This window comes from Grus americana, chromosome 18, assembly GCF_028858705.1.
Source record: "Grus americana isolate bGruAme1 chromosome 18, bGruAme1.mat, whole genome shotgun sequence".
Lineage (NCBI taxonomy): Eukaryota > Metazoa > Chordata > Aves > Gruiformes > Gruidae > Grus > Grus americana.
Window position 1 is genome coordinate 7,738,008 of NC_072869.1, and position 123,878 is coordinate 7,861,885.

Consider the following 123,878-nt stretch of genomic DNA (forward strand, 5'->3'; position numbering starts at 1 on the left):
TCTCCAGCTGTGATCTGGGATCATTGCTTCTTCCAAAATGAGACACATCTTCAAAGCTTCCTTTGCAAATGAGTTGACAGACGTCACCCAACAGCTTCTTGCAAGGGGAGAAATGTGATGTGGATTTTCTGCTTGTGACTCTGAATGTTGGTGAGGTGTCCTGACATGCTTGATCACAAAGCTCTTTCCACAGGAGCTGCAATAAGGGTTTCTATTGATAAATCCCATTTCTCCAGAGCTTGCAGTAGCTGGACTGTGCCCTGCTGCTTTCCGTCCCGAGCTGGCTGCGTTCTGGGAAACGTGTGTGGAGATAAATGAGTTTCTGCAGAGTTTTTCACGGAGAATACGTTCCATAATATGAACTGCTCCTTGGATAGTAACTTTGTGAACTGCCTGTGTTGTCTTTGAGACCTTCTATCACACTTGTAACATCTAACCCAGTAGCAAAAGGGTCAAAGAATTCCTACAAAGACCTGGTGTTCCTGCAGCATTGAGTCCCTTTACCACATGAGTCAGATACAGAATTTAAAATTTGGGCTGCTGCGCTGAGCTGTCACAATTGCAGTTCACTAGTATTGATGATCTCCCTTTAAAAAGGGGATTAAACACTCCTGAAAAACCCTCCTGACAGATCTAATGTATTGCAGCTTGTTACTGGTTGCAGAAGCTTGTTTTCTGCTAGTAATTCCGTAAGTCAGCTGCGTGTCACTCAGCCAATCTCATACTCATCTGAAGCAATACTCTCACTGCTGGGTCATCTCTCCCAGCCCATGGCGATGTATCTGATATCTTTGCAGCTATCGGAATAAGCACATTTTAAAGAATTAGTACAATGAGGTGATTTGGGGAGATTAAAGAAACAGAGGTTATGTTCTGGTTCTAATACATCAAGGCTCAGCTGATCTGCCTGATCCCTGATGCTGGAGGCTCGTCAGCGCTGCAGCTTTTATCTGTCACTTGTAATGCTGCAGACAAGTGTTTTGGGTAACTTTGTCTCTTCTCGAATCACCCACTACTCTTTTCTGGTTTCCTTTCTTGTACTAAGGGACAGACTCAAGATAAGCAGTTGTTTTTCTCAGCAGTAACATAGATTTTATCTGAGATGACAGCCTACACTTTCCAAGGATAAGATGGTCTTTGTTATTCTCCTGTCTCCAGGCATCAGCTGAGGTTTGGGTCGTTAATACTTCTAAAGCATTCGAAATTATTAGACTCAGGGAACTAGAGGACAGCAACATGTCAGCTTTCCTTCTTGGCAGCTCATTTTGGTGGTGAAATCAAAGCCCCAAGATGTCAAACTCCACTCTTGGACAACCACAGAAGAAGCTTTTGGTATGACTCAGACCTTGTTTTGCTTGGCTTTTCTCTAATCCCATGTCATTAATCTTGGTGGAGGCAGCGGTGTGAGAGCGCAGACTGGATTTCCTCCTGTGGCTGAGCGGTGAAGGGGGTCTGAGGCTGCCTGTGCAGCTGGCCTCTTTCCTGGTGCCATCGTGGACTGTTCGGTGCCTGCGACTGCCTGATGAGCGTTAACCTCTTGGATGCGTGTGTGCAACGTGCGGGGTGCCATCCCATTTTGGAAGGGATTAAATACCTGTCTGAACGCGGGCGCCGAGGCTGGGCGGTACTCACACCCCTTTAGAGGGTTGGTTTGGTGCCAGGGCGTGTTTGGCTGTTCAAGGCAGGTTCCCCGGTTACCTGTTGTTGTTCTAGGAGCGAGTTAGACTATGGGTGTGCAGAAAGGAGATATGATGTGGAAACGCACCAAGCAGAGTGCTTAGTGTCTGGTCCGCAGCTGCCCTGTTTCTTCTCCCCCCCCCAGCAGTGTACATCACAGCTTCCGCATTTACATCTTGGTTTATAACCTCCCCCTATTCGCTCTTGCAAGCCTTTCCTCTCCAAGCACAGATGATAACTTGTGAAGTTTCAAAAAAATGTGTGAGTTGGGAATTATTGCTGCTGAAGAAACTTCTCTAGGCTTGAGGAAACTATAAGGCAGCAAGAAGGAAAAGGGCAGACAACCATGAAACAAGGGACTGAGTCAACCTCCCAGGCCTGTCTGAAAATTGTTATAAAGAAATAAGCAGACACTGATGTAAACCAGGCCAAGTCTCAATGTACAGCTATGTGGACAGCTTAGCACAGTCTTGATTGAGACCACAGAGGTGTCGTCCCTCATCTCACATCTGCATGCCAACACTTCTGCTATATGCTTTAACCAGATCTGGAGATGAGAAAATAGCGGGATATCAACAGTGGAGCTCTAATCCCTTCCTAGCAAGCCTGAGTTTGGACACGATGCCACGTGGACAGGAAAGATGATAAATCAGGCTGGTGGTGTGGAGACATGGGCTGCGAGTGGCTCACATGCTAGCCCAGTGGCTGGGAGGTGGGCTACAGAGCACCTCTCTGGGTGATGGATCCCTGTTGGGGCTCCACAAACCTGATGGCAGAGGGGCTCAGTAGAGTCTGCCAGCCTGAACGTGGATGCACACCTGAGGGACCGATGCTGTACCCATGGGATCTAGCGTAGAAGGGAGATGGAGGACTGCACGTCCAGCTTTCAGCAGCCTTGGGAAAGGCTCCCATTTTTGTCCCTCACCACAACAGTGTGTGATGCTTTCCTGGCCTAAGGAGCTGCCTGGGGTCTCAGTTTTCTGTATGCTCGTTTCTTTGCTCTCACACGTGCTCAGGTTGGCACTGGAGCTGCTGGGAAGAGGAGCTGCCCCTTGAAGATAAATGAAGGGGTCTCCAGGGCATGTAGGTCCTTATGCTGTTTCTTCTAAGAACTAACTACCCAGACCAGCCTCTTCTCCCCTCCTGTAGCCTCCAGCATACCAGGACATCTCGTAGGACCAGAGGCAAAGCCAAAACCTGGCTGTAGGCAGCATACCCCTCTTCCTAACTGCATACAAAGCTGGTCTGCTCCCCTTCCCTCTAAAACCAGGAGTAATTAGCTATGCTGTAGCAATATAATGAACAGCAGGCTGGGTAAAGCCTCCCTGAGCACACAGGAGACATCCTAATTACCCTGATTGGGCCATTATGATGCAGGGTTGATGGGGAGATGCTGGAATGTTGTTTTACTTTTTTTTATTTTACCCTGAGTCTGAGAGTGTTGGGAAAAGAGGGGGGAGGTCTCATTAAAATCCCCCTGAGAAAGATGTGTAATTTATTTCACACAGAACAATTGATCTTTCCCATGCTGTCGAAAGAGTGAATATTAATTCCAGCAAATGGGTCCCTTCTCATTGAGCTGCCAGTGTTTGTGCTCTTAAACCTAGAGACGGTGTCAGTACTGGCTGGGGGCTGTGGCTTGGCACAACGCGTCTCGGTCTGGGAGCAAATGCTTATGTGCTTTCTTCAGTGGCAGCGGTTGGCTGGGGAAAAGTATCTGGACTTGAATAAAAGCAAAGGACAGGCAACTTGTTCTCACTCTGAGAGGTGACATTTTACTCTTTTTCTCTTCTGAAGTTTCTGTGTTGATAACATGACAAATTTACATTGCCAAAGTGCTTGGATGTCTAAGTTGGAGATTATGACTTGACCTTTTAAAAAAAAAAAAAAAAGGAGGGAGGGGGAATTAAATCTCAAAAATGCTCTGTGCAAATTGAAATCCAATCTTCATTTATGAGCAGACAGGAAGGAGGACAGAGGGAACCCTGACGTGAACAGTCTGCTCCTTTCGAAACCTGTTTCCATTTCTTGGTGGGAGGGACCTGGCTGCTGGAGAACGTGCACCTCTGAGAACCAACCTCCTAATAGAATAAGTCAATAAGAGCTTTAAGAACCTCTCATTAGTGATAACTCCACCCACCATTTCCATCACCATGCTTATCCCTATCAAGTCCTCTGTGCCAAAATGTATGCAAAAATGTTAGTGTTTGGCTTTCTGTGGTCAAGCCCCATGGGAGAAAAGGTAGAGGACTGCATCCCCGAGCCTGCAGCGGGATGTGGGTGTGAGAAACACCACTCCTGGACAAGGCAGGAGTCTTCTCCTCACTGTGGCTGCTTAAGGAGAGCTCAGCTTTCTCCTCTGAAGTGTCTGGTGGAGCAGGGCATGGCAACCCGGTGTCGCCAAGCTGTTGTGCTTCCAGCAGCATGTGTAGGAAGATAATCTAAGAGCTCCTTTAGACTTTGCAAAGGCAACTTAATAAGAAACCAAACACTAGAATAATTAAAATGATGTCACTGCCTCTCAGCCTGCCTACCCTGCGAGTGGAAACCTGCAGGGGACAGAAGAGCACAGGTTGGAGGGAAGGGCTGACTCATCTGTTAAACCTTATTTCTTCCACTTAAAACTAAGTTAAGGCCTAAACCAAAACCTGTGTGTGTCACTGTTTAACTGAAGCTCGGAAAAGTCACTGCCCCAAAGGCATTTCTGTGGAACCAGACCCTGCAGATCTCCTTTTCTTGTGTGGTGCTGGATGATGACGCAGTCAGTACCTGGGGTAGAGTCTGCTGTGGTGTAAACTCCGACTCACTCTGGTGCCATGGGCAGAACTCGGCTCTCGTTTCCAGGGCACCAACCCTGTATGGACCTGCAGGGTGGAGCCTTAACCCTTCAGTGGTGCTTGCGTTGTTCAGCTGCTGTGCTTGGGGAGGGTGATGCCGACGAAGTCTGACTTTGCTTTGGAGGAGGAATCCTTCATACAAAGGCTTGACCCTAGGGAGTGTTGAGATTATTCCAGCAGCATTTAGAGATAATGGAAGGTACTGAGCTGACAGCCCTGGAGGTTTTTCTAACATGCTTGTCCTCAGCACATCCAGCAGTGCTTATGAAAGCATGTCTTATGCTGCAGTAAGCCACTTCAAGTGTTGCATTGCAGTTGTTGAAGCCCAGCTCTAGCCTTCAGGAGAAGCCAGTGCTGCTGCTCTCCCATGAGCCAGACTGGGAGATCAGGAGAGATGATTTCTATAGCCAATGCAACTCTACTGGTAGAAAGACGCTGTGAGAGGAACAACTATTGAGTACTGTAAGATTGTAGGAGCTGTTTCCCAAGTGGGATACAGGTAGAACACAAAGGCTCTAAGCAGGTATCATGCCTCTTGCCCTCTGGCAATCAGGCTCTACATCTCTTAACAAAGGTTTTCCCTCCAGGGGTGCAGCGAGTTCCCTGTTCAAATACTGCCCTGTAAATACAGCTTTAAAATACATCTTTTGTTGCCTGGAGGCACTGAAGGGCCCCGTCCGCTGGAGGAGTCTTCCAGTGGGAGATGGGGGCTGTAGATAAGACATCCCTCCCCCTTTACTGTTGGTGAGACTTTCCCGTGGGCTGTCCCCTCCCCAGCCCCACAGCAGGGATGGAGCAAGTGGAAAGGCAGTGGGGGGGTGCGAGGGTTTAGATGCGTTGCTTTGCTAACGGGAGGTCAGTGAGAAAGGGCATTGCTGCGTGGTCCCCGCATCTGGCAGGAGGACTAATGCGAAGCGAGTGGGCTGGGAACGGATCTGTACCTGCCGCGCGGCTCCTCTCCCACCGGTGAGTCTCTTGAATGAAATGTGTCCAATTAGCAGCTCAGGAGGATTGATGGAACACGATTAGTCAGGTTCTGGCTGTGTCCCAGGGGCCAGTGAGTCACCCCACCTTTCCCTCCTCCCCACCCCGCAGCCGCCAGCGTTGTGCTAGCTCTCCATCGCGGCTGCGCCTTGCTCCTGGCCAGGTTTAGCTGTGCAGAGGCTTCAGGTGGAGAAGGGTGTCTGGGGAAGAATGCCACCAGCCCGCTGCCTGCCAGGGCTTTGGGGACCTCAGGTCCTTGTCCTTTGGGCTGGCTTGGCAGAGCCGTGACTGTGGGGAAGGCAGGAGTATGTTTTACTGCCCGGTGTGGACGTGGGGATCTGCGTAGTGGAAAAGAGGTAACAGAGGAGTGAGCCGGGGACTGAATCCTGCAGCCACCAGCCAAGAGGGCTCTGTCACTAGCTGGGAAAGTTAGGAGTAAAAGTAACTGGACCATCTGCCCCTTGTGGGAGTTTATAAAGAGCAGAGCTGTGACATGTGGCTTCAGTGGCACCTCTAAGGACAAGGAGGGGGTGGAGAGTGAACCCATCTGTCTTCCTGCTGTCTGATGAGGCAGCTTGCGAACACACAGAAGAAGTGCTGGCAAAAGGAGCTGAGGAAATTTGTCTCATCCAGTGTGGCAGGCTGTTGATCTGAACAACTAGATGGAATAGTTTCTTTTTATTGCCCTTTGGTTTTGGGGGTGGTTTTCCCCTGGTTGTTTAGCTGGATTTCCCTTGGTTTCTCTCAAGCAAGAGAGACACCGGGCTGTGTATGGGAGGCAGGACTGCAGGGAAACACAGTTACCTCTGTGCCCTTCTCACCATGCCTTTCAGATGGACCTCACAGCACTTCACCTGCCTGTCTCTGCCTGGGTAGTTGTGTCCTTTCTACTCAGCGATGCCTTTTGTTCAGGCTCTGCAATCAGTATCTGAGGATCACATAATAAATAAAGAGCAGAATAGACAAAGAGGTAAAGCTGAACATAAACCAGAATGTCAACAGGCTCTCCAGCTTAACAAAGCTGGCTCTCCAAAACAGGGAAAAGGGGTAGGATGTTTAGAGCAGGTCACGCCAAGGTGCATGGAGACTGTATAGCTACTGGAAGTCCTTACCTTACCCCCTAGGCCCGGGGACACCTCTGAAGGCCTTTGATCAAAAGGTTTGTGTTTGAAAGAGGCTTTTGTTGTTCTTGCTCTGTGCTTTGGGGTGATTTAGGGAAGATGGCAAAAAGCTGTGTTCTTTGCTAGTCTCCTTTGTCTGTACCTCTCTTCCCAACCTCCCAACACATCCACAGATATCCACATCCTTGTCTTCCCGAGGTGCGTTTGCCACAGCTTGTATGGGTACTCATGGAAAGGGCGGGACCCCCCAGCCAGCATTTAGGCATCTGGGCTAGGAAACGCCTTGGGGCCGGGCAGGAGGAACATGAGGGAATGGAAACCATGAGCCTTTGCAGGGTGGTGGGAAGGGGCAGGTGACTCTGCTGGGACACCAGTTAAATAGGAAGCCTGGTGTTGGGACCAGGTCTCTTTAGCATGGCTTTCCTCCTCATGTAAATGAGATCTAAAAGGACTTCAACCTGGGAAGATGCCTGTGTACTGTGCCTTGACTTCAGTGTGATGAGGTCTGGAAAAGGTCTACTCCACAAAGACCCTTTCCAGTGCTCACCAGCCAGTCCTGACCGCACTTCTTGGTTAGCTCACGGTGCCCCTGTGGTTTTTAGCACGTGGCTTGGCCACACTGGGTCAGACTGACTCACTTAAGACAGGAACAGACTAGTTCAACCATAAAAAACTTTACTGTAAGCAAGATAATATCTTCAACGTGCTGCTCTGAGAGGCCTGACAACTTAGTCTGTTTTCATTTCCCTCATACTGCCTTCATTGCTGATATCAAAGGAGGTAAAAAAACAAACCACCCAACCATTATCATCTCCCTTCAGAAAAGCGTGCCAGTCATCCCCTTAACTTCCTTATGGGAGAAAGGTAACACAATAGCTTCCCTTGTCCTGAGAGCGAGTCTGGCTTAGCACAGCAGACGTCTTCCTTGACCTTCGCTCCCGAGCCCTTTGAGGAGAGTACTGACCAAAGAGCAAAGTAGCTCCATGAAAACCAGCACAGGTGAAAATTCCTGGCAGTTAAAACGGGGCAAAGATTTTTTTTTTTTTTTTTTTTCAAGTCATAAAGCTTGAAAGCTCCATTTGTGTCTGTCTGGCTTTATTGCCCAGGGAAATGGGGGCAAAAAATCAACAAGATACCGTACAGTCACGGTGGGGATGCGCTGCTGCGGTGGGTGCAGGTTGATAGAGCCTGGAATGAAAATACAGAGAGGCCCTGCGATGAGGTTTGGTCAGTGACTCAAAAAGCAACGCACTGCATCTGATGTTGCCGAAAGTGCCAGTGTTGCACACTGAGCTGCTTTGATCACCAGAGGTGAGTGCGTGGCTGTGTGTTCTCTGCAGGGTGTAGACTGAAATATCGCCCGTACTTAAAAACACCTACGAGTGTGGTGTGTGTGCAACAGGTGTACCTGTAAGTGTGTGCGTGGCTTGGGAAGTCCTGTGCAGGTGACACGGTTCTGCTGTGCAAGGGTGAATTTCTGTTCTGGGTACACTGTGGGTGGCTGGCGGCATGAAACCATAAGCAAAGTAACGAATTCTTTTGTGCTGTTTGATGGTTTTAATTCTTCTTTATGTTAAACTAATCTACAGTAACCAGTTCCTCCATGTTTGACAAAGTGTTGAACAATGCCTGCACGGTCCCCTGGGAGCCCTGCGCAGGCTCTCGGTGTAATCCCCCACGCTTAGCTGATCTGTGCTGCTGTCTTCAGTCTCTGTAACGAGCAAAGTTATCTCCTAATCTGTGACTGTTAAAGCTGCATATACAAAACACAGACATTTAATTTTCCCCCTTAACTATGTAAAGCAACTCTGCTTCCTCTGAGTTGCCTTTTCGCATCATCTCGCTCCGCAGATCTCTGCCCATTGTGTGTTTTAGTCATGTTTAAAGCCCTCTGCCTGGGGTTCCCCGATGGCCGTGCAGACTGCGAGGCACAGGAGCGGCATGAGGAACTAGCAGTGTGAAAATCGGCTCATCGGCATGAAAAGCCACAAAGCTTGTGTTAGCAGCAGTAGTTTTGAGAATTGTTTGCAGTCCCTTGAAGCAGTGCAATTGTTATCTGCCTGATTTTGCTTGAGACATTTAGGATTAGCATTGAAATTAGCCAGTTCTTGCAAATATCTTGGTTGCCGAATAATACCAAAAGGCCAAGTGGCAGACCTAGGTGAGACTTCTGGCCCCATGAACTCTCTGCTGTTTGCTTCTAGGATACGAGCAGAGGCATCAAAGTTTGCAGGTCAGATTTCTTACCAAAAATAAATATATGACATTGTGTTTCAAAGGTTCAAGTTTTGAAAGAAGTAGTTCTATATTGTCATGCTGCTTAGGAATCCTGGTCAGGCCAAGAGACGGGGAGTCACAGGGCAGTGTTGTTGATAGGTTTTACTCTTCCAGGGTGAACATTCTCCCTTAAAATCCTCTTTCTGTCCTTTCTTTTTTCCATCTATCCTCTTTGGGGGCCCTGTGCCTTGTGTGATAGAGTCCTCCCGTGCAGGAGTGGAAAGAAGCAGCAGTATGCAGCATCTCACAGGCCAAGGGCAGTGTAGGAGCAGAGCCCTGCAATGAAAAGGGGAGGCACCTGGGCTCTTGGAGGTGGAAGCTTGTAGTTCATATGCTTCACCAAGAATTGCCTGAAGCTGCTGCTTCTCCATCGACTTACAGATCTGAAGGCTTTTTGCTGTGGTCACTTCAAGGTGCCCTAGTGAACAGCCACAGTCACAGGCGGTGAACGTGGGGAAAAGTCCTCCAGAAACTGAGTCTGCTGGGTGGATTCTGGTGCCAGTTTTAGACATACGCTAGCCTCCGTCATGCTGTTGTTGTTGACAGAGCTGCTGTTGCAACATGGCTCTTTTGCGGGGCGGATGGCCACTAAGAACTGACGCTTGAAGGTCTCACTGAGGGCAATGTAGAGGAAGGGATTGAGGCAACTGTTGGCATAGCCCAAGCTAATGGCAAAGTTGTAGGCATAAAAGAAGGCCATGGATGGTGTGTCGATGCCAAGGTGAACCAGCTGGAGGATGTAGAAGGGAGCCCAACAAATAAAAAAGGCAGAGCAGATGGCAACTGCCATGCGGGTGACTTTTTTGGTACGTACCCGGAGGCTCCTTTGGGGCAATGGGACCACAGTGGTGGCCATGTGCTGGAGGATCTTAAAATAGACCACACAGATCACAATCAACGGCACAGCGAACGCCAGCATGAACTGATAGAGGGTGAACCAGTAGATATCAGTCTCTGGGTTGGGAAGCAAGAGAGCACAGCGGACAGTCCCATCCTCCAGAGGCATAAGACCTGCATACATCCACACAGGAATGATGGTCAGGAAGGAAAGGAGCCACACCAAGCAGATAACTAGAGCTGCAACGCATGGAGTCCGGACGTAGGTGGATTTTAGAGGGTAGACGGTCGCCAGGTAGCGGTCTAGTGTCATCACTGTAAGGATGTTGGTGCTGGTGATCTGACTGTTGGTGTCCAGGGCAGTGATGATGGTGCATAGGGGAGCTCCAAAGTACCATGAGCCGTTGCCTAGGAGCTGGTGGATGAGGAAGGGCATGCCTAAGAGGAAGAGGAGGTCCACAATGGAGAGGTTGAAGATGAAAATGTCAGGCACGGTCTGTTTGCATCTCAGCTTCTTCTTCTTGATGATAGTGTAGATGACAATGAGGTTCCCCACAATGCCCAAGAAGCAGATGATGCTGAAGAGACTGGGCATGATCACATTGGTGTATGGTGCTGGCTTCTCAGGTACTGCCAAAACAAACCAAAGCCATGAGTGCAACCCAGAGGTAACCTCTTCACATCTCAGTGTGCTTGCCCTGTCCTGCAGCTGGATCCCCTTCAAAGATGTAGCTTGGAATGATGGTTAAGACCTTCTGCTGTACTTGGAGAGGCATAGCTGGGGATTTGACACTTCCTCCTCTGCCACCCAATACATGCAGCACACCACCCAAATCTGGCCATGCGTAGACATCTTTCCCCAGCTCCCCTGATGTAATTCTGTCCTGACCTGAACCTCCCCAGCTCTTTCTGGGGGACTGACATCAGACTGGCGTGCCTCTGCACTTTCCAGCGTCTGACAGGGAGCTGATGGTAACTGTTCTTCCAGGCAGTGCTGGGTGTCCAGCCATTTTGAGGGGAGTGGGTGAGGCAGCTTGAGCCTTCCACGTCAGAGGAGTAAGCCTGTATGTGGGTGCCAAAATCTGGATATAGTCAATACTCAAGCTGTTGTGTCAGAAAGCTTCAGCTTGTCTGTTGGGTGATTTATCTATTGTACGGTATGAGACACAGAGTTCATTGACCATGCGGGCAGATAATGAATGCTTATCTAAATTGTAAGATCTGGGACTGTGCCCTGGCTGTGTCTCACTTCTGTTGTCATGGTTAGGCCTGAGCATGCACTCCTTTCCATCTTCTTTCCCTGCCCTTCTCCCTTTCTCTAGTTTCTTTTGTAGAAGGAAATCCAGATGTGTGGCCAGACAGGGATTTGGGAGTATGTTTCAGAGCGGCCCTTCAACAGGGAGTGCCCTGGTTGTACGTGGAGGAAAAAAATGGCTTAAAGCCGTTGTCTCTGGGTTCTGGATGTAGGTGGATTTCAAAGGCAAAATTCTTGCCTGATAATGCTTAGCTTATCAGCATTGATATTTGACTGTTGCTGTTTGGGGTGGGAGGCCCAAGCATAATCAAATTTACATTCGCCTTGTACACAACCCAGGTTTAAAATCACATTTTGAAGCCACAAGCCCTCAGTGCCAACCAACAGGGATTTCTGCTCTTGGGCACAGAACGTAGTGTCTAAGACGCTGATTGCGGTGCGCTCTGTTCTGCAAGACTGCCATGTGCACTGTGTGATGGAGTCTTAAATCACCTTCTCAGCTGAGGCAAATCTCATTTCATCTCATTACTTCCCTCCTATGGGACCTGGTCTTTTTCTGGGGGAAGGCTTTGTATGAGTTATTTGTGTAGCTGTTACAAAGACATGCATGACAGTCCCTAAGCCTAGGCTGCATGTTTCTTTCATTGAATTGCACGTGATTCAATGTGGTGTTAATTGGAGATACATTCAGTCACTGTACTGTTCCATCTCCTTAGCAGCCTACACCTGCAGGAGAAGTGGGAAGGTCTCCAACAGAACCTACGGAAATCTTAAAAACGAGAGTAAGTAAAATAACAGATACTCATAAGATGTCTCTGCCAAAGCGGTGCCTGTTTGCTGAGGTCATATTTGCTAACTTTGTACTCAAGAATTCTAGAGGTCAAAATTCTCCAGATTTACTATGGTGTGACAGAGAAGCTTGACTGAATTGGCAAGATAACTGGGGCTACAGTGCTGGCCTGTGGCTGGAAAAGTAGGTGTGTGCCATATCAACTGTACATAATACTTCAGTGCTCTTAGAAGTGGGATGTGATGAGCTTCCACTGCCTCAGTTCTTCTGGCACTGGGAAGCAGCCAGTTTAGGCATAAGCAAGGCCAAGGTCAGAATCCAGTAGAGCTGTTGCTGCACCATTTTGTCTGAAAGCCTCTACGCAGATGACAGAAAGCAGCCAGTGAGGCACAGAACTGGCAGGGGCCTGAAGGAGAAAACCAGGCTTGGGTGATAAGACAAAAAAGCCTGGTCCAGGCCACTTGTGGGGGTTTAAATGGTCCTCGTTCCTCCTGGCTGCTCATTAACGCAAGGAAATGCCCCATGTTACGTGGCTTTTGGTAGAGGACATACTGTCATTGGCATCCAATTGAGATCTGATACTTAATTTTCAGCATCCAGCCTGTGCATCCCCTGAACAACCAAACAGATGTCTCTCCTCCTTAAAGCTTGAAGATGGTAGACTAGAAATTGGAAGATGACTGTGGTCCTGCTGTTTCTGCATATAGCTCTTATGAGTTCTGCTCTGCTCTCTTTTAGCCCCAAACTTTGTTATGAATGTGGTGGGAACAGATTGTAGGAGTGAAATGTAAAGGTCACTTGGTTAGCTGGAAATTGAGACAAAATGTCCTTTTTCTGCAGTAAAATCAATGGAGTGCTCTTGGTGATCCTGTAACATTTGGAATGAGCTCAGCTGGCCTTGGAGCAAAATGTGTGCAAGCCCAAAGGCTTCGTGTGAAAGGTGGTCTGTATAGTGCTGTAGCGTCTTTCCTGCTGTTTGTATTTGTACAAGCAGGACTTTCAAGTGTTATTAGCTGGAAGCTAGTGTGAAGCTATAGTTCATGTGTGTATTATGGGCTAGAGTCAGAAATGCATGACTCAGATATTCAAAAGTTCTCTTTTCTATAGCCTCTTTCAGAGTCAACCATATCTTAATATGAATTTTCAGTGTTGCTTCTGTGCACATCCAAGTGGCTGTACTTTGTTTACTGAAACAGCTACTTCAGGCATTGATTTGTCCTTGCTTGTAGATCTGCGGCTGACCTGTTACTGTCTTTAAAAGTCCCAAAGCAGGACTGTGCTATGTGAACTGAATGACGACTGGCCTCAATTTTTTTCCTCTAAGTTGATTGCTGTCCTCAGCCATGCCCAGATACGTAAGAAACTACATCTTTACTGCATTTCAGAAGGAAGTACCTAAGGTATACTTTCAATTTATACAGGACATGCTGGTGGAGAGGGAGTCAAAGACCTGTTGAAGACTTTCACCAACTTGCACCATTGACAACTGGTCTGCCTGACCCTAAACCATTGATTTTTGGGAACAGTGCTAGCATGGAGAAACCGGGAGACTGATGAGGATTTCTGCTTCCCTCTCCAATGAGGTCTCATGTTCTCTGTACCTTGTTCCTCTCCCTGTCCAGCTGGGCTGCTCCATCTCTTCTCTAAGACCAATGGGCTGCTGGAGTTAGTACTGTCTCACAGCCAAAAGCTAGTGAATCGCTTCAAGCCACTAGGGCCAGCGGTGGTGTCTGGGCTTTGTTTCGGCGCTGTCCCGGGAGGGAGGGCTGGGGCCCGGGGCCCCTGCCCAGCCCCGGGAGGGCGTTAACCCCGTCCTGCCGCCCCGCGGAGGGCACGGAGCTGTCCGCCCTCGGGTGCTGAAGGCGGCTCGCCCCGACCGGCAGCCCGGGGGTGGGGTGCTGAGGGGGGGGCTGCGCCCCTGCGCTCACCCTCACCCACGTCGTAGGGTGCTGGCCGGCCCCTCAGTCCCGCTGAGCACGAATAACGCCGGGCTCAGCGCTGCAGAGCAGCCCAAGAGCCATGTGCAGGTGGACTTTCCCCCACGAAGCTCTCCGCGCCCCCGCCCCGGTCCCAGCGCCGGTGCCCCGCCGGGGAGGTGTGCCTCCGCCCCCCGCAGCCTCTGCTTACCTGAGCCGTTCCGAGCCTCCGGCGCGGAGAAGTTGCGGGAGGAGTTGGCGGGGGCCATGGCAGCGAGTCCCGGTGCCAGGGACGGAGAAAGTTGGGCAAGTTCCCTCGGTGGATCTGCGGCGGCGACAGCGTGCCCCCGCCCCCCGCCTTTTTTTTTCACCGCCGGGGCGGACGGGGGTCGGTAGAGTGTGGGAGGCAGGAGCCCTCCTGCAGCCGGCGAGCAGAGGCTGCGGCTCGCCCGCACTGCGCTCCGCTCGCCCACTCCCGCCCCACCGAGCCCGGAGCAGGTACTGACATCAAAGAGCAGCTGACTCTGCCAGCCACGTCGTCTGAGAGCATCCCTCCACCGCCGTCGGGTGGGAGGGAATGCTGGTGCTGAGCGGGGCCGGGGGGAGCTGCCCCCCCCTCCGGTGGTGGAGGGGCCACTCCCGGCCGGGGACTGGGCAGTGCCTCGGTAGGGCTGCAGCGAGCGCCCCTTCACATCACTTGCAGCCCCTGAAGGGATGGCTAGGACCTGCACCCTCCCAGTTATGCCCAGCCTGCTCTTGCTATCGTCAGTAGGAGAGGAATAGCGGATTTTGCCTTTTAAGTAGCTCTGATCTCCTGCCTTCAGTGTGTGTCTTTCTTGCGGAGACACATCTAGTTTTTGTCCCTGAGTCACAGGCACGTCTCTGCTAGTGGGGCTGGGGAATGTCAAGGCACCAAATTACGCACTGAAAACTTTGTTGCTCTGACCCCTCTAATTCCAACCTGAGATACTTATAATTAATTCTCTGCTGTTTTCTGCTGTTCCACTTCTTGCCACAGCTCATTTGCTTCCTAGCTGCAGAAATTAGCTCTATTGCTAGCTGAGATTTTATTTGTGTTCTATTTTTTTGGCCTTAAAAATACTGGTCAGGAACCCTTTTGGGTTTTGAGAAACTGCTTTGCTCTTTTTTTTGTGCCTTGCTAGAGCAGCAGCCTGTTCTTTTCTGTGGCTGAGCTGATGATTTTGTTGTTCTTTCTGCCCACTGTTTATACATGAGTTGGGTTTCTCCATTATGGTTTGACAAATCACATGTTACCAGGGCAAAAGGATCATTCTGTACCTCTGAGTATTTCCTGCACTGAAAAAGCGTATTGTGTCAGAAGTCTGCAAGAACACCAGCAGCAACAGACAACTTTTCCTCTGTGGTTTAGTGCAGTGTGTAGGGGATTGTTTGCTTTATAAAAACTACATCTGTCTGTCTCAATCTCCCTTGCTTCTGTCTCTTTCTCTCTAGTTGCAAAGGCTGGCATCAACTGTAGGGGCCATTTTTTTGGAGCTTTAAGGCTGTGTCAGTCAGGACTAGAAGTAATCTGTACCATTAAAAATGAGGCTCAGCACGCATACCACCGACAGGCCCAGCATGGGCTGTAAGCCAGATTTGGCAGCTGCATTTTCAGTATGGGCCTTTTACTATGTAAGCCAAAGGAGTTCATCATTATTAGGTTGTCCTCTAGTGGACCAACAGTAGACAGAAATGTGGAGCATGCTTCACCCAGGCATTGGAGCTTTTAGGACTTGGACACAGGCTGGGGCCAATTTCTCTCTTATGCTATGAGGTTTTTGCTGAGTCTCTGGAGTTGCCTCAGTGATTTGCCCAAGGTTGTGGGGTTTTTTTCTGGCAGCTATCCATGGTATAAAGACAGTTTTGAACCTGCACAGCTTGTGAAAAATTGGTGTTCCTCAGTCACTTAATATTTTTTAAAAGACCCTTTTTTCTCACATCTTGGGCAAATCTTAGTGCTCATCTATATGGGGTTACTCCTGCTAAACAAGATACAGTTTGTGTGCAGGGATGATGGAGCTAAGGCAAGAGAGCTATTGCAAACAGGGTGCTGTCCTCTGCAGCGAGTGCCTCTGTGTAATTTTGCTTAATCCAGTCTTGAAGTACAGAGTATGAGTGTTTGCATAGGAAACTGGTGGGCAGTTGCTATTCCAAACATTTTCCCTACGTAGACAAGCTTCTACTCGCTTTCCCTGGAGAGGAACTAGCTATTTTATAGCTTTCAAAGAAAGAACCTGACATTTAAATTTAGCAGTTTCCAAAGCACAGCATTATTTTTAATTTGCAACCTCAAATATTGCTGGTCACTTAGAAACCGCCTTGCATTTGAGGAAGCTGTCATTCCTCCTTCTCAGCTGTAGGGGCATGATAAACCACAGCCGCTCCATCCCTGATGCACACGTGTCACAGCTGCAATGGCAAAGCTGTGCTCAGCACTTGAGATTCACATCACCAGCATAGCTATGTGACTTTTATTATTGGGCCTTTATATTTGGACTCCCTTTTTGCTGTGTCAATAATCTATGGAAGTTCTTGCCCTAAAGAAGGGCTGGTGTCTATAAAACCAGCCCCACCAAGTCAAAGGGATAGAGGGAAGGAGAGGAATATTAACGACAGCAATTGGTGATGCGCAGCCTGTCTGTGCGCAGAGCTTGCAGTTGCCAGGAGGAGGAGGCACGCTAATCGGCTCATTATCTGGCTGAACACTTGAAGACAGCAGCTCTCTGAAGGACTAGCTCTGTGAGTGCTCATCTACTGGAAACTGCAGCAGGGACGAGCTCTCAAGGGACCTTGGGATATAGCCGAGGAGTTGTACTAACCACTCTGTGTAATTACAAGGAAGACTGAGGCACTAACCCCTGGAAAACACATCTTGAGAGATATAGTAGTTAACATTTAAGGAGGGAGGTGCCATCTCGATAGCCTAATGATGTAGATAAAGGTGTGGAAATGGAGTTCAGCGCTTCAACATAAAAGAAAAAAAATTACTTCTTCCTACAAACTTGGCATCACCACTATCCTTAGACCATCCTGTCTGTAAAATCACTGTTATGAAGAAAGATAGTAATCTTCCAAAGCTGCTGCTAGGCAAATTCTGTGACTAGGGAATTAATCTGGCTGGTCTAACAGTGGTTTAACCCTGAAAGGCTCTTGCATTTCAGTAATGAGTTATATTTCCTGCATCTGTCCCGGCTGGAGATCCTGTCTTATGCAACACGAGTAGAACCACAGCATCCCGTGGGGCAGAACGCAGTGCCAGCTTCTGCTACCGCGCTACTGAAACCATTTCCCCAGCTCGTTTCACCAAATAATTTCTCATTAAATGGAGACTTTCTCATTTGCTAAATATTTCTTTAGTGCCTAGCTACTACTCTGATTTGTGCTCTGGAGAGAGCAGCCTTCGCTAAAAGCCAAGTTGCAAATCCTCCCCTCTAACTCGCTGGTCTCCTTATTCACATCTCCAGACTTACAGAACGGGCCTCTGCATTTTTTTATTGCTTAGCTCTTTGTATATATTGATCAAATAGCCTAATGGATGAAGTTTTGCCCTTGCAGTGGCCTTAGGGGTAAGGATGATTTCATTCAGGATGTAGACACGGTCCATCAACCCTCTGTGCTGGCTGAGTACTTGAATAGTGTTGTCTCTGTCCGATAGCTGCACATCAGTCTCGCCCCTTTTCAGGCAAGATTGGTAAAGTAGTTTCCAACTACTGATCCATTTTGCCTCCCTTGATCCTGGAAAATGAGTCTTTGCTATCACTTCTCATCTACAGGGAAGGAAAATGTCATGTGGCAAAGTTAAATAATTTCCCTAAAGCCAGAAGCTGAGCTTGAGGTCAAAAATTGACGGTAATTCTCTCTACAACAGCACTGGCTTAGGCAGCATCTTATCCATCTTCCTACAATGATTATCCCAGCACAACTGTTTGTATCCCCACTGAGGGATGTATGCTGAATGTAATTATTAGATTAAAAAAAACACCCACTCAAACACAGAAAACCCAAAGGTTTGAAGGAGTAGCTTTGTCAAGGCAACTTGACGGTGACTCGGGCATTGCTGTCATCGATCTGGATGTGCGCTGCGTATATGGTCTGGCTGTTTGGAAGGAAGCTGCTGTCAGGTCTTGATGCCTGATTCAATTCAGATCAGTGCTACTGTGTGATCCGGTACTGCCCTGAGCTGGTGTTAATGAACATGGAGCCGTGGCTTGAGACTGAGCTGTGAGCAAAGCCCTGATTTTTCCCTTATATGCGTGTGTGTCTAATGAACACAGCAGAGTGAATTCCCTTTCTCAGCTGCTCCATAAATTCACACGTGGCTTTATAGGAATACTTGGCTAAACAATCATCTAAACCCCTTTGTTATCCACACTGGATTTCTAATTAATTAGCACAAAGTGGGCATTTATCTGAAACCAGATGACCACCTCCTCTCTCCCCACAGGCTTCCTACCCTTGAAATAACAGGTCTGAGCTGCCTGGTCAGTCCTGGCTCATTCCAGTCCCACGCTGCTAATTTGAGGTTTTAGCCTTCAGTCTCTGCCCATCCCGGTTGCTTGCAGCGAGCCAAAGGCCAGGACGGCAGCCTTCTGCGGTTTTGTTTTCGTTGCTAAAGGTTTGAGGATCCCAGAGACAAAAGCACAGCCAAAAATAACAAGAAGTGGCCAAGCGGGGCTTGCCCTGTGATGGGGAAGTCAAGAGGCTGACGGGCTCTACAGCTGTCCGCGGCCGATGTGCTGAGGTCAGGGATGCGGATGTGCGCTCGGTGAAACGGGCAGATCCCGTCATCAGAGATAAGAAGCTGCAGGAGGCTCTCGGCGTCCGACGGAAACAGCCGGGAGCCCCCAGGGAGGCAAATCCTGCCGCAGGGTACAGTATTAGTCACTTTGCTTCCCTTTTACAAGAACAGGCATTAGTGCAAGGAGGAGGTAGCTGTAACCTGAATTCCTCCTGAGTCTGAACAGGGGAAATAAAAGTTTTGGCTCAGATCTGTAGCTTGTGGATAACTGTGCGTGGGGCTCAAGAGGAGACAGAGCAGGGTGGTTGATGACCAAGAATAGATGTCTGCCCAACCTGAAATGAGCACCACTATTCTCTGAAATGATAATAGTGGTGTTGAACTTGGAAATGGAAATTACAGATCTGAGATGAAACAAAACTAAAAATCCTGAGAGGTTCAAGTCAGGGAGACGAGATAAACTCCAGTTGGTGCCTGGAAAGAGCTTTCACATGAAATTGCAAATCCAAGCATGAGGATTTATGACAGAGCTATTGAAAAAAGAGGTGGTGTTTTATAACCAGAGACTGCAATCTTGCTGCCTGATTCTGAGTAGGGGCAGCAGGGAGAAAAGCAGTAATAGCTGATTGTCTGAGCTGCGGTACATTGAATCTGCCTAACGTCCAGTGAAGTGATACAGCATCTCCCAAGAAATTCTTAAGTTGGCGAAGACACGGAGAAGCACAAAACCTGTAAAAGGAATAAATCATAAGTGAGACCGAAGTCTTGTGTTGAGGGGGGGGCCTGTTAGTGGTGGTAGCATGGGATGGGAAACCCTCCTGATGTGGACCTGCAGCCCCCAGGAAAACTCTGCTCCCTTTGGCAGTTGGGTCACTGGAGCAGCCAGATGTTTCGTTCCCCCCTGCTTCCCCCCAGCAAATCGGCCCTTTGTGCCCTGTGCTGCTGCCGGGAGTGGAGGCGGCTGCTGGGGCTGGAGGCAGTGGCTGAGGGCACTGGAAGAGGTGGGAACTTTTTAAAATTATAATGAAAAAGTAAAATGATGCTCACTTATGAAAACAGTAATTGGTAAACCACTTAGCATTTAACAGCCCAAGGGGCTAAGAGCAGAGACAGATTTTGACAACGGCAATCAGCATTTGGTATCAGCTGGGAGTTCATTAGTTGGAAAGACAGGAGAGGAGCAAGACATGGGTTCGGTGTGAGCTTCCTGTTTAACATGCCTCAAAAAAAGGCAAATGTGATTCTCGGAAGGATCAGGTGAGATGTTTCCCTGGCAGGAATTGCTGTTGTGTAAGACGGGGGTGAGGCTTCCTCTTTAAACCTGTGTGGATTTTTGGTCTTTCATGTCCAGGTCTCCATAGGAAGTCAAGCTGCAGAAAGATTAAGTGGGTCAGGGCAGAGTCAGGGTGCAGGGAGGTGAGTGGGGTGGTGCTGGGGATGGGCAGACCCGGTACCACATCCAGTTCTGCAGGTCAAGCTCACAAAACAAGATGTTTTCTGAGATGGTGCTTTTTTTCAGACTCGATGCAGGTTTCAGGGGAAGGGTTAAACAAGCCAGAAGTTGGCCGTTTTGATGGTTGCCTTAAAATATTTGGAGAGAGTTCATCTGGATAAAAATCAGCCCCAAATGTTATTTTTGATTGACTCTGTTCCTGGAGGGTTTTGCAGCAGTAGAAGATGCAGATACATCAGTGCGATGCTTTCTAAATGTCCCAGTTTGCCACCGGGTCTCTTTCTTTCCTCTCTCCCTGATTTTTCCTGCTGTGTGAGAAGGGCTGTTGGTCTAGAAGGCAATGCAGATATTTCTACTGCCTCCTGCCCTGGGTTATTCCTCTGTGCAAAGGCCCCTTCCTGTGTCTTGACCCACCGTAGCACTGTGGTTCGGTGCACTCAGATCCTCTTCCTGCCTGTGCCGTGCATGGTAGCCTTGCTTGTGCCTGTATTATTCCCCCCCCCCCCCCCGTGCCTTATTTTCCACACTGGGGTGACAGTCAGTGCCTTTGTAAAGCAAATTAAAACGTATTGTGCAAAGTTTTGTATAAAAGGGTGTGCGCACATATGAATCTGGGTTGCTGAGGTTGCAGCTGGGGTTGTCAGCAGACCCAAGAAGCCAGACCTATCGCTAGATCCAGGTTTCTTTCCTGTCAGAAAAACATAGTTAATTAAAGCCTTCTCCTGAAAGGAATTTCTTAGCCACACTAGAGGGATAACAAAGCAAAAGCCGTGTCCCTAATCCTGCCCTTTCATCTCCTGGAAATTCCTTCCTCTCCTGTCTCTTTCTCTGTGTTCTGATTGTTAAAAGAAATGAGAAATAATTTCCACTTGGAAAAAACCCAAGACAACAAAACTCCAGCCCAGCTGATCGCAGTAGAAGCCAAGGAGATGGGAGCTGAAAGGAGGGAACTGTTAATGAAGCATCAGTGGCAAGCCAGGGGCAGGAGCTGGAGCCCGTCCAGATGGCACCGCTCATCCGCCACATCCACTTTACACGCGCGTCCTCTCGGGGAAGAGCCCAGCCGAGCAGCCGCCCTCCATGGCGCTGGTCAGCCGCAGCCTTGCCCACAGCCCCGAGAGGGGATTTGCCCGGGTTACTCCAGGCCTCCATCCGAATTCCCTCCGCGAATGGGGAGTGACATCTTCCCTGCTGACCGTCGAGGGGAAGTGGAGTCCCAGACGTTGGGTTTTGGCATTGCATTCCTGCAGGGATGCATCGGTGCTCTGGTTGCTGCTCTCGTTCCTGCCAGCACGGCAGGGAAGGGCTGGGAGGAAGGAGCGGAGGGAGCAGCAGAAATGGGGAACGGGGCTGGCAGTGTGGGGAGCAGGGGTCCGTCGGCACAGCCCCAACGCAAAGCGTGCTGCGGCCGGGCTGGCAGCACCCCGTTTGCAGCCCGAATGCCTGCAGCTTCCCTTCATCCCCAGTCAACCCGGATATTCATGTTTCCTGGCCTGACAGATAAGGCGGCCTCACCATTAATCAGGAGGCCTGGAGAATGGGATCAACGCGAGGCAGGCGTGCTGCAGAGTTAATCTCCTTTACTCCCCGATGATGGATGGAGCTCGTTGCAGACATTAATCAAGTCTGTGTGCGTGCACCGGGCAAAATGGATTAGACACTGTGCTCTTGGCAGAGGTGCATCCTGAGTCCCTGGGCAATCCTGGAGGATGTCCGACACGGTGGCGGTGCCAGCAGTGGTGTGGTGTGGGTGACAGAGGGATTAGAGCTGCCAGATCTCAGGGAGAGCTTAGGTGTGCCCCCACTTCTCTGCAGGCGCTGGCTGTGCCTCTCCCTGGTGACAGGGCTGGGATGTGGGTCTTGTCCATGGCTGGACTGTGCTCATCCTGGGAGCCACTTTCCCAAATAACCTGCAGAAGCTGCTGGGGTGGTTCCAGTCGCAACCAAACATTTGCAGTTGTGCAGCCCCCAGACCTGCCTGTTACCCAGAGGAGACTCAACTGCCTGTGTGGTGAAGCTCAGACAGGAATGGAGCTGGAGCATCAGGCAAGCTCCCTGGAGACTCTGGGAAAGGGCTGTCCTGGATGAGCAGGAATAGGACCCACCATCAGATCCCAGCCCTGGTCACAGCTCTGCAGAATCCCGTGTAAAAGGCTCTTTTCTTCAGGCACGAGATCAGTGCAGGGGGCAGAGAGGAGGGAGGTCGCACCCCACCTCCAAACTGTGTTGCAGGCTAGTTTGGACATCATGGACTCGTGGAGCCATTGTCTCGGAGGCAAAGCAAGGCTGTCGTAGGCAGCGTGAGAAAAATGCTCTTTGTCTGCTTCAAACTGGTAGTGGAGGTACTGGCCAGTGAAAATAACCCCAAGTCCTTGTTCTGCAAAGGGAGAAGCTCAGCCCTGAGGAAGCAGAGGGAAATGCCCAATTCATGGACGGTGCTGTAGCACAAGTGTTACACCCCGGGGAGCAGGGTACGGATTTCCATCTTGGCCACCCCACAGCACCTGCTTCTCGCTTAGAAATGAGCAGCTCAGGGTATTCCTGGTGGGGAGCCCTGAGTCCCGATCTCTATTGAAGTGATGCGGGTGGCCCACGAGCCCTGCTGTGCAGCAGCTGGAGGCTGCAATATTCACTGACAGCCGACGAGTTGTGGTTTTCTGATGATTAATGACACCTCCCTCCTGACAGGAGCCATTCGGCCTTGACGGTGCTGGATGATAACGGAGTCAGGGTGGGAATTGGGCATTTCCAGAGAATAATGTCCAGCGCAGGGACCGTGGTACTGGGGTTGTGAGTTGGTCTGTTCCCAAGGGTTGATCCTGGAAGGGGACTCAGTTTCTGCAGGTAAGCGTCCCTGATCTTCATTTCCAGGATGGGTGCAAGTGGATGGGCAGAACCCAAGAGGTTTGTTAACAGGCATTTTCTTTTTTCCCCTCTGCCTTAAGTGCAAAGCCCAACTGACATCAAAGCAACAGAAAGTCTAATCCCGTTTTGAATCAGTGCAAGCACACGCAGCGAATGTTAAACAGGGAATCCGGCAGCAAAAAAAGGGAGGATTATCTTTAATTTCCTGAGAGGGGGACTGAGCAAGGGAGAAGGAGAGAAAAGAAAGGCACAGGACCAGAAAGAAGTGGCTGTCAGCACAGGGAGGCTCGTGGAGGAGGAGGAAAGCAGGCGGACGGGGAGGATAGCGCAAGCAGCAGCACACGTGTGCCCAGGAGAGGTGAGTTCAGCAGGAGCCCAGTGTTGGCACATGGGAAGGCTGCTCCTGCCGGGACCCCCGTGCTGGTGCCTGCCCGAGTTCCCATGGGGATGCAGGAAAGGGATTGTGTGTAGGGTTTTCCGTGCCAGGGCAGAGCCTGGTGCGGACTGTAACTCCCAGCTCACACGTGTTTGAGCTGTGGCTGCAGAGTTGTTTTTCAAGGGAGCTCGGAGCTGGACTCCAGCGGGGTGATGTAATGGAGGGCTGGTTACCTGAGGTCGCGTCAGGGGCGGGCGGGGGGGGTGGGATTTCTTTGCTGTAAAAGACTGTAGTTGGGCAGAGCTTCCTAAAGCACCTCCAAAGCCCTCTTACCTGCTGGAGAGCAGACTCTACGTACAGTTTATTTTGCTGTCTGCCACTGGCAAGTACCACCAGCTTTGCAAAGAGCAGTTACTGCTGGTTTTCATGCTGTGGTTGATGTTCAGCTTTGCGGGGCACCTGCACGTGGAGCTGTGTGCGGGTTCTGGCCTGGGGCTGGGATGTGCCCTGGCATTGAAGCCCTGCCAGCGGCGGTGGCCAGCCTGAGGCCGCAGCATGGGGTATGGGGGCAGGAGGTGTCTGAGGCCAAACCAGCCCAAAAACCCCTCTGCCAGCGCCTGGTCCCTGGGAGCACAGCATCCTCCTCCTCCTTGTGGGCAGTGCATATCTGCCTTGATCAAACCCCCTGGTTTTCCTCCTTGGGCTTCTTCCAGCAGCAGCTATTGCCAGGAGGGTTTATAAAAGGTGATGGAGTAAATGCATATATAAGTACCTTGTGTGTCTGGATCCCCCATCCTTCTCTAGCTTTGCCCTTGACATTGTGGCCAGCAAGGTGGAGTGCTGAGCCAGGTGGGAAATGCCTGTCCTGGCCATCACACAGGAGGGGACAGGTGCCAGTGCAGGGAAGGGTCCCCGGGGATGGGATGTGACTGTGGAGCACTAGGAATGAGACTGAGACTTGCTGGGCTGCTTACAGACAGTACGAAAGCCCAGCAGTGGGGCACCCGTTGCCTTTTGGTGCTCAGTGAGGCCAGGTGCTGTGGGAAGGAATGTCAGGAGCTGCAGGAAGGGCCCCTGGGGCTGGCTCTAAATCTGGCAATGACCTGCTTTTTGCTGTGGCCTGATTCAGTGCAGGAGGGGCTTTTCCTCAGCCTGCTTCTTCCTCAGCCTGCACCTTCCTCCCTGCAGGACAGCCGCCATGGTGCCATTGTGGGGTGCCACAGCCTCTGCTGCAGTGGCGTTGCCCTCGTGCGTATGCAGGAACCAGCCTCCAGCCCCGCTCTGACCCTGAACTAGGAGTGTCCGGGCAGCTGGTGTCTGCCCACCTGCCCAGGGAAAGCAATCTGTCTGCCTGTGGGAATCCTCTGCCTGCACAGCTGCCTTCACTCCTGTGTTGGTGTGCGGCAGTGAGTCTTCAGGTCGAGCTGGGCCTGTCCCCTGCAGTTTTAAACAGGAGGAGCCTAAGCCGCAGCTGAGAGGGGAGAAGTATGTTTCCATCCAGCTGGTTCATAACATACTTAAAATGTTTTGGATGTCTGGTGTGGGCCTTTGCAGCTCTCCTACCCGTTCCTGCTGGGTGTGGATAAGACTGCTGGGACTTTCTAAGTTTGGCTTTCATGGGTGCTGCTTGGGAGTGGGAGCTTTGCACTCTCAGATCTTGGAGCTGTGTCTGTCACAGCCTCACCTGGAGCCACTGGCAGTGGAGCTGCCGTGGATGCTGCTGCGTGCATCGCTCCTGCCAGCGGGGCTGCTTCCCCTCAAATGCATCACTTTTCTGTCTACCTCATCCGCAAAACACAATCTCGGAGTAGAGAGGAGGGGTTTGAACAGCTGCTGGGGTTGCAAGACAAGCCGGAATGAGCTGTGGCCGTCAATCAGCTGTACAAGACATGGGGTGGGGAAAGCTGGTAAAGCATTGAGCAGTAGCATTTTGAGTCAAAAACACATCGGCGGCTAATCTGCTCCTTCCCCCTCAGCACCTAACCCTAAAAAGCTGCTTTGAAACGTTGTATTGAATTAAAAAGCCACTCTCCTTCCCAATACTTTGCAAGGAGTCGATCGTTGTATCAGGGGCCTCTAGATGGCAACATCCACCTGAAGAGCTGCGAGCAGGAGCAGGGGCCCCGCCGGACCCGAGCAGCCCGGCCGGGCGGGAGCCCCCGGGCCCCGCACCAGAACTGGGGGACACGAATAGGTGCTGCCTTGGGCACCTTTCTGCAGGGGCTGAGGGCAGGGCTGGCGTCCCAAGGGTGCCTGCACCCCAAAAACTCCCCCCAGACTGCAAACATCTCGCTGTGGTGCAGAGAAGTAGCAAAACGTTAGAAGGGGGTTCTCTGCAGTGGAAACTCTTGGTGCATGCTCTGTGGACACGTGAATAGATGTCACGGTGGGTCCCTTGGCTCTGCAGGGTGGATACGGCTGGAGCTGCTGGCACGTCTTTGTGCTGGGATCACCTGCTAGCCGTTCAACTTCTGAGAGTTGATGGAAAGCTGTGAGATATGCGATAGGAAAGGGGGGCTGCCTGCTCATCCCCGCTCTGCTGCCTGCGGGCAGGGCCATAAAGTGAAGATGTCAGGCTTTGGTGCAGCCAGGAGCACCTATACGTGGTTTAATGTTCAAAGGCTGGGCTAGAAATTGTGGATTTCTAGTAAATTGGGATAAACTCTCCAGTGGCACCCCCCATTCAAAAGGCTTGCGTGATGCCGGAAATTAAATTACCCAGCTTTAAGCACACGGGTGTAGCTGAAGCAGTATAACCTTTGGGTGGGAATATCGGTACGGCATGCTCTTACTGCTGTGTAACAGTGTGTTGCTGGGGTGGAAAAGTCCTACCCCCACCTGAAGCAGGACGCACGTTTTGTACAAAGCAGGGCCTGGGCTCCTCTTTTGCAAAAGTGGGTTTAGTCTGTGCTCAGGGAGCTGCAAAGCTTAATTAAGATCCTTAGAAAGACAAAAGGTGCTACATAAATTCAGGGGATTATTATAAATGTCACTGCGCTTTACAAGCTCTGGCAAAACTCACAGAAGGAATAACAAGACCTTTCACTTCACAGCCCTTCCTAGCAGGGCTACTTAGAGCTTCACGCTTCAATATAGCAGCCATAAAATGTTGACATTTATAATTAGATGTACATAATAATCTCTTTATTCCTGAACTGAAAAGACAGGGTGTGTCTTGAAACATCAGTTCCTCCTTGCCAAGGATCCCCCTTACTGGGATTGCTCACGAAACCATCATTTGGCAAAATGTCTTGAGGCCTGGGTCGAAGAGGTACGGGATCTTTCCAACTCTCCTGGGGAGCCGTAGGCTGGGCACTTAGTGAATAAAATCAAAGCCTCTGTGTGTTTTTAATCTGATTAGTTGATGATAATCCAGTGGTATCATGCAGCAAAAGCTGTCCAGCTTTATTAGGCAATCTCTTGTTTTAAGAGAACTGTGCTCGGGGGAGCACTGGTTGCTGTTGTTTCTGTCAAGGACTGGCAGAAATGGGTGATTTTTGGTGATTTTTAGTGCTTTGTGAGAGTAGGATTAATTTAGGGCTTGGACAGCTGGGGATCGGTGGACTTTGGTCCCGTGGGTGCCATCAGCAGCCTGTGCAGCCCCTCTGCCGGGGTGGCCGGTGCTGGAGGGGGCAAAGGGCTGTGGGTTGGTCTGGGGCTGAAGGTGGGGGATTGCCCCCCCCCCCCCCCCCCCCGGGGCCGGTCCCGGACCACTGGGTCGGTCCCGGGTCGAGGATGGGGGGGAGCATCCCCCGGGGCCGGTCCTGGACCAGCGGGTCAGTCCCGCACCATGTCGGTCCCGTCCCCCGGAGCCGGGTCCGGACCGCGTTGGCTCTCCGGCCGGGCCCCGTTCATAGCGAGCCGCTTGCCCGGGAGCCCCAGGGGCATCCCCCGGTCCGGGGCGGGGCGGGAGCGGTGCCGGTGCGGCGGGCTGCCGCGGCCCTGCCCCTGCCCAAATCTGCCGGCGCATCACGGTGACTGACAGCAGCCCCGGCCCTGCCCAGCCCGCACAACCCGCCGGGCTTTTCCAATCAGGCCGGGCCGGGGAGGGATTTCCTGCCGGGACGGGGCCAGCCCGAGCGGGACTTTACCGAGCGCCGCGCCGCCTTGCGAGCCGGGCAGCCGGGACCGCATCGCTCGGTCCGGTCCTGGTCCAGCTCCGCACGGCTTGGCAACTTGCTGCTTGTCTCGGCTCTGTACTTCTCGGCGCGGCGCAGCACCGCACGGCTCGGCTCGGTCCGGTCCGGTCCGGTCCAGTGCGGCTCGGTTCGCCCCGGCGCGGCTGGGGGGGGGCCGGGAGCGCTGCCAGGTGAGTGGGGGCCGCTGGCTGCGGAGCCCGCCTGGCTCGGGCCGCTCGCAGGAGCAGCGCAGCAACTCGTCTCGCTGGGGGCAAAAATCTGCCCCCCCCCGAGCCCTCCCCGAAGGAGGGAGCGGCCCGACCCGGGGGGGTCCCGGGGCGGGGGGGGGAGAGACGCGGCCGGTGTCCCCATCGCTGCCGGCCCGGCCTCGGGCAGCGCGGGGGTTCCCGGGGCCCTCCCGGGGGAGATGAGCTTCCCCCGCCCGCCCTTCGGGACCGGTCTCGGTGCCTACTGCTCTTTTGCATCTTTCTTTCGCTACTTACGTAATTGGTTTGGGTTTAGGTTTGGTTTGTTGGTTTGTTTTGTTTTTTTTTTTTCTTTTCCTTCTCTCCCTTCTTCCCAGCGCTGCCGTTGGCTGCAGGAATGTTTGGGATACTTTGGTTCTCCAGGTGGATTCCTGGGCTGGAGGCTCAGCTCGGGTGGGAGGGATGTTTGCTGTTGCTTTTCCAGCTTTGTGCGTTCCTTGAGTTTTACTTTCGCTGCTGCTCCTCTCTCGGAAGGCTGAAGAGGTGGAGATCGGTATTCTAAGCTTTCGGTACCTCTGAGTTGCTCGCTGACCCTCGCGTGCTCTGGGAGAGGTTGGCAGCAGCACGGAGCTGATTTCTAAGTGAGGCCATGTGGACTTTTTTAATAAATGAGTAAACAATCTCAGCGCACTCACACTCGCTTTTTGTGAGTGCTTTTGAAGAGCAGTACAAAGCTGGATGCAGTGCACAGGGTTAAATGAAATAAAGTCGTTTTGAAGATGGTGCAACGCAGGAGGTTTCGGGAGGGGATTTGTTTGCGGCAAGGGGTTAGTCTGAGTCAAGTGGCTGAAACTTCGTTGTAATGTAGATAAGCTGGTGCAGGTGCCCCAGGACGTGGGGAGGTGACAGCTGACCTTAGTGGGCACTGCCTTCCGTGCCTGGTACCAAGCCCCCAAGCAGCCCCGGTGCTGGGGGGCTCATCAGCTGAACAAACCGTGAGCCCCCAGGGAGCGATGATGTGGGGAGAATCCTCAGTCCGGTGTGGAAATCTCAGCATCCCCTTGTCCCAGAAGCTAAGCCAGCACCGCAGCATCGCCTCTCTGGCTGCCCTGAATCCCACTGCACCCAGGGGAGGGCTGGAGCATGGGGAGCCCATGGGGGGCCCGTGTTCATGGGCGGATGCAGCTTCCAGCTTTACCATGGGTGGGCTGAGTAATGCTGTGCCATGAGACACCCCTTCTGCTTTTGCCCCCCCACCCCCCCCAACCCAGGTGGGACCTCTCCTCCTGCTGTTGCCTTCTTTCCCCTGTGGTTTCCGTCCTTAAAACAGTGACATCGATCACTTGGACAAAGCGACGCCTGCTGTTATATAAATGGCTGAGGGTGAGTGCTCTGGGAAGGGAGACAGCACACCTGAGCCGTGGCTGGAGGAACCGGAGTTGGTTCCGATCCTGTCTGGATCAGCACGGGGAAGTCACGTGGTGATCTGGCAGTGGCCTTGCAGCTGGCATGGCGCGAGCTCCCTGCCCTCCTGTGCAGACGCTCCTCCCCGGGCGTCAGAGCAGCCTGCCAGGCTCATGGCCCTGAACCAGGAGGGATTTTCTTGCCGCCCAGTTTGGGCAGCCCGTGCGCAGCAGGAGAGCACGGGCTGGGAGGTGTGAACTGCTGCCGTGGGACCCCGTGCCCTCTCTGGGGTACCCCAGCGGGCTGGGACATGGGCACGATCCTTCTGTCCTGAGCGGGGTTGTGCTGCTGGATTATACTCAGTTCCTGACCTGGGCCAGAGAGAGCTCACGTACTGTTAGAATGGTTTTGGTCCCAGGGCGCTGAGCTTCCCGGGTAATTCAGAGGGCAGGGGGAAGGGTGCCAGGCAGGCTGACCCACTCCCATGGGCTGCAGAGGATTTTGGCTAAACCTTCTTGGCTCCATCCCTTGGGCACTGCTACCAGGACAGGAGAGGGGGAGACACCGCGGTGCCCTGAGCCCTGTGTGCTGCATTTAGGGAGGGGATGGGGAAGGAGCTGTGCCCCTGTCCCGCTCCTCGGCCACCCCCTGACAGCACCCTTGGGAGGTTTCCTCTGCAGGTTCTTCCCTCTCTGTTTAACACGAGGACGAGCCAAGTCCCGCCAGGACTAAATATAGTCAAAGTATTTGTTCTTCGGCGCGGATACAAAAGCTGTCGCGACGGAGCCGGGAGGTAAATGGCCTTCGAGGGCTGACTCTGCTCTTCCCCTCTGCAGGTCCCGGGCTGCCGCGCCGGGGCTCCCCAGCGTGGCTGCAGCGCCGTCGCCAAGAGGAATGCCGAAACGAAGGGGCTAATGAGCACCAGAGAGGGAGGATCTATAACTTCCAGATGGCGACGAGCCTGTAATCCCTTTGGGAAGAATTAGGGACTCATCAGCAGAGCAGAGCCTGGCGAGGGGAGCAAAGCACGACACCTCCGGCTCCAGGAGCGTTGTGCGGGTTCAGCCGAGAGGCCGAGGGAGTCCCAATGCCGACTGTGCCAGCCACCCTGCCCCGAGCCACCTGGCTTTGTCTCACAGAGCCCCGGTGCTGCCGGGAGCCCATCCCTGAGCGCTGAACTATATCTCGTTTTAACTGATCACACGTTCTCCAGCCAAACCCCATCCGGGTCCTGCTCCTCCCAATGCAGAAAGGGACTTCTGCCCTTAACAGAAAGACTTCTTCCTTCTGGTTTTTATGTCCTGTAGGATTGTAAAGTATCTTTCTTGCTGGATTTCACCTCCCATCAAAGCGTGTTTTGAGGAATTAGAAGCTTATTCCCATGGCTTTATAAACCACCGGGATCCGAGGATCTCTGCCTTGCGTGCTCCCACTCCTATCTGTCTGCAATGGGGCGAGAGCAAGAGCTTATCCAGGCTGTGAAGAACGGGGACATACCTGGCGTGCAGAAACTGGTGGCCAAGATCAAGGCATCCAAGAGCAGTGAGTACCTGGGCGCAGAGCTGCGGGCTCCCTCTCCCTGCCGGCAGTGCTGCCTGTCCCGGGGTTTCAGTCCCAGCGGTGGGCTCGGTGCCGTCCAAGCCGGGGTGCGAGTGCTGGCTCTGCACCCTGGTGCATGAGTTACACTGCAGCTGGAGGCGGGAGCGTGAGCCCGTGCGGATGAATGACCGGGCTGTAAGCGATCCTCCTGGCAGGGCTGGGGTTGCCCTTGGGCTCAGGGCCAGGAGCCATGAAGTGTGGGCCACTGAGCAGGGACAGGCAAAGGGAAATGGCAGCAGCGGGGGGAAGCAAAGCTGCTTGGGGTGGGGGGGAAGCAAAGCTGCTTGGGGTGGGACGCTGCTACAAAGGGTCTTTAGCGATTGCCGCTCGCCCCTGGCCGTGTTTATCTTGTGAAAAATTATCATCGCAGCCAGTCGACTGGAACCAATCGTCAAGCCTTGAATTTCAGTCTGGTAATGTTTAACCCTTCGGCAGGGCTGTTTTCTTGCACGTGCTCTCAGAAAGGTCAGCGCCAAGCACGGCTTGGAGCAAACGTCGGGCTCGCAGGGGTCCCTAAGGGCACCGGGGTCCTGCAGGCACCGGACGGTGTCTGGAGGAGATGGGGAGGGTGGAAAGGTGGAGGAGCGGATCGCGGCTGGTGCCACAGTGCCCTTGTAGAGAGCTGAGCTCCTGTTTGTTTCTTGTGACCTATCGAGAGAAGGAAACTGGGAAATGTAAATAAAAGGGCGCTCAGCGTGGTGCATGGCTGGGGGAAGGTGCACGGCGCCTGCCTGGTCTGCAGGAACCGCTCCGGGCAGGGGGAGGCTGAGGAGTGCGGGACTCCCCTGCCAGGGCTGCGCGTCGCGTCATGGGGGGTCTTGTGGGTGTGTGCGGGAAAGCTGGAGGGGAAAAAACCGTCCTGGGGAGGGAGAGGGGAAACTCGGGCAGGAGAAGAAGCTTTAAGGCTTCTTAGGAGCAGCTCAGGGCGGAGAGGCTGGTGCTGAGAAACGTGAGTTAGGCTGGGGATTATAAACGTGAGAAGAGGATAAACTCTCCTGGGTCAGCTGCTGGAAAGCTTTGACTGGGGACAAAACTTTGCAAATCCTGACTGCCAGGCCTGCAGGAGGGCTGGGGGCAATCTCCTCCCCAGAACAGGGGGTGCCTGGTGCCCCCTTCCCAGGTGGAGGGACTGGGTGCCGTTGCCTCTGCTTGCAGCTCAGGGACTGCGCCTGTACGGGGTCTCCGAGCCGGAGCGAGAGAGGTTTGCGTGCACAGGCGGGTTGAAGGACACCCCCAAGGCAGTAAATAACGTCAGGACGCGCGCATCCCGCCGGCTGACGCAGCCCCGTTCCGCCAGGCTGGTGGGCGGTGTGGGCAGGCTGGGGTGCCTGCAGCTCTCCTCTCCCTGTGCACCCGCAGGGGGGAAGTTACACTTGTTTTCTCTGGTCCCCTCCAGTAACTCTCTCCCAGTTAAACCCCGTCTGTGTTTTCTCTCAGGCGTCTTCCCCGCCCTCCAGCCATGGGGCACCCACGTGAAAGCGTGCGTTTAACTCCCCCGCTGCAGCGGCGTCGGCAACTCGCTTTGCTTATTTTAATTTTATTTTATATGGAGGGGGGAGCAAAAAGCCCAGACCCCTGCAAGGCCACCATGCAAGGCCACCATGCAAGGCCACCATGCAAGGCCACCATGCAAGCCCCCAGTGGGGCTCCCGTGCTGGACCCGCCGTAGGGGGCTTGCCTGGCCCCAGGGGCTCATCCCCTGCAGGGAGGGCATCGCCGCTCCCCATCCCTTACGGTTCCCTCTCCCTCCTCTTGCCAATGCCGTGTGAGCTGAGCGTTTGCTGTGTTTGCTGCTCATTAAAGTGCCTTTTCCACATGACAGGCTGAGATGCTGATTATTATTATTGTTTTATTTTAAAAATCCCTCTAAGAGTCCTTCTGCTGTCTCAGTGGATTGGGAGCTTGGTTGCTGTGATCAGCCCTCCGGGGCTTTCTGTGCCTAAAAAAGTCACCGCACGTAAGCAAAAATCAAGCGCCAGTCCCGGCAGCGGGAACTTCAGGGACATGTTGTTTAATATTCACCGTGCACAGCCCTCCTCCCCGCGCAAGCGCTGCCGTACAAGTGGGTCACAGCACCTATTATTATAAGGCGGTGGGGCGGGCAGGCAGGGAGAAAGTTTTGGCGGCAGGAGCGAGAGGGGAAGGGCAGGCGAGGGCAGGCGACCTGCCTGCGGGAAGGGGACGTCGGGACGATGCTGTGGTCACTTCTGCAGCCAGAGAAGGGAGTCTCCTTTGGGAGAGCCGGGCTGCTCCTGCCGAGCTGGCCGCTCTTTGCTGAGGTTCCCTGGCGCAGCAATAGAAACGTCCCGCTTTTTAATTTCCTTCTCTCTCTCCCTCTCCTCTCCCCTCCCCTCCGCGTCAAAGTGCTGCAGAGTTTAATTGAAATTGTTAAACGACCCGTCACGGCTTTGGCCTTTCTCCCTGACGATCAATCACATCCCCGGGCTGGCCGCGCTCGCCAACAATGCGCCAGTTGGCCGGGCCAGGGCGGCCACGGCGGCACCGAGGGGCCGGGGCTCCCGGGGGGGAGGTGAGAGGCAGAGCCCCCCGGCCAGGACTCTCGTCCCTGGGAAGGGGTGATGACTCCTGAAGCCGGACGGTGCCCGGCAAGGTTTGCGTGTCCCTATCCCTGGATGTGCAGGGCTAAGGGACAGGGGATGGGGGGGGATGCTGGGGAGCATGGGGGGGTGATGCCCCTGTGATAGCTGGGGGCTGGAAGAGCCGTGGAAGGCGATGGAAGCAGGACTCACTGTTTGCCTTCCTCAAGGGCGTGGCGAAGGTTTATGTTTAAACGTGCGTGAAGTGCAAAGAAAGGGTGGCAGCTGAGCAAACTGGTGTTAAACTCTCAAGGACGGGGAGGCAAAGCCCTGCCGGGGTTCAGCCACTGCCTTGGGGAGGTCTGGCAAGCTTTGGCCAGCCCCTTGCCCCATTTCACCCAGGACTTGCCCCATTTCACCAGCTATGTTGGTGCTTTCTAGACCTTGGATGTATCAAGGACAGGGAGGGGATGGGTGCCTGGGACTCTGCTCTGTCTGAGCCATGACCCAGCAAGTTGTTAAACGCTAGCGAAACTGCTGGAGGGGGGGTCTTGGCTTTATCATCCCCATGCCGGGGTTGGTGCCTCTCATTGCTACGTCCTGGCAACACAAAGCACAGCAAGGTTTTCCCAAGAGCGGTGCCGGCCCTCGGATGCTGCTGTCACCCGTCCGGCTGGGCAGGACAGGGATAATGCTGCTCTGCATGCTGTGAGACCACAGCAGGCAGATGTGGGATAACTCGCTCTCTCCCTCCCCCTTAAATTTCCTCCTAATCCCTAGTAGCTATATCAGCTTAAGCCCCGAAGCGTGAGGTTTAATATCTTTCCTGTGATTTGTTAGCCTTTGCCACCGGCACTCTCTGTCCCCATCCTCTGCAGAAACACTCCCCTCCCTTCGTGTCCTGCTGGGCTTTTTCCTTCTCTCAGTGCCAGCAGGTCCATACTTGTTCAGGGAAGAAGTTGCTCCTTTTTGCAGTTTAGGGGTTATTTTGTGATGATGTTGGATGCACCTTTGTGCTGGCTGGCAAGCCCAGCACACACATCCCCCCTCACCTAGGAGGACCATCCTCCTCTTTGCTGCTGCTCACAAGGGACGTTTGTCCCTTGGGATGCTCCTGGCTGCTCTGTGTGCTGTGGCTGTGGAGAAGAGTCAGGACTGGCCTTGAGCAGGATCCTTATCATTTCAGGCTCTGTTACACCTGATGGCTTTCCCTGCTGGCAGTGGTGCAGGGATGTCTGGGCACCCTGCCTGCTCCGGTCCTGCCCTGGGCTGTGCAGGTGGCTGGACCCAGTTCTGCCATCGAGCCTGAGTGTGGCCCTGGACACGTCCCTTGAAGCCCAAGTTTTGAGGACGAGTTCCCAGGCATCCTTGGCCGTGTCCTCCCCTCCTCTCCCTGCATGCTGTAGGTCTGACGGGCTGGACCGGCTCGGAAGGGCTGTGGGCACACCTGTGGAGAGACGCTGGGAAACTCTGCCGAAACGGGCAAAACTCCCTCTTCTGCCGAGACCGAGCCAGGAGCGGGGCGAGGCGCCGTGCCCAGGGGAGCCTGGCTGGTGGCAGCCCCGTGCCAGGGACCCCACCGCCCCGCAGCCTGCCGAAACCCGCTTTTGAACTGCAGTGGGTGGGAGGGAAAGAAAAGAGGCTTCAAAGGCTCCAGCGAGTGTGGCGGCTGTGGGGATGGATGGCGGCGGGGCTGCAGCTGCGCAGCATGGGGCGGGGGGGGTCCATCCTTCCCTCCTCCTCCCTCCGTGGCTCCCAAGCTGTTTGCTTGGTGGGTTTTCCCACCCGCGTCCCGTTTGTCCCAGTTCACGGTGGGGTTAAGCCCCTTATTTTTTTGCGCTTCTCCTTGGGAAGAGCCCTGTATGGGTAGTGGCAGCGAAAGGAGGTTGCTTTTCGAAGCTGACCTCTAACGGGTGTTGTGTTTGGAAAGGGGCCTGGCTGCCACCGGTGTGCCCAGAGCCAGGGAAAGCGTCACTGTGCTGAGCGTGGGAGATAAGGCACGAGCAAACAGCATCGCGCGGGGAGATGGAGGAGGCAGCGCTGGGCATCGCTCGGCAAAGCCTCCTCAGGGCGCCCAGCCCCACTCCCCTCTGCACCCTGTCGCCCATCACAGGTCTATGTCTACTCCCCTCCCAGGTCTTTATTTCTGTCCTCATCCTTTAAAACCCCTTTGGCAGGGCAGCCTGTGGCTCCTTGCTCTCAGCCTGGGCCACCTGCTTCCTTTTCCCTGCCTGGGTAAAAGAATGGGGAAAAAAAGGCTAATTATGGGGAAGAGGATGAGCATGGGCTCTGTTGGGGCTGCCCTGGGCCATGCTGCCTTCCCTCAGGGGCAACCGGGCAGCGCTGGGACATCCCGGGGACTTGCCCATCTCCCTGGGGATGCGGAGGTCCCACAGGGCTGTGGATGGAGCTGGGCTGGCAGCCATCCCTGATGCTGCAGGCGGGAGGCTGAGGTTTGGGGCAGGACGGGGATTTCCATCCTTCAGGCACTTCCCAGTGACTCAGCCCAGACCAGGGGGCTCGGCTCCCCCTTCCCGAGGGCTGCAGAGGCCATTTTGGCTCCCTGACCCAGAAACACGGAACAATTCGTATGCAGACAGCTTGAAGGCAGGCAGGGAAGGCAGCCCCGAGCCACGCGATGGCGTGTGCCCGGCCGCCGGCAGCACATGGGCACCGTAATGGGGACGGTGCTCCCCAGGGCTGTACTTGGGCAGGGAAGGAGGGGACGCAGCAAGGACACCGCCAGCATGGGTATCCCGTCCTCCAGCTGGGACTGGGGACGTGCTGGGGGCGTGGGGCTGGTTGCAGGTGGGAGGGAGCTGGTGGATAAAGACTTTCCAAGTAGCAGCGACCCGTGCAAAAAGGCAGTTGGCCCCGTGGGTTTGGGGATGCTGGGTATGTGCCGCCGACGCTCCCTAGCTTTCTGCCATCCAGGAGAGAAGCTGCTTCTAGGTGAAAACCTTGTGCTCTTCCTCCTCCTCCTCCTCATGCCCATAGGGCTGCTGGGTCCGAAGATCTCAGCTGCAACCCAGATAGGGGTTGCAGCGTTGTTCCTGTTTAGGACAGGCCGGTCCTCGTGGACCACAACAGCTTCACCAGCATCACTCCTGCCACCTCTCCACTGGGATCTTGGTGCTGCAAGGTTTCCTCAGGAAGGGGGGCAGTGAATTATTGGATCTCAGTGGTGATCGACAGCATCCCCCATGGAACATGGTTTCCAGCCGGCTGGGAGCATGCAATAGGCGCTTCCATGCGGCATCGCCCCGGCAAGAGTTAAAAGAGGGACTGGGTGCCGTGCGTGTGTGTGTGCATGCACGCGCCCTGCTTTGTTTTTAAAAGCGCCTCGGCTGGCCTGGCCCCCCGCCAGACCCGAGGCCCGCCGCTGGCAAAAACTCCAGCAAAGGAGTATGAAAGGGGCAGAAACTAAATGATGATAAAGCACCTTTTTCTTGCTGCTCTAGCAAGCGAGAGGGGTGGGGAGGAGCTGTGAGCACTCTGGCTCCCCCAAATCCCATCCTGGCTTCCCCAAAAAATCGTGCCTGGGATGGAGAGGGAGGGACCTGCTTGAACCTTGGGGCTGCAACATGGCCCGGGCCTTGCCGAGGTGTCCCGGTGAGTCACGGACCTGTCTGGAGATGCCCAGACTGCTTGGAAATGGTTCTGCTGGGATGATCTTTACCCTCCCGGGGAAGGGCCAGACACCCTCGCCCATCCCTTGCTCCCGCGGGATGCCCGGGGCTGTGGCAGCCTGCACCCAGGGTGGGTGCACAGGTACTCCGAGATGTTTGCAACCCCGGGGAGAAAGGCCAGAGCTGCAACCGAACGCAGCTTCGATGGCGAGATAAGGGAGCAGGGAAAACCTGCGGCTCCCGCAGCATCCCAGGCCTGGTGCAACACGTCCGGCTGCGCTTCCGCCAAGCCCTGCCAGCACCGGCACCGCTCCCCCGCTGGGCCCCAGCCAAGGCTGCGCAGAGAGCGTGCAGCACCCAGCGCTGCCGCCGTGCCTGGACCCCCACCCCGACCCTCCCCGGGTGCCGTCCTGGGAGCCGGAACCTGTATCGGCCGTCCCCAGCGGGCAGCTGTCCCGTGGGGGGGTGAAAACTCCTGGGGTTTTGTGACGCCGCCCTCGGCCGCAGGCACGGCCGGTTGGGTAAGGCACCCTGTCTGCTTTGCGCAGGGAGTCGGTGAGCGTGGCGCGGGTGGCGGGTGCCCGGCACGGAGGTGCCCTCAGCGGCAGGGCTGGCTCGGCCTCTCCCACCTGCTTTGCAGGTGCCTCTTGCCCCCTTGGAGCGTCAGTCCCAGGGTCTGGCTGGCTCTCGGCCCTTGCTCCCCCCCCTTGAGCAGCCCGTCTTGGGGCACGGTCTTGTTCCTTTGCCAGGACTTTGCCAGGACGGGCGTGGATGAGCCCGAAGGGGGTTTTCCAGCTGGAGCCGAACTGGGTGCAAACAGCAATAGGGAGACCGTGGACTGGGACCCCCACAGACCTTCCCCAACTGTGGGTGTCCTCTCTCCTTGGGCAGGACACCCAACTCACAGCCTGCGTGGCCCCTCGGGGACCTCCCCGGATGCATCCCCGACACGACGAGGCCACATGAGCGCCGCTTGCCTCAGCAGCCTCCAAAAGGGGAGTCCTCCCTGACAGCTAATCGTTGCCTGTGCACGGGGGATGCGGGTGCACGGCAAGCCCGGCCAGCGGCACGGGGACTGGCGCAGCCGCGGTCGTGGGGATTGCTCTGGGCTGCAGCCCGGGCTGCTCCAGTTGGCCTGAAGCACCTCGGGTTTTGTTTTGCTGGGCTGACGCAGGTGGGAAGGGCTGTGTGAGGCCTCCTGGCTTCCCTGAGCGAGCACCTACTTATCCTGCCAGGTTATAAAGAAGGGAAACGCTCCTCCTTGCAGGGAAAGAGGCTCCTGTGGAGGAGCTGCTGGTGACCCTGCTCTGTGGCCAAACCCCGAGGGTGCTCAAGCCTTAGGGGAGCCCTCAGCTTCCTCCTCCGCAGTGCTGGGGCACAGGCAGCTCCCTGTCTCGGAGCATCTGTCCCGCTGGTTATATTTAGCAGCACGTGCTGGGCCGCACATGGACCTCCTGGAGCTGCTTCTCCATTCCCTCCACCCCAAACCTGGTGTGGACAGAGCGGTCTAGCTCTGACCCCCCCCAAAGTTATGGCTCTGCTCCATCATGCTGCACCCCGCTCCAAACCCCTGCAGCTTCATGGGTCCGAATTCATGCCAGGTGTTGGTGTCACCCATGGGTTTTGTCATGGATAAACGGTGTGGGTGGGTGCCTCTGCTCAGCCCTACCCGGGGACAACCCAGGTACTGGGACAGGGACCAACACATGGCTGTCAGCTCCCCGAGCCCCCACACGTGGCTGGCCACGTGCTTGTAAAGCCAGCTCCTCGTCTGTTGGGAAGGGACGTGCAACTTCTAGGGCTGGTTCGCTTTCCCAGCAGGGTCGGCACGGCTCGGAAAGCCATTTGCCGGTGGGGCCTGGGGATGAGGCAACCCGCCGTGATTCCCTGGCCAAGGTGGGGGGCACAGGTACCCTGAGAGGGGTGGCGTGATGTGAGAAAGGGTGCCTTTTCCTGCAAAAAGGAGCCAAGGGAGGTGGGGGGAACCTTTTTCCTCCTGTGCACCTCCCTCTTTCTCATCGCCACCCCCCCCGGGATGCAGCGAAGCAGCAGGCGGGGGTTTCTGCGCTCAGCTCCCACGTCCTGCCTCTGCCGCCAACTCGGGCTTGCCGGGGCCGTTCCCGACACGCACCCGCCGTGCTGGAAAGGCGTAAACAGATCGGGTTGCCGGCAGGGGTCCAGGGAGCGGGCAGGCCTTGGCTTGCGTCCCACCACTGCTCCGTCGGGTTGGGGAGTGGGGAGCGCCGAGGCAGGGGCACGGTGTGGAGGGGGCCGAGCTGGCGGCAGGGTCCCCACGGACGGCGGTGTCCCTGTGGGAAGCCGGGCACAACCCAACCTTGGTTTGACAAGGGGCCGGGAATGCTGCCCCTGCCTCAGTTTACCTCTGATGCTAAGGTGGGCCTGCTCTTCAGGGGTTCGGAGGTGTTGATGCGCTGTGCCCCAATGTGCCCCAACCCCGTGTGGGAAGCTGCTGACCGGAGCTCAGCCCCTGGGACTGGGGGTCCTTGGGTCCAAGCCCCCCCACCCATCGCAGTTGTATTCTGATGCCTCTGACCTTGCTGTAAATCAGCCCTTGTCCCTCCTGCCGTACGTGGGGGGACGGGGCTGCTCCGTGTCGCCCTTGTCCCCAGCTGGTCCCTGAGCAGCTGCCGGCGCCGGTGCCCGGGCTGGGCAATGGGAGGAACCCACTGCCCTCCCCGCCGGCCCCGGAGCAGCTGGGATGAGGGGAGGGGGGCAGGAACGCGGCGCCCAGAATAACTCAGCAGCCACCGAGGCCCCCACAGGGACGGCGAGACAGGCGCGGGGTCCTGGTGCGGGTTCCTGCTTCCACCATGGGGACGGGGAGATGCCTCTCCTGGGACGTACCACGTCGTCAGCTGCTAGACACGTTTGTTGGTGACTGCTGCTTCCACCTGGGGACACACAGGGCGGTGCAGGGCAGCGTGGTGATATAGTTGTCATGTCCCTCTCTTGTCCCATGCAGATAGGGTCCTGCTGCAGATCGGGGTCCTGGGGGAATCCTTTGCTGCTGCAGCTGGGTGAAAACATCCTGCTCCAGCCAAGGCACAAGAGAAGTGCCACCAGCCAGATGCTCTGCTGGATATTGGCAACGGCTTTTCCCGCTTTGCAGCGTTGCCCGGCCAGCCAGAAACCCGGGCGGGCAGCTGGGGGTCTGACCTGGCTGGCAAAGAGCCCTCGTGCTGGGCACCAGCAAAGCGGCGCTGCCCTGCCTGGCCTTGGCAGGGAGAGCACGGAGCAGCGGCGGGTTCGGCTCTCGGGCTGCTTGTCCCACTGGGGACAGACCTGTCCCTCTCCCCTGCCCACTGGTGGCAGCGTGGAGTGGCTGGGCAGTTCCCGCTTGCTTCGGTAGGTGACCTTGGGCAGGGGATGGGAGTGGCAAGGAGAGACGGGTGCCTTCCTCCCCCTTGCCGTCGCCAGAGAGGGCATTTGGAGAGGGATCCCTCCCGTCCCTCATGGCTTGGCAGCACCAAGCAGCCGCTGCTGGGTGAGATCCTCGCTCTTTCCCAATGCAGATGTCACGACTGGCTGCAGCGCCGTGGCATCTGTGGGAGCAGTCGCCCATCCAGCATCCCTTGGGACCAGCGGGAGTTGGAGGCCACATTTCGGCTCTGTCCAGGAGGGAAGGAAACAGTTTGCTCAAGCTGCTCGGATCTGGGCTGTAATTTAGATGGAGCCAGATAGCCCGTGCATCATTTGCTGGAAGGCAGCTGTAGGAAGCAAAGAGCCTCTCGTTTGGGTTTGGCAATAGAGGGTAGAGGCAGCAGCCCCCCAGGAGCAGGAATCCTTGGCTCATAGGGAGGAAAACCCAGTCCCCAGGCAGCGTCTGCCCCTGTCCCCGCACAGACCAGGCTGTGTGCATCCCAGGGGACCCCGCCAGCGCGTCCCTGAGCGGGGCTGGCGGCAGCACCGGCTCACAGGGTCAGAGTTGAGGAAAGGCATCCGCAAGGTATTTTTAACCGTGTGTGACTCCAAACCTCGGCCGCACAGCCGCCAGCGGCGGTTGGAGGTTAGTCCTCTGCTGCCGACAGTTGATTGCCCGTGGGACGGTCGCGGGGGGGCTTTGGAGAAAATTTGGTTCCTGGCTGCCGGGGCCTCGGGAAGGAGTGACGGCACTTGAACCGTCGACTTTCTGGGTGACCTCGAGCGCACGGCTTCACCTCCCGGTGCCTCCCCTCCCATCCTGTGTGTGCCTTGCCTAGATTAGAGCATCCAGGGTGGGGACAGCCGCTCCGTCCGCCCTGGCAGCGCCTGCTCCAGGCACACGGCAGTTTTCCTGGGGCCAAAGGGAGAGGATGTCGCAGTATTTCCAGCTGCCACATCACTGTGTGCTTTGAGTACTGGCTCCACCGGCCGGAGCAGCTCCCAGGTGCCAGCTGCCACGTGTGGGTACCGGGCTGGCAGTGATGGGGGCAGTGCCGTAAGGCTGTGGCAGCTCCGTCCCCCAACCTCAGCCTTGTCCCACTGCCCCCAGGAGCTGCATGATTTGCTGCAACCATCCAAACTACAGCGCACGGCTGGATCCTCATTTCACTCCCTTGAGCTCGCGGGGTTTTGCTGGCCACTCTTGTCTGCTCTAATTTTTATCTAGGGCTCATTGTTAGAACCGTGAAATAAATAGCTATGTGCTCCTCTTGAGCGTCAAAACCCTCCAGGTGTAGGTGGGTTGCTGCGTCCCTGCCCGCCCTCCCTAATTAACTGTTGCTCAGCAAATCCAGACTTACTGACCTGCCCTAATCTTCCCGTGCGAGGCAAGCCCTTCGGCTGCTGTCTCCTGCCGCTTGCCTCTCACGTCCCCCCAAGCCTCTTGTCCCCCGTGACCCCGTATCATGTTCACAGCCCTGGGCACACGATGGAAGGTGGTACTCTGGGAACCAGCATCCCCCCCCCCAGAGCTGCTGAGGTTGTTTTCCTCACCGGTAGCTCCCTCCGTGCCCACGTTCACGCTGCTCTCACCGTCCCCCCGCATCCTGCTTCCCCTCTTTCTTCCTCCCATTGACTGTCTGCCGGTCAGATTATTTTTCCCCAGATGCTGCAGTCTGCAATTTTCCCAGGTTGAATCTGCCAGGGTTTGTTCTCCTAATCTCTCTAAGTCCCTTTAGTGTTATTTCAGCCCTCGTTGATCTGTTGAGCATCCTCCACAGATTATATTAATGCACTATTTGAGGGTGTCTGTAGGCGCAGCCCCTTCGCCTGGGTACCTTGGGGCCACTGGAGCCCCGCAGCCCCTTCCCCAGCTCCCAGGAGAACCAGTTGGAACCAGTATGGAACCAGTTGAACAGGAGCCAAGGCGTGTTGGTAATGCTGGACCAGATGCTCTGCTGGTCCCCGTGTCCTGCAGCCCATGGGTGGCTCTTGGCCCCACGGCGTGCCCGGTGATGCACCACGGGCGCAGGCAGAGCTCGCGCTTGGCTGCCGGCCCCTGCCGCTATCGCCCCATCTCTTCCCGCTCGGGAGGCGTCCTGTCCTTTCGGAAGGATGGGGGAAATGGAAAAGGCTCCACCTCTTCCCTGGGCAAATACAGCTCCTCTGAGTTCATATCCTGGAGAGCGGAATAGCCAGGTCCCAGCAGGGACGGTGACTTCACCTCCCGGTAACGCGTTTCCCCGGCCAGCTGGGAAAGGAGCCCTTGTATCTCTGAAGGAGCCGCCCGGCTTCCCCCACCCGAAACCTTTCCCAGCTGTTTCCATCCTGGCCGGGGCTGGGGGTTGCGATTTTGGCTCCGTGGGGAAAGGGCGTTACTGCTCCCCCTTGCTATGGGAGTCGGGTAGGGACACATCGCTTTGGGGTAGGCGGCCAGTGCGAACCCCCAAATTATTGCGGGGACAGGGAGCGAGCGCTGTTCATCTCACCACGCGGCTGAGATCCTTCTGGGGGCCTGAAACTTGGAGCAGGAGCACGCGTTTGGCTTTTGCAAGGGTGAACCCAGCCCCAAAGGACTCCTGCAATGCTGTTTCCCCCCCTTGGCATTTCCCCCCTCCATCCCCGCTGCGGCCACCAAACCTTGGGGGCGAGAGGCGAGCGCTGCACCTTCTTCCCAGCTGCGCGGATGGGGACGGGGTTTCCGACTCTGCTTTTCCTTTCATTGTTCTGGGAGCCTTAGCTTTGAACAAGCTGCCTGTTTTTTCCTGCTTTGCTTGCAGGGGGGGAAGCGGCTGGGGGAAATTGGGTGTCTGGCTGGGGGTCCTGGGGTGGCTGGGCTGGGGGTGAGAGATCGATGCCTGCGCTGTGCAGGGATGCTATCCCCGCTGCCTCCTGCTGCCAGCCTCTTTAAAAAACTTAGTTGTTGAGTTTTCCCTGGGATAAAGGCTCCCAGCCTTGCCCAGAGAAGGAAAAAGGCTCCCAGTTGCTGCCATGTCCCCAAACCCCACGCCCTTTGCCTGTTGTGGGTCCCCAGCCCAGGCGAGGGGGGAAGGCAGGTGCTTTGGGCCTCTCCGACTCCCAAACTTCACCATCACCCGCCTTCACCATCGCCCGCCATCACGTCTGAACGCATTGCAGGATGAGAGAGCTTAGAGAAGGAGGAAGCACAGATGAGGAGGGAGGCAGAGCTGCCAGAGGAGGCTCAGATGTGCTGTCAGCAGGAACAACTTGGTGGCAGGGACGCCTTGGGCTCTGTGTGGGTGTAAGCCCTAAGATTTGGAGCTCAAGCCAGGGGTAAATGCTGGAGGTTGTTGAGGTTAGACACAAGGAGTCTGTGTTTTGGCGTGGGGATGCTCGCAGCACGGGGATGCTGTGTCCAGCCCTCGGGATGCTGCGAGGAGCCCCCTGAGTTTGGCTCCCGGCTCGCTGCAGGTTGCTGTGCCCGGTGGGTTTATTGCAGTTGGACCCGGGGTGCCCAAACCAGGAGCAGGGCTTGTGTGCGACAGCCCTTGTGCAGCCTGCGCAGCATCAAAGCAGGCAGGGCTCTGGCCAGGTCCGGCATGTCTCGCACCCGGGTTCGGCAGGTTTCTCAAGGGATGAAGACACCAATTATTCTCAAGGAGTTGCCAGACGCTGGTGTAGGGAAAGATAAAGGGTTCCCTACCATGTCGCTCTCTCCCGTTGCTGCCATTTGCCCTGTGTCGATGGGAATCTGCCTCCCTGATTGCAGCCGCCCCGTCCCTGCCAGTTAACCCAGTGGCTTTGCCCCAGTCGGACCCACCCCGCGGTGCCTGGTTTGGCAGAGGACCTGTTTGTCAGCATCGGTGGGGAGCCCGTTCGCAGGGACGCTGCGAAGCCTCAAACCCCGGCACAGGCTATTTGCGGGCAGGAAAGCACCCGTGGCATTTGGACACCCGTGGCATTTGGATGCAGGGATGGGTGCTCAGCTGGGTATCTCGGGTGGCAGCGCCCCGGCAGCCAAATTCACCCCCCATAACCACGGGGGAAGCAGGGGGGGCCCTGCCTGCCCGGGGAGCCGGGCACAGCGCTGGGCTCGGCGTTTGGGGTGCGGGCTGGTGGCTGTGGCACACAGCCGGGGTCGGGAGTCGTTGGCTTTCCCCAACCTCCGTCTCAAGCTTGCCGGGCAACTTTGGTTGAGTTTCTTAAGGTCTCTGTGGCCGAGCTCCTTCCCTATCGAAGCGGGCGAATCTCTTCCGAACCTATTGGGAAACTGAAGCAGCCGGTTTGCCGGGAGGCTGTGCCAGGAGGAGCCGGGTGTGGGTGGCCACGGTGGACGTGCCTGTGGACAGAGAGGTGACAGGGAAGGGTGATTCCTGCAGAAGAGGGATGGACATCACCTCTTCTTGTCTTGATTTTGGGTTTGATTTTGACATCGAGTTTCTCCTGAGCCCCAGCATGACCCCACTGCGTGCCAAGGCAGAGCCAGCCCGGGCCATCGGCGCAGGTTGAGGCTGGGCTGGTCGGGTCAGGTGAAGCTGCCACCTCCTGCCACCTCTGCCTCCGGGAGGGCTGCCACCACCATCAGAGATGGCTGGTGCTCTGCCGGATCGCAGCTGATGAGCTCCTCCAGCTGGTTTATTGGCTTAGTGGTGACAGTCCCCAGGTGGATTTTATTTTCCCAAGAGGGAAATGTACGTATTTGGTGTGTCAAGAGCACGTGATCCTTCTCCCACCACCCAGGGCAGCAGGCTGGTGTTCCCGCGGTGCCCAGACAGAGCATCCCCGCGTGCGGGATGCTCACGGCCAGCAGTGCAGGGATGGTCATGGTGCAGGGATGCTCGTGGCTGGAAGTATGGGGACGCTCATGGTACGGGGATGCTCCGACCTTCCATGCGGGGAGGCTCATGGCACGGGGAGGCTCATGGCACATGGATACTTGCAGCCAGCAGTGTGGGGATGTGATTTTCCGGAGCAAGGGGGAAGGATGAGGGTCTGTGACACAGGGCGAGCAGAACACTGTACTTTTTCAAGGTATCTCTGGCAAGGAGGTGGGTCTCCAGTTACAGATCTGTCTGTCCCGCACAGAGACAAAGGCTGGGGGGACAAAATGGGAGGGTCACAGCAAAAGCACTGCTTTCTGGAGCCTTGCTCTCTGTGTAAGCCAGGGCAGGAGTCTCCAAGGGGTGCTTTGCGGGGGACACAGTGTATTTGGGCATTTGCTTCCCCAGCTAAACCCCGGCAAGCGTGTCACTCCTTCCCAGTGAGCGGTTCAGCAGTTCAGCGCTCCGGAGGGATCGTATCCATTTCCCAGCCCTCGAAGCAAAGCCCAAGGGTGTCCCCGTGGGCATGAGGTCTCCAGTGAAGGGCAGAGGGTGACGCAGGGTGCCCGGCGTGCTGGCACAGAGGCTGCGGGCCGGGCAAGGGCATGCCTGGCTCCACGCAGCCGGCACAGCCAGTGCCGGGCAAGCACCCACGGGCTAAATACAGGTTTGCGCCGGGCCGGCTGCCAGCAGCGCAGGTGAGTCACCCGCCCTGGCCGGCTGCTCCCCAGGAGCCCCCTGCACCCCACGGGGAGCTCGGCCCAGCCAGGCACCCCCACCGTGAGGGTGCAGCCCAGCCCCACGGGGAAACTGAGGCACGGGGCGCAGCACGCCGGAGGGGGCTGCTCGGTCGGAGGAGCTGGTTGGAAACGCGCCGTGTGGGGTTGTGCCATCCCGGGCCCCCCGCTTCCAGCGAGGGTCCAAAACGCCGAGGGCCGGCGCTTCCCCCCCGTCCAGGGCCGGATCCGGAGCGTGCCGTGGGCGAGGGTCTCGACCTCGTCTGGTGAGCGGGCGGCCGCGCTGCCTTTGCCGTGTCCGGCGGAGCACGCGGGCCCTACATTTGTAAGCAATTTGCTGGAGCGCTCCGGAGGTGCTTCCCGCCTGCCGCTTGGCAGCCAGACGCTGCACAGAAGCTCGCTGGCTCCCTCGAGGCCTCGCTCAGCCCCGGCCTCGCGCTGCTGAGCCTCGTCCTGCCCGGGCAGGCGCCAGCGAATGCGCTGGAGGGGGGAGCAGAGCAGGATGGGGGCTGGCGGGACCCCCTGGAGGGGTCGTGTTGGGGAGCGGGGCTGAGAGTTAACCCTTGGGGTGCACAAAGCTGGGTTTTCCCCTGGAAATCTCCTCTTCAGGGCTTTTTGCATTTCCACACTGGGTCCATGTTTTTCTGGGTTCATCTTCCTGGGATGCGAGCGTGCTCCCGGCAGGGACCTGGGGGTGCGGATCAGGCCCACGGGTGCTCCCACCTCGGCGCAAATCCAACGGAGGTGATGATGCGGCTGGGAAGGGTCTGGCCGCCCCATCCCAGTGCCGTGGCTGGCTCGGCCCTGACCCCGCAGCCCTTTCCCAGCCCGGCTCTGCGGTCTCCCGGCTGGAGCCATGGCTCTGAACCAGCCGGTCTGGGAGGGCCGTGGGGTTGGGAATGGCTCAGCCCGGCCTCTGCTGAGCCCCAAAACATCTGAATGGGAAAGGCCAGGGAGCCGGGAGGTGCTGGGTCACCCACAGGGAGAGAAGGGGCTACAGAAATAGGGAGGAAAACGAGGGAATTGCTCCAAAGGAGCACATGGATGGAACGAGGAAGAAGGAAGGGAAGCTGGGATGCATCCCATCACCTGCCTTCCTGTCACTGCAGCCCCAGGAGCATGACAGGGGCTGGCGGCACCCCCTTGGCAGCCCTCGTGCTGCCCCGCTGCTTCACCCCGTCCCGGTGCAGGCTCCCCGCTGCGGCAGGGCTGCCCGTGGGGTTGCTTTGCCGGGCCTGCGTGCCGTACGGTGCAGAGGCGTGCAGCGGGATGGTGTTGGCAAAGGGGTCCCGGCTGCCTGGCTGTGCTCTGTTTTCCCCTCCATCCCTCCGCTCGTCTTCTCTTTGCTCGTGCCTTCGTGCCTGTGGTGCCGGGGTGCCTGGCCCCTTTCCTACCCACGCCTGACCTTCCAGCCTGGCTGCAAACCCTCCAGCTCTCCAAGCAGCGATTTACCCAGCTACAAACCAGGGACCAACTCTTTCCCTCCCTGCCCGAGGTGGATACGAGCGTTATTGCTTCCACATTCAGGAAGAGCCTCAACGAGGATGCTGCTCCCAGCTCTTGTTTTTGGGACCTGCTGCTTTCCCATCTGCCCACGCCATTTCCACGTGGTCCTGCCCCGCATCCTGACCTTGCCGGGCTGCCGGAGTAGGGAACTAATTTGAGGAATGTTGCTCGGGAGAGGAGCAAAGACACGGGCGTTTTGCCGTGCAGATGCAGACAGCTGCCTCCTGGGGCCAGGGAGCGGGCAGGGACACCCGCTGTGTCCTGTGACACCCGCCGCATCCCAGCCCTGCTTACTGGACCCCACTGGCCAGCCCAGTCCCTTTGTAGGAGGGGGTCAGGGATGGGATTTTGGGGTGAGCTCTCTCTTTTCAAATAGTGGGCATTGCTCAACTCCAGGACCAGCCCCCGGGGGCTGTGAGATGTTTCTGCCTCTTTCGGATGTGCTTGCACTCAGCATCTCCATCCAGCCCTTCTCCTCCCAGCATCACCCACCCGGCTCCGCTCTGCCGCCTGGCTCACGCGGTTCAGGCTCTGCCCCCCCAGCTGTGGGTAAGGACCTCTCCTCCTCTTCCTCCTCCTCCCCACCCTTTCTCAGCAGTAAAACCCTGTGGCAATTTTCAGCTGCAGGTGATGGGAGCAAACCTGTATTGGCCTTTGGTTCATACCACACAGAGCATCCTTTAAAAATACCTATTTATAAACCCCGATTAAAAGACAGTGGGGCTGGGGGATCGCTCAGGGAGCGGGAGGCGATGGCTTCATGGGCATTGCCTGTGAAATATTGTTTCCTGGCTGAGGGGACCAAGGGAAGCAGCTTGTCCTTGATGGAGACCCCAAATCCTGGGCTTTTGGGTGATACGGGGCTGGAAGGGAAGAGCGGGAGCTCTGCTGAGCACGGCTTTGGGAGCCAGTTCCTTCGGGAAGGGCTTTCGGGTTGGCGGAGCTGCTCACTGCTGCTCTGAAGACCAGCAGCCCCTGGAAGAGGTAATTAGGGTGATCCTGTCCTGATCTCCTCAGCTGGAGTCAGGAGTCCTTCACCAGCAGCCACTCCAAGCCCATTTTGCATTAATTAGTCTGTTTACAAAACACTGTAAATTGCAGTAATGAACACACCGTCTCTTGGTTTCCTTTAATGATGCATTTGCATGATGAATGAGCCGGCCCCCTCTCCAGCTCTCCTTTCTGGCGGAGGGGCTACGCAGCAGAGTGTGGCTTTGTATGGGATCTGCCATGTGAGGCGGGCAGAGACCTTGGGAGAGGAGGAAAGGAGGAGGAAGAGGGGGAGAAGGAAGAGGAGAGGGGGAGAAGGAGGAGAGGGGGCTGCAGCCCTGGAGATCTGCTCGCCTGCAAGGGAGGGGGGTCCTTCCCCAGGACCCCACCACATTTCAGTGGGGTTTGAGCAGCTGCTTCACCCCGGGCTCAGATCCTGGCTCTCAAACTTTGATTTTTCCATAGGAAACAGCACAGAAACCTTTCAAAGCATTTAATCCTCTCGGGCTCGGCAATGGGGCTGCCTGGAAAGGCAGAGGAGGAGCGGCGGCATTTCTTGCCCCCCGCATACCTTCCCCTTTCTTTCCCTTTTGACTTAGAGGATGAATTCCAGAGATGTTAATCCACTCTCAACCCCTCGGTGGAGAATAAAACGTCCTCTCTGTGTAGGAGGAAGGAATTCATTCGAATTAATTGCGGGAAGGAGCGGGTAGCTGGGGCGCGTGAGGCTGTGCCGAGGGTGGGGTGAGCATCCTCTGCCTCTCAGTGGTCCCCAAAGGGGAGGGAGGGACGGACGAGGGGACGGGGTATCCGAGGTGGCACAATCCTCGCATTCATGGCCAGAGGCTTCAGCCTCTGCCCCAGCCGTAAAAATGCCAACCATGTGGTCTGTGGGCCAGGCCTCGGCGGCGACAGCAGACACAGGGAGTGAGTGGGGGGCAAAATGGCCCCGATCAGCAGTTTTGGGGTGTTGCTGCCTATAAAGGGGAGGGAAGCGCCATCCCGCTGAGCCAGGGCAACAGGAGCTGCGGGGTCTGACCCGTCCCGGGGGCCCACAAAGATGGGGCAGGAGGGAGAGAGGGAGGAAAGGGTCTGAGCTCTAGCTGGGTCAGCCCGTTGAGGGTTCGTGGAGGTGAACATGGAGTGAGACGAGAGGAGAGGACAGAAGAGGCCGCCGGGATGGGCCAGGCACTGTTCTGCGCGCTGGGAGGTCCGTGCGGCTGCGGGACGGGGTTCGTGTGGGGTCCCGGGGGCCGTGTGAGGTGGTGCGGGCTCTGCCTCCTGCCCTGACCTTTGTCTGCTCTCTCTGCAGAGCTCCTGGGATCTGCCAAGCGCCTGAACGTGAACTACCAGGATGCGGATGGGTGAGTGCTCCCCGGGCAGGGTGCTGTCACCAGCGTGGGTGGGCTCGCTCTCCCCAGCATCCAGTCGGTTCGGCAGCTCTGGATATCATAAAGCTTCCGAGGGTAGCTGCTGAGCCCCGGAGAACGCAACAGCATCCCGAAACCAGGGCAAGCCTTGCAGAGGCAGACCCAGCGCCTACCCGGATCTGAGCTGAGGGCTGTGCTCAATCCATCCTGCAAAATCCATCGTAAAGCTCTTCTGTGTCCCCCTCCGTGGGGCTGGCAGCACGTCCAGCCGGCGCCCCGTGTCCTGCGTGCTGGTTAAAGCACGGACGAGTACCCAGCCAGCCACGGTGCCTGCACGTGCTTGTGTCTGTGTTTAATATCCCAAGAACAAAATCCCTTCATTTGGGGGGGGAGTTAGGGAAAGAAAAGATGAGGTTGCCAAGTGACCACAGCATATTTGTGTAGCTCATCACTTCCAACATCCAAGTACTTAATAAGCTGGGTACTGAGCGTTAAAGAAACCACAAAGGCCCATAAAATAAATAAGCATGTTATTCTTATTGAATTAACTCTGACCCATGAGTTATTAGCATTGTTTTATGTACTGTTGTTGTACCTAATTTCTACATGTTTTCTTTTTGAGGACTCTGTAGGAGGAGGTGTCCGCGATGAGTCCTAACAGGCCAGCGGGGGGTTGAAAATGTGCAGGATGGCTCTGTCTTAAAATAATACTATGCAGATGGAGCTTAATAGAAAGAAAAAAAAAAGTAATAATAGAAGCAATGATCTGATTCTGACAAGGCACAGGGCTTGTGCTCGGGCAGCTCCAGGAGGGCTGCGGATGGGAGTGAGGGTAAAGGGTCCGTTCCCCCTCAGAGGGCCATGAGCGGCGTTTGGGGTGTTAACAGCGCGGGCGGCGCGTTGGGTTTCACTGGGGCACAGGAAGGGGACGGTGGGGAGGTGAGCCTTGTGCATGGAGACAGCAGTGTGCACCCTCCCGGGAGAGCCGTGCCGCTGGCAGTGACCTCGGAGAGGCATCGCCTTGCTCGCAGCTTGGAGATGACGAGGCGGGCGAGCGTGGGTTTGTGCGGGGGGGATTTGGTACCCACCATGTTCTCGCTTCAAGGCAGAGGTTTTGATGTGGGCTCAGGGACGTGGTGGCTGCACTGAAGGAGGGAGCAGCCCTCTCTGCTGGGTTAGTGTCCCTCCTGTGATGCCCAGAGACCCTCTGCAGGGATTTGGGGGTGCCCTGGGACCGGAGATTGGGAGGAGAGCCCTGTCGGCCAGGTTGTGTTCCCGGCACGGGGCTAGGACGCTGCTGAGCCCACTGGAGCCCCAGGCCGGCGCCGTCTGGAGGCCCCTGTGCCCCTTGGAGCGGCACACGGGCTAATCCCCGGCAGCGCAGGGACCCCTCGCTCGGCCGTGGCCCTTCACGTGACAGCACGGGGGGAGCGCCGGGCAGACAGGCCCCTTTCACAGCCCCGAGACACAGGGCTCTTTCATTACCGGCAGCCTCCCACACTGTGCCGTGGGCTCCCGGCATCCCTGCTGGCACGGGGAGAGGGTGGCTGGTGGAGGGGCCAGGAGTAGCCACAGGGCCGGTGCGTTTGCCGGATGCTGTGAGCAGCGCAGCTTCGTGCTGCCTGGCTGCACCGTGGAGCGGGGAGATGCATCTCTGCATCCCACCTGCTCGCCTCCGCACAGGGCAGGGGGGCGAGGGACCCCTCTTGCTGGGGTCCCAGGGGTTGCACGTCCCTACATCTGAGCCCTGGGGCACGGACAGCATGGAGGGATTTATCTCTGCTTTGCTATGGGGAAACTGAGGCACTGGGAGCGGGGAATCGGGAGGGATGCAGCCAGGAACAGCCAGAGACTGTCCTGGCCCTCGGCCCGTGTCCCCGTGCAGGCGGGGACTGTAGGGACAGCGTGGCAGGGAGCAGTGCCGGGCTGAGCCCTGCTTTATGTCGCAGGTTCTCGGCGCTGCACCACGCAGCCCTGGGCGGCAGCCTGGACCTCATCTCACTGCTGCTGGAGGCACAGGCCACCGTTGACATCAAGGACAGCAATGGTAAGGGGTGATTCCCTGGCATGGCCCTGTGCCTCCGGCAGCCGGCTCAGCCCTCTGAGCGAGGTCAGGGGCCGCATCCAGCCCTGCTGAGCCCCGTTCCCCTGCAGGGATGCGTCCCCTGCACTACGCAGCCTGGCAGGGACGCGTGGAGCCGGTGCGGGTGCTGCTGCGTGCTGCCGCCTCCGTCAACATGGCCTCGCTGGACGGGCAGATCCCGCTGCACCTCTCAGCGCAGTACGGCCACTACGAGGTGGTAAGTGAGAGCCCAGAGACACCCGCGCACCCACCCTGGATCTCTGGGGATGCGCGGGTGGGGGCGAACCCCATTGTGCCGGGCAGAAGGGAGGTGGGGACGTGGGATGATGCTGAACCCCTGTACCACGTTTGCTCCCGCGCAGTCGGAGATGCTGCTCCAGCACCAGTCCAACCCCTGCCTCATCAACAAGGCGAAGAAAACCCCCCTGGACCTGGCCTGCGAGTTCGGGCGGCTGAAGGTGAGCGCTGTGGGGCTCTGCCCTGCACCACGCACTTCTCTGGGGGCGGCTTTGGAGCTGGCTGGCTCCTCCGGGAGCAAAGCGCTGGGTCCAGCTGAGACCACTCTCCCTCTGCCACGAGCCGCAGAGCCCGGCAGGCAGCACCTGCCTCCTCCCACCGCCGGGCAAGGCCGGATCCTGAACCTGGGAGCTGCAGGTTTTGCTCCTGACCTTGCCGGTTCCCTGCAGCTTCCCCTCCACCCGCCCCAGCTTTGCTCCCATTTAAGCACAGACAGGCTGAGCTGGCTAATCCCCGCAAGCCCTGAGCACCCGGCCCCGGCTCGGCTGCTCGAGGTCCCTGGCACGGCTTGTGGGGATGGGGCCACCCCGTGCCCCAGGAGACCCCAGCCCAGCCGGTACCGCACCGCTGGGCTGGGCTGGAGTGTGGCCAGCCAGACTGTCCCATGCCACACCAGGGAGGGGACCAGGGGGATATTTCCATTTTTGGAGTATCTAAAATGTCTGCAGCTATTAACAGGGCAGTAAAAATAACTCCTCTGTGCCTCTGGGCTGCCCTGAGATGCTGAGAGTCACTCTGGGCTTGGAGAGACTGGAGCTTTTTAGGGCTTGGTCTGAAAAGCCCGATTACGGGAAGACTATTTCTGGCTGTTGTGACCTTTTACGGCCCCTCGCGACAGTGTGGCCCCGCCAAGGACCGGCTGGCTCCGGCCGAGCCCTGGGGCTGCGGATGAATGAGGAGCAGAGAGCCAGCCCCAAGGGCAAGCCCCTCGCTGGGAGGGTGCGCGCAGGGGCACCTGCACCCCGCTGCTCACCCCGTGCCCCGTGCAGGTGGCCCAGCTGCTGCTGAACAGCCATCTGTGTGTCGCCCTCCTGGAGGGACAGTCCAAGGACGCGACCGACCCCAACTACACCACCCCGCTGCACCTGGCAGCCAAGAACGGGCACAAGGAGATCATCAGGTAACCCCCTGCCAGCCAGGGACACTGCCCCATCCTGAAAAACCCATCATGGCTTCAGTCCCGCTTCCTCCCAAACCCACCTCCCCGCTGCAGGCTTTTGTCCTTCGTCCCCAAAGCCTCAGGGGTGCGAGGGCTTGTCCCCTTCCCATCAGAAAGCAGCCGATTGCCTGGCCCTGAAGTCCATGTCCTCCTGTTGATGCCTCTCCCTCTGTCCTGCCAGGCAGCTGCTGAAGGCCGGGATCGAGATCAACAAGCAGACGAAGACGGGCACAGCCCTGCACGAGGCCGCGCTCTACGGCAAAACGGAGGTGGTACGGTTGCTGCTGGAGGTGAGCGCGGTGGGGACAGGGCTGCGTGGGGGGACAAGCCCCTGGGGGTTGGCTGTCAGCCCCTTCCCCTCGGTCCCTCTGTCTCCTGCGGGTCCGGTGGCAGGTGTGGGGTCTGGCCATGACCACGTCCCCTCCCGGGCAGGGTGGTGTCGATGTGAACATCAGGAACACCTACAACCAGACAGCGCTGGACATTGTGAACCAGTTCACCACCTCACACGCCAGCAAGGACATCAAGCAGCTGCTGAGAGGTGAGGTGGGGCCGGCGCACGGCCAGGTGCTGCCTGGCACTGAGAGGGGCTTCTTCCCCCTGGGACCTGCCTGGGGCTCCCAATGCTCCTCCTGAACAGCCTAAACCAGCCTGACTGTGAGCGTCTGCGTCCCAGTCCCATCATACGTACCCCCATCCTCTGTGTGGGCAATGCCCGGGGTCGTGTCCTTCCTGCAGTATTAAAGTTTTCTTCTCCCCTCTCCTCGCTCCTGTTTTCTCCCTCTGCTTTCTCTGAACCACGCTCTTTCCTCCCTGCGCTCTGGCACCTTCTTTCCTCCCTCTGTCCGTTGTCTTCAGAGGCATCAGGAATCCTGAAGGTCCGAGCTTTGAAGGATTTTTGGAACCTCCACGACCCGACTGCTCTCAACATCCGGGCAGGAGACATCATCACGGTGAGGCTGCTTCCTGGTCCCCATCCCACTGCTCCACCATGGCCCCAGGTGCCAACCCCATCCCTGTTGTCCCTGCGGCAGGTCCTGGAGCAGCATCCGGATGGGCGATGGAAGGGGCACATCCACGACGCTCAGAAAGGCACCGATCGGGTCGGGTACTTCCCCCCCTCCATCGCTGAAGTCATCAGCAAGCGAACAGGTCAGTGGCCGTCCTGGGCATGCCGGGGACAGTCCCCTGTGTGAAACCATCCCGGCACCTCCTGTAGGACAGGTCCCCGCAGCCCTGGCCTGCTAGCGGGGAAGAGGAGGGCTCGGGTGGGCACAGGGGGTTGCACTATCAGTGGGGTGGTAATGTGGGGGGTTGAGGCTCAGATACCCCCCCTGCCCTGCCTCCTGCATGAGCTCTGACCACGCGTGTTTTGTCTTTGAATGCAGGCATGGTTGTCCCCCGCGTGGCGCCCGCGCACCAGCTCCAGGGTCCCCCCGGGGCCCTCCCGGCCCCCCCTGGCGGGCTGCAGCACCTCCCCGACGAGTGTCCTCACCAGGCAGCCCCGAGCGTCCCAGCGGCCTATGGCCACCTCGCCCTAAGCCGGACGGCCCCGGGCCCTGACAGCTCAGGTCAGGGGTGCAGCTGGGGGAGGGAGAGGCACTGGGGACCTTGCCCCGGCCCCAGCCCTGCCCGCGCAGGGGGACTCGGCGGGAGACTCTCTCCTTCCACCTCCTGGCAGGGGAAACAGCCAGACAAGAGGGAGCAGGCGCAGGGAAAGGGAGATTAGGGGAGCCCATAGAGCAGCCCCTTCCCTCCCCATGTCCTCGGCCAGGCAACTCCCCGTGTCCCCTTCGAGTGTCCCTTGCCAGCCCAGGTCACCCTGTCTGTGCCGTGCGTGCTGGGAGGCGGGAGGGACCGATGCATCGTCTGTGGCCGGAGGCATCTAGTGGGAGGCTGGTTTTTACTGGTGTCGCTGTGTTGGCACACGGGTCCCTGCCAGGGACCTCTGCGCCCTGTGTCAGCCCCAATCCTGGGGCACTGCTGACGGCCTCCCCGCCTGCCCCGAGCAGCAGGAGACAGGAACAGCGTGGGCAGCGAGGGCAGCATCGGCAGCATCCGCAGCGCTGGCAGCGGCCAGAGCACCGAGGGCACCAACGGGCAGAGCACCAGCATCCTTATCGAGAACGCCAGGGTAGGCACCAGCCTCCGCTCCCCCCGTGCTGCTCCCCCTGCTTGTCCTGGGTGGCCCGGGCTGGCAATGGAGCCCCAGCACCTTTCCTGTCCCCCCCTGCACCTCCTAGCTAAGGAGGAGCTGCAGGAGCTGAGCATCCTCCACCAAACATACATTCACTGCTGGGGTTTGGTGGGGAGATGCTCCTGGGGGGTCCGTGGTTGTCCCCCACATGACAGTTGGCCCTTTTGGATGGAGCTGGAGGCTGTGGTTGGTACCACACAGCGACTTCACCATGTCCCGGGTCACCTGAGAGGATAAAAAGGGCCCTGGGCCAAATCCTGCCCAGATCTCTTGCGAGGGGCCAGCCCTTCGCTAGGTGAAGCTGTGCCTGGCAGCCCAGTGTGGGGACCCCCACCCTGCTCCCGGGGATGCGAGGCACCCACCTGGAGGGGGGCAGGAAGGGACGTCCCTCTTCCGCTCACTCCTCCTCTCCCCCAGCCGCTGCCCTCCACCGGTGACGACTTCCAGCAACACCTTTTGGGATCGGAGCCACGCAATGGGCAGTTGACCTCCACGGCAGGTGAGGGATGTCCCAACACCACAGGGTCTTGGGGACAGCTGTCCCCCCCGGCCCTGGGGGCTGCTCCATGCCCAAGTTCCCCCATGACAGTTCTCTCTCCTCTCTGCCAGGGCCACAGGGCCACCAGACCCCAGGCAGCTGCCCCCCTGGAGACAGGGTCTTCTCCCACCAGTTCTTGCGGCCTGAGCAGCTCCTTGAGGGGAAGGTAACTGGGGACTTGCTGTGCCGGGTGAGAGGGTCGCACCTGGGGGCTCAGCTCTCATTGCACTGGGGACACAGGGGACTGGGTCTTGAGGACACTGGGGACAGGTGGGTCTCGCCCAAGGAGATCCTGTCATCTTGCCTGGAGCAAACAAGTCCTTCCAGCCCCTGCAGCCACCGTCACGAGCTGCTCTTTGCCCCGTCCTCTCCCCAGGACGCAGAAGCCATTTACAACTGGCTGAGTGAGTTCCAGCTGGAGTCGTACACCGCCAATTTCCTCAATGCCGGCTACGACGTCCCCACCATCAGCCGCATGACCCCGGAGGTAAGGCAGGTCCTTCCCCACCCCAGCCAGCACCCCCCCGAGCTGCCAGCAGTGGGTACCCACTGCCCCGTGCTCCCCGTGCCACTGCTGACCACAGCCCTGCTCTGCTTGCGTTAGGATCTGACAGCCATCGGCGTGACCAAGCCAGGCCACAGGAAGAAGATCTCCACCGAGATCGGGCAGCTCAGCATCGCCGAGTGGTTGCCCAACTACATCCCGGTGAGTCCCTGGCACCGGGGCTTTAGTCTGGCACCCTCTTTTCCCCAGGTCTTTTCTCAGAGCTGTCTCACCCCAGAACAGGACAGGAGCGGGGTCTATAAGTAAATACGTGCCGCAACAGCCTGCGTTAATGCAGTCAGAGACACCCCAGAAATGCAGTCTCCTGTCCAGGAGCAGGGAGGGGATGGATGAAGGTGCTGGCCATGCCTCGACGCTCATGGCAGCGTCTTCATGCTCTTCGCAGGCTGATCTGATGGACTGGCTCAGTGCCATCGGGTTGCCCCAGTACCACAAAAAGCTGGTGAACAACGGCTACGACTCCATCACCATCGTGACAGACCTGACGTGGGAGGATCTGCAGGAGATTGGTATCAACAAGCTGGGTGAGTCCCTGCCACCGTGCTGGGGTGGCCCAGGGCAGCCAAGTTTCCCAGCCAGGTCCCCACACCCCATTCTCCCTCAGGCTGGGAGGTGCAGGCATGTCTTCAGCACCCAGATAGGGCCGTCCATGGCTGTCCCTAAGGACTCCCCTCGGCAGGCTGGAGCCAGGCGGAGCCAGGTGGACACCGGCCGTAGTTTGTCTCCTCCCATAGGCAGGGTTTGGATAACCTGGAGGCCTTTGCCCTGCTTGGTGACATGACCATGGCTCTTCTTGGTCAGGAAACAAAGGCCTTGGGGGCTGGAGCCGACCTAACGCCCCTTTCCTGTTTCAACCTTCCCGCAGGCCACCAGAAGAAGATCATGTTGGCCGTCAAGAAGCTCCGAGACCTCCGCAAAAGCCTCAACCAAGCAGAAGCAACTCTGGCAAGACGCAAAGTCCCTGGTGCCCTGGACATCGTCACCATCGAGTCGCTGGAGAACGGGGAGTGCCAGTCCCCACACACCCCCAAAATGACGACCTTCCAGGACAGCGAGCTCAGCTACGAGCTCCAGACAGCCATGTCCAACAGCTGCCACGAGACGCTCGGCATCAAGAGCAGCCAGGGGATGTCGCAGAGCCAGGAGAGCATCGGCGTACGGTCCCGGGGCTCGGGGCACTCGCAGGACAACGTGCTGTCCCGGCACCTCTCCAGCCCCTCGCAGGAGAGCCTGGGCAGCGGGGAGAGCAGCAGCAGCAGCGGGCAGTCCTGCGCGCCGCCCCGCAGCAAGGAGAGCCCGGCCAACCTGCCGGGACGGCCCAGTCCTGAGCCCTACGGGAAGCTCGTCTCCCCTGAGGGGCTGAACGGCTATGCCAACGGCGGCGGGGGCAGCCCTCTCAAGGAGAGGAACCTGCCCGAAGGCACGGATCAGTACGCTCGGCCGGTGGCACAGAAAGGTGCCGGGACACCAGCAGTCACCCCCTGTACTCCTCCCCAGACCCCCAGCAAGGCAACGGCTCCGTACGTCTTCATGTACCCACACGTCTCCTTGAAATCCCCAACGGTCCCTTCTCTCCTGGGAGCAGAGCAGCCCAAGACCCCTGGTTCCATCTCCTCTGGACAGAAAAGCAGTCTGCAGACATCAGCCCAAAAAGCCTTCTCCTACCTGCACAGCCAGTGCGGCCCCGTGGAGCTGCCTGCCGTGCTGCCCACGGCTGGGGTGGCCCCGGGCGCCTGGCAGGCCGGGGAGCAGCACAACGGGGGCGAAGGCTTCAAGTACAAGAAGCGTTCGCACAGCCTGAACCGCTACGCGCTGTCAGACGGGGAGCACGAGGAGGAGGAGGGGGTGCCCACCAGCACCCTGGGCTCCTACGCCACCCTGACGCGGCGGCCAGGCCGCAGCCAGATGCCACGGGCCTGTCTGCAGACGGATGCCAAGGTGACCCGCAGCCAGTCCTTCGCCATCCGGGCCAAGCGCAAGGGTCCTCCGCCGCCACCTCCCAAGCGCCTCAGCTCCGTCTCCAGTGCCCTCGCTGCTGAGGCAGACAGTGAGCAGCCCCCCGACCCTGAGCGGCAGCCTGCAGCCCCCCAGGATGTGGCAGACACGAGTGCCAGCCCCGGTGACACCGGCCACAGCAGGACAGTGAAGAGCCTGGCGGCTGCGCTGGAGGGGACGCCAGGGGCGAGTCCGCCCAAGCCCCTCCTGGCCCCAAAACCACTGCACGTGGCTCAGGACTGTCTCCCCAGGGCAGATGGGGACAATGAGTCCCACGATGGCAGTGAAACCAGCAACGCCATGCTTTCTGACACCGGTAGGGACCCCTTTGAGAGCAGCAAGCCACGGAGACGGACATTCAGTGAGCCCAGCGCTCCCATGACGGAGGTGGCTCCACAGGGTGGGCGGGAGGATGCCTGCTCGGACACAGAGGAGGAGGCCAAGCCAGGGGTCTCCTCCTCATCCTCCCAGAACAGCTCCAGTGAGTGCATCCCCTTTGCAGAAGAAGGCAACTTAACCATCAAACAGCGGCCAAAGCCTGCCGGCCACCCCAAGGCTGATGCGGCTGTGCTGGATACAGAGCCCGGTTCCCAGCCGGTGAAGCCCCCCTGCTCCACTGGGAAGGAGCCGGTGGCACCCGCTGCCACCAAGGAGCCACCCGTGCTGGAGTTCAACCTCACTGAGTCGGACACGGTGAAGCGCCGGCCCCGCTTCAGGGAGCGGGAGCCACTGCAGGCGGTGCTGAAGGCGTTCAGCATGGCGGGGCAGGCTGAGGGGGGGGCCAGCCCTGCACCCCAGTATGCCCAGGCCCAAGCAGTGAGCATCGCAGGTCCTGCTGTGCCGGCACCGGCGCCACGGGCTGGGCTGGCCGGGGACGCCTTTGATGACGACAGTGTGGAGTTCAGGATTGCCGAGATAGAGAAAAGCATCTTGTCCCTGGAGAAGGGGATCAAGAAGGCACCGAGCCCCACCAAAGCCCCCAGCCCCACGGAGCTGCTCAGCACCACCGTGGTGAGGACACCTGCTCCAGGTATGTGGGCTTGTGGGGGTGTCTCCGAGGCAGCGGTGGGGCCTGAGGCTCCCTCCTGGGTTGGGAGGTGGTGGAAGCTCTGTGCCACTGGTGCCACGAGTCCCCTTCCTTTGCAGACATCCCTGCCAAGCACACATCCGTGGCATCCACCAAGCTGGTCTTCTCCGGGCCCAAGACCATCTACCAGCAGGTCCTGCAGCCCTCCCGCCACACTGTTGCTCCCTGGGCAGCCACCGAGGCGGTGCCGGATGTGATCGGGTCCCTGGCCGGTCCTGGCTCGCTGACGCTGGAGGCGGGCAGCAAGGCGTTGGCGAAGCCTTTGGCAGCTGCCCCGGGGGCCGCCCTGGCCCAGCAGCGGCTGGAGCACACCAACTCCACCCTGGTCGCTGCACTGCAGGCAGCCGAGAAGAAGATCACGGCGGAGGAGGCAGAGAGGTGAGACAGCGCTGGGGGTGAGGGAAACACTGGGGCTGGGGACCTGGAGGTGGAGTTCAGAAGCCCCAACGAGGGCAGACAAAGGGCTGTGCACGGGCACATCCCTGCGCCACGCCAAGTCGCACATGCTTGCGTCCGGCTGCGTGCTGAGCTCTGCCTGCCACCGGGACGGTCGGGTCCAGCCTGGCCAACCCTTCCCCCTCAGCACCTCAAGCCTTCAGGCATTTTGACCATCTCTCCCTTTCCTCCCCAGCCACCCCGGGGCCGTGCACTCGGCCAAGAACATCCTGGAAGACATCAGCAACATGTTTGATGACTTGGCCGACCAGCTGGACGCAATGCTGGACTGAGGCTTGCCCCCTCCTTCCCCTCCCCACCACCGGCTGCTCCACCAGTGCCCCTGGTGATGGGGAGAGAGCGGATCCGGCACCGAGCGGTGCCTCCGGGTCTCTCCAGCCACTTCCCTCCCTGCACTTTGCACTGTGGCTGGGAACACAGCTGCCCCTTCTTGCTCGCCCCTGGCTCCGTATCACACGTGCCAGCGTGGCTGCGGGCTGGTTTCCGAGGGGGTCAGGCGTTTCCCACCAGACTGGCAGCAGGAGGAGAGGCCAGAGGGGCTGCATATGTGATCCTGGAGGCCGCGGAGAAGCCCTCGCTCCCTTGCACAGAGCTGAGGCGCCTCCACAAGGGACCTTTCTCTTTCCTCACTGCATTGCCGAGTTCTGCCTCTTATTATTTATCCCTTGCCAACAATGTGTCAAAGGAGAGACCTCCCTGGGCAGCCACCACCAAGCTGGCTATTTACTGAGCAGATCCCAGCCCCAGCAAGGCCTGACAGCAGCTAAAAGAAGACAGGGCTTGTCGCAATTTGGCAGCTTGCAGAGCGAGAAGGAACCTTTCTGCTTTATTGCTTTTCCAAACGCGTCAGCATCAGGCAGCGTGTAATCCAACCGGATCAAAATCCCTCCGGTGGGACCCGCAAACCCCTTGAGATGGGGCTGGCACAGCCTGTGGAGCAGCGGATGCTCCACCACGGCCCAGCCAACTGTGGAGGTCTACCTGCCCCTTCCCCGGGGCGATGAGGATGGTGATGGCAGCGCTGAAGGCCTGTGCGTTTGTGCCAGTCCAGCTGGATTGTGCTGCTAAATGGAGGCTGCCCTCTGCCGACACCGTGCCTAGGCAAACTGCTACCCTGGTGCTGCCAGGGTGAAGCAGCAGTGTGGTTAGTGCTTTTTTTTTTTTCCCCATTTCTTCCCCTATCCCTTTTTTGGGGGGAGAAAATGGTCCCTTTTCCCACCCCTCCTCCCTGAGGGGAGCTGCTGGCACAAACTCCGCTGTGAGCGTTGTTAAACAGTAGCAGCGTTTGGGACTCTGCGAGATGCTTCCTCGCAGCACTAAAACCCAGCGGGAGAGGTGACCCCACGTGCACTGGGCGAATTCAACTCGGCAACAGCTACTGTGCATGCAGGCTGGATGCGGTCACAGCCCCGTGGCTGCAGCAAGGGAAACGGCAGCGATAGCTCATTGCATCCAAGCAGTAGGAACGGCTGCGTAGCTTGAAGACAGATTTCTCTAGCAGGATCTGTTTAGTAGTGCATGTCTAAATATGTCCAAGAGCCCTGAACTTGGCTTGCGCTCAGCATGCCAAGCAAATGAAAGCATCAGAGCACCAGAAGGGAACCTAAGATTGTACCCAAGTGCCATTTGCTACAAAAATTCCAAACAAAAGGAAAAAAAAAAATATCCAATTATCCCCCCTTTTTAAAAAAATCACCAACACGAAACCAAACTGGAAAGGGAGAAGGTGGCCGAAGAGGCAGTTGCTTCCCAATCCTTCTGGGAGTTTGCGACTGAATTGGACTGTTTGCAGCCCCTCTCCTTGCACGGAAAGGGGAGCAGCCTCTGCGAGCAAAGCCTGCCTGGACATTCCCGAGGGTCTCCGCTCACGAGCGGCAGTTGCACCACTGGCCGGGCGGGTGGGAGGTGCCAGCCTGGCTTCTAGGCTGAAAAGCAGACAGAAAAGCCCTGAAAAAAAATCGTATCGTTGGCTGGGACTTGAGGTCAGTTTGAGGCGGTTAAAACACCTCTCTCCTGGCTAGTCGGTTGCTCTGATTTATACATCACATTGAGTGTGTTTAAATGACCGTGTCTGACAGGCAAGTGCTACGTCATGGACCCGATTTGTTTTTAAATAGCTACAACCAGTGGCACTTTATCAAAAGGTTTGCAGAAACCTTTTAAAACGGATTTTTACTCTCACGAGTCAACCTGGGACAAGCCGTTATTTTTTTCCAATGTTGACAAACTGTAAATGTTTTGGTTTTTTTTAAAGGCCAATGTATATATTTTAAATGTGATTTATTATATATATTTACTAACCAGAACCGCAAGTCTTGTACTTCAGGGTCAGGGATAAGAGGACACTGGGGTGGAGCTGTCGCTGTCTGAGCCACCTGAGGGCAGCACCACGCTGCTCTCATTGTCAATAAGGGAATGAAACATTTGATTTTGCAGAACAATGCCTATTTTTTAAGCTCTAGATCTCTATTTTGAAGCTACTGTATGGTGTGTAAGTTATGTACACTGCAACTGGGACTAACTGACCCCAGCTGCACCTGCTCTGTGCAGCAACACAGTGAGGGGAAAAAAATAGCCCATGTAATCACCAGACTGACAACAGATTTTAAACCATCTGCTCTGTTTGTGTTAATCATGTGTTTTGTTTTCCACTAACATCCATTAAGACTAAATTCTATTAAACAGTGGGGCATATTTTACCCTTTTGATAGTTTTGCCTAGTTGTGTCCTTCGTGTCAAATCGCACAAGCTTGTCTCATACTCTGAAGCTCATCGAGGATCAGCTTTATCCTGCCCTTTGAGTGCTTAAGATCTGGGTTTCCTCAGCTAATCTCCCCTGGGAAGAGTCCTGCTCTCGCCTCCAGTGAGGTTAAAGTTCAGTTTGAGTCTTACCACCATGGCAGTAATATGTGGTGAGAGCACTGGGGACCACCACCACCTTCCAATGCCCCATTCCCAGCTTTGGGCGAAGCCTCAGCTCTCTGCCTGACTGGCAAAGCACTCCTCCGTCCTCCTGGGTGATCAGAGTACAGCCACAGTCGCACCAGGCCCTGCTTGGCTCGGAACAAGAAGCCCAGGTCTCCTCATCTCGCCGTACTGCTTTGCTCCAGTGCTCGCAGTGCCTGTTCCAGCTCGACCCCGATCTTTCATCCCGAGGGGCTTCAAACCGTGCCACCAGCCGCGACTGAAGCTGTGCCTGGGAACAACCACGCGTGCTGTACCTGGGATCCAGGAGCCCGTGAGGTAATCGGACTGTTACTCTGTAGGAAGAGGCATGCAGAGCTGGACAGAGTTGCCCAAAGCTGAGCAGAAAGGGAAAAAGTGCCGAGACCAGGTCCCAGGAGCATCAAGCTCTTGGGCTGTGTCCCCACAACAGGTGAGCCAGGCAACTTGGACACTATGACATGAGCAGCCATGCACATTTTTACCTCCTGGCTTTGCTGAATGCAGACTCCCTCCCACTCACTGGGTGTGTTATCCAAGACAATCATTTATTGCCGTTCATACACTGGATGCATGTGGGTCTGGGTTTTTTTTTTTTTAATACAATTTACAAGTTTTCATACAAATCAAGTATTTTTACATACATCCCAAAAAATTTAATATAAAATATACACCATTTAAAAACATCTTGATGTAGGAAATTTCTTTCTGAAGCTGTGCACCCTGACCCCTGGTACCTCAATGGCTGAGGGAAGGGTGGCACTGGCGAGACCATCCAAAAGGCTCCACGCATACGCCTCAGCTCCCTCCAAGACTAGCAGGGGAAGGAGGGTGCAAGAAAATAAACATTTGTGATCACCCAGAGAAGGAAACCTTGGAGGTGCCTCCTCTAGAAGAAGGTGTGGCCAGCAGGAAGCCCCAGTATCTGCTGTCTCTTATCACCTACAACAGTTAGTGGCACAGGGCAAGAGCTAAGGTTGAGGGGAAGGTTGCTCTGCAGGAATAGCAGTGTGCAGCTTGGTGCTGCCTCCAGCTCAGCTCGGCCACAGAGGAGATCGTATCCCACCTGCTAGCCAACCCTGGCATCAGAAAGAAAAGCTGATTTCTCAGGTGCCAGGGGTAACAGATCTAGAGCCGGCATTTAGTGAATTGAGATTGAGAAAGATGGAGCTTGTTCTCCCTGAGTCAGGCAGCTCTGCAGGCCTGAGAGGAGTGAAGGCAGAGTTCAGCCTAGCTGGCAAAGGTGAGCAGACCCACTCTGCAAGCAGGGGTAGCCTGGTACTGCTGCGTTGCAGGAGAGAAGCCCTGCCTTTCCCCAGTGAGCTGCTGGCTCCCTATCCCATGCAACCCTGCCAGCAGCATGGAATTGAAACATCTGCTCTCCAGCTGTAGGAACAGGGTCCAGGCCTCTGAACACCCCCAGCTGCCCCCCTCCGGCATCCTCCATCTGTCCCCAGAGCTCAGAGGCTGACTGTACCCACGCTTTGCTCTCCTACCAGACCCACAGCAGAGAGAAGGGTATTGCTTAGAGACATGCACGCTCTCTGGTTATGCTGAAATGTAAGGAAGACAAGGTGAGCAGCAAAGCAGAGCCTGCCTGCCAGGGAAGGACCAGCAGCCATTTGTTAGTCTTGGGTACCAAAGGGGAAGTAACAACCATGTATTGTAGTGTTAATATCAGGAGCAAAAATAGTGCTGGGATTTACCTGTTTTAGCCAGGTTTTAGAACTAGGAAAGGAGTCAACATGTCCATGAGCTGCAAATATTCCGGTAGCCAAGCCTGTGTGCTCCTGTGTGGCCCTTGACTGTCAGCCCACAAGGGCACCAGTGTTCCCAGTACAGCTGGGGTCTGTTCAGAGCTCAAGAGCATGTGTGCCACACTGGGGCAGATGATGGTTTGCAGCAGCCCTCAGGGGAAGGTTTCCTCCAGTCAAATGAAGAAGAGACCTCCAGAAAAACAGGGAACAGCTGTGAGGGCAGCAGGATGGAAGGGAAAGACTTCCAAGCACTATCACAGAAAGACACGATGAGTGGAGTTTCCCTGTGCCTTGGAGAGCAAGTACTGGATGCAGCACAGTCCCAGGCCTGGGAAAGGAGCCGTCCACCAGCTCCCTGTTAGGCGCAACTGCAAGATGCAGATATCCTGCCTGGAAAGACGCTCCCCCTCCTTCCACAGCAGGATAGGCAGCTCTCAGGTTTTATCTCTAGCTAGGACTCTCTCAAGCAGGCATTTTACTGAAGCAAAATGGCAATTTGAATCACAAAAAGGAGGACAGTTATAAACCTAGCTCTCTGGGGATTGTTAAAGCAAATAAGAGCTGGTTCAACAGGGCTGGAGGAAGCTGAGCCATGCTGACTCCCTGCAGGCAGGCAGAGCTGCCCTCCCGACTCCCTCTGTACCAGGTCCCTAGGGTCAAATGCAGACAGCTTTTCTTAAAGCCCTTTCTCATCCCTCTTCTCTTGAAGCACTCAACGGTCAGCATATGGCTACAGCAACAACGCTAGAGGGCAGGCCTGGCACAGCCTGGCCTTCGCAGGGGCTTTCCCAGCGCCCTGCCAGAGACCCTTCACGGTGTCCCCTTGGGAACGGGAGCTCCAGTCCTCACCTGGCCCCCAGCACTCCTGGAGCTGCAGGAGAGACGGCTCCTTTCCCCCAGGACACAGGGACAGGGAGGTGGGTGAGGACATGCACAGGCATGCACACACACATCATCCAGGAGAGCAACGCAGATGGAAAAACAAAATGGGTTTCAATAGAGATCTCTTGCTTCAGCAGCCCTATGTCTCCCCTGCTGGCCCCAAATTCTCCTTCCAGGCCCGGGAAACCCATCTGCTCACACAGAAGGAAGAAGTCACTTCATTTCAGCATCACCATGATACTAACAAAAACCTCTAGTAATAAATAAATAAAGGAAGAGCAGCCTGAACAGCCACAAAAGCTTGCAGGCTCCCTTGAGAGTACCCTAGCAGGCTGGGGAGGGGCTGCATACCTGCTGGGGGGATCCTGATAGCAGTGCCCTGCCTGGGGCCCCCTGGAAGGTGCTGATGTAGTTTTGCAAGGAGGCTGTCTGGTTTCCATGTGTGAGGGAAAACTCCCTGAGCCTTTGGTGCAGCCACTCTCCCAGCGCAGGATGCGGCTGTGTGGCCCTGGCTCCAGGGAACTCGAGGGTTTAAAATGGCGAATTCATCCCCAGCTTTGTTTCAAACTGCAACTTCTGCCTCTTTTGGTATCGGACCCGGACCCTGGAGAAGGCAGAAGGAAGAAGGGAGTAGAGGGGTAGAAGGCAAGCAAGGCTACCCCACTGCAATTCCTGAGCTGCACAGCCCCAAGAAGCAGGAAAGCCCCTGGCCTGGGCCCTGTGGTACCCTGGGAGGGGAATCAAATCCAGATAACAACCTGTGGTCTCAGTCCTCCCCCATCCAGCCAAGCGCTATCTCCAAGGCTGCCTCACACAGTAGAGAAAGGTCCAGAAACCCTTCCCAAGAACAGAGACAGTGGCTCTGTCCCCATTAGGGTTCCCTGTAATCCCCAGTGCTTTTCCTTACCAACCCCTTTCCTGAATCAATGCTTATTAGCGTTAACTCCCAGCTCTGGCTGCTCCCTGTGCTAAGAAGAACAGCCAGTCACTTTGCCTGCTACTAATTCTTGGCTTCAGCCACTTCCCGTGAAAATGAGTCCCACAGTCCAGGCACTGTGTGAAGACGTATTTCCTCTGCCGTGATTCAATGCCTCTCTGTCCTCATGGGACGAGATGGAGAGAACAGCCCTCTCCAATTCCATACTGGTATTTCACAGACCTTGGCTGTCTCCCTCTCATTGGTCTGAGATAACGAAATTTTGGTCTCCCTTCCTGCTCCCAATCACTGCCACTACCCTTCCCTGACCCTCTTTCCTCCCCTGTGCTTCCTCCCCGAGAGGTGGAACATGAGCTTGCACACAATAGCCAGGTGATTTACACAATGCAATCATCTTTTCCTTTTTATTCCCCACCCTGTTCCCTGTGCATCATTTTTCTGCAGCTCAAGGCCAGGCTGGAGTGAGGCTCAGCCCTTTCTCCCTATCTTCCCTACTACACCCCATACCTGATTTCATGCAGCTTGACAATCTCATTGATGATAACCACAAGGACCAAGGAAAGAAAACCCAGGAGCCATGAGACTGGGGAGATGGAAATGTGGTTAAAGGTCAATGAAGAATTGAGGTTTTCCCAGAGTTTCAGGTCCAGTGCAGTCTGTGCCACTTGTCCCAGCAATCTAAGATCATAAACAGACACAGCAAATCTCAGCAGAGCTAACAAGATCCCCAGGATCTGCAGATCAGGGTTCAGGCCCAGAGGTAACACTTCTAAGTTCACAACAGAGACCCTTCAACAACTCAGCAGTGGATACTCACACAACAGCCACAGTGAGCGTCCACCACCGGTTGGAGAGGGGGCTCTTCTTCCACAACGGCTTGGTGCGATGGACGTGGGTGATGGATATGAACACTATGGGGACAGACAGAAAGGGGGGTATTTAGCATCACATGCAGGTACAACAGTTTACAATATACACCAACAGCTATTAACTCCAATGGGGTATGGGGTTTATGTCCCTGAAACTAACGTTTGATTCAAAGTCCTTTCAGACCAGGCTCCCCACAGCAACTCAAGTCCCCAAATATGCAGGGCAGGAGGGGAGTGCAGTAGTAGTACGGCACAGGATTACTCACTGTGGGGCTGCCAAGGTTGGTTCGCAGCCTGGCATGCTAAAGCAGATCAGGCAAAGAACCAGAACTAGGGACCTGGAGGTCAGGGGGTGCCCTTGTCTCTGGGTCACTGCAGGCCTGCACTAGTGGAAAGCTCCAGCCCAGAGAAAGATATTTAGCCAGACCCAGAGCTGTCTGCACAGGACAGAACATTTGCTCAGCTTTTGCTTAGAGATCTTCAAAACAGCATTCCCCACCTGTCAGGCAGACCATGCCTGCCCAGCCTCAGTGATCTGAAGGACAGAAACCAGTATGCACACTACCTCTCTCCAAAGCAGGGCTGCCTCTCAAATTAGGAGGTATTTCTGTTGGCCTAGACACCCTGCACATCTCAACATGCAATGCCCTGCCTGGCACCAAGGCACAGCACCACATGCCATGGTGGAAAGGGAGCAGAGACTCTTTAAAGTCACCAGAGAGCAGCTAGACCTACTCTAACAGGCAATTGTGCACAGGTGATGAGGGTCAGACAGGAGCTGGTTTCCCCCCCTCCCCACCCCTCTAGAGGGTTTAAAAAGGCTTCCAGCTCCAGGGTAGACACTCCAGCTGTACCAGTGCTGTTTGTGGAAGGAAATGGAGTGCTTCACAAAATGGCAGCAGGTATATAAGGACTATTTGAAGCAGGGAGGGCTGCAGGAGTTGTGAGCCAATTTGCAAGAAGGGATGCTGTTTTTCTGGAAAGGAATCAGTACTTCACTAGGCTGGTAAGTGGCAGAATCAGCTCTGAAGGTGCTGTGTTTAATTTGTTAGGATAAGACAAGAGGCTTTATACCTGTGCTGAGAAGCCACTGCAGTGTCTGCTTCTACCAGGGAGTTTGTGCACTGGCATAAGGGGCAAAGAATGCAAGTTTTCCCCCAGAGTGGGGAAGGATAAGGTCTGGGAACAGGGACTTACCTGTGTGTAAAACAATCAGGCCAGCTGTGAGCTTTTGGGCTACAAGAAGAGCATTGGAAAATGTCCCAAACCAGTCAGGAGCCTCCTCAGCATTGCTAGTAAATGAGAGGACATAGGAAAGAAGTTAATAGTGGGGGACTTACTATCTGACCTGTTCCCACCAGGACCATGTCTTCCTCTGATAGCTGAGAGAACCAAGTATGAGCTTGGAGTCAGGCTGTCCTAGTACCAGGAGGCAATGGTGAGCAAGTGCCCCAAAGATGCAATCATCAAGGCAGCAGGGAGAACATCCAGACCTCTGTACAGCTGTTATAGCTGGATCATGCAAGGGTCTGAAGTTTGTTAGGAAAATCAGTCCTACCTGGGAAAGGCAAGAGCAACAGGCCCTGCAGGGTGAGGGATGTGTGTGTTGGGCTCAGTTCCTCACCTGTGCAGCATGATGGAGGAGCAGGCTGTGAGATTGAGGCTGGTAGTGTTCACCTCTTTGCAGGACTCATGCAGTGTGAACCCGAAGCAGATGAGGCAGGAGCAGATGGTCAGGCTGAATTTCAGCAGGAAGCAGAACAGGAAGTAATGCTGAGTCTGTGAATAAGGGAGAGGCAGGAGGATGACATGGGCATGTCACTGGCCCAGCCTCCCCTGTGTGAACCATCAGGGAATCGGTGGCTGCAAAAAACAAGCTGTAGTACAGATGAGATGCTGCACTGTGGATCTGCCCTGTGGACATGCTAGCACTAAGGGATTCCCTTCCTGTTCAAGCCACACTTTTGAATAGTGTGGCTCATGCCATGGATTGATTTACTAAGGGAAGGCACAGGGCCTCAGCTATGCATCAACACTGGGACAAAGCAGAAGGAAAAAAATGTGTGAACAATTTTAATCTGATGGGTCGCCTACCTTCTTAGGAATGGAAGTCAGGTTTTTTCCTGTTGCCATGGTCATGATGGAGCTGTGGGGAGGCTTGCCCAGGAGCGAAATGCTGGAGAAAGGTAAGTTGGTCTCAGAAACAAGTTCAGGCACCAGAACTTGGGTTTTTTTGTCTGTATCTAACACTTGAACCCAAATAACCTCCTCAGACTGCTTGCAACATTGGTACTTATCTGGCTACTGCCTTAGCATGTGCTGTAAAAGGTGTCATTCATGGCAGGTGCAGACAGGGAAAGAGGTGACCTCCAAATGTGTGATGGAGGAAAACACCACCCATGGTACTTTGGCCTCTGCCTGACACCCTAGGCTCTCCATCACACTCCAGCCAGTGCAACAGTATCAGGATTAGAAGATGACTTTCAGCTGGAGGTGCAAGCCACAAGATAATACAGCTCTCAGCAGGCAGGGCTTAACACAGCTGTACACAAATGTTTCTGTGTTTCCAAGCACCTTGTCAAAGCAGGTGCTTGGAATAATCCTTGCAGCCTTCTTAGCATGCGGTGGGTGAAGTCAGCTTTGTTTTTAACATGGACACAGTGAGGGTGGGGAACTGGTCTATGTATCCTGTCGGTGGAAGGCAGCAGATTCCACCTTGATAGACTCACCTGAGCAGTGGGTAGCAGAAACAGGAGAGCCACACAATGTCCGTGGTACTGAGGATGGGAGGCAGCTGCACCAGGCAGGAGAGGAACTGGACATGAACAATCCAGAGTGAAGAGCGTCAGCAGGGCTAGGACAGTCCTGTTACCCAAGATGCCACTGTCCTCCCCCAAAACACTGGGATGAGCTGGTAACTAGGCTGCCACTGCACAGACCCTCCACATGTTCCAGGCTGCTGGGGCAGGTGCTGCAGGGGATGCTTTTCTCCGGAGGGAAAAAGGAGTTGAAAAGAAACCTCTGTAGGAGGCTCAGGGAAAAGGGGCAATGCAGGCTGAGATCACATAGTCTATCTGTAACTTCCCCAAATGTGACTGAAGGCCACCTTCCCCTCTTGCAAGGCTGCCCCACTGTAGCCACCCATATCCATGCTAGCACTCCCATCCTCTGAGCTAAATGCTGTCCCCAGCCAGGCCAGGACTCACCTGAATGACAACCAAGGTCAGCTGGCACTGCAGCAGGAAGAGGAAACACTTGCGGATCCCATAAGTTGCATGCCTGGCCTGGAAGGAAGCACAAGCCCTCAGAGCCCTTTGCTGTGATGGGAGCAGTTACCAGCCAAGAGCAATTATTGGCAGACAGGGGCAGAACATGTGGCCAGCAGGGGAAGTGGGAGGGGAGAGGATCCGGACACATTGTAAGCAAAAGGGGAAGGTCTCCTGCCTAAATGTAGAGGTTGAAGGAAAGGCAGAATTTAGCCAAGGGGTAAGTTTGTTTAAACCTCCTTGCTTTTCTGGAGTAACACTTCTTCCTAGCACTGCACTGCTGTCTGGCTAGGGATTGCTGCAAGTTTACCCTTTATCCAGTTGAATAATATTCATGTTCTGTTGCCACAAGGCACGATTCCCAAACCATCCCCTTACACCTTGGACCAGTAGGACCAGGCAGGAAGATTCTGTTGTGCTTCCTGAACAAAGGACAGGAGACATGAGAAATGCTAATGCTGGCAGCTTACTGCAGGCAACTCAACAAGAATGCTCATGTGAGCTTCTAGCTTTGCTTTTTGGGAGCTGCAGATAGAGGGGTGAGTACCAGTGAGGGGATGTGCCTGGCTTACCTGCTCTATAAGCCTGATGATGCTGGTACTCTCTTCTTGGCGGAAGGACATGGAGCAAGGCAGGCTGTTGAGTTGCCCTGAGAGCTGCAGTGGGGTGAGCTCATCAGAGGCATGGGTCATGGTAGTGCTGGTGGCATAGCCAAAAGTCTCCCAGGAGCAGCGAGATGGGTAGAGAGGGTCCAGTGCTATACTGCAAGGGCAATGCAGGAGCATTAGTGAAAGTCCTTATCCCAGAGGAGAAACTATTTCACTGCAGTCCAGCTTTTGAAGTCATGCTGTGCTGTACCACCTCTATGTACCTCCCTGGTAGAAAAGCTCTGAACTGTGACGTGAATTTAGGATTAATCTCCCTAGACTTTCAGTTATTCCCAGAGAAATAATGAACATATTTGGGTTTGTGGCTCAATGTCAACAAATTGGTTGATCCAGAGGGGCACTTCCACTCTTTCACCCACTGAGAAGTGTCTGTAATGCCAGCTGGTGCACAATAGCTCAGCATGCAAGAGTAACAGCTTCCTTTTAAAGATGGAGAGAAATATCCCTGTGAGTCAAGGGATCTAGGTAATCATCCCATCTGATACCACTCAAATGTCCCTTACTGGAGGCAAGTGCAGCTAATAATGGACAGAGCAATTGTAAGTGTCACCCTGCACAATCCGCAGGTCTGGTGTGACCTATGGCTGGGCACTTGCAAAGAGCAAAGGCAGCTGGAGGAGTCCTGATCCTGCCCTACCTGATATCACTTTGCAGGAAGAGGCAGCTGTTCCGCAGGTTGGCAGAGCTTCCCAGACAGCAAGTCACCTCCCCGTACTCCTGCATGATTTTGATCATCTCACACATGGCTGCAAAGGGACAGGAGGAGAAACACAGTGCATTATCTTATCATGCACACAAAGATGCAGTGTTTCACACACCCTTTTCAGTCTGGATAACAAGCAATCAGATCTCTTAAAATTACCCAACTGATATTCATCAGTCATGTATAGTGAGATGCAAAGTAAAAGCACAGAATTAGATAGCTAATTTATTGCAGTCCAAGTTCCTTGTATACCTGCCTCCTGTATGACCCTAAGATTTGCATTTCTAGCACATCTCTTTCAGACCAGAGCTGTAGGTATAGCCTGGGTATATAATATAGATGGCTTCAGCATCAAACGGTCTTATTAGGAAACAGCAGAAATTAAATAAACCTCAAATAAATACACAATTTTAAATTCTGCTGAGCATCACATCACTACTGTTCGAAATCTAAAGGAATAGAGGGAATATAATAAACTACTCCAAAAGCAGTGCCACACTTAGCCGTACTCAGAGCCAGCCCCTGTTTCTGCACTCCCACTGCTACCTCTAGCCTTCATCAATCTTTTTATCAACATTCTACTGGGGCCTCTAAATCAAAGCTGCTGTTTGATCTGATTTTTCTTCTGTAACTGTGCACAGTGGTCTGTGTATATATGAATTTTCTAGAATGCTCCAGGTGAAGAAAAATCAAACCCACCCTCTGCAGGTTCCTGTGTAAACAACTTGTCTAAATGACTGATGCACCCAGATCTGCAGCACAGGGAAGGGGTTAGATGAAGTGGGGAACTGCCACGGCTGTCAGAAAGAGGAAATCTACTGGGCACTGAATGCCTAGACTGACTGGGCTGTAACTGGTTCTCACTGCACTCTGTAAACTGTGCCCAGAGGTACCTAAAATGCCAAATCATAATGATGCTTAGCACTTTTACTGTAAACTGGACAGGTATTAGCTAGCTGAGCACTCAGCACCTTTCTTAGATAAAATAGAGAGAGAAATTCTGTCCTTTCTGGTCTCTGCAATCAAAACCTCTGCAAAGCAGGAGAAGGTGTTAACAGCAACTGCCACAGGAAAATTCTTCTGGGAAGTGATTTCTGAGTTATATAAGGCAGCGAGGGTTGCAAGCAGAGATCAAAGTCTCCTAGCACACTGATAATGCTTATTTAATAAAAGGCAGTAGCATTTTGGATGTTTGCTTTTGTGTCTCTCACAAATGCAAATTGAAAGGAGTGGTTCTTAGCCCAATTCTGTAGCTAGGGAACAGTTGCATTAAAATGACGTTAACACCTGGCTTCCCACAAGCAATAGAGGGTCATTAATATCCAAATGCCCGTCTAGATTTCTGGACCGTATCCCCTTCCCTTCCCCCATGTCCGCACCCAGATGAGCCAGAGCAAATAGACAGGGAAGGTATTTATGGGCAGTAGTAGGGCAGACCCAGGCTCTGTACCACTTACTTTCCGGGGTGCAGTCTGTGAAGAGAGGCACCAGCAAAGGCACATTGTCTATGTTCTGCAGGTGAGGTCTCACCTGGTGGATCCCCCGTGGGAGTTTGGCCTGAAAAAGTGAAAGAAGAGACTAAGCAAGGGAGTGTGTGTGTGAGGGAGGGAGGGAGAGGCATTTCAGAGGGAACTGCTGAAATAAGAATTATGATTCCCAGAATTACACAACTTGAAGATCAAATGGATGTCTCTGCAGACAGAAGCTGGCTTTCCCAAGCCATTGTAAAAAGTCCTCTGCTAAACTTCCACACTGACGCACCAAGCTGTCTGTGCTTGCCCTCAGGGTTTGTAAGATCAGCATGATAAACCTGTGCTCAAGGATTTCTAAGGACTTTTTACCTGTGTGGAGAATCTAATCAGAGACTATGCGCTGTCTCCCAGCAACTAGATCTATTTCAACTGCAGCCACATCAACACACAGCAAGGGAAGGGTTCTTACTTTCTACAACCAGGCCTAACAGATTTATTTTTTTTTTAAATCTGCATCTATCTCTGATATTCCTGTACCCTCTGCTAAGCATGTCTGAGTTCTTTATGAGGCAGGAAGAGCTTGTCCCACACTGATTACTAGGCAGCACCAGCCATGGCTCACAGCTGGAGAAGAGACAGTTTCTGCTGTCTGCATGGAATGTGGGGATGTTCCCACTCCCTGCCCAGCACATGGGAAGGGGACTCGCACAGACTAAGATGCGGCTCTCAAGGCTACCGCATGTGGGGTAATCTCTATTCCTAAACTCCAAAGAAAAGGCCTGTTGAGCAAAAGTGAGAAAATCCCAAGCTTCCCAGGCTCTAGGTACCAAGCTGGAAGAGGATGGGGGAAATCAGGAGTCCCAGTGCAAACCACTCAATCTGCTTCAAAGAGGAATTCCCTCTGGGATTAATGAGGTGATACTGCTGACCATGACAACAATACAAGGTGTGTAGGGAAAGGGGGCCTCACCCTGTTACAATCCTCCAGGAAGCTGGGGATATCGCTGTCTGTTGGCTGAAAGCTGATGAGATCTGAGTGCCCTTCCTCTTCCATCAGCAGAAGCCCCTCCACATCATCTCGAGAAACTGGAGCAGAGAGAAGCGGCATAAACAATAAGCACAAACCTACCTCTGCCACCCCTGTGCCACCCACACAGTATATTCACGTGGAGCTGCAGAAGCCAGGAAACGTGAGGCCTGATTTTCTAGGTTAGCAACACTTAGATCCCACTCAGTCATCTAAAATGCAGTATTTTTAGATGACTAATCTGCTCAAGAGGTAGAATATGCGAGCCTCATGTCTGCTCTTTTGAGACATGATAGTTTATCTCTTCTGCTCTCCTCCTTCTAGGGGAAGAAGAGAGTAAAGAAATCCCACCTGAAGTAAAAAAAGAGCAATGCACAGGCAAGAGACCCTCAGTGGCTTGACCAGGGCCCTGGCAAGAATCAAAAGCTCTAATGAGCAGTTGTAAAATCACGGCAGCTGGTGCACAGAAGGATGTTTGTTTCCAACAACTGCTGTACTGACTGGGTAGAAAGGCTATAAACCTAAGACTCTCTCACTCGCTCATACACACCCCTCAGGCCCATCCAGTTTTGTGCTCAAAGCTCCAAAGGATCAGGTATCTAGTGAGGACACAAGAACCTATGAATGAGTTTAAAAGAACCATCCAGGAAACACGTGGCATTCAAAGTGGCTTAGGCGCAGTTCTCTCACCCTGATGTAGGTCATCGTGCAGAGAGCCAGCATGGCTGGGGCTAGAGGGAGGGATCTCTGAGCCAGGCACATCACCATTAGGTGTTAAAGATATGTGGCAATTCCAGCCGGTCTCAAGACCCATCTTCTCAGCAAACACCTGTAGGTGAACAGATAAAAGATTTTAGGGTAGTGGTCCAGGCCAGAGTATTGCAGATCAATGCCATATTGGAGCGTAGGTACCTTCTGGACTCGTTAGCTAGCTGAATCAGATTAACCTTAGATTGCACTGGAGCTAAACTCTCCAGTCAGACAATCAGGGGACATGCAAGTTCAGGGGGTTCAGCAAAGACGGCTTACCTTGCTTTTGAGCTCATCTTCCAGGGAGAAGTAGACAAAACGAATGCAGGCATTGACCAATCCATCAATGAGGCGGACAATGTCAAGACGGGCCTGATACTGAGATGAGACCATTCCCATGAAGATCTGTCCGCTCAGAGCCTGGATACAATCTTCCTTCTCCATCACTTCCCCAATCCCTTCTTCGGGCATGCAAACAACACGCAATCATGTTGAGACACAAGGGGTCACATATGCATCAGGCAAAGTACACATGGTGGGAGAGGCCACCAAAATAACACCATGGACATAGTACCCAGAAACATGCAGATACACACATGCATATACAAGAGGAAAGATGAAGAGACATCCATTTGTCCCAGCATACCCAATCACAGAAGCGGTTTCAGGACATTCCCACATATGCGACCAAGAATACAAGTGTGAAACAGCAAGCATGGAAAGGAAAAAGACAAAGCAGAAGACAGGGATCAGTCACAAGGAACTGGGGCAGAAAGGTAAAGGATGTATGCTGCATAATGTTCACATGTGCATTTTAAACACATCATACTGTGCTTAAATAACATGACGAGTCTAGCTGTGGCAGAGTGCCATCAGAGTAAGGGGGGGCTGATGCAAAGGAACTGGATCATGTTCCCTCCAGCAACACTGCAGACGCTCCCAAAGTGCCTGCAAAGGCTCTTTGACAGGGTTCCTTCACCATCACCACAGCAGCCTGTGGTGAATGGGAGCTGGATGCAGCATGAGGAACAAAATAATAAAACACTTCACACAGTTGCAAAGCTTGCCACACTGGGACTGAGAAGTGTTTTGAAAGCGCTCAGTCACAACTGCCTCCCAGCTGTGGGAAACCCCATTATTCACATTTTACAGAATGGGAGACCAAGGCAGAAAGAGATTAACGCTGGTTTTCCAAAAGAGCCTCCTGGAGTTATGTAATGGTATGTGCTTATTTCTCAGTTTCCATTGCTGTTCTGGAGAAGATGTACGATTCGTCTAGCGGGAATCAGTTCCTTCAGCACAGCAACAAAAAAATCCATCGAGGGAGAACAGTTGCGCACCACCATACATTTAATTCCTTTCAAAAACCCAACATATGTGATTTCCATTAAAGTAGACAAATAGCAAACCAAGTATCAAAATACCCAGAAGACTTGACTCTCAATTGCCTGCTTTAAGAAACAGAGTTCTCACAAGTAGAATGATTTCTCTGCGAGCTTCGCTAACTTAACTAGAAACATACCTACCAGCTGCTACATCATTACTTCCTCTGGAAATGCATCTACTTCAGAAACCCTTAGTTCTCAATTTCCATCTGCTGCTCCAAATAACAATCTTCTTACAGTTCTAGACTGATCAGAAAGCATCTGGTCCAGCAGCAGATCTTATTATAGACAGCCCAAAAGACACATACCATCTGAGCTCCAGCTATTCCTCCGACTGCTCTGTTTGATGGGGGTCGTCCCAGGGAGATCACAGCATGTGAAGATAGCACTCTGCCCAGGGACCTGCACCAGTTCTATGCACTTGCCATTGAGCTGGGAGGACAAGGCACAATGCATTGGCTTGTATGCAAAGGCAGAACAGTATCCTGAGAGGCAGGCTCGCTGGTAGAAATCTAACACCTTCTTCCTATGTGGAAGACATAAAAAACAGACAAAGTTAGCAGAAATGTGCTGCGTTTCTGACAATGTACACTGTAGTTCAATGTAGAAATCACCGGTTGGGTATTTGGAAAAATGTATTCTGTGAGGAGTGGTCAGAGACTCTGAAAAAGCCTTTCCTTACTGTTTTTGCATTCCCTAAGCTGGAGGCACTACAGGGCAACAAAAACACAGTGGTGAATGTTTCTGTTTGCTCATCAGATTGATAAGTATGAACACAGTACTCTGTGAATACAGTTATTAAGATAATATGCTCTATGTGGCTGCCAGATGACTCCAAGGAAGTTCACTGCATGACAGCAGAAGCTTAGTTCATCAGAGAGAATTTATCTGTAGGGAGATAAACACCAAGGAAGGAAATGACAACTCTGGCAATAGTATCCATGGCAGAGATAGTTACAGTAACAGACTTTTCTCCTATTTCTATTTTTTTTCTTGCCCTTCAGAGTTTGGGTCCCAGGAGCTGTATGTGAAGTCTCCGTTTAGTCAACAGTCACTGGCATGTCATAAAGTTCCTGCTCTAAGTTGAACTCTCAAAGTTAACAAATTAGACTACACGTGGGATTTTTCATTGGCTTCTAAGATGATAAATATTCCAAAAAGGACCAGCAAGAATTTTCTTCCACCTAAGGATAAGCAGACTTAGAAGAACAATGTGCTACTAGTCAATGAAACTAAACATTACTGGTCTGCTCTGCTAGCAGGAACAAAAACTTAGCCTATAGATGAAAATGCAACAGACAGTGTCAGATATTGCAGCAGGACTAAAAGGGAATGATGCATTGTGGTGGATTGGATTGAAGCTGTAAACAGCAGGTAGAATTGATCACTTTGCATTTCATGTAAGACAAGGCATTTGCCTTGAACAACAAAAAAATATTCACTGCCACCAGCATGTGACCTGATTATAATTCATTACACTATTACACAGTACAGTCAGAGTCCACTTATAAGAGGCTAATATGTTAACAGATACAGTACGAAGTGGCTTAGTCTTACAGTCCACCACATAGTTTGTTGCTATCTTATCTCTTACACTGCTATAACAATTAATTATAAGCAGAGATGGCTCATGTTCATAACCTACTTGAAGCTTCTATTAAATAGCTTAACAAGCATCAGTAAAGGGAATTTTAACAAAGAGTGACCAGGTTCCCTCTGCAATTTATCTGCAGCCCCTGAATGCACCAAATGACAAAGCTGCCCACCTGTCAGAGCCAGAGAGGGGGTAGATATCGGTACCGTCCCAAAAGTCTGTGCAGGCCTCAAGGATGATGTCAGCTGTCCCATGAGAAAACATCTGCTCAGTGCCTGAAGTGTAGGAGAACAATGAGTCAGCATCACACGTAGAGGCTCCCAGGAAAGGGATAGCATACCAACTACTTCCTTATTTGTTAAAAGCAAGTGTTCCCGCAAACTGCCATGATGCACTCCAGATACCCGCTTTCCTCTGTTGAATGTCTTCAGTCTCCATCAAGAAATTATTCAAGACTGGATAGTATGTATTCAGCTGCTATTTGTCTAACCATGAGTTCAAACAAGGCTGTGATATGTGAGCCACATAGTCAGTTCCTATTCTCCCCTTACACTGTGTAACATTCCAGCTCCTAATATCTTGCTCCTGTATTCAACAGAGCAGAAGAAAAGATATTCCTGTGTGCATCCTCTCATGAGTACAAGCACCAGCAATGAGCCTGTGGGGATAAAAGTCTGCCTACACTGGAAAATGCACGCAATTTTAGCCCAGGCGTGGATCTAAAAGGTAAGAGCTATTCTTGAATACCTTCCATTCAAATAGCAGAAGTTAATTTAAGAGTGTGACCTCTTAGATAGCAGCTTGTTTCACAAAGGGTCTTGAAAATGTCTTAAATCAGGATGGGTCAAAAGTTCAACATAACAGACACTAAAAAAGTAATTCATGCTGTGATCAGGGAAGAACTGAAAATCAATGGACGCCACAGTTTGTGCTCTATTTTTCCCACCACTACTTCACTTTTTAATACAGACTTAAAATCTTTCATTCCCTCTTGTAGACAGGGGTGTTAAAAAGTGTTTCCCAAAGGTGTGTGATGTCACTTGCCTGATGCAGTTCCCAAGCACAGGACACAAGTTAAAGGACGCAGAGCTGCCTCCCCCTCCACACTTCCTGCTCCCTTTCATTAGCGCTGATATATTAACATTGTATGCACGTAGACTTCACTGTCTAGGTTCCCCCCTCCAGCTGCTCTGTGACTTTGCCCCCAACAGCTTCAAAGCTGATTTAATGAAAAAAACATCACTGCAAGAAAAATGAGCCCAAAGGCTTCTTGCAGGCATTGTTGCTGACTGCAAATGCTCACACTAGCTGGTAAAATCAAGAGCCAAGAATATCCACTCGCACAAACCAGGCAGGGACCTTCAGGAACACCAGAGGATTTTCCAAAACACAGCAGCTCTCTGCTTTCTGCTATAAATAGTCATCGCACGCCAAGTCTATCAGCATAACAAACCTCCAAGATGAACAGGAGCTGTGTGTTAAAGAAGGAGCCTGTTTCAGGGGCACAAAGGAGTATTTGTGCAGAGCTCTGGTTAATTTTATTGTATAAACACCTAATCCTTCCCACCTTGCTCCTATGGTCAGATAGTCCTTGCTAGAAAAGAGGGAACAAGAGTCGTTTATTGATTCATGCAAAACCTATGCCCTGGGCACAGAGCAAGAGCCTGCAGATGACCACACACCCCCCTACGTTCATGCCTGACAGCAACTGCAATCCATTTCCCATTCCTTATCATCAGCATCCCACACAACAATCCTTCTAAGGGGTAAATGACAGTGACAGCATGCACTACAAACTGGAAGGGGTTCATTCAGCTGTCATTGCCAACAAAGTGAGCTCAGCCTCTTCCCTTCCTAAATCATGAACTTGAAAGCCAGGATTTCTCTGGCACAAGGGAGAAAACTAACGAACAGGATGGGGAATATGACTAGCCATTCATGACTGCTGGGACTCATTAGGAAGAACCAAGACACTACGGCTGAGCCAGCGAGACAGAGCAAAAGGAATCTAAGAGTGCAGCTCTATCAAGGGAAGACAGAGATGGTATCAAGCCATTTTATTCCACTGAAGACGCCAGTGAGCCCCTCGTTTGCATGTGGTTACTATGGATTTGGGATGAACACTGCCAGACGGTGAGACACATATTTCAATGGAATAGCAAGGGAACATACAGATAAGATACCTCCTATTTCTGCTACAGCTGTAGAATTTCTTACGTATCTCCTGTTGACTTCAACATATCATGGGAGTGGGTGGATTCAAAGATTTATTCACAAATAATGTATCAAGAGAGGTTAGTTACGATCCTCTGGTGTGACTCTTCTGCACAAACAGAGCCATTTGATTTCACACAATATTATCTGCATAACCCATTGTTTCTGGTTGTACACATTTTAGAAAGTTTCAAGGGACAATACTGTTATGTGAAAGGTGTTCCAATGGTTAACTAACCCTGCTGGCAAAATTCTTCTTAGAATTTACTCTAGACAGCACAATCCAGGTCACACACGTATTCGTCTGAGCTCCAGCCTCTAAACTAAACCGTTTAAAAATGAGGATAAGGAGTTGAAATGAGGCAACATTAAAGGTTTTTTGCCTCCACTTAGAATCTCAGCATCAGAAAAATTCTTCCTCACAAAGGCAAGACAGCAGCAATCAGGACAAATTAAAAAGCTCCTCCCCAGATTAAGATACAAATCTGCAAGAGAAAACAGTTTACCTGGTAAATCTCTGGTCAGCAAAATAATCATATTTCAGATTCAATATTGAACATATGTCAACTCCAGAGAGCCAAGTTCAGTCAATTTAAGGTATTATGAAGAGACTAAAAGCTCTGACAGGCAAGCCGTTAAATCTTGCTGAGGTGCTTTAAGGCCTCACGGTGCCCAGCTGTATATCCTTTCCATCCTACCCCAGTCCTATTAGAATAGGAAGGAGTAGGAGTGGAGAAGTCAGCATGGCTTCAGGTGTTGTATTCGTGGTCACCATGAGTTTGCACAGGACTTCTGTGATTTCTTATTAGTATGCAATATAGAGTATGCCATATAATACACTAGACAACTCATGAAGATAATGATTTGGGTTATCAGAAAGATGAGCATCATTAGCTAAAACCATAAGTAATATTCAACCCTGTGCAGTATCAGTTTCACTACCATAATGAAGTCTATTCAAAACCCAGTAAAATCCCCACCTTGCTCTGCAAGGTCCCAGAAAACAGGTTTACTATGTGCTGTCTAAGATAACTTTTAAAAATTATTTATGATCCTGGAGTGAGCCAAAGCTGGGAAGAATTCCCCCCTCAGTATGCCATAGCACTGATCACTAAGGTTTGTTGAGCGCATCTGTACTTGCCATAGGCAGAGCAAGGCTATCACCCCACAGGGACTCCAGACTATTGCAGTCTGACATTTTCTAGGTTCTCTGCGGAAAAGATCCTCCCGTGTCCCAAATGGTTGCCCAAAGAAAGGGGCAGCCTTACTTGTAGTGGTGTCCTTCACGAACAGGTTAATCATGTGGCTCAGGGGTGGTCTCCTCTTGGTGATCGATGAAAGCTTCCCCAGGATTGTTTCCTTAACCATCTCATCACTTGGCAAGCGGTACAAGGCCAAATAGTTCTCCTGCTTGAAAAGATCTTTAGCACCTGGTGTGAAACCTGAAACATGAATGTAAGGAGGAGAAAAATAAGGCTCTAACTAAAGGAAAAGAAAGGTCCTCTCTCCTGCTTCTGTGCCATCCACTTTGCCTGTGCTCATTCTGACATCTCCCCAGCAACAGGCAGGTGAGCTGTGCTCACTGTGCATCTACACCAAAATGGCTCAAGATCTATGATGAAAAACATTTAGAAGGACTAGATGTTATTAGCAATTACAACTTTCATGCTTCTGGCTCATTGAACAGAGGAACTATGACACTGAAGGACAGGCAGAGCTTCCAGATTTTAATCCTAGTGTTGTCTCTAATCTCTTACCTCCCCTATGCCTTGGTTTTACCATAAAACAAGCTAAGGTACCTCACATCACTTATACCCAAATTCCTGGTAAAGCACTACTGTAAAAACAGGGCAGCTATCTGTCCATTAGCAGCTATTCTTTGTCTCCTGATGAGATTGGCAGACTTGAGCCAGAAGAATACCAAGCCTAGCCAGGGCTGGCTGGAAATACCCTTGATGACATTTGTTCCTTTGATAGTGTCTACAATGTCAGAACTTGCCAAAAGCAACCTCTTAACAGACTTTTTTGGCAACTGAACAACAGAGTCAGCTCTGTAATTCCACCTTCTCAGTAACCAGGACTGAGGAAATACTTTTCTTGTGCTAAGGACTAAGTGTCTATTGACAGCTCTGATTTCTCTGTATCTGCTCATCCAATTTCTCCTTACCTATTAGCCTGGCAAGCTCACAGAGGCCCCAGGGCACATGGACAGGAAGCACGGCATTGTGAGTTTCCTGGAGGGCAATGTTGCAGAGGTGGTCAGAGAAGCGGCACAGACGCTCTGTCACGCTGGCATTGCAGAGATTGAGCAGCACATTCAGGCCCAGAGGCTTGAGGGAATTCAAGTGCATCTGCCAGTTGGAGTCATCAAACTGGATGCAGGAGGGGTTCTGCTGGTCTTGGGACAGGCTAAGCATCTCAAGGTGGTAGTCACACACAAAGTCTTCAGCCTCACAAGCCAACACTTCGCTGTCACCAACAATCTGGTCCAACAGACAGGAAAATTCTAATTGGTTACAGTTTGAGCCTAGAATCCCGCAGGGAATTCCCAATTAAATTCCCAAAAAGGGAGCTTCTACAGGTTTAAGTCTGTCTTATAGCTCCACAAAAGACTAATTTTGTGCCTCTTCAGGATGTCTTACCTGAGTATGTTCCTCCTCTCCACCCTCCGTGTCCTTGCTAAAACTCACGTTGGACCCAGAGGGATGCTTGCTTCTGCTGTTTGGCTTTCGGTGGGCATGGGCATCGGGAGGCTTTGGAGGGTCACCAGACCAGTTGTTCCTCTCTTGCTCATTGGTCATGTGGACTGTGTCTGCCAGGGGACCAGAGAGCAAAGCATCTCTCTCATGGGGCTGCAAGAGACCAACAGAATGAACAGTGGTGATTCAGTGGTTGAACATGAGCCACTACTGATTCACATGCTGCTTTAGGACTCCTGTAGAAGAGGATCTCATCCTTGCTGCTTCTTTATCTTTTAAGCAAAGAATTATGGCACAGGACTTCTCTACAAGCACAGGGTCCCCACTATAATACCACGTTGTGCATGTCAGTCAAACATACTACAATATGGATTACATATCCCTCACCTCGTCTTCCATCTCAGGATGGCAGAAGGACCGTGTAGAGAGCTCATCAGTCAGATCTTCATGGCTATCGTGAGGCGGTTCCACTTTCCCACTGAAGAACAGAACAGTCTCTGGGCTGGGGTTTGGCCAGGAAAGAATCCCCTGCTTGTCTACACAGCAGAGCACCTAGAACATCCCACAACACCCCCAAGAAAGCAAAATCTCAGTGAAAACATGTCTCATTGTTCATACACAGTTGTAAATATCGCAAGTGTAATAAATACATGGGAGGATAGACAAGTCTCTCCTTCGCCCCTTCGCCAACCTTCTGTTTAAGAAACTGCACCTACTAACCCTTCAAGAAATCCGAGAATTCCTTGCTCTAGCAGGATTGATGGGTTAACTGCAATTTTATCTCAGGATATTGCAAAACTAGTCACGAAGACCATGGGAAGGAAGCAACAACTGAACCTGTTTCACTAGCTAGTACCTTATCAGACCCGAACCAGCTGGTTCTTGAACAGGAGTCAAGAGGGTTATGGGACCAGAACCAGAGCTGGAAAATACAGACACACTTTTAGATGCCACAGAGTATCTCTAACCATTGTTTTAGCCTGTAAATGTGCTGCTTGGACAAGACAAGACAGTTTTAAACTCTTCTACAAAGGTGCCTGAGGGGTTTCTAATTCCAGCATGGTGAACTGATTGCTAAGAATGCTCAGGGAAGGACAATATGAATAATGCAAGTGAAGCATCCACGTAGGGCTTCTCCTTCTGACAACCCAGCAATACTCACAGTGACAGATCCCAGACTATGGAGCAAGCTGGAAGTGAAGCTCAGAGTTGGGGATTTGCCTTTTAAAACACAGAGGAAGTGGCTCCAGATACAGTGTATCATTTCCTGCCAAGGGAAGCAGAGGATATCAGCCAATTAAAGACTCATTCAGTGAAAGATGAGGGGAGAGAAGGAAAAAAAGGGAGTATGACATTACCTGCTTTCAGGTTCAACACAGTGATACGCTGTAAGATAAACACTGGTCTCCATGGGAACCTGTTAACTGATATGGTGCTGATGTTCTCAAGGGAAAGGCCTTTCTTCCCCCTTCCACAGGATGCTAAGTCAGTCTGATTGTTGAATTGAGAATTCACTGAAACTACCTTTGTCTATCTAAAAACACAGGAAGGATTTCTGAAGTGACTTCACTCAGGGTGAATCAGTTGTTACCTTTTAGTATTTTTTTCCTAGAGTAACTCTCATCCCCTTGGATTATAGAGTTTGAGGCCTTAAGCTTACGATCACCATGCTGCAAGTTGGGTAAATGGAGTCACTGTGGCAAGGTGACTTGCTCAAGGTTACTTACTGAGGCAGTGACAACGTTGGAAATAAAGCCAAGGTGACCTGACTACTCTGTCATTACAAATGAATTGTAATCAACATGGTAATAAACTGAAAGAAGGGGATATTTTGCAAAATGAAAATGTCAATTTGGTGCCCTTCATCTTCCACACAAAAAAGTTTCAGAGGAGTCTGGATGGCAGCAGTCAAGCCAAGTACCAGAGCTGCATGTTTTTCTCTGTGCACTCCAAAAGCCAGCAAAACCAGGTTTGCATCACTGTGTTATTTTACTGCTGCTGTTATGGAATGCTGTCACTGCAGAGCACTTCCCCAAAAGCTCCTTAGATCAAGTTCCTTAGATCCTAAGAGTTAGTACAATCATAAGCTCAAACGCAAAACAATCATGAGCTATCACAAGGAAGAAAAAAAAGCTCTTTAAAACCAGTTTCTCATAAGCAAAAGTGTGACAGAGGTACAAAAGGAAAGAAGCAGATCTTTTCAGCAAGGAAAGTCACTCCCATTTAACACCTAAAAATCATCTCAGCTAAATGATGAACTGTCACGGAAAGACAACAAAATATTCAGCAAAGGAAGTAGTCTGTTTGTGCATCCATGTGCACTCCTCTGTGTGTCTGGGAGCAAGGAGCTAGATATGAATTGATTCTTATAATATCTGGGGATTTTTAATCACTCCTGGAGTCCATCTGCCTCCTTATGGAAAGGGGAATCTTAATGCCAGATTAGACAGAAAAGTGTCCTTCCTCTACCCACCTGTTTAATCTGGATGATGCAATTTATAGAGTGGCCAGACGCAGTTCCTCCCCCAGAAAAGGGTCTTCTGAATGTTTATTTGCTCCAGCTTTGGAAACACTAGTAATGTGCTTAAGCTTGTTAAGGAGCCTATGAAACAAGCTTTTAAAAAGCCTCAACATCCCATAGTTCCCTCTTCACATTTGGTCTTGGTGCTGATCGCCATCCCCTCTGTTCTTTAGTTTTGGCTTGAAGAAGGAGGTTTTTCTGGTACAAGCAAAATACTTCCCTTCTTTCTGACACACACTATAAAAAGTTAATTTACTCCTGGAACAGCAGGAATTGAAAGAGGTACTTTCTTCAGGACAGAAAAAGTTGATTTCAAACCATTTGCAATATTCAGAAAAGCACAACTGGACTCAGTATCAAAGTCACTTCAATCTCTGGTCAGCAGAGCAGCATTTACCTGGGAAGGTGCAGGGGAAAGACATGCAACCTGCATGCATAGCAAATTAAAGAAGCAAATGAGTGACAATGGACAACTGACACAAGTAAAAGGGTCTAGGAACAAACGGGAGATCAGAGAGGAAGGGAAAGGATATCATGAAGTTCTGCAGTGAAGATGGAAGAAAACAATTCATAATAATAGTACCTGAGAAGATACCATCTCTGTGTAGCTGCTGAGAGTGTCCTCTGAAAACTTAGCAAGCTGCAGCAAGAGAAGAGACCAGTTACTATAATCGTGCTCAGAAATGTGTCATGAGGAACATCCTTCCCTAAATACTGTGCCTTCAGAGAGAAGATTCTAAGCAGGAGTCCTGCTCTGCGGGAATCACTATACCACGGCAGACCAATAATTCATCAAAGCAATTAAGTCTTTAATGGACTATGCCTTTATCTGCTTGTGAAGCACAGTCAAAGTGCTTGGTGCTGTACATCACAGAAGAACACACAGTCATTACCTAAATGTCCACAGAGAAAATAACAGCAATTAGACACAGAGGAGGCTCTTTCTGGATGGTTATTTTTAGACGGAAAGAGCCAGGATTGACTGATCTGTTTTTAAGCTATATGAGTCAGTTAAAAGAAGAGAGCTAGAAGAGTGGTTGTAAAAGCAGGTGCCTGGAACACAACGGACACAGAGGAATGAGGTGATGGGAATGGGATGTGGATAGGAAATGAAAAGAAATTATAACAGGGCACTACCATGGGGCTCTTGGAATTACACCGAGAAATTTACTAACTAAAAATTCGTGCATCCAGCACAAAGGAATTCCACAGTAGACACAATTTTGAAAAGCAGTTTAAGTATATTCATAAGCATAAGTGAATATGGCAATTACATTTGTATATAAATACGACACCCCAAATAATAATGCATATATCTGGAACTTTAAAAAGGATCAGTTTAACAAAGCTGAAAAAAACCAAGACAAAATTGTCAGAAGTAATTTAAACTGAGAACTATGAAGGATAATTAGGAACTGTTTAACAACATTTTATTAAAATTTTAAAAAGCAACAATCCCAAAGTAAAAATAAAAAAGTCCAGTTTCGAGTGGAAGTGAAAATTGAAGTAAAAATTAACATAAAAATAAGGAAAAGGATACCAGCAGGTAATTAAAACCTGTCCACTGCTTGTTGAAGACAGTGAAATTGCAAATGACACTGCAGGCACGGCAGACATGTTAAATAAATATTGCTATTCCTTATTCAGTGATATAATCATACCATATGATAACTACGAAATATTTTCCATTCTAACACTAGCTACTGAAAGTAAATATGTTTAAATTAGCAGGTCTGGAGAACTTTGTTACTGCTGATTTTGCACAAGACTGGAAGCATGGATTAAGTCCCAGTGCAATGGAAGAAAGCTAATGTGGTGCCAATGCCTAAAAAGGGTAAAGAGAACAAACCAATTTACCACAGGACCCCAGACAGACTTTGATTTCAGACAGAATAACAGAGCAGCTAATATGAGACTCAATTAAAAGAAGTAGAATAATACAACCAGCGCCAAACACCACAAGTATATGAGTAATAAATCTCATCAAACTATTGTGATATCTTTTTTGACAAAATTACAAATTTGACTGATAAAAGTAATGCTTTTGATGTAGACCACTTGGTATTTTGACTTGATGCAAAATACTTTACTGGTTTTCTAACAAAAACTAGAGTAATACCGGAGAAATAGAGCCCATATGAAATATATTAGAAATAGACTATCTCCAAATAGAACAGAAACTGAGGAATTATTTGCAATAGGAGGTGTTACTAGCTCAATCAGGGACAAATTCTCGGTATTTTGTTAATAGCCTGAAAGAAAACTAAAAACCATTACTGATAGAGACTGTAAACTATACAAAGGTTGGGGCAGGGTCCAATAATAAAGAGAACAGACCACTGTTACAGAACCATATGGCTTGCTTGGTAAATAAGCAAAAAACATGCGTATACCAACAGGCACAAAAGTAAGGTTGCATACCTAGGAGCAAAAATGAAGGTTGGACTTACAGGATGAGGACTCTGTCTTAGAAAGCAGTAACTCTGTAGATTATCAGCTGAACAAAGCCTGGCCATTTAAAGCAGTGGCTAAAAGATCTAATATGATCCTTTGTTGCACTAACGAGGGAACACAGAGGAGAAAGTTCAAATTATTCTGAAATTTAGCACAAGCACAACTGTTACTGGAATATTTTGTGGGCTTTGGAGATTCATTATTCTACAGTGATCTTGAGGCACTGGAGAAAGCTAAGAGGAAAGCCAAGAGAAAGATTAGAGGGTTGGAAAACATGCTTATAGTGACTCAAGGTGCTTAAACTGTTTACTTAACCAAAGAGACAGTAAAAGGGAATGTGAGTAGCTACAACAGACCAGAAATTTGATTGACGTGCTCTTAAATCTAGGAGATAAAAGATGTAAATGTTCCAAGGGCTGGAAATCAGATACTACAAAAATTCCCACTAACACAGAATGCCCATTTTTAGCAGTGAAGGTAAATAATTATTGAAACAACCTACAAAAGGCAGTACGAATGTTTTCAAACCAACATCAAATTCCTTTCTAAAAGGAATGCAGCTGTAGTCCAACTGTAGTAATACAACTTGAGGCAGGGGCTCATTTAGGGGGCCACTGGTTTGTGTCCTGCAGAGTGTCTGACTAACCAGTCACGAGGGTCACCTATGGCCTTCAAACAACCGGGAATCAAACAGCTTGAACACTATGAGAGGGGACAGAAGGTGGAAAGGAGCGTCACACAGGCCAAGTGATTGCAGAGGAAGAGGGTCTTACCTGCTACATTTTGAACAGAGTAGAGAGAAGGAAGGAGTGAAATAGAGAGGCCAAGAGAAGACTGCCCTAGTCAAGGGGGAGAATGACCAAGGCACATCACAACCGTTGTTCTGCAGCAGCAAGGATGGAGGATCATGTTTGAGATGTCACAGAAAGAGCTGGCTGGACAGAGTGAGTTGCCTGGACAAGAAAAAGGAGAAGACAGGAAAGAACACAAGGAAGGTGCAAGTATGAGTGACAGGGCAAATGGGTATGTTGAGAATGATGAAGCTGGGAAGTCAAGGAGGTCTGGCTTTTCCCAGCCAAATAGCAAGGACTGAAGGGAAAGAGGAAGGTTCCAAAGACAGAAACCAAGCGATGCTGAAAATGAATGGGAAAGGTAAAGTGAAGAAAACACTGAAAAGAGATGGTAAAGATGCAACCACCACTGAGGGACATAACGTGTCCTCCTTCCCAGAACACGGCCAGCTTAGTCATGTACAACCTATACGGAAAAGAACAGAAAACAGACCCAGGGCCACAGAGGCCAAGGAAGGACAAGAAGGAAAGAGTAACTCTGTCCAAGTACAAGCATAACAGAAGTCAGCACAGAAGACAAACGTAGCACAGTGCATCTCACCAACACTGCCACGAGGAGAGAACAAGAGACACCCATCAGCGCATCCAGTTCAGGATCACACACCCATCGACTACCCAACTCCACTCCCCAAACCAGCACAACCACCAGAAATTCCTCTTACGCCCCAACCTGCTGCAAAGGCCAAGCCTGCAAGCGAAGCCTCAGGAAAGGGTTGTTCTGCCCACACGTTAAAAGAGGGGATTGCAGAGGATCTCATGTATCCCATTCCTTCGCAGTGGCTAAACGTTCCCTAGTTACAGCCACCACAGGGCATTTATCTCCATGTTAACCTTTCTGACAGATTGTATTTAGCTGATAGATGGCTCATGCCTTGAAGAGATTTACAGAATCACTGGAGCTTCCTATCACCTTGGGATATCTGTAGACAGGTTGAAAAAATTAAAACATCTGTTCAAGAAGCCACGCTGTGCTCCAGAAATAGGGCACAGCTGAGACAACCAAAGATCCAACAAGTTTTTACAATTATGTGGACACATCTGCTGAATTCACCGTGCTCACTTCACAGAGCCCTTCTCATCTCCTGCTCTTTTCTCTGCAATGGTTTGATGTGGAGAGATACCTACCAGTGAAGTGGATGAGGCCTTGCTCATCTGGGCCAACACTCTGGCTTCTCCAAAGGCTGTAGCAAGAATCCACAGGACAGGAAAGAGCAACGGAAGGATGGGTAGGACACCATTCACCTGAAAAGAACGTTTGTAATCAACAGCAAGCACAGAGACAACAAGAAGTCAGACCTCTCACATGACATCTTTTCCACCGCAGTGAGAGGATGGGTAAAAGGCAATGGCAGGAAGGAAGGAGACTGCTTGCACTGGAAGCGGTGCAAATGCAGAGAGAGGCACAGGAAGGGAGACACACACACCCTTAGGGGTTTGTCATGAAGGAGGCCGTGAATAAATCACACCAGCTTGCAGCTGGTTTTCCTGCTGAATTTGGCATAAACTCTTACAAGTTTAAAGGCAAAGGATACCATATACACACACACACATATATATATACACATGGCAAGTGAGAGACAGCAGTGAGAGAATGGCCAGGGTAGAGTTGTTGTCCTGCTCCCCTGAGAGCTCCGGGGTCCAGCATGCACACAGGCGTGCACAGGATGCTGTCACAGGATGAGGGAGGGAATCAGTCTCAGTGGTGCTCTGGGGAGGAGATGTAGTGGAGCTCAAAGCTCTCCTTTACCTGTAGCTGAAGAAGAGTGTACTGCCAAGAAGCAATTCCAGGAGCTTTGAAAATGAAGCGCACAGCATTGGTGATCAGGAAGCCAGCCTGTGATTCAAACAGAGATGACACTGTCAGCTAACTACTAGTACTTGTAGGGAAGGAGTTTTCACAGCCTTGTAACATTCTCAGCCCTGGGAAAGTCTGGAAGATATACTTGGTCTGCTGCTGCAGTTCCTCACTGCTAGATGGCTCAGCATCTTTGCTTCTCTGAACTACACAAGGTACACACAGAGTCAGCTGCATGAGTTAGGGCCTGGCCACAATTTCCTGTTGATGGCTGCAAATTCTTCACTTTTATTGACAAAACATGGCTATATTCAACAACAAAGGCTTGAAATGAGACCTACCAGTACAATAGGCACAGCATATTTCAGCATCACTGACTGTACAGTGAATCTCTCATTATCCAGGGCTGTCACAGGACGTGACAAAGCCATTTCCAGACACCACCTAAAAAATGGAAAACAGCTTGAGATTTCAGCAACCAAACCCTAACCCTGCACTCTCCTCAGATATAAACCTCCTAGCAGACCTGATTAGAACACTGCATTCACGCTGTGCTATGAGGGATGACCTTCAAAAGAGAAGCCAAGTTCTACAATAACAGTTGCACTTGCACTGGCAAATTTGCAGTGCTGTTGAGCAAACTCCCCAGGTCTCCTCACCCACTTAACAGGAAGGCTCCGTTGCCCCAATGTGTAATGAAACTCGTACAGAACATTCACATTTCTCTATCTCCGACCAAAGGAGATAACCAGCAATATGGTAATCATCACGGTTAAATCAAATGCATGAAATTTGTGACCTCCCTGCATCATTCAAATTTAGCTGGAAAGTAATGAGTTGAACAGTAATACTTAGCACATATGTGGTTTTATATATTAGCCTACCAGTTAAGTTTTATATATTAACCTACCAGTTAAGGAAGACAATTGAAGACAGAAAGTAAGATACTTATAGCATTCCCAGGTAATAAAGAAAACACAGCACAGCATATTTGAAAATTCCTGTCCTGGACTGGTAAGTCTCATTTTTTGCCAACACAAGGCAGCAACAAGGACACAGACAAGCTGTGTGGGCATTGTGCGCTGTATTTAACCCACCTGACATTATCAATTATTGGGGTCTTCAAGACACGGAAGAGACGATACAGCTGAGGGTTCTGAGGTCCTTTCTTCACTTCTCCCCTTGGGGAGGGTGGAGGTGAGAAAGGTGGAAAGAGATCTCCTGGCTCCAGAACTATGTGCTCATCATCCTAGAAAAAAAGTGAGAGAGCCCAAAGGCTGCACAGTCAGGGCCTCGGTGGAACCCTGCTGTGAGGGGCTAGAGGTTTAGTCTGGCAGGATCCCTCCCACTGCAAGTCACACAATACGTGTTTGTCACAGGTCCCTCTCTCAGCTCTCAAAAATTCATTAGCTGAACTATTGCTTCAAACTTGAAGCAAAATTAAATGCTTGTGTTCAAGCACATTTTATTTTGTGAAAATGGGCATTTGGAATGAAAGTTACGATAAAAAACAACAAAAGTAAATTTCAAGCTTTAAACTTTTTCCAGTCTTCCACAAGCAGCAAAATCTTTGCATAGATCTTGTAATTGATTTGTTAATTTACTTCTACACGAGGTATTTTATATTATCTTCTTTTATCATGAATCAGTAGTAAGGAGAAGGTAAAAGCAGACAAACTTTATTTGTCCACACAAAACCCAGGATAAAGTAGGGGGTTTGTATGTCATATCATCCTACTGGCTAGATTCACTCCACCTATATTCAGCAGCACATTACATTTCGCCCTTGACCTGAAGAGGTGGAAACATGGTGCCTTGGTATCACGTTAGTGTCTCCTGTCCATCGGTTTTGGGAGTTCATAGAGAAGATGCAGTCTGTCTAGCAAAGCACTGTCCTTTTCTAAACTGCAATTTCAAACCATTTTCAAGGTCAGAAGAAATCAAGCGCTCCAATAATCTGTACACTGGGAATTAGAGTATTAGCACAAAAATCCTGGGAAATATATTGTTACAGGCCAGGGAAATAAGACAAGCAAGTTACCTTAATCCCTCTCAGAGAAGCAAATGACTCCTGGCCTGGCCTCAAAGCAATGACATCTCCTTCTACTAACAGGCTGACAGGCAGGTTGACAAGATGACCATCCCTGTAGGCCCAATGAAGGGACCAGGATGGGGCGTAAGGCATGTGAAGGTCAGGGTACATCGAGTCTGGCCATTTCACCTCTTTGCCAAGTGTATCTGAAAGCATAAAGTGTGAAAAAATTAAGTGATAACAATTCTGGAGGGGCCAATCACACAGCGATTTACATCCTGTAGTGGCTATAGGTCCTCCAACGCTAAGCTCAGTTCATTCCCACGATCTTTTATCGTCTCTCTCTTTCTCCTTGATGGCTTTTCCCCTCTGTCTCCACTCAGTATTAACAACTAAACATAGTCATTTTATAACCTTAAATACATACTTGTACAATGGAAAAGCTAAAGGCTGTCCTTAAAACTGCTGCACTGAAATGAACTGCCTCCTCAGGTTCAAAAGCCCACACTGAGACGATGCTCACAAGCAGCAATTTATTTCCTTCTGTTCTATGTTGTGGTACAACCCCACGTATTCTTCTCTCATCATCTGCTACAAGGCAGATATTTTTGTAAGATACTGAGGATTCGAATTACTCCAAAGCACAGACATAACAGACGCCTACCTGATAACACACAGAATGGAAGCACATGGCCACATGACAGCTCAAAATAACTATTCTACAGGACAGGCATGAGTAGGACACAATTCTCACAGCCTGTTTCTGTGTAACATAAGGGAAGGCTAGTAAGCTCAATTAGTAACGTATGTGATCAGGTTTGGAGAAAAATCCAAATGGGAGGAAAACACAAATGCAAATGAGAGACAGATGAATGAGACCTCACCATTTATCTTATCAATGATTGTCTGAAGTCTCCTCTCCACCTCTCTGCACTTCAGCCTCTCTTGACGTCCGATCATGAAGAGATCCAAGAGGAGAAGGAGGAAGAGTGCCAGTGCATTAACTATCTCAGCACCTTGGCTTTGCACAGCAAAACAGAAGAAAGCAGAAAGCAGATGAGATTTGAGTAAATGAGCAGAATACTCTGCCAACCACCCACAGAGATAAATGCACACCTGCTCGGTTGTTTATTCCTACATCCCACAGACTTATGGCTAAAAAAGAGAAGCAGGGGAGCTATGATCACACTATTTCTTTAGAATAATCCCACCAGACAAGTCTGAAAAGACTCATCTCAATTGTAATACCCTTACAAATACGGTCAAGGCATGCTATGGCACATGTGACAGCACCATAACTTCTCCTATGAGCCACTAACTTCTCCACTTTCAAAATCCTTCCTAAATATGATAATGCCTTAGGATTTTTCAAGATCTAGGAACACTGTAGGAAAAAAAATCTCAATCTCTTCATAGGACACTCTATGGGTCTATTAGAAGTAGATTGAAGTTGGCTGAAGTTTTGCAAAAGGGACCGATAGGGACAGAATCACCAGTATGAGTATGCTAATGTCTAGATGTTTAGGCAAAATGAGGGACAACGCCGTTATGTCAACCACAGACAGTGTCAAGACGATATAAACCTTACTTCAGCTAACCAGTATAGGATGTTTTGCTTACCTCCCCTGTGGCTGGCTCCCATAGCAGCACAGCAGCAACAGCACTGCCAGAAGCATCAGAGATGCACCAGGCCAGTGAAAACAGGAGCAACGGTTACCATGGTACAGAAAACTGCTCCTCCACACCTCCTACAAAAGGAGAGAAGCAGACAGTCAGCATTCATGAAATACAGAGCCAGACATTTGAAAAAGCAGAGTGAGAAACGCTGAAAGCAGCAGTTGCACTCCAGGGTGAACACAACTTTGTAAAACCCCTGAAAATTATACAGAGCATCCCAGATCAGTTATGCAAATGCTACAGCACTAATGGCTGCTCAGCTGGCGACTCCGGGTGAACACTCTTTGCTGTACTCTTGCTTGGAAGAAGGAAAAGGCTTCTGTGTCAGGCTGCCCTATTGTCACTAACCAAGCAAGGAACACTTTTAAGTACTGTGCATAAACGCTAGCACTTTGTACGCAACACACATGCCAGACAAACATGGTGGACAAGGGGAGACCGTTGAGCTTTGCAGCTCTTTCTCTCCACCTGATACGGACTCCCTAGGCACACTGCCATTAGTGGCTCTTGAAGCCCTTAGATCCTTCACAGGTGAAGCTAAGCTCCTGTAGAGCTCCACCATCCAGGAGAGAAGTGCTGAGAGAAACATACCCTTAGGTAATTCCTTGCTTTGGTCCCAAGGACTTTGGCAGTTCTACACCAGGACACTCTGCAGCAGCAGTCTGGGAGGGAATGCAGCCAACTTTTGGTTTATCTTCAGCTTTAGTTTTAGAAGGGGGGACTGAGTGCGCAACCTTGTGCTGTCTGGTGCCTCACCTTCCATGAAGTCCCTTTTTTCTGTTCCTTCTGATGCCCATCCAGCAGTGCTGACAACTGGTCTCTCAGAATCGTGAGGGCTTTCTTTGTGGTAAGGCCCAAACTTGAGGTCATCTCATCCTGAAGTGCCAGAAGAACAGTTTAGTGCTTTCCTATTTTCTCTTTGGGCTTCTTCCTGGTGGCTGACTGCGCACCCTACCGTGAACGCCCTGCGCTCATCAGCACCAGTCTGATTCTCCATTTTCCTGAAATCTTCCCTTCTGTGAACTTTAGACTGCTGGCTGGAATTAGAGCATCTAGATAACATCAGGTAAACAAACCAGTTCTTAACTGTGCTTTATCAAAGCACAATACCAAGTCATTTCTGTGAAACAAGATTCTAATCAGTAGGGGCTGGGGACAATACAAAGGGAGGCTGCTCAGCTCCAAGGTTGTTACGCAGGCTGAACTGGTATCAGCTTGTAGAGACAACAGAACACAGTTATGGTAGAATTTCAATGCTACAGGATGGATTTTTCCAACAGTAATAACAACTAAGTAGTAGAATATCTGCAATTCTAACAATATCCAATATCTGCTCCTCATTAATTTTTGGTTATGAATCCTGCCTCTGTGGCGACTTTGACACAGAACCTCCCAGATTTAAGTGCTAGTCAATGCACCAGTTCAGGCAGAGACAGGACTCCAGCACCAACTCCTCCTTTTACAAAAGAAAGCACTGGAAATTTAAGTGCTGGATTGTGTGAACATACAGGGCTATGGAAGCACAGAGTCCAGACCACTGCTCCCTCACTCTTCAGCAAAGAGGCAGCAGCCTGAAAAGACACAACCCAAGAGCATGCCATCTGACGCTGATAACAAGAAAGGCTTGCATTTCTGGAGCAAGAACACAAGCACTTACCTTCCTTTCAAATCACAGAGACTGCTGAGAGGTACTGTGGGTACCAGATCACTGAAAGGGAATCAACAAGGAAAAGCAGGCAGGTGTCCATGAGAGGGCTACAGCAGCTATCAGGGAACTGGTCAATAAAAGTTCTCATTTGCATTTCATGTTTTAATACAAACACCCTGAGGGCGTACAGCGCATAGGATATCCTGCATGTTAGAAATGCTCAGGTGTATCATACTGTTTACAGAGTACAGAACCACTGAACACAAAGCAGGCAGGAAGCTTCCCCCTCCGGTCCCCATCAGCGCGACACACAACCCAGCAAATACAGCTCAGGCAGGAGCTGCAGCTCTTCCTGCTATTGCAGTCACAAGCTCTTCCCAGCCCTGCCAAATCCACCGTGGTCTCAAACTGCAGCAGCTCTGCTCTTCAGGACCTGCATGCTCGCACCCTGCTCTGCAAACGCAGCTCAGCTATGATCTGCACTTTTCTTCCTGTTCCTTAACTGAGTGATTTCATGATGAACACGTACAGGAAATTTCAGACTTCAGACTCATTTGTATCGATGGTCCAATCCACAATTGTAAGCGTCAAGGAGTAGAAGGTAAACACTCTTTAAACTACCATTTACCACACACACACACTCCCCACCTATCAGGAACAATTTGAAACAGCAAATGCTGGCCAGGCAGAGTCTAGCAATGCTGCTTTAGCTGCACTTTTACAGAACTAAAAATAATCCTGCTGTAGTTTTCATTCTCTGTGTCAGTTTTAGGAATAGAGGAAGCAGTTCTGTGTTGTTCTTGGAAGCAGCCCAGGTAACATCAGCACAGGACTAAACATAGGAGTCTCTCAAAGACTCCCAGAGGAGAAGATGGCAGGCAGCATAGCTGGCAACAGACACGCTGCTGCACCACAGGAGTGCTGCAAACAGGAGTGCCTGTGAGCAACACGGAGCGACTGACAGTAAGATTTCTCTCTCTCTGCTGGCTGTTTGGGGCATAGAAAAGCACCCACAAAAGCAGTCATCCTCTCCAACAAAGGGAAAGCAGACAGATAAAATAAAAGACACAGAAAGAGAGGCAGCAATAATAAGAGGGTCTTCAACTGAAAAGCAACGTCTGCTTAGACACCACTGAGCCAGTTCCAATGGATTCATAAAGAGCTATGGAAGAAATGAGGAAAGCTGCACTTAATGCCAACATCTAGTGCAGTCACACACTGCCTGGAAAGAGAAACTGCCACATCACAGCGGGCAGCCAGCAGAAAAAGGCAGCAAATCCAGAGGTAATCAAAAAGGTTCCTGAAATACTTCCACACACCTGCTCCAGTCCTTACACAGGAGTTACTGTTTTGCTGTAGTATCCATCAAAGTAAGGGCAGCCACAAAGGAAGGTGGCTGTAGCAGGTGAGAAAGAACAAGTGCAGAGTGTGGCAGGGCTGTGGAGGAAGAACAGCAGGAAGGGCAGGGATTGCTAAGCACCCATCCTGACACTTCAAACATGGAGTATTCAGCAAAGCAGACAGAGCCGGCCTGGTAAATAAACACTGTAATAATGTGAGTGAGAGGCTGCATGCAGTGACTCAGATAACCTAGTGCCGATGAGGGCAAGGGAAAGTGCTTGGAACCAAGGAATGAAAGGGACAGGCAAGAAGAGCCACCCTGAGCTCCTGGCAAGGGGCAGCTGCAGGTTTTCGCAACAAGAGCTACCCTGCTAAGTCATCAACTGCTAATGAGGCATTTTTCAAATGCCCTAAAGTAAACCTTTCTATATGGCAAACCTAGGTGCTCTTAAGCTGTCCCAGAGGGATCTTTCCAGCCTTTCATCAGCTGTAAGTGCTCTTCCTGCCACAAAACAGGAGGTGAGCACCCCAGGGTGAAGAAGCCATTCACCGGAGGTGTCAGTTCATTAATAAAAACATCAACATTCACATCTTTGTTTTGGAGAGTTGCATTCAAAGAGTAATCCACTAATTTTCAGGTCAAAACAAAACCAGCGAGACACTTTCCCACCCAGTGCCTTAGCACAGGTCTTCCTCTGAAGAACAAAAAAAAAAAAAAAAAAAGACAAGACAGTAAATTCCAGGTTACAGTGAAAGCAAACCCCTGATGAGTATCAGGAGGCATTTTAAAAGGCTATACTTTCCTTTCGCCCATGCCTAAAGGGAAAAAATCCTGAGGAGAAAATGAGCAGTTGTTTTCTCCTTTGCCCCGAGAGGCTGGAGAGCATATGAGCCTCTAAGTGCCCTTACGGCTCCTCTGGAGCTGACCCTTGCTCCGGCTATCACAGCCTTAGTCCAAGAGGCGTGACTCAAGCCAGGTAAACACAGGATGATTGCAACCTTCTGCCTTGCAGACGATAATGTGTCTCTCATCTGCAGGATGGCTGTTAAGGAAAAAGCGCACAGTGCAGGAGATTTTTTTTTTTTGTACATGTGATTTCATTTTCTAGAGGGAATGAATGTGCTGAGGTGCGGACTGGATGGGAAGATGAAAATGAGTGAATGGGCTCCTCATTTCTCCACTTTCAGTAAATATCCTAAATGTTAAATTACTGCTTAGCTTGCCTGCAAATGACAGGGAAAGGGAACTTGAGCTAGACCTAACAAATGCCCAGGTTTAGGAGCTGGTTTGGCTCTTCAGGAAGAAGACAAGCAGCAGCTCAGAGTGAGGAGACGGGGAGCCACAGAATCAGTAGACTTCTCTTTGCCTTCTCCTCTCAGTTGGCCCTCAATAGTTTGACGGGGGGAATTAGTTGGCAAATACTCCATGATCTGAGAGCTTGTTTAAATCTGTAGCCTTGCCTGGCTCACAGCAAAAAAGTTTCCATCCTCATGGGTTGCAGGAGTGTTTTCAGATTGATAGGTAGGAAAAGAGTGGTTATCTTCTGATTTTTCCTCACACAATGTGAAGCTATTCCTGAGCATCACCACCTACTCATGTCTGCTTCCCGCAGCCCACCTTCATCCTCACACAAAATCACTACTGGTTCCTGATCTGTCCTCCTAAAATTCCCCATCCTGTTCTTTTACACATAGAACCATTCCAAGAATATCTTAAAAGTTTATCAGCTACTCTCACACTCTCTGCTATCCGATGAAAGATAGAGGTCTTGTTTCTTCCTTCAAAAGGAACAAACAAGCAGAGGTCAGAATGTATACAGGTAAGAAATGGACACAAAATATTAGTATAATTAAGTCCTATTTTCATACACCCATTACACATCCACAGTAGCATATTTATTTGTTGTACCAATACGTGTTGATATAATATGTGGCGGTGTATCATGTGCCAAACATTTCTTTAAATAATACTGGAGCACAAATATATTCTTTGCTTTACAGAATTCACCCTGCCAACTGCTTCTGTAGACACCTAAGTTGATTCAACTGCGCAAAGTGGGTTGAATCATCCTCCGTCCTCTGTTGATTCAGTCTCTTGCAGAATAAGGGCTTCTCACCAAGACTGCTGTACACTTCAATGTAATTGCCTTTACAAAGATTGTTTAAGCAAATAAGGGAACAGAAAACAGAAGATTTGCTAGAAGCTTCAATTTTGATAGACTGCAGTTCCACCCCTACAAGGCAGCTGTCAGATTGTTTCCCTCTTCCCAGGCTGCACACACTGGGCCCCTTTTTTAACACTTCTACTCAATTGCTTTTCAGATTCAAACAGTTGGAGGCGGGAAACTGGGCAGCAGAATATTCTTCCTTTTTCTGAGAGCTATTTTGCATTCCTTTGCAGAAACAAGAAGGCAGTTTTTAATTTAACAATGACATTTTGCACGCTATTTATCTACTTCGGGGATTACACCTCCTGAAATGTAAGCATTATTCACAGTTTCAAAAACACATGAGAAGGAGTAACTCCACCAAATATATTTGCATTTAGTACTGTAAGTCATATCCTTGCTTAGGATAAGGCACAATATGACCCATAGTGGGGTTCTTTGGGTCTCATCAGAGAGGGTGGCAGACATCATACACATGACAGCATGCAATTTCTTGGGGCAATGTTTCTTTCAGCAGGCTAGTGCTAGAGAGGGATTTATTCTGGTTCTAAAGCAAATTATATGTCAGTATGCTACAGCTCTGTCCAACTGCAGCTATTGAGTTAATGTTCAAAGTGCCTGAAATGGCACAGCCATGCTACAGAACGATACAGAGGTAGCCAGAAAGCCAACGCACAGGCCACTCTTGGCAAAAGTTTCCCTTTATTACCTACATATTTGGTCCCGATTATGCTTTTTGTCTTTCTTAGTGCTCACCTAGTTACTTTTGAAAAGACGTCTGATCCCCGACTCCTAGCAAGAGTGCTTCTCTAGTGACCCAGGCTGCATGAAGCCTCCACTCTGGCACATTCGTACTCCACAGGATTATCTTTTGATTAAGACTCTGGACTAACAATCAGGACAGCCGGATTCTGTTCTTCCTTCTGCCACAGATTTTAGCCTTGCAGTATGAAAATCAGATGCTCCTCTGTGCCTTAGTTTCTCATCTTTATAATGGGACTACCAACTCCCTACCAACTGTATGAAGATTATAATATTCACCAACCCACCTGAACACTACTGGAAAGCACAGAAAAAAGAAATACGTGTTGATACTTGCACGATTCAGGCAGCTCCATCAAGTAGATCATGGCTCTGTGGGGGCCGCTGCCTTTAAAACTGGATATGCTGGGAAAGGTACCAGAAGGCACAACGAACAGCTATTGAACTTGGTTTAAATACCACCTGACATGAGCTTGGCAGCCACAACTTATCTGTTGGTGGTCTCAAATCAAATGAAACAAGCAAAGTCTTCAGCACAGCAGTGCCCAAATTAACGGACAGAGCAATAGTCAACAACTGTCTCCTTCCTCCATCTGCAGCAACAGCACGAAAGACAGCCCAGACCTCCCCCTGCCCTGGACAAAAGAGCCCCCACAGTTCGGTAACTGGGTGCCTGCGGGGGCTCCAGTGTGGACCTGGCTTTGAGGCTCCCTGCAGCTCATCACTAACAGGGCCTGCAGACTTACACTGCAAAGAGACACAGCTGCAGGAGCACAGATCTCTGAGAGATCTGGCCAAAGAAACACTAATCAACCACCTGAATCACCACTGCATTTTGGTGTGAACAGAGTCCATTTTAATCCAGACAATGACATTCACATTTTATGCCCTCCATAAAACACAGAATAAGATGCCAATAGGCACAATCAACCTTTCCACTTGGGTAATGCAAAGCCCAGTGTTTTGCTTCTCCCTCAGCTAGTAGCAGCTCAACAGCAGAGAAAGAGGCGACCGGTCCCCAGGTAACAGCCCAGTTTTGAATAGTACATTCCCCAGTCTGTCTCTTCAGTCCTGCAGCAGCAAATTCCCAACCATAGTTACCTGCCCCACCAGGCTGCTGGGAGGGTGAGGCAGTGTTTACGCAGTGCTTTGAAGCTTACCTGTACTATGCAATTATCAAGCTTTAATTACTGTAATTTATCATGTTACAGTATTCCTCCAAGTTCAGAGAGCAGTTAGGGGTCCATATCTATTCTGGCTTTAACACACAGCATACTGCTTTATGCCAATGCAGAGCTTACTCCAGAGGATGCTAATCCCCTCCCAGAGGCCAGCAATGCTCAGAAATCCACAGAACTTCAGCACATCTTTCATTCCCCCCATTAGTTTCCTTCCCATCCCCACTTCTCTATCTGAAGACTTTGGGGACTAAAACTACGATACAGCCTAGCAGGTGCACTGCAAGACATTTCAAAAGGATAAGGAGGTTCAACAGCTGCAGATCAAAGCCCATAGAAAAAACAGACAAATTTAAGTCAGGCAGAGGGGGGCCTCAGGCAGAGGGGGAGCAAAGCAGGAGTCAGCAGCTAAAATCATGTTTGGCCCCTCCTGTTGGTTCTAAGGTTAAACCTGCAGTTTAAATCAGAGCTTCCTTCCCCATCACCTCCAACGCCAAGCCATTCTCTAGCTAAAATCATCAATCGCTGTTTCATGTCCTGCCATAACCTCTCTCCCAAAACCTCAAAGCTCTTCATGCACCATCACATCAGGCAGGATGCAGGTTGGGGAGAGAGAGAGAAAAAGCCATTTTGAATTTAAATGTTAAGGGAGAGAAACTTACTTTGCGGCATTTGCCTTGGTGGGGGATCCAGAGATCGGCCTGCTTGAAGAGCATCTGGGCTAAATTCCTGAGCCACTTCCCCAGAAACTTGCGCTGCTGCTGCCCTCCAAAAATGAGAGAGCACAGAGGGAGAGAGAGCAAGACTGTGCAGAGCCCAGCGCTGCAGAGAATGAGACAGAAGCAGCAGAGTGAAGCACCAGTCTGCTGATTAATTCAGCCTGTTTCCAGTCACGCTGCATATCCAGCAAGGAGGCGGTGGATGGGGGTGGGGGATGAGAGATAGAAAGGGGGAAGAAAAAAAAAAGGCATAGAGAAGAAAGTTTGCCCAGGATAGCACCAGATGTCTGTAAGAATGGTCCATTCATCAGATGGACCCGACACAGCCAGAATCCCTGGGTTCCCTGCCTGTATAGATGCATATGCATGCACAGTAAGGGTTGATGCTGACAGACAGGGGTCTGTGGAAAAGCAGATGGCAAATTAGAAAGGACAAAGTGCTATAAAATATACTACAGGGGAAGAAACACCTGAGCAGGGAAGGAAAAAGACGAGACTGAGACAGGGAGACTCAGGAATACTAAGTCCCTTACATAAATCTAGAAGAGTCTTCCGGATGACTCCACAGCTTTATAATTCAAGCTCAATTTAAAAATATAAGCATTTGCTATTTAAAGAAGTTGAGATGGTTACAAGTCCCGTCTGAAGGGCTCTGTCCCTCTTGTCCTGTTGTTACAGAAAGCAGCAAAAGCCCCTCTCAGCATCCAGTATTCTGCATCCTGAGCCACACAATCTAAATGGAAAGGTGCACGTAAATTCTTCATAGCCATGAGCCATGCCTGGGGCTCCCCATTTACTGACACCTGGGCAGTGGCACAGAGAAGGCAAAGGATTAGTGCAGGCAGGGAAGGGCTGGGTAGAACAACAGGTAATGGGACAAAAAGGCCTTTGGAGGTGAAGAAGGAATGAACCTTCTCTCTCATTCTCATCTTTTACCAGAGTGCTTCCTTCTTATTGTTGGAGGGAAGCACTTTTGTAAGTGGGTTTTTATATAGCTCCTACTTCAGTGCTGTCCTAATTCTGTCTTGGGCTTTCCAGTTCTGCAAAGCAATCACTAAACCAATTACTTTCATTCCACAGAGAAAGGGGTAAAGAACTGGCCCAGCCAAGAACCATGTCAATGGCTTGCCAAGGATTACAGCTGGCCGGTACAGAATGGAACAGACAGGCACTGGAAAGGCTTCCATAGTCTCAGTATATCAGGTAGCTTTGAAAACCACGTACAGGCGTCTGGACTCGCCTACCCTATCTGGCTGAGCTCTTTGCTTCCTTTCCTTCCCTGAGACTCAGATGCCCACACAGGCACAGCCCATATTCTGTGTCTGAAGCCAGAAGTGCAGAGATTAAGAGGTCTTGATATTTACAATAAACGCAGCACAGGGTCTAGTTATCACCTCTGTGTTGGCACTGAGTTACACATCGGTATGTAATCTCACAAAGCTCTTAAAGCCAAAGTTGAAGGGAAGCAGACACTGCATTTAATGTAACTTCAGGAGAATGCAGGGGGAGAAAGAGGCGAGAGACATCCTTCATCCTTCTGTAGGGCATTTTGTTTCCTAGACAACAATTTTAAACTGCAGAGAGGAACAAAATGTCCTAATGGCACAATTTTTCCTTCCTTCCTCTTTTCCTGCTAAGAAACTACTCACCTACTCACTTCAACACAAAGAAAAAAGTAAGGAGAAAAAAGAAAGTATCATCAACAACAACATGGGGTAAGAATGGACAAACCCTCACACAACATACATGTAACACCGCCCTCTGATCTGTTTCCCATGGCTCTGCACCTTCTGGAGACTTGAATGAATGTAACTGAAACAACTTGCTGGTGACAGTGCAATACCAAGAATAATCCCTGTGCTTCTCGCAGTTAAGAGGTCCCAACACAACCTTCTTCCATCTCAAAACCTCCAGCTTTGGTCGTGAACACAAATGGAAATGGATCAAATCGCCTCTTCTTGTTTACCCCACTGTTAAGAGACCTTGCTCTAAAGTGTTTTGTGTAGGTCAGTAATTTGTACTATGTAGCTTTCTTCTGATGTCAGCTGGTATCATAAATGGCATCTGGACATGCATTTGTGCATTAAATAACAGAATGTGCTATCTTTGAAAGAGCAAAAACTGTAAACTTGAGAACTGAAGATAAAACTGTGGGTTAAAATAAAAGGCTGAGTATAAAGGCAGAGGGAAGGGACTGAGACCCATACAAAAACTGCAGCATAGATGAGAGACGCCTGTGGAAAAAGGATCAGTTTGTGAAAAAGCCCTTGGAAGAAGAGCTGAGGTTTTAGAGAACAGCAGGGAATAAAATACAAAGATAGTGTTACTGGCAAGATGAGAAGAGGCAAAGGACTTGGGCTACATTTCAGTCCAAAGGCTGGACTGCAGCTCTTGTTAGGCACCCTGGAACAAGACTGCTCAGGACCAACAGTGCTATAGCTGGAGCAATGTGGAGTACGGCACAGGCTCCCTGAACACATTTCCGGACCCTGGCCAGGAGGCACGGTGCTATATCCAGGCTGCAGCAATTACACTGGGATAATACAGCTCAGTTGTTATTGGTAACTGGTATGGATGATGTCAATAATTTTTAATAGTTGCGTTGCTGCAAATACAGCCTACATCTAAAGTAACTCAAACTCACAAGCCTCACGCTGTCCTGTGGCAATCAATGCTGCTGTCTGTCTCGGTATATGCTGAGTGGGTCTTGGAGCAGAGATTCTGGTACCTTTTACAAGTATTAAATTAACTTCAGAAATACACAGAAAATTAAAAAGTAAGGAGAAGAGAGGAAAGAACAAGATATCAGCACATTTAATTTAAGATGATTTTGGCACTGCTCCTAAAATACTCTCTGCCTTTCTCTGCAGTGTCTGGCTTCTGGCAAAAATTGGATGGCGGCCTACATTACACCTGACAAACTCTGATCCTGAGCCATTTCTGACAACAGAACTGTATTAGCTGACTGGAGCCAGAGGACAAGTCTCTCATCCGCTGAGTGACAGATGTCTGTGCTGCAGCAGTGCTCTGAGCATGTCTTCTATTCCAGGAGTGCTAACTCTTCATCACACATAGATGTTAGAGCAAAGAGATTGCTTTCAACTAGATTTGGGACTGATGTTTTCACTTGGGTACATTTTATTTTTAGCATTTTAAAATAAACCTAGCACATCAAATTTACTATTGAGGTTACACAGCAGGTTAATTTGTTCCCTTATCAGCATATATGTGTCCAAGTTCCTCACTTTGGAAAGGAAGATGGATTCCACCTTAAAGGGGATGAAACAAGGATCTGCAATATTGAAAAAAAAAAAATTAAACAAACTCCTTAACACCAAATAATATACTGCTAGCAAGAATAAAACCATGGTCTTTCCTCAGAATCCAAAGTAAGTTGTAAAATTTGGCTGTATGTATCAATGTTAGGGTTTTTTTAATTCCTGTTGAAAAGAGTGTGATGATCTCTTGCCTTCACTTTTAATCCCCATTCAGAGAGGGAGAAAAAACTTCAGTAAGTCAGGAGAGGAGACTAGGAGTTCAGAACACCATGATTTCCACCGTAATCTCCTTGTGCAGGACACCTTCCTAATAGGCCTTTTAAAGGTCTATTACAATACTGTCCACACTGCTGCCTGTCCAGCAATTTGATATGCTCTTCCTGCATTATACAATGAGGAATGTCATATGAGAAAGACAGAGATGAGCCAAAGATAGTGTCTTACAGTGAAAGTGTCCCTGCTGTGCTCTGCTGTGGCTGCAGCAATGCCGGTGCTGGCACTCTCAGATCCTACACAGAACACTCTCCTGTACAGAATGGTAAGTGCGTCATCTCTTAAAATGATCAATACCAGATTAGCCCATGATGTCATTAACAAGAGAATAAATAGATAATTATTCTCATTGGAATGTTACCTCCATAGTAATACAGCAATGTGATATAAAACAACATAGTTCAAACACGCCCTCTGAGCACACCAGCGGCGAGAGGTTCAGGCATGAGTAAACCCAAGCCTTCCCGGTTTTGCACACTACAGAACCGAAAACCTAGCAAATAAGAAGTCTAGTAGGCAAGCGCAAGAGCTGATGTGAAAAACTGAGTACCTTTTAAGTCACTTGCACTGCTGTAGTAATCTTTTAGAGCAGATCTGAGTCTAGGTGATTATCTAATGGGTACTTTGCACAAATGAACAAAACCACTTCTTAATGCTGGAAGCACTGTAAACAAAACAGCAAGGAAGGGATGCACACAGAATGACAGAGACGGCAAACAAAGCTTACAGTCTGGTGGAGAGAGGGACACCGAAAAGGAAAGCCAACCATGTTCTCTTACCAGAGTCAGCTGAGAGCTTGGCATGTATAACGTTTTTCATTGTTCTCAAACTACCTGTCCTATTGCCGATTGGGATCCAGAATTAGTACCAGTTCACTTTTTTGAGTGAGAAGTACATTTAATACTCAGGTGGCTGCTGAAACACGGCTAAAACATAAGTGACCAGCAGACTACTCACTGAAGTGATCAAAATCATTTTACTTTTGGGAAGTAGTAACATGTGCCAAGTTTACAGTCTCCTGTCAGCCACAGCAGATACGTCGTTTTAGCTTCTATACCAGCTATTCACGAAGTTCTCTCTCTCTTCTTTTTCCTTTGAAGCTCAAAGCATGGCAAGATATCAAGAGACAGATTGCCCCTCCATACAATATCTAGACTTATCTGGCACTTTCTAAGCCAGATCTAGAAATACTATCCTGCAGCACTCCCTAGAAAGCCATGTAATTACCCAAGAAATACATACACTTATCATCAGTAAAACTGGACTCAAGATGATTTCATCACCTTAGTTTATTTAAAAAATCTTCTCAGTGAATTCAGCCTCCAAACAGAGCCAAGCTAAGTGTCCAGGGGACTGAAGCCCTTCCTTAAAGCTCAAGAAAGACCCAGCATACATGACAGCATATACTTCACCTACGTTGTTCCACCATGGTGCCTCAGTCCCAGCCTGCAAAGGACTTACCTAGTGATACAAGCACGTACATCCCCAGGAATGTGACGGTGACAGAACTCTCAACTTTAATAATAACCATGGATTATACCATCACATAACACCAAATGGTGAATCTTGACCCAAAATAATGAAGGACTCAACATGTAAGTTGGGCATGACCCCTATCACAAAACTTACCTGACACTTCTCCTTGAGGTCCATGGCTATGCAGTTCTGTGAGCATGTCCAGCAAAAGAAGATTTGCTCTCTCCTCAGGGGAGAATGTGTCCTAGGTAGAGATGAGCTGGGCTACACTTACCACATCACCATCTGTGGAAACAGAAGGGGAAGCAGTCAGTCTCCCCATATCACTCCCTTTAGGGCAAGAAAGTGATGAAATTCACAAAATTCAAATGACAGGATTGGTCTTTAAAAAAAGGAGAACTGGGGAGCTGAAAGTGCTTCTAATAGTACAGCAACTCTCCCCTTACTGAGGATCAGAACTGATCCCATTAGCTTAACTCCCCCCAAAAACTGGCAGCAGGAGTTCCCTGCAGCTCAGAGTAAGAGTATTATTGCAGCCCTGACAGACTTTTGGGCAAGCCTCCAAAAAAAGCTGACAAGGCGCTGGATTCCACCAGGTGTTGGAGTATGCTGTCACCCACAACTATTTGTCTTTCTATTCTTATCTGCCAGGAGCTTTGTCCAGCTAATCTCTAATGCAGCCTGCAGTAATGATTCTTCCATTTGTTGAACAACACATCCAATCTTTGACAAGGCTATGCTGCTGGGCTGAGGATGTATCTGACCACCATTAAGTAGGCCACAAGTCATAAAAGCAATTCCAGATTACCAGGGAACTAGGCCTTTTTTTTTTTTTTTAAATTTTTTAGCAAAACTGGGACTCTAACAGAATTAAGGTAGGAAGCAGCTCTGGAACTCACATCCTTCTTCTAACCCATCTCCTCCTTGTTCTCCCACAGCACAAATGTGTTCTCCTTCCACATATGCAAAATGTCTTTTCTGGTCAAAACAAAGGATCTGTGAACGTTGTTTCAGAGAATTCTCTTGTATACAAACACAACGAGATATTATAAGATTATGCTATGATTGGTCTTGGGAAAGCCTTTTTGTTGGTTAGTAACTCTTGGTTCTATTTTTTAATATCACACACAGGCTCAGGGCTTGGACATATACTTCTCATAAACCCAAACAAACAAGGAAGCAGCTAGATCTGCAAATCAACCCAAACCACCCACACATTTCCTAGATACAACAGGACTGGCTTTTGCCAGCAGGGATTTACTACCCAGGTCTATACCATACTGCCTTCTTCAAAGAAGAAAGATTTTGGAGATCACATCCTTGTGGCAGTCACCTACAGCACTACTCTCCATGATGCTACATCATTTCAAGGAAAACAAAAGGCATCCAGAGCTTACTCAGAAAGCCACTGCTGCCCCACACTGAAGAGTTAGACATCAATACTTCCCCTCATGCAGGCAAGTCCTGCACCTGCATTCCAAGAAGCAGCAAGCATTCAGTATTCAGACTGCTGGTTATCAAAGAACTTCTTGCAGTACAGCAACCAGCACCTGCAAGTGCCATTTTTTGGCTGCCGGCTGGCTGGCATGAGCCACAGGTCCGGACTCTGCCCTACTTTTCTGTTCTATGACCCTTGTCAATGTGCACACACCAAAGGGATTAAGCTATTTTCAGTCACTTCGTATCCCTGCCAGGCCAATTAGCAATTGCAAAGAGAGGATCAGACAAAGTTACTGGAGTGAAGCTGACAAAGAAGCCTGGGAGTGGGAAGGAGAAAAATGTACTTTTGTATGCTTGCACACAGCAGCTTAGAGCCTCAGAATCTTGTCTTTAACTTGAGAATGACTTCAATATAAAGGAAGGCAAGAGAAGATTTTAAGGAGAAAATGGTCACTAACAATAAAAGGGCTAAGAAACAAATCCATGATTCTTCTTTTTACTCCCCTCCGACAGATTTATTAGTAGATCTACTGAAGGATTTATGCACCGTGCTTTCACTCATTCAAACAAAACTAAGTGCCTGAATTTCTCTCTGGATCTGGACTTCAAAAGCATAATTATCTATGACACAACTGGGTAACTGGGAAGCCAAAGTCACAAAAGCAGAACAAGAAAAAAACATCCTGGACTGTTGGTGCTAATCCCATGGAGCCTGTATCATTAGCAGCAGTGGGTGGCTCTGGCTGGAGGGCAGGGGGCCGTGCAGGGAGGCAGCTGGGCAGGAGCAGGATTTGGTGCATTGCCGTGAGTGACACTCTGTTTTAGGCAGCAAACTGAAATGTGATCCTGAACGCAAAACACACCATTCCTTAAAGTTCAAGGCACATCATCTGTGTGCTTAGGAATACCACCCTGAAGTCCTGCAGTGCTAGGAAGGATACACAACAAGCGTATTAAAAAGATGATAGATTGGTTGGAAAGAGTGAATATTCCCTACCTTGAGAAATTCAAAAGCTGTTATAATTAACAATATGACAAGAGCTTGTAAAAGTAATCAGTGGTGCACACAGCACTGCTTCATGGTCATACATGCTCAGGGCTTCTCCAAAATTTGAACAAACTGACCTGAAACCCAGAAGCAGTTCAGTTTCTCTCACATCCCCAATTTAAGGTGCCAACAACGGTTAGATTGTAGACATTTCACACAGAGAAAGCAAGAAGGCAAGTCTTTCCTCTGTCAATCTGGATATACAAAACAAGCAGAATGTTTCATTTTTCAAAGTTTAAAAAGAGTTTTCATTTAGAACCAAGAATTCCAAACACAGCTAATCCTACATAGGTTGGGATATCCTAGTGTTAGGATAACTGAAGCCAAAAGCAAAGGCTACAATGATAAACCATCCTCCCTCAGTTTCTGCACCAGGATTGGCACTGAAGCTATATAAAATGTGATTTGCGTGTATGATTTATCAAAATAAATTATATCGAATGTGTAATTTATCAAAATAAAAAGTCTGCAAGAATATTGCAAGAATTACATCATACCTGCTAAAATCCTCATATGCGTTACAGAGGTCTTGCAAACACTCAGAAAACGGCTTCACACAATGAAACTGAAGCAGTTCATGAATTCTGTAGGCAACATGCAGAGTTGTGCATCCACCCACTCCATCATCCACAAAGTCCTTGTCTGCTCCCCTCCCAGACTCTTCTATTTCAGGGACTCCTGTAATTCCCACCACCAGACATGTCTCTCCATCACCCTTACCTAACAGCAAGGACTTGCCACACTCTGCACCCATCCTAGGAGTTTTGTGCACTACTATTTCTACACACCAGAGTATCTGCCTTCCTCTCTCCTCCCTGTTCTTCTCTCTCTTCTGTCTGCCCAGGCAATTAGTCACTCATGCCGTCAACATGTTAAACTCTGCCAGACAGCAGGACAGAAATGAAGTGACACTGCATGGCTGGAATGTGTTAGTGGGCATCAAGTATTCAGCCACAGACAATCTGGAGATGCCTGAAGCTGTGGTTGCTCTAATCAGACACCAGAAACTCCAAGTACAGCCCGTTTACCCCTTTCACTTTCCCAGCACACTCCATCCTCCTCAGTATTCTCATTCTAGAGCAGTCCGTGAAACTTGGAAAGGGCTGGATGTGGTGTTCAAGGGTCATCATGCTTCGTCCAGCCTGAGAAATACTTCCAAATTGTTAGGTAGAGTGAAACCCAACATAGGGCCCACCAAATAACTCAATCCAAAGCCTATATCACTAACAGCAAGCTAACTTTCTGGAAATTCTGTATGCCGAACTCAGCCAATAGTTAGCCCATAGCTATATGGACAGATCTGCAATGCACGTTAGAATATTTTATATTTATAAGAATGAATGAGTTCAGTGCTCGGGTTGCCATGTGTATCTGATACCCAGACCTTTTCAAATCTGAAAAATACATTCACATCACTCCAAACTCATTTCTGTTTGGAAGTGCCCTGAGTAATGTGTCAGTCTTGTAGCTTGGTCTGAGTATAAACAAGTGTTTGAAACATCCTGAATAGCAGAAGCAGAGCTTTACAAAGGTCCATTCAAACTTTTGTTTACCTAATCATCTTTTGAATAACACTGTCTTATGCAGTCAATGTATTTATATAGGTAATAAACACTGCGTTTTCAGATCCTCCTTTGAAATCCAAGGATTTCAAAGCATGACAACTTAACCAAACCTCACAATATTAGTATGAGATATCAGTGTTGAAATTTAATAAGAAACTATACAGCATGATACATTATGTACAGAACTTATAAAACAATTAGCAAACAGAAAGAGCAGAAAACCTTACAACCTATAGACATTTGGAAAGAAAAATGTGTTTCTGAAGCTGCAAGTCTTTAGGGAGAAAAATAAATCAACCTAATGATACTGTTTTCCCTAAAGTGTTCAATCGCTGATGCTTTCATGTTATTTACTGAAAATTCCCAACATAGATTACTCTATGAAGAATGATGGGGAGTCTGAACATTTCTTGCTGCCAAAAGTGAATTCCTCAAGAACAGAAGCCTGATCTGTCTCCGAGAATAGAAACACGGGGGAACACACAATAACCAAAAAAGCAGCTGCCTTGGAGAAAATGGCTTAGATTAGAGCTGATTGTTTTGATATCAGCAGAACCATACGGTCTTCCTACTCATGAGTAGCTGATGTCTGCCTGATAATTTGCAACATGGGCACATTTGCTGATATATGGGCTTCCAAAGGTGCATCAAGTGATACTGTCAATTGCTTTGAGACCCATTGAGAGCACAGAATTAATTACAGTAAGAGAGCTGGCAGCCACACTTCTTGGCTTCAGTATCTGCTTGTGATAAAAACTGTCAAAATTTGGGCCAGCTAAACATTCTCTGTCTCAATAATCCTAGATTAAGATAGGGATATGCATATCTGCTTCAGAGAGAAACTGTGAAGTAAATTTATTAGTATCTGTAAAGTAAGTGAGATCTTCTGAACTAATGTTGTATATGTGCTGAGTACAATCAACTCAGTAGTGGTCAAATATCTCATTTGTGCATGGCTGTGAAGAATAAGGAGTGTCAAATGACAGGAATTAGAGATATCTACCTATTCTATCTTGAATCAGGAACAGGATTAAACTTGAAATGAACTTAAAATTTGTCTTCCAACTGACAAGTGTGCCTTTTGGGGGTGAAATCAGTTTTTGTTTAAACCCTACTTGCTGAGTTTTCTAATAAAAAATATCTCTGAGTCCTTCCTTCTTTCTTCAGCACAGGACTTGCACATTAGACTTGTTTCAAAGGACAGTGGTGCCTTAAAATGAAAGCTGAGCAACAAGGAAGAAGGGGAGTAGGAAATAACTTTGGCACACTTGTAAGAGTCAGACCATCGGCTTACTTGCAAGATGAAGATTGGTAAAACAAGGTGCTACACAATCGGAAGAACATATTTGTTTTTATTTTATTCTGGTGAGTTGAGAAGTAATTGACAGATATGATCAAAAGAACAATCAAACTAGTTTAGTCTACCTTACTGTTTCCACAGGGGTCAATACTGTTTCAAATTAAGGTATAGCAAATCTGAAAGATCTTTGCTATTTTCGTTTTTCCTCACTTCATTAAAAAAAAAGTGTTTGGGAATTAAAGGATTGCTTTATCTTTTTTGCTTGAGGTACTCTAAGCCTGCCACAGAAAGACACAGCATGCATTCAGTCTGGATCAAAGTGAAAAATGCAACAAAAGGCAGAATTCTGAAAGTTGTATGGGCCTCTCCAGCTTCTGCAGAGTGGTGAAACATCATCTGCTTTGTGACACGATGCCTTGAATCACAATTAAAACATTTTATAGCAAATGTATGGAAGAATTCACTGCAAAAGTGACAGCTGTCATTCATCATCATGATATTGGTTATTATGGTAACCAACATTGTATAACTGCCTTCATTTAAAAAATAAAAAAAAAATCCTGAAATGATAGAAAACCACAAAAAGGCAGCAGCCCCAAATAAAATAAAAAAGCCTATACTGTATTTAAAGGATCTTCTAGCAAATCAATTTTCGCTGACATATACTGACTCACAGGTGAAAGTGCAGCTTTTTCTCTTAATTCCAGTTTATAAATAAGGGTGTTACATGCATAGTTTATAGTAAATCTAGGCAAAACCACTTTTACACCAGTGTTTGCCATTTAGAGATATTTAACAAATGTTATGCTCATGCGAAGGTGTTTTCTGGGAGCTCCCCAAAGCAGGCCCGACACCTGAAGGCCATTAACAAGATCAAGCTTATACATTCATTCAAAGCAAAGCACAGCCCTTATGTAGAAAAGACACCAATCGGTTTAGTAGATCGTGTATTTTGCTGTTCTCACAAGCAGCTCCATGAAAGTTTTATGATGAACATTTGTATGATGAACTCTCTCTAGAAATAGGGCAGTGAGCTGAGTCACTCCACTGTGAAAGGAAAACAGAGGAGCTCTCTGCAACTCCTTCAGAACTTCTCTCCACTATTCACTCAAGAGTATTCCGGATGGAGATCCAAAGTATCCTATTTAGTGTACAAATGGTCCTATACATTATCATGGATATTAACCCAACCAACCCAAGGCAAATCAGGCTCCCTGCAGGCCTGGGGGGCAGGACTCTTCTTTTTGGCCAACCCTACAGAAGGACTTGTCTTTTGGCCAATCCCCTATGGCCCCTGGCCCTGCTCCAGCCCAGTCCCACCCAGCCAAAGGGGTATATAAATCCTCACAACCCACCTCTCTTTCAAGGCTGTTTTTCTGCCTGGAGCAGCTTGGTGTAGGAGTTAGAGCTGTAACGTGAAGATTAGAGGAAGGCGGTTTGTTTTCTTGGTTCCATTTGCAGTAGCAATATTGATTTGTTTTGTGACCTAGGCTAAAAGCATTAATATCTTAATCTTCTCATCAGATAAAAAAAAATGTTGGCAATGTGTTTATTTAAAAGGTCATGGTTAAGAAGAATATTATGTAAAGTGTTTTGATGTGCTTGAGTAAAAGACAACAAAGAAAGATAAAGCAGTATTCTAAAGAACAAAATATATCTTGCATAAAACCAGCAAAGTGTAGCTATTTATACACATGCCTGTATTAAGCAGGCTTCTTAGAAAGTAAATCTAGTTTGCTTGCTAGGTTATTCAAATTTTGCTATATTTGACCAAGCCCCGTAGTTTAATGCAGTATAGCAGCTGTTAAGTGAAGCTTGTTTATATAGAAACTTGCATTTCTAGGGAATTTAAGAAGTGTTTCATAAAGATCAAGCACTACCGTACCATTGTATCTCATTGTGTATGTTCAACTAGGAACTTTATTCTACAATTGCTGGGGGAAATAATAGGATTTTAGACAAGCATACCATAGCAGCTCCCTTTTCTCAGAAAATGTGAGAATACGTACTACTTGGCAGCTGCCTTGGGAAGATGGATGAGTGCTTATATGCTGCTATCTTGGTAACTTTTAAGACTGACAAGGCTAACTTAAACTCTTCTGTGTCATAAGCTGTCCTGTGAAAACTCATTCTTAAATCTTGAGTCTTAAATGAGTAACTAAAACACTATTTGCTCCTGTCTGTGGGTTTTCCCTTCCTCTAGCTATCTTTTGGGTAGATAGTATCATCTAAGACAAACTTCTTGTGCTTTATGTAATGGGATTTTTAACTGGGATTTTTAGGCCTTTTCTTGTCAATAATGGCCTGTGTTATCCTGATAGGAGAAAGCTCCCGAACAACAGACAAACAGCAGTAACGTAATCCAGGAACTGCGTGGCTCACAGCTTTTGGAAATAAAACAAGTGGATGTCTGAGGCAAAATGAAGTGTGCTGTGAACTTCTGTTGATCAAAAGACCATGATGAGGTAGGAGCAAAGCAGAATGAAACTGGCTCGTTATCCAAGCTTGTAAGGGATCTAGGCAAACTTGTTGAGGCATTTTAGGCAGAACTTGGGATCATCCCTAAACCCCTTAGGCAGAGTACAAACTGCAGCTGCACCAAGCGCACCCACAGCTGCTGGAGCACCCTGCGCTGCCGGGGGGTCGGCCTGGGCCGCCCCCCCCCCGCCTCGCTCGCGGCTGAGGGAACCGCAGAGGCCGGTGCCCGGCGGGGGATGCTCCGCGGCGCTGCGAGGCGGAGTCTGTCCCTCAGGTGCGGGAGAAGCCCCGCCGGGTGTGTTAACCGCTAACACGTGTGGGAGCGCCTTTTTTGGGTGGTTTTTTTAAATTCCTCTCCCTCATAAGCAGCTAGGTAACGCTCCGGCGAGGTGCCAGAGGAGGGTGTCTGAGGGGAATGGTGCTGTGGGGGAGCCCGGGCTCAAGGGACGGAGGGCAGCGCGGCCGGACCGCTGCCGGCTCTGTCTCGGGCCTCCCCCGCCATGGCGGGCAGCCCCCGGCCGAGGTGGGGACCCCGCTAGAGGGAGCGGCGGGCCCTCCCGGCCCTGCTTTCCGACGGGACGGAGCCCGGCCGCGCCCCGCCGCCGCTCGGCCCGTACTCACCAGCCGCGCCGGGCAGTCTCAGCGGGGGAGCCGCTCGCCCGCCGGGCCTCCCCCAACGCCGCCGGGGCCGCCATCAGGGTCACTGGCAAGCAGGACGCCACGGCGCTGGAGACCCGCGGTGGCGCTTCGGGGCGGCCTCAAGAAGCCGGTGTCTGGTTGGTGGGATCCCGCGCGGCCACCCGTACGCCGCGCGGTGATTGGCTTGGCCAGGGTGGCGCGCGAAGCCGAGCATCCGCCCTGGCGGCAGGTCGGGGCAAGCTCTGAGGGGAGCCTAGAGCGGGCTGAGCGCCCTGAGGAGCGGCGGCTCAGTCCCGGCGGCTGCCCTGAGGGGGCGGCCGGCGGAGCGGCGATGACCCCCGGCCCCGCGGTTGCCGGGATGCCGTCGGAGGGATGGTGCTTAGGGGCAATGACTCGGGGGTGAAAGGAATGCACGAGGGGATGCAGAGAGCCCAAGAGCGGCCGGTGGCCTAAGGCTCCAGCCCCTTGGCAAAGGCAGGCCGTGGTGGGTGCTCCAGTCAAGGGGCGATGAGGGAGAAGGGGTGTCCCTTTGCCAGGGCTGTGCCTCTACAAGGGGAGGGTGACACCTGCAGATCTCCCTCTGAAAAGCCGCTTTTGCTGTAGGGTAACCAACCGACTGGAAGTCTCAAAGGAGTGGTGAGGTGAACGCACATGCAGGGTGCCAGATGCGCAGGAAGCCGTGGTGGGAATGAGCAGACAAACGTACCAAGCCGGTAATCTAACGAGAAAGCTAAGCCACTGCAGAATCTGGAAAAGCAGTCAGAGGTGTGAGGCAGAGATGGCCCACTTCTGTGCCTCTGTGTACAGAGATTTGGGGTTTGTCTTCTGAATTCATAGTGGACTAACTAAATTGAAAAGATGCATGTCCCTGAGTTTTAATTCCTTTCCTGTTCCTGTAATTCGTTGCAGAGCTTGTATTATCCCAGGTTGTGATGCAACAGTTCCCCTGTGAGATTTTTCTTTACAAAACTGATGTTCATTAGTGTGCTAAACTACAGATGCCAAAGCCTGGTGCAGTTGTTTGCAATTTCACGGTAATAAATTGTACAAAGAACTTAAGCTCTGCGCTGTTTTCCCGTAGATGCGGTTTTGGACATGAATGTAGTATTTTGGGAGTGTACTCGAAACTCCTTTAAAACAGCCTACTTTCACAATGTCTGGATACATATAGAGTGCAGGAACTCTACAAGTGTGATTTCAGCTCTTTTAAGTGCAATCCAAATTTTAGTGAGGAGAATGAAGGCCACAAAACTCTTGGTTTTCCTGATCTTGTTACCCAGAACAATTCCCTAGAATCAGTTAACCCCCCCCCCAACCCTAATACACTTGAGTGACGCTGTGTTTTTGGTGTCTTAGAAGGAAATAAAATGGCAGATCTGGGGAATTTTATGGTGTAATTTAGCGGCAGTACAAGGAAGGGGAAGAGGATAAATGTGTTACTGGAACTGTAGTAACATAAGATGATGAGTTGTGCTTAGTGTTGCACGAATATATTGGTAGTTCCTCTTTAGATTGTTCTGCTCCCAAGAAAATACACTTAATTAGTAGAAGGTTTTAAATAAAAGGTCAGAGTAAAGATACATCTTGAACAGAGGTCTGGAGTCTGGATTATTTTGCCTCTGACACTGATTCCCTGTGGGTCTTAAACAAGCCACTAATAAAACCTGTTTTCACTCACAAGTATGCTGTGTATAGAATTTCTGTCAATGAGATGTGCAGTTATATATAGGGGCTGATAGACTGAACCTTTAACCTATTTGTGCCTTTACTTCCTCCTTGGTAAATCTGATCTGTTTACCTCACTAGTGCTTGTAGAGTGTGTTGAGATTAAGTGAAAAATACTCTCAAAATGCATTATTACAGGGGTTGGAAGAGCAGAAACACCCTTGAATTGGACAATGTTGCTATAGATTTAGAAACAGGACAGGTATCCAGAGAGCACCTTTCCCATGTATTCTAGTAGTAGATGACAAAGGGAAAACTCAAAAGGTGAATGCTGTGAAGTACTAGCGAGGCACTAAACTGGTATGATTTTTGGATCTGAGAACATTGGTGTAAGGACCTGTTCTACAAGAAAGTGCTCTGTCTTATGTTATCATCGTTTCTATTTTTTAATAGTGCAGAATTGTGAATGAATGGTCTAAAAGTAAACAAGATAATGTTACTTCTGGATGATTACAGTAATGTAATATTTTGGTATGAAAAGCTCAGTCAATTTTGCCTGCAAATTAATATCACTTCCCATACTTGCTTCAAAATAGCTATTAAAACTCTTCCTTGGGTGCTTTTTTCCACATCTTTGTACTTCTTGGAATTGCTTCACTGTGTAAAGGCCTCCTCTATCATTTTGGTAGGAAATGAGTTTACAGAAATGAAACAGCTACTGCAAACCTATGTGTATAGTCTGAAAATGCTTAATTTCATGCTTACCATGTCTTCAGCGCAGGAATATACTGTCTCCTCTTGGGACCACAACATATGGGCAGAGACATGGCTCAGTGTGCAGTAAGCTTCCGCCTCTGAATGGCTTGCAATGCCAGACAGATCCAAGGGAACTATCTGACCTCCCTGCATGTGCCTTTCAGTCAGTCCTCATCAGTGTGCTGCTGCGGGTAGAGCAGACATGAAAATTTGAGTAGGATCACTTTAAAGCAGGTATCGTATGCAAAAACAAATCTTTCTTTGCCTTTTTTTTTAGTTAAGCTCTCTGGCAAGATGTTGAAGTTGCATTTTAATCAATATTTGAGTAGCATTTCTGAAGAGTAGTGCAAAATAATTTGAAAATTAAATCAGTGAAAAATTTTGTATTGTTTAGAAAAGGCAATTGCTGTATGTCTGATTCTCCCACCCCTTTACACATTTCATGGCAGATGCTAGGAATCTACCATATTTCTAATATATGTGTAGTGATAAGAGTAGTTAAAAGGAGAAGATTGATACAAAAGCTGTCTGAGTCTTAAAAAATTAAAAGCAGTAGTTGAATTGACCAGCACCTCTACCAAAGCTGAAGGGAAGATAGTATTTCATTTTAGCTGCATGATATTACTTCCCAGCTCCTGTGTATTGTTTAATAAATAAGGGCGATGCACATAATTCAAAGTCTAATTATAAAAAATGAGACAATATATTCCTCAAAAGAGAGAGATTCTGCCTTTTAGTAATAAACAGCATCTGCTTTGTTTTTCTCCAAACTGAAAGGTAATTGAACTGACAATTCCAAGCTGTCCTGAAAATGACAGATGACTGAATTGGGAGTAGGAAGAAAGCAGAAGCCCTTTTGTACTAAAGAAATGGCACACTATAGTTGGATCTGATTCCCTTTTATAGATTTCTTTCAGAGCTTAAGCAGCTCTGGGTGACCCCAGCCAACTCATTTTATTGTTTAATTTCTTGGTGTCAGCAATGACTATTACAGTTCCCAGGTAGAGCAGCACAGTCATTTTTGTAACAATCTTGTCCTTTCTTCTCTTTGCGACCATAGAAACACATGTGGTATGGAAGAGAATCTGCTTTTATTGCATTCTTCCTAGTTCACCCAGCTTTACTGTAAGACTCATGGATGGTTTTGGTTTGGACCTTTTTTCCGCTAGTTTTGAGCCTAAGCTAACTTTCTTTGTTTCCTGGTCTATAAAAGTCAGAACAGTCCCTGTTTGACTTACACGGTGATTAAGCTGCTTCACAAGTGCTCTTGAGATCTGTAATGAGTAAAATTGTGAAGCTGTTTTGGTAGATCAGCTGTTCTGTCTGGGTCACAAGCGCCAACACTTATTTACTGCACTTGGACAGATTCACAGAAACAGACAGTTGTGGTAACATTTCAGTATGTATGGGAGAAAGCCAGAGCAGAGCATTAGGAGGGTTTCTGAACAGGGAGAGCTGGTAGATGGTTACAGCAAGGCTCAGAGGCCAAGAACTAAGCATTCTGTTACTAATGCTGTTGAACGTTGTGGTGTTAGTTTATTGTATGGCTTTGGGCAAGCCCTCTATGCCTCTGTTTCCCCATTTGCAAAATATGGCTATTTATATTGTGTATACATCTACGATCCCTTTGATATTGTTATCTTTATCACTAGCACAAAGCTGCAAACTAAAATTAAATGTCATCAATATACAGCAAAGTAGTTGTCCAATCCATTCACTACCCTGCTCTCTAAAGAACAGACACAGAAAACAATTTGGACAGTTTTTTTTCTTCATTTTGCTGTCTGATTCTCTAATTAGTACTGTCACACAATGTTCCAGATACAGGCATGTGTGGAAATCCTATATCTAGACTGGAAACCTAGATCTTGAATTAAGGTTTTAGAGAAACTGTGGTAATACCAGTTAAGTCTTGTAGACTCCATCAATGGGCCAAGCTTGTTTGGTGACCATTTTAATAATTATGAATGAAGGGGATTTGTTGCCTTTTCTATCTGTAAGTAGTATCTGCAGGTCTGTTGCATGTGGCCTGACTTAAGAATAGCACCTAGATGCTAGGTTTTCTTGATGTATTTAGTATCTTCCTAGAGCAGGTCATATTCATTGATCTTCTGTGCATCAGGCATGTTCAGTGAAGCAACTTCCACTCCAAGACACTCAAGCATCTAGAAAATGGAATAGTTTGGGACTTTATGGCTAATGTCCCTGGCTTGATTACTACAATGAGGCCAACATGGGTTGATGTGAGAAGAAAAAGGCAAGAAGGTAATGTTCATGCAACAAATATCAACAGCCCCATTCCCAGCATTCCCTCCTTGCTGTGCCTACATTCCTGGCATTCTCCTATTTGCCGCACCCACTTTATTCCTGCTCATCTCAGAGGTATATAGCAGGTCTGTTCCCCTACAGCTGTCAGAAAGTCTTAATGGCATTAAATTTTCAGCCTGCAAGAAAATTGATCAGGGCTATCTTGAGTTCTCTACATCTATTCTACATTCCTCATAGCAGATTGTCTGAATTGTTTTCTATGGGAGGAAGGTTTCTCTCTTGGTTCATCCATCAGGCTGTTATATACAACTATAGTAACACATATAGTGTTATGCTATGTGAACTGCAGCAATATAATGCGGAGTCTCAATGTGAAATGTTGAGCATCTTCAGATGTGTTGAGCCAGTCAAGGTTTTGCTTTAAAAAAAAAAAAAAAAAACCACTACAATTCTTTGAAATCAGGAAATGCATCAGAGGAAGAAAGGTACATATTAGCAATGTATTTTATTACAATTATTGTGCCAGATGCCATTAAAAAATCATTGCAACAGACAAAGTTCCTTAAATTGGCAATTGTGTATTGTAGTTCATGATCATCACAGATTCTCATGTCTGAGGAGAATGGGCTTAGAAATAAATGTGAAGACTATAGAAAAGATGAAGTGAGGCATCTTAGAGAGCTCTAGCTTCCTCTGCTTGTGGTTCAGCAGACACAGAGGCTGAAGCACGTGGAATGTAGGATTAAGCCACATTGTTTTAAATAAATTGCTTGCATTTCAGAAGTTTGTCAGGTGATCTGCCTGTGAAACACCAGTGCTGATGAAACAGGGACTTACTCAAGGCCAGAGGTTCCTTCTGTTAGAGCGGGGATGTGATGTCAGATTCCACCAACCACCAAGTTGTTCCTACTCATGCTTAGGGGAATTACACCCACTGTTTTATCTTTGATACTTACAGTATCTAAAGTACTCAAATGTTAGATTTTTCCTCTTGATTGATTAAAGAATTTGGCCTCATGCAACATGCATGAAGGAACTACAAATTAAGGCTTACTTTTATTCTCCACTCAAGCCTGGATTTTTCTTCTTGCAGCCTCTGCTCCACCTGAGATATGATCGCTTTCTGGGTTCTTTCTGTGTCTTGCACTATCACCAGAAAGATTCTGCTGTAGTTAAATTTGCTCACAATGCACGCAGAACATAGAAACCACACTAGCTCATTCTTTCATTACTCTGTCAGTTCAAGCTTTTAACATGTTTGCCAATAGAGAGAACAGATATGAATCAAAGCTAGAGCAAATATTTTCTGACTATGAACCTTCTCTAAGTTCAATAGCTCTCCCAATAGTTCCCAGTTGCTCTTTTGTTTGAGGCAGAGGCCCCTGGGCTCCAATTTAAGCTCTGAGCTTAGTTCTCAAAACCACCTTTGAAGTTGCATGTGTTGATGCTCTCAGCAAGTGGGAGTGAGAGGTCACTTCTTTATTCCTTTGACTGAAAAGAAACAGTCTAGAATATCTTCCTGGTTAGCATTTAGCTTCTTGCATCAGCCCTACAAGGAAGTACATTTACTCCACACAGTAGCACTAAGATGGTGACAAAAATTAGGAACATGTAAATAAGTACATCTTAATACACGCCAGAGTTGCTCGTCTGGAGAAGCAGTATGTTAAGACAATATATGCTAAGTTCATGCATTTGCTGTGACAACACTAGAAAAAGTTAATCTTTAGATGACATACAGTGGGAGTTCTGAGTCCTAATAATGTAAAAGTTTCCATAATAGTTAAATTCCATTGCTCCATTAATGTCTGTGTCCTTGCATAGTTTAAAGACCATGTCAAGATAAGGCACATATTATCACTATGGTTTGTCTTTGGTAATATTTGCACTAACATAACTGCTGTTACTAATGTTAAACTTCATGTCATCAGTAACTATTGTCTTTAGTCAGTAACACGGTATTAATGTGAATATTCCAAGCGGCAATTTTAAACCTCGAGAGGCTGCTTACACAAAAATAGTTTTTAACAAATATCCCTCTCATCTATTCCAAGTAAAATGCATGCATTTATTTCCCCAGACTGCTCTGAGAAGTTTAAAATGGTATCCAAAAGAAATGTCAGACACAAAGATTTTTTCTTACCCTTAGTACTTCATAAAATACTCAGAGCTAATCTTAGATTGTATTTTATCACCACAAACTGTTGTAGAAAATTCAAGCTATTCCTAGACTACAAAAACCATTTGAAATTGATCCTCCAGCAAAACAATGTCTCTGCCTTTTTCACCCTTGCTTACAGCTATGCCAGGATTTCAGCTTTTGCTGTAGTGAAGCTACACTGTATTTGCACAGTAAATCATACATTTTTCTAAAGCATTGACTTGTTTGCAAGCTGGGGAACATTCTACATTAATTGGTTTGCAAGCAAGTATATCTCAGTGACTCCTTTATCAGGAATATCTTTCTATTACACTTTGACCTCTGCTATTTCTAAAATTGTTTGATTTTCTAGGACTGCACTTTTAAAGTCGGGCAGCTGCAGCCTCTTCAAGTAGCTATCATTCAATTGGCAGCTGTTAGCCATATCTGGCTTTTCAAGTCCAGCTAGAAGTAGCTGCCACAACTTCTCTGAGAAGATGTTACTTAACTTATAGCAGGCTTATTAAGAACTTCTAAATCCTCATTTTGAGGTCATGCATGAAACCAGAGATTCTGTAAGCTTGTTCTAGGAAAAAGTACTGGGGACTTGAGGGATCTCGGAACCTAGCTCCGATTTCACCCATTTTTGTCATGCTAGATGAATTACTTCTGCATCCTCAGAAAGAACGTCTGAAACATTTGCAACATCCTCAACTCCTATAGCTCTTTTTCTCCACCCTTTCTAATTTTTGAATGAAGTATTGGGAGAATTCATACCTTCCCCCAACACCCAAATCTGGAGAAAATGATCTTGCTAAGGGTTTAAACCACAAATTTAATCTAAAAATAACATCTTAGGAATCTTTATCAAGCTGCTTAAGAATTTAGAATGAGAATGTTAGCAGGCAATGTTTGCAGGGTTTGTAAGCCAAATTGTATGAGGTAGCAGTATATATTCTGATGTTGTTCTAATCTTGGTATGGATGAACCCATGACACTGCCCTGCAGAGTACAGCTGGGGAGATCAACCAGTGTGGTGGTTTATTTAAAAAAAGAAAGTGGGTTTAATTGGTGGCTGAAAATATGCCTCTGTCATAAAACAAAATAGCAATTATCTATGCCTAAATTGGAGGTAGTCTTGGTCCAGAATAATCCTAAATTTACTTGAGCCCAGATGTGGACTCTGCAGCTTCTGTCTTGATACTGTGGTACATGCTGAGCTTAGACCCTACATTCCCAATCGCAGCGTCTTTTTGGGAGTGGGGGATTGGGGAACAGCCTATTGGGGGGGGAGGGAAGGAACCCTTGTAGTTGTTTCATCCTTTCAGGGGAGTGGGAGTACAGTTGTAGAAGCCTCTAGTTTAGAAACTAGCTTTCCTCTCCAGAGCCAGAGGAAAGCTTTTTTTTATTCAGTGGCGTTATCGAGGAATCAAGCCCTGATGTTTACCTAAGCAACTG

The 123,878-nt window shown here is 50.7% G+C and overlaps 3 protein-coding genes across 17 annotated transcripts; 1 reads left to right on the plus strand and 2 right to left on the minus strand.

Moving 5' to 3' along the window:
• Positions 1 to 8,197: 8,197 nt before the first annotated feature.
• On the minus strand, positions 8,198 to 14,244 carry LOC129214662 (melanin-concentrating hormone receptor 1-like). The gene is given in 3 exon segments (XM_054846670.1): positions 8,198 to 10,363; positions 13,906 to 14,088; positions 14,091 to 14,244. Coding segments are annotated over 3 exon segments (1,386 nt in total). The 3' UTR covers positions 8,198 to 9,314.
• A 12,056-nt stretch (positions 14,245 to 26,300) lies between these two features.
• On the plus strand, positions 26,301 to 62,490 carry CASKIN2 (CASK interacting protein 2). Of its 3 annotated transcripts, none has more exons than XM_054846141.1 (21): positions 26,301 to 27,456; positions 29,712 to 30,417; positions 49,348 to 49,399; positions 51,355 to 51,452; positions 51,560 to 51,705; positions 51,851 to 51,946; positions 52,775 to 52,905; positions 53,126 to 53,234; positions 53,377 to 53,485; positions 53,812 to 53,897; positions 53,979 to 54,096; positions 54,333 to 54,515; positions 54,957 to 55,078; positions 55,559 to 55,640; positions 55,751 to 55,845; positions 56,056 to 56,166; positions 56,284 to 56,385; positions 56,630 to 56,768; positions 57,110 to 59,269; positions 59,386 to 59,704; positions 59,958 to 62,490. In XM_054846141.1, exons 2-21 carry the CDS (start codon positions 30,324 to 30,326, stop codon positions 60,052 to 60,054), a joined length of 4,449 nt encoding a protein of 1,482 aa, XP_054702116.1. In that variant the 5' UTR covers positions 26,301 to 27,456; positions 29,712 to 30,323; the 3' UTR covers positions 60,055 to 62,490. The 3 variants fall into 3 exon arrangements, with proteins under 3 accessions (XP_054702116.1, XP_054702117.1, XP_054702115.1); XM_054846140.1 differs by having other exon boundaries at positions 26,302 to 27,456; positions 53,803 to 53,897; XM_054846142.1 differs by lacking the exon at positions 54,333 to 54,515 and having other exon boundaries at positions 53,803 to 53,897.
• A 764-nt stretch (positions 62,491 to 63,254) lies between these two features.
• TMEM94 (transmembrane protein 94) lies at positions 63,255 to 115,702 on the minus strand. Of its 13 annotated transcripts, XR_008579704.1 has the most exons (35): positions 115,574 to 115,682; positions 113,830 to 113,882; positions 109,687 to 109,803; positions 107,275 to 107,406; positions 95,035 to 95,154; positions 94,222 to 94,349; positions 93,486 to 93,622; positions 92,611 to 92,807; positions 91,667 to 91,818; positions 90,911 to 91,013; positions 90,522 to 90,608; positions 89,900 to 90,016; positions 86,053 to 86,109; positions 84,111 to 84,215; positions 83,336 to 83,500; positions 82,892 to 83,101; positions 82,417 to 82,732; positions 81,518 to 81,691; positions 78,208 to 78,310; positions 76,750 to 76,967; positions 75,336 to 75,517; positions 74,997 to 75,135; positions 74,250 to 74,365; positions 73,265 to 73,364; positions 71,742 to 71,850; positions 71,009 to 71,198; positions 70,377 to 70,454; positions 69,900 to 69,985; positions 69,265 to 69,346; positions 68,795 to 68,949; positions 68,368 to 68,462; positions 67,119 to 67,212; positions 66,809 to 66,979; positions 65,716 to 65,968; positions 63,255 to 64,672 (listed from the first exon to the last, which is right to left on the minus strand). XR_008579704.1 is itself a non-coding variant. In XM_054846146.1 (34 exons), the coding sequence occupies exons 4-34, from the start codon at positions 107,296 to 107,298 to the stop codon at positions 65,896 to 65,898; spliced, it is 4,083 nt and encodes a 1,360-aa protein (XP_054702121.1). In that variant the 5' UTR covers positions 107,299 to 107,406; positions 109,687 to 109,803; positions 113,830 to 113,965; positions 115,574 to 115,690; the 3' UTR covers positions 63,255 to 65,895. The 13 variants fall into 13 exon arrangements, 12 of the variants coding, with proteins under 12 accessions (XP_054702121.1, XP_054702124.1, XP_054702120.1 ...); XM_054846146.1 differs by having other exon boundaries at positions 63,255 to 65,968; positions 113,830 to 113,965; positions 115,574 to 115,690; XM_054846149.1 differs by having other exon boundaries at positions 63,255 to 65,968; positions 75,336 to 75,514; positions 115,574 to 115,683.
• Between the last annotated feature and the right edge of the window lie 8,176 nt (positions 115,703 to 123,878).

What these genes read in the sequence shown, in the direction of transcription:
- CASKIN2 (XM_054846140.1), top strand. Translation starts at nt 30,324, where the DNA reads ATGGGGCGAGAGCAAGAGCTTATCCAGGCTGTGAAGAACGGGGACATA. An exon ending in TGACATCAAGGACAGCAATG is followed by an intron (nt 51,453 to 51,559) that starts GTAAGGGGTGAT and finishes GTTCCCCTGCAG; the next exon opens with GGATGCGTCCCCTGCACTAC. An exon ending in GGGCACAAGGAGATCATCAG is followed by an intron (nt 52,906 to 53,125) that starts GTAACCCCCTGC and finishes CTGTCCTGCCAG; the next exon opens with GCAGCTGCTGAAGGCCGGGA.
- TMEM94 (XM_054846156.1), bottom strand. Translation starts at nt 102,091, where the DNA reads ATGCTCTTCAAGCAGGCCGATCTCTGGATCCCCCACCAAGGCAAATGC. An exon ending in CGTGAAGGACACCACTACAA is followed by an intron (nt 78,311 to 81,517) that starts GTAAGGCTGCCC and finishes CCTACACTTCAG; the next exon opens with GCACTGAGCAGATGTTTTCT. An exon ending in TTCCTGCAAAGTGATATCAG is followed by an intron (nt 71,199 to 71,741) that starts GTAGGGCAGGAT and finishes TTGCCCTTGCAG; the next exon opens with TATAGCACTGGACCCTCTCT.